A 141411-nucleotide genomic window follows, 5' to 3' on the forward strand; every position below is an offset into this window, starting at 1 on the left:
AGAAATCTTATTGTATATATTCTTCTAAGTTTATTTGTATTAATTTATTAAATCGTAATTTTTGTTGTGATATGAGAAAATGAAGAGAAGATTTGAAATATTGTATGTTAAATCTTAAAAAAATATTATATATGTTAGATATTTAAATATAGGTGTACCGGTCGGCACCGGACGACCGCAACATACTCATGGTAAAATCATCACAAAACCCTGCGTCTTATACGACTCTTCGTCCTTCTATGACCTCTAGCCGGACGAACGAGTGGTTTATGTCGAATAAATCTAATTTAATCCAGAACGTGGTTACACGTGTAGAAAAGAGCAGTTATAACAACCATTGACGAAGTAAAAACACGTTCTCTAGACCACTCCCCTGGTTTTCAGGAAACCACCAGGCACGACCCAAAGACCACTAAGCATGTCTCTAACCATCAACTGATTGGCCCACATGGCCAAGGCCCAGGTCAACCTACTAAAGGGACTTCTGAAAAGGGGGAAAAGGTACGTTTTCCATACTATCAGAGAATTCTCACTTGAGCACCATTGCTGACTTGAGCGTCGGAGTGCAATCGCAGGTACCCCCGCCGGCCGACCGAAGCACGCGAAGAGAAAGAAGACTTAAAGAATAGGACAACCCAGAGGGAAGAAGACACCTTGTATCGACGTGGATCAACATTACTCAGTCCCCAATATCCATACAGGTACAATTGGCGCCCACCGTGGGGCCGAGTAATCATTATTTCCAGACCCAAAGATCCCAACGCTTGAAGATGGGCTCAACGGCAAACAACAACAACAATGATATCTCTGAAGAGCATAGGACCATACTACAAACCCTCCAGATTCAGATGCAGGAGTTACTCCAAAAAGGAGTCATCGATCAACTTCGCCAAGATGAAGAAAGGAAAAGACGAGAAGAAGAGCGTCAACAACACGCAGAGGAGATAGCACAATTGAAAGAACAGAACAAGAGATTGTTGGGTAGACTTGAGCAATCTGAACGCGAAGGGCATTCACGTGCACCTTCTCCATCACCGTTCCAATCAGGAACAAGAACGATAGCCCAGGCTATACCTCACACGTCATTCGTTCAACACACCCGTCAGAGTGCAAAGCCAGTAACCCCAAACGAGGTAGCAAACCCGAAAGGCCATCCGTTCACTGATGACATCATAGCCACTCCTCTCCCTGACAAGTGGAGGGGCCTAACGATAAACCTTTATGACGGTTCCACAGACCCAGACGAACATCTGAATATATTTAGAACTCAAATGACCCTTTACACAACCGACCGAACGGTATGGTGTAAAGTCTTCCCCACCTCTCTCAGGGAAGGCCCCCTTGGATGGTTTTCGGACCTTCCACCCAATTCCATTGCAAGCTTCGACGCTTTGGAATTGAAGTTCACCACGCAATACGCCACAAGTAGACCTCATCGGACATCCTCCATGTCTCTTCTAAATGTCAAACAAGAAAGGGGAGAATCATTGAGAACATTCATGAACAGATTTAGCAAAGTGTGTATGAACATTCGTAATCTTAATCCAGAAATAGCCATGCACCATTTGGTCTCGGCCATACTACCAGGAAGGTTCACTGAAAGCCTTATCAAACGACCTCCGTGCAATATGGATGAATTAAGAACAAGAGCAACGAAGTTCATGCAGATAGAAGAACATATTGACTATCATCGAAAAACTTATGCTGAGAACACGGACAAGAGCAAAGAAATTCGTCCCCCCACAATACCGACCGACCGAGAACGACATCGCCCCAATAGGGGACCCCGTTTCCATAACTACACTCCCTTGATTGTACCAAGGGGTAAGGTTCTCGACGAAGCACTGCAGATTGAATTGATTCTGATGTTGAGGCCATCACAAACCCCTCCCAATGCCGACACCAGTAAACGTTGCCAATACCATCGTAACTATGGCCACACGACCGAAGGATGCCAAGCACTGAAAGATAAAATTGAAGAGCTCGTCCAGGCCGGTCATCTGCGCAAGTTCGTGAAAACCACCATCACGGCACCCAGGTCACCCCAGCGTGATCATGATCCCCGCGAACGTTCGGGACGAAGAGACGACCGAACCCGTGACAACCACTATCGTTCAAGCAGAAGAAAAAGAAGCGAAAGTCCGATCAGACGAACGAGGCCTAAAAGCGAAAGCCCTGAACGTAGAAGTCGAACTAAACAAAAAGTTCGCACAGTCATCAATACAATCGCTGGACCGGTGTCGCTCGGTCAGCCCCCTCAAGAAATTAATTACATTGCAGGTGGCTTCGCGGGTGGAGGATGCTCTAATTCAGCCAGGAAAAAGCATTTGAGAGCAATTCAATCCGTTCATTCGACTCCCACACAACGCCGACCGCATATACCACCAATCACTTTCACTGACGAAGACTTCACAGCAATCGATCCATCTCAAGATGACCCCATGGTAATAACTGTGGAGATAGATAAATTTGCAATTGCAAAAGTTTTGGTAGATCAGGGTAGCTCGGTCGACATCCTATATTGGGAAACGTTTAAGAAGATGAAGATTCCAGAAGCAGAGATACAACCATACAACGAGCAGATAGTTGGTTTCTAAGGGGAAAGAGTGGATACGAAAGGATTTATCGATCTGTACACCACGTTCGGGGATGATTACCTCAGCAAGACCATCAACATACGATATCTACTCGTTAATGCCAATACATCGTACAATATTTTGCTCGGTCGACCATCTATCAACAGATTGAAAGCCATTGTCTCAACTCCTCATTTAGCTATGAAGTTCCCCTCGGTCAATGGAGACATAGCAACCGTACATGTAGACCAGAAGACAGCACGAGAGTGTTATGTAGCTAGCCTGAAGGTGGAGCCGACCCGAAGGCTTTATACCACGTCAGCCGAACGGACCACAGAGCGAAGAGGTCGGTCAACAGAAAGACGCTCCAGAGGAAGAGAATCTAGAAGACACTTGGTCGCTTTAGTCGATCTAGATCCTCAACTGGATGATCCCCGAATGGAAGCAGGAGAAGACCTTCAACCCATATTCCTTCGGGACAAAGACCGGAAAACATACATGGGAACATCCCTCAAACCAGACGACCGAGAGACGATCGGTAAAACATTAACAAAGAACGCTGATCTTTTCGCCTGGACGGCTGCAGACATGCCAGGGGTAAAATCAGATGTGATTACCCATCGATTGTCTGTTTATACAGAGGCCAGGCCGATCGCTCAAAAGAAAAGGAAACTAGGTGAAGAACGGCGTAAAGCCGCACGAGAAGAAACCGACAAGCTAATTCAAGCTGGTTTTATTCAAAAGGCCCACTATACGACATGGCTAGCCAATGTAGTGATGGTAAAAAAGACGAATGGAAAATGGAGAATGTGCGTAGACTACACAGACCTTAACAAAGCGTGCCCAAAGGACTCGTATCCTCTACCTACTATCGACCGGCTGGTCGACGGTGCAGCCGGTCATCAAATCCTAAGTTTCCTTGATGCTTATTCAGGTTACAATCAAATACAAATGTACCACCGTGATCGAGAAAAAACCGCTTTTAGAACAGATTCTGATAATTTCTTCTATGAAGTCATGTCGTTCGGCCTCAAGAATGCAGGAGCCACATACCAGCGACTCATGGATCACGTATTCCACGACATGATCGGTCGGAATGTAGAGGTATACGTTGACGACATCGTCGTCAAATCAGACTCTTGCGAGCAACATGTTTCTGACTTAAAAGAGGTTTTTCAAGCCTTGCGTCAATACCGCATGCGTTTAAACCCGGAGAAGTGCGCGTTCGGCGTAGAAGGGGGGAAGTTCTTAGGCTTCATGCTCACACATCGGGGTATAGAAGCTAATCCAGAAAAATGCAAGGCAATCACCGAAATGCGAAGTCCCAACGGACTCAAAGAGATCCAGAGACTAGTCGGCCGTCTCACTTCGTTGTCTCGATTCGTACCTAAGCTTGCCGAACGAACGAGACCCATCATAAAACTTCTGAAGAAGACAAGTAAATTTGAATGGACAGATGAATGTGAACAAAATTTCCAACAGTTAAAAGCATTTATGGCATCTCCACCGGTCATCCAGAAACCGAACGCACGGGAACCCATTGTGGTCTACCTCGCCGTCTCCAATGAAGCGGTGAGTTCCGCTCTAGTACAAGAAATTGAAGCGGAAGAACGACCGGTATATTTTGTAAGTCGAGTCTTACATGACGCAGAAACCCGGTACCAAATGGTCGAAAAAGTTGCCTTCGCTTTGGTCATTACCGCACGACGGATGCGGATGTATTTCCAAAATCACAAGGTCATTGTTAGGACTAACTATCCCATTATGAAGATTCTCGCCAAACCTGACCTCGCCGGACGAATGATAGGTTGGGCAGTCGAACTGTCAGAATTCCACATCGAATACCAACCCAGGGGAGCCATCAAGTCCCAAGCCCTCGCCGACTTCACAGCAGAACTCACTCCCTATCCGACCGAACGGACTCCCCGATGGACACTATACGTAGATGGGTCATCTAACAGTCGTTCGTCCGGAGCAGGAGTTGTACTTGAAGGACCAGGGGAGATTGTTGTCGAACAAGCCATGAAATTTGAATTTAAAACTTCCAATAATCAAGCCGAATACGAAGCTATAATCGCAGGTTTGCATATGGCGATTGAATTGGAGATAACAAATATAACTTGCAAAAGCGACTCCCGTCTAGTCGTCGGACAACTTACAGGGGAGTATGAGGTAAGAGAAACATTACTCCAACAGTATTTTCATTTCGTAAAAAATCTTCTAAACAGGTTCAAAGAAATCTCCTTCCAACACGTACGGAGGGAAAATAATACTAGGGCGGACGCTCTATCGAGATTGGCTACCCTAAAAAAGAAAGGCGTCCACCGGTCGGCCATACACGTGACCCTGGCTAAACCAAGTGTTGGTACCGAAGAATGCATGGCGACTGACACCCAACCTAACTGGATGACTCCCATAAAACAATATCTTACCGATGGTGTATGCGATCCACATTTGGAGAAAACGATGAAGTTACAAGCCGCCCGATACATACTGATTGGCGAAGATCTTTACAGGAGAGGGTATTCCCGTCCCCTCCTAAAATGCCTTGGTCCAGAACAAGTCACTTTTGTAATGACCGAGTTACACGAAGGGATATGCGGAACCCATTCAGGAGCGCGGACTATGTCCGCCAAAATTCTAAGAGCAGGATACTACTGGCCGACCTTACAGGGAGATTGCACTGAATACGTTAAAAAGTGCGTGAAATGTCAAGAGTTCGGCACCCTATTGCACCAAAAACCAGAGCATTTGCACTACATCCTATCCCCTTGGCCGTTCGTGAAATGGGGAATGGATATTATCGGACCTTTCACACCCGGAAAAGGGCAATGCAAGTTCCTACTGGTGGGTATAGATTACTTTACCAAATGGATTGAAGCTGAACCACTAACAGCCATCACCGCCCGGAACGTACAAAGCTTTGTGTGGAAAAACATTGTCTGCAGGTTCGGCCTACCTCAGATCATTATCACAGACAACGGTCGACAGTTCACCGACCGTGGGCTAGCTGAATTCTATGAGAAACTTCACATCAAACATATAACGAGTTCGGTCGAACACCCTCAAACCAACGGTCAGGCGGAAGCCGCCAACAAAGTTATTCTCAATGAGTTAAAGAAGAGACTTGGCCCGTCCAAGGGAAATTGGACTGAAGAATTGTTAGAGGTTTTGTGGGCTTATCGTTGTACTCCCCAGTCAACAACTCAAGAAACACCTTATAGCCTGACGTACGGCACAGAAGCCATGATTCCGGTCGAAATCGGCGAACCTTCACTACGCCGACAGACGTTAGACCTAGACTTAAACAAGGAAAGTCTACTAGTCGGCCTCGACCTCATCAATGAATTAAGGGACAAATGCAAGATAAGGGAAGAAGCATGCAAGATACGAGCAGCACGAAGGTACAACTCCAAAGTGAAGCCACGAAGTTATCAGAAAGGAGATCTAGTTTGGCGCATGCGCAGCGACGCCCGGAAGGACGGAGGAAAATTTTCAAGCAATTGGGAAGGTCCGTTCCGCATCTCCGACACAGCAACAGGAGGAGCTTATTACTTAGAATATTTGTCAGGAAAATCTGTACCGAGAACGTGGAATGCCACGCATCTCAAATTCTATTACAGTTGATGAATAAACTTAGTGCACTCTTTCCTCGCTCGGTAGTTTTATCCCTAAGGAGGGTTTTCTACCGAGAAGGTTTTAACGAGGCACTTTAAATCACCAATCTTGGTCAGAAATTCAATTAATTCACCGTTCATTCGGTCGGAATACATAACGAAAGTTATCCGAATTATAACTTAAACGTTATTTACCAACCTTGGTCAGAAATTCAATTAATTCACCGTTCATTCGGTCGGAATACATAACGAAAGTTATCCGAATTATAACTTAAACGTTATTCACCAACCTTGGTCAGAAATTCAATTAATTCACCGTTCATTCGGTCGGAATACATAACGAAAGTTATCCGAATTATAACTTAAACGTTATTCACCAACCTTGGTCAGAAATTCAATTAATTCACCGTTCATTCGGTCGGAATACATAACGAAAGTTATCCGAATTATAACTTAAACGTTATTCACCAACCGTGGTCAGAAATCGAAATTAATTCACCGTTCATTCGGTCGGAATACATAACGAAAGTTATCCGAATTATAACTTAAACGTTATTCACCAATCTTGGTCAGAAATTCAATTAATTCACCGTTCATTCGGTCGGAATACATAACGAAAGTTATCCGAATTATAACTTAAACGTTATTCACCAACCGTGGTCAGAAATCGAAATTATTTATGCCTCGTTCGGCATCAGAATTATTCAGAATTATTTATGCCTCGTCCGGCATCAGAATTATCTTATTACTTCAATGTAATCAGAATTATTTATGCCTCGTCCGGCATGAGAATTATCATATTACTTTAAGGTAATCCGAATTATTTATGCCTCGTCCGGCATCCGAATTATCTATTAAATCATTAACCGTTCGTTCGGCCAGAATATATAACGAATTATAACTTCAACGTTATTCACCAACCTTGGTCAGAAATCGAAATTATTTATTAATTAACCGTTCATTCGGTCGAGATTATATAACTACGGCTATCCGAATCATACACTTCTTCAAACCCGGATCTATGCTGACAACAATCTCTGCAACATAAACACGAAAATAAGAAACAGATACGCTATTAGCCGAACGACCGCAAGAAAAGGTGCTCACCTTTTAGTTCCGCCTACTGCTTAGACGACCCATAAAGAGCTATCAGTTCCCGCGTAGGGAGCCTACACGATAGTTGATTCACGACCATCAAAATTTCTTGGTCGATGGGAGACAAAGATTCCCAAAGCCGATGGTCAAGAGAGGTGGGATTCTCCGTCCAATAGAATGGAAATTTTGTGCTTCCAGCGGCATTATAGAATAGATTTTGTGCACCGGACGTCCGCAGCATACTCATGGTAAAATCATCACAAAACCCTGCGTCTTATACGACTCTTCGTCCTTCTATGACCTCTAGCCGGACGAAAGAGTGGTTTATGTCGAATAAATCTAATTTAATCCAGAACGTGGTTACACGTGTAGAAAAGAGCAGTTATAACAACCATTGACGAAGTAAAAACACGTTCTCTAGACCACTCCCCTGGTTTTCAGGAAACCACCAGGCACGACCCAAAGACCACTAAGCATGTCTCTAACCATCAACTGATTGGCCCACATGGCCAAGGCCCAGGTCAACCTACTAAAGGGACTTCTGAAAAGGGGGAAAAGGTACGTTTTCCATACTATCAGAGAATTCTCACTTGAGCACCATTGCTGACTTGAGCGTCGGAGTGCAATCGCAGGTACCCCCGCCGGCCGACCGAAGCACGCGAAGAGAAAGAAGACTTAAAGAATAGGACAACCCAGAGGGAAGAAGACACCTTGTATCGACGTGGATCAACATTACTCAGTCCCCAATATCCATACAGGTACAATAGAAGACAAAGGTTAATATGAAAATAAATAGAAATTAGTCAATAATATCAATTTTTTATATTAAAATACATAATAAATTGACTATTTCATACAATCATTAACTTTTTCAGTTAATTGATGTATTAGCCGACATCTCCATTTCTATCGTAAATACTTACATGCTACTATTGTGATAGCATGTGTTAGTATCTCGGTTCGAGTAGTCAATTATTTTATAACATTATCATATAATTGTTTCACTAGTAATGTACATATAACAGTTCAATTCAATTCTTCCTACCATCTGCATCTTACATAATATTAAATTTTCGAAAAACTATGCCTTTCATTCTGAAAATAAAAATGTAGAATTAAAGAAAAATACATTCTGAAAAAATAGATCTATAAGAGATTATTGTATTTTGGAAAAAAAAATCTAAAAACAAAAATCAAAATTCCATTCCAGAGAAAATAATCCACAATACAAAAAAAAAAATATATTCCAGAAAAAAAATCTATATTCTGTAAAAAAGGTGTATTTTATATATACCTCCTTTTTATCTAAGGATATTCTCGTCTTTTTTCACAGTGAAATTAAGTCCAATAATATGGTGCAGGAAGTAATTGCCTCCATCCTATCCTAAGGTAGCCCGGCCCAACCCAAACAACCAGCAAAATAGCATTATTTTTTGGACTGTTTCTTCCTGCACCTCCATATCTTCTTCTAGCACCTCCATACACAACATGAAAATACATTTTTATCTTTCTTGTGCCACCCCCATAGAATAACTTCCGGATTATATAATCCAGAAACGCATTTGAAAAAAGACTTCTGGATTACATAATTCGGAAGTTAAAAAAGACTTCCGGATTACATAATTCGGAAGTTAAAAAAGACTTCCGAATTATGTAATCCGTAAAGTAATTATGCATCTGAAAAAAGACTTCTGGATTATATAATCCGGAAGCTAATTACAAATTTGAAAAATAACTTCCGAATTATGTAATCCGAAATATTATAGAGGGGTAATTTTGGAAATATGAAAATTTATGGAGGTGAGAGAAGAAGGTATGGAGGTGCAGGAAGAAGCAGCCTATTTTTTTGTCTGCAATAAACAATTACAAACAAAGTCAAATAAAGATGTTGAATACAAACCAAAAACTTTTTCTGCAAGCATCAGAGATGTTGCACGATTCTTGTTACCCAAGTAATTTCATAATCATTTTGAGTCATTTTTCTTCTTAATTCACAATTCACATTTTTCTTCTTAATTCACAATTCACATTTTTCTTCTAAACTCATATTTTATTCTACAAACCAAGTTACATGCTATCCCTTCTGCAAATCATCTTCCTCAATTCCATCATAATCACCTATTCTATATTGTGTTTTACATGTGTTAAGTTATATCTATAATACCTCAATAAATAAATAAATATACACAAATTGCGTGTACAAATTTAATCACACGTATTATTAGCTCTTATAATAATTATTTAAAAAACATAAAATAATTTTTTAACAGATGGATGTTGCATAAACATTTATACTTGATACATCTTTATTATTACTTGAAGAAATTGACAATATATTTTTATTAAATTTTTCACTCTATTAAAAATGAAAACGATTTCAAATATTGATATAGTAGAATTTAGGTAAGACGTATTATCAATGATTTTTTACACTACTTTATAAATATTTGTTGGGATTGTTAATGACTATTCACCCATTACATGTTAGTAACTTTTACTTTGTTAACGTGTTAAAAACTATGTACCACAAACATAACAACTATGTACACAGACATGGATATAAAAATCATATAATATCTAAAATATAAAATACGGGACATGAATCTATATATTATATAATTATGCATTATATAAATTGACCATAAGAATTTATGTGCACGAGTCTATTTTAGATTATTTTTTGGAGCAAATTTTTTTTTCATGACTAGTTTAAAAGGATTTGTTTTTTATTTTTATAATCATAATAAAAATTTATACAAAAAATTTGAGTTTCTAAAAAATTAATGTATTTTTTTATTTATAAAATTGTGTTAGAACCGTACTAGAATTGTCAGAAATTCAACAAATACTTTTTGAATTGAACACTTCAGAGATATGTGTCCTACAAGTATCATACGATACGAGTGTTAATGTCCGATACAAGTATCCGACACCACGTCATTTGAAAAGAGAAGTGTCTGAGCTTGATAGATTAAAAATTACTTCAATTTTTAATTCAAATAACCATTTAAAGAATTGCTAATTTTCAATTAAATTCAACAACATACATAGCTTGGGAGCCATATAAATATGCAATGGGGCTGTGGAAGAGAGTGAAAGAGAGTAAAACTGAAAGATGAGTTTTCTCGCGGGAAGGTTAGCTGGGAAAGAAGCAGCGTATTTTTTCCAGGAATCCAAACAAGCCGTAGGAAAATTAGCCCAAAAAATCCCTATTTCTAAGACCAACAGCAACAACAACAACAACCTAAACTTCCACGAAGAGCATGATCATGCGGATGTGCTTCCAGAGGTTCTAAGACACCATCTTCCTTCTAAAGTGTTCAGAAATGAAGAAGCTACCTCTTCTTCCTTCTCTGCCTCCAAATGGGTTCTTCCTTCCGATCCAAAAATCCATTCTTCCGTATCCCCTGACGCTCTCAATCCTTTACGTGCTTACCTTTCCCTGCCCCAAGTCACTTTCGGCCCCAAAAGGTTCCTTCTTCACTCTCTGTTTCAATTTCCCAATGACTTGTACCTCATCAATCAAATACCATATGCATAATGTTTTCCCATTTGAATTATATCCTTTAGTTTTAATTTGAGCTTGATTTTTTTGTATTATCAGTATAAAAAATTCTATACTTTCTAAGTATTTAAGAATCATCACAAGAATGACTTTTAAGATAATTATTGTAAAAATTAACAAAATTATTGCAGTTTGGGATTGAATAACAATGGAAAATTGTTTTGAACTGATAATATACCCTATTTAAACTTTTCAATTTTAGAATCTGGGTTCTAATAGGCAAAGAAGCTGGTTGTGATTCTTCTTCTTCTCTTTTTTATGTTTAAAATTGGTGGTTTTGTTCAGTTGTTTATACACGATGGTTTGGTTGCACAGGTGGCAACTGCCTGAAGGTGAAAACGCAGTTTCGGCCTCAACAGCTAATGAATTGCGTCAAGATAGGTACGCCACTCATGTTAACCCGGAGAAATTGAAAGCTGCTGGTGAAGGGCTTGCACATGGTACATTTCATTAGCTTCATGATGTGCTGTATATATTCTTGATCTTTCATCGCTTTGTTTTGCCCTGTATTGTAAATTGTAAGTGTTTTAAGCAATTCTCAATATTTGTAGATAGATGGTTCTCTGATGCAACATCAGGGAAATAAATTGTTTTTCTCACCGATGAATATGTACATTTTGGACTTGGTATCTACTTGACAAGCTTAATGTCTCAATGGAATTTATAGTGGAATATGTAGCTGCAAATGCTTGAAGGAAAAATCAGCGTATAGAGAAGGTCACCGTAACTTATGGTCATCCTATGATTACTTTGTAGAATGAGATACTCCGAGTTTAACTTTGATTAAATAGGTGGAAGTTGAAATAAAAATATATTAAGCATCAATTGTTTTCTACTAAGCAACTTAGTCCATCCTGTTTAAGTTGATGCAGTAGTACAAAAGAGGAAGGTGTCGGAGGAGTTTAGGTAATTTTATTGGGTCAAGAGAGTGTATTAATAATTTGAGGGAGGAAAGTTGTGGTACTCAGGGCATATCCCATGATAGTTGCTTATAAGTCATAAGGGTTTCTTAAAAATATAATATTATTTTAATATAGGTCCACCACATGCATGAATTGCTTAAAATTGAAGAGAGCTGTTTATAATTTATAGGCAATTCATATGTTTAGGACTTGATACTAAAATAATGTTTTTATTTATGAGTAACTCCCATATGCTAGTTTTGTCATCAACTAAACGAGCTAGAGTTAAATGTACACAGTGTCCCTGTAATTGTAGAGAAACTATTAGTTGTATGTGATTTTAAATTAGCAATGTTGGGAAATTTAATTGAACCATCCTCAACTATAGAGCTTTAGACTTTTTAAGCTGTGTTTTTTCACTTGTTGGGGGTGTTTTATATTTTGAATATAGATATTGTGAATGAGGGAGAAGGAATTGAGTCATGCAATATATGTTGTTCTACTGGAGAAAGAACTGGTGGATACTGTTTGGGCAAGTTACCTTTCTGGAATAAAAAAAGGTTTAGGGTTGTGTGTGTAGTAATAGAGTTAATGAAAAATCAAAGTAGGCATCACTTTTTCTGCTTGATTTTCCAGTAAGTACAGTTCAGGTGGTTATTTACTTCATTAGACATTGACTCATGACTTCATTCAGATTTTGTGGTGCTTATATCAATAATGCTGTTAAGGAAAAAAGGTTTCGGGAAAATTCTTTGGGGATGATGCTTATGTTTTCTAATGCAATTTTTTAGTTGGAAAAGCTTTTGCTGTTGCCACTGCATTTGTATTTGGTGGTGCTGCATTGGTGTTTGGTATGGTGGCCTCCAAGTTAGAGCTGCATAATGTAAGTGATTTTTGTTGAAAATATATGCCTAGCTATCTGTAATTTGAATTTGAATGAGTTCATTTTTAGGAGTTTTTTTGTTATGTTTCAAATTTTAGGATATTGGTCAGATAAGGATATGATCTATTATTTTGATTAAAAATATATTTTCCATACAAAATACCAACACAATATGTTGATCCTAGAGTTTAATATGTAATTTTTCTCTCTCTCTCTCTTGGTTATGTGTATTTTTTTTAAACTAGTTAAGTAATCCACTAGAATGTCTACCTTGATCCATTTTCATTCATCATTCTTCATAAATTATTCATCTTGTTGAATGACATTAATGACCATAAAATTCATGTAAGCCTTTGTATTGTATCTCAATACCTGTTTTTTTTTTTCTGTTTATTCAGTTGTATTAATAGATCTCTATATTGCCAAATAAATTGTCCATTTTAGTTTGTTGACTTTTTATCGGAAATTTTTGTTGTTACATTACAGATCAATGACATAAAAACTAAGGGAAAAGACTACGTTGAGCCACAACTTGAGAATATCAAAGAGCAATTTGCTCCCTTCAAAATATGGGCAAGTTTAAAATTGTATTTCTTCAATCTTCTGAACATTTCAACTCACAAGCCTAACTCAAAACTTGGATTTGCAGGCTGAGAATCTGTCAAGAAAGTGGCGTATGGAAAGGGAAGATGTTAAACAGAAGACTATCGTAAAGGAGCTATCTAAAATTTGGGGTACAAAAACAACAGATTGAGATTTACAATTTGTATTTGTTTTCCCTTTACTTTAGCTGGTTTGGAAATTTGTGGCATGGCATGGGCATCCAAGGTGGATATATTGGATGGAGTGTTGTTGTATCTGTAAATGTTTAGAATAAAAGTAATAAAAAGTAGTGTGTATCAATAATTAAGATAGTAGTAAATGGAAGAATGTGATTTTGGTTAATTCAAAAAAATTTGCCCCTGCTATTTCAGCAGACCAGACATACTGTTAAGGTTCTGAAAACCCTAATTTGTTGCAATGAAGATGACATTTGGCAATTTGAGATCAATGTATGTCCATGCAAATTACACAGGTTATACTATAACATAAGAATGAGATATGGTAGAAAATGTAGCATTATTTGGCATGCTTAGGTTGCTTGAGTTTTGTGGCATGGTTAAGAGTAACGCATACAACATTGTTTGAGGCTATAATCTATGATGTTTTTGGATAAGCAGTAGCCAAGGGAGAATCACGTTTACAGCAGGGAATCATGCTTGAAAAGTGTCAATACATGTTTGGTAGAACCAATTTGCATTCATAATTATGGTTTTGGCAACATGGTGGAAACAACTCGCTTAAATTGTTCTTTTATTTGTTTCTTACTTTTATATTTAAATATTTACAAATGAAAGAATAGTTTATATTAATTTAGAAGCTGAAAGTATTTATATAAAAGACAATATTAGTTACATTCCATTTATGTATTATCCTCTAAAATGATTAGATAAAAATGGAGAAATTATTGTTTATTGGAGAAGATACAAGGGTGAGATACATCGAGATTAAAGAAAGTCTTGAATTGACTAAACATTGTAATGATAAACTCACATAGGAATTTGATGAAACTTGCATAAACATCTCATTCTAAGCCAAATTCTTCCTCTACCTCTATACATTCCATACATTCCACGTGCACCTCCATATTAGTGATAAAATGTCAGTTTTAACCTTTTTTTTAAATTTTAAATAACCCTAAATGATCCATAAGCTCACATTTTTAACCTCAGTTGCATCCGTTTATTTTTCTTTAGATGTAGCATTCGTTGTATTCAACGTTCTCCAATGTGAAGATACTTTTTTTTTAGATTTCTACTTCACTTTTGCACCTCAGGTTTTTTTTTTCTGAATTTTGTCCCTTCCAAAAAAATTGAAAAAAAAATAAGCAAACGAAAATACCAACGTTCACCACCAGCCACAAAACTTACCACAACCATACCAAAGTTCATCACCAGTCACCACCACTTGAAAATGAAAAAGTCACCACATACTCAAAAAGTATAGTTATGATTAAAAAAAATGAGGGGGAAATATGGAGGTACATGGAGAATTTGGCCTCATTCTATTACAAGAATACAAGGGACAAAACGTATTGGACCAAGACCAACTGATAAGATAGAAATATAGATATAACGTTGTTTACAAGCATAACATATACTGGTGATTTGATTTGGTGCTTTCTTTGCATGCTTCGTTTTGGAACACCCTATCAACAATTTAAATTAAATTATACATCTCAGACATACAACTATGCCAAAGGAAGTGGTAAAAAAAGAGTGAAGATCAAGAATGAATGAAGAGTGAATCTTGAGAAGAACCACAAGGGAAAAACCAATTATGCCACCACATCATCCCTATTTTGTAGGTTTGTCTGAATCAAACTTAAAGGTAGTTACTATAACTTATAATCAAGACCAGCTCCATATTTCCAAGCCTCGAGATGCCGCTTCAACTGGAAACTCATCTTGGATGGCAATGTATGTACCAGTGGCCTTGCAATTCATTCAATATGAGCATAGAATACAAGGTGTGTTAATTGGATCTATATGCTTGTTGAATAAATAAGGAAGCTAAAAAGTGGTTTAAGAGAACCTTGTTAAGACTATTACCTCAGAATAGGATCAGCAAAGGTCGATAAAAAGGTGTAGTATCCAAGCCCCAGAAAATGTCTGGACCAATCTAGAAGTACAGGAACACCAACCTGGGACAAGATTAAATTCTTCACCCCCATGTTAAAGAGGTCTCCTGACTAATTATTTATGCTACATATTTTTATTTAACTCCAACTAGGTTCTATATGTTTGAGATGAGAAACTACAACAGATGAACATATATAAATTATGTTTTCATGTGCCATGTCAAGCAAATCAGCGCAGACATATCAGAAGTGAGGATGTCGCATTATAAGTTTTCACTTCAAAGTATATTCATATTTGTCTAATAGATATATAAGTTGCACTTCAAAAATTAAGACATGATATGAGAGTTTCTTGCATCATGAAATACCTGCTTGAATATGGATGGGAGTATTTGAGGATTTGTTAACATAACCAGGCCTAATGTTTTGGAAAGTGGCCCAAACTGTACAACATCCTGTAAATATTATCTTAGGAAAGTCATCATTCCATGTTTAAAATTTGATATGGTTTCTCATCTCAATTAATTTAGTCTTTTGAGAACATCTTACAAAAGACAGAAAAAAAACATATCCACACAGTTTCAGATTGGGACAAGAAGCACACCTGTAGAAACGGTCGTAGCACTGGATCACCAAGCCTCTGCAAAAACGAAGGATAAAAAAGAAGCAATAGTAAGAAATAACATCAAAATAATCTCAGTCATGAGAGAAATATACTACCTGCATACAACTAAAATTGGTATAAAGAAGTTCATTAATAAAATCTGCAGGAACATTGGACTGTTTCTTTGCTGACATTGCTCTTTGGAACAGCCATGAAGCACTCAAGTTGGGCTGCAGGATACATAATCTTGGTCAGGTATTTAGTTTCATACTACAAATTCTGAAACAGTCAAACCTTTGAGAAAAGTTGGAAAGTACCATGTAAGGGTTCAGCAAAGACAAGTTGTATGAGTCAAGATAATCACCATTGATTGCTTCATGTATTCCTTCATTACAATAAAGTGGAGAAAAAAAGAATCCGATTATCTCAATAGTGAACCTATTTTTTTGTACTTTTTGTTTGAACAAATTTCTAAATCAATTTCAGCTACATAACATTTTACTAAATTAGGTGTTCCAATGTTGCTGAAGACAGAAGCAAGGCAAAGAAAAATCAAGGTGAGGAGTTCCATAAATACTCAGAAAAACAATCAGATTCACAGTTTAAGGTCTCAGTTTAAAAAAAAGTAACTCCTGTCCTACAACATTGCAACAGATCTGTTTCAACTAGTACAAAAATGTACATCAGAAGTTTAAAACTTCACTGAAAGACTTACCAGCTGACAGTCTCCCAAGGTGCCTGGTCAAACTTCCAAATCCACCAAATGAAACAGGTGATTGTATGCCACTGGCATCACCAAACTACGGAGAATAAAGCTTGATTGCTTTAATATTAGTCAATAGATCATCGATGACTTAATTTTATTATTTTAGAGGCTTCAGATGTGTAAAACGTAATTTACCTGTAAAACTCTGTTAAAAGAAGCTGGTAGCGGACTGCTAGGTGCTCCATATCATCATCAAATATTGTACGTGTGATATTAAAAGAAATTATAAGTCGAGATACAAGTAAATAGATCCAAAATGAGTTTAAAACAAACTTAGGGAATTGAATAAGTTAGGTGGAGACAAAGAAAACGTCAGGTTTTTAGATAATTTTCTCATATGCAATACATGTCTTGAAACAGTTAGAACTTGGATGGTTCATTTATGTCCACTTAATGGAGTAGCATTATCTGGCTGTGACAGATTAGTCAAAGAAACAATGAAAAATTCCGAGACATGATGGAACAGGCACAAGGAAATGAAAGTTAAACTTATTTAGTATCATTCACATTAAGATCATTAAGTTGCCAAGTACAACACATGGTTCAAATTCTTACAGGAATCTTGAATTGTAAAAGCCAAAGGAACTAAATGAATACGTGCTATACTAATAGTAATAAAATGTTTAAAATCAGACAACTAGCTGCATCGCTTTCATGTGTCAACATTAAGAGAAGCAAAAGAAAACAAATTGTGTTTGTGTGAGATAAGAGAGTAACTGGAAGCATTTAGTAGAACTTATCAACTGATTTGTAGATACATATTCTAATACAAAGCATTACCTCTCGCGATATGTGGGAAAGATTCCATAAATAATTCGTAGTATCTCTAAATCATCAAGTGAAACATCCTATAATGAAAAAATTGCAAATTGACGTCAGTCAAACTGAGAGCAACAGAACACTAGCATAAAAGAATGAATCAGGAGAAATGTAAAAAACTTTTGGTAGCTTGTATGACTTCAAAAAAACATTATATTTGAATAGTGTAAACCTTTATGGATTAGAATAGCCATTACAGAATTCAGCACAGAACTCTTTAGGACATAGAAAAAAAGGCAAAACTGGAATTGATCTCTAACTACTAGAAAAACAGAAACTCTTATGGACTAGAATAGCCATTACAGAACTCAGCACAGAAACTCTTCAGGACATAGAAAATAAAGGCAAAACTGGAATTGATCTATAACTACTAGAAAAACAGAACGGAGCAGAAAAGAGATAGAAGAAAGCAAAACTGATCTTTTGACATTCTAATTTTGCACTCAGATGTTCACACTTTGAAATTTTACAGCAAGAACTTCCATAGAAAGTCCATGAAGCCCCTAGTTAGGTAAAACAAACAGCAAATTGTGTCTAAACTCAAAGTAGATATCATGAGCTCACGCGTACTGCTTATTTTTTTATTCTAAACTTGCAAAGTTTAATTAATCTTACAAGGAAAACAGAAAAATACAGAGGCATTAAATATATAAATATGACTGCTAAAAAATATAATTGCCAAAAGTAACATAACATAAGGGTACACACAAAATTTTGTGACTTGATAGCTGATACACAGCACGGACTTCCATTTAAGCTTCTAGTATGGTTGTAAAGATCGGGAAATTGAATAAAAAAATACTTCTTCTTCACCTTGTAGTTAATTTTTTCTTAAAAATAGTGTTTTTTATTAGAGAAAAGGGAGAAAACACAAACGAGGGGGAGATACAATGTCCTTCAAAATGGAGAAAATAAAGATCAAGACACATGAGAGAGCATGATGAAAGAAAGAAAACTAGCCTGGTATTCTGGCATCAAATCCCAGTATTCTTCTAATAATTCTTCCAATTTTGGGGATCCAGGTTGAGGTTCCACATAAGTGAACATATAAGTAGTACGGTCCAAAGGACCCGAGCCTGCTGGAAATGCCTGTGAAAATTTCAGTGAAACTTCTTAGAAATAGAGTATGAGAGGATACTATGTTTCTATTGATATAGTAAAAGGTACCTCCCAAAACAATTGTGCTTTTGAGTCTCCGACTTTCTTTACTGATGAACTGCTAAATATGACATCACTATTGGAGTTTGTCTTAAAGCCACGTGCACATGTTCCAACAACAAGGCAAACACCATCAGGCTTTCGCCCACCTCTTATCTGTAAAATCATTGAACATGACAATCGGAAGAAACTTCAGGACAAGGTTTTAATTTTAATACTCAGTACGTACTTATTTCATTAAATATCATGTGTAGAACTTTAATCAACAGAATTTCTTTTATATTTTCAAGGTACTTTTCAGTCTCATTCTTGTTAGTGTTGATTTTTACAATAACATTGGATAAAAGAGACCATCATTGAGAAACTTAGGGGGCTATTTATTTAACAAATATTCATATAAAATGACAGTGAATGTTTCCTGCATATGCATGATAGAACTACAGCAGAAGACCCAGAGAGAACTTATAAATGACAATCAGTGCTTGTATTCCATGAAACATGTGCAAACATCCTTGTGATAAAACTGTGAAAATCATAAAATATCTGTTAGAAAGCACCGATGAGTATAAATATATTCCTGACCTGTTTTACAATAGGGGAGAAGTTCCCCATGGCATCAATTATGAGACGAGATGACAATATTTTGTCCCCAGAAAGTTTCAGAACCTGAAAAGAAAAATAAACTGGGGTTCATGCTTCACAATCTCCGTATAAAATAAAAATTAATATTCATCAGTCACAAATTAATTGGTAATTTAAAACTTCCATTGCAATGCTAGGTTCATGTATTCTCTGTTTTCATGCTTCACTGTCATCCTCAATCTACTGTGCACATATTTTTGTAAGACTTTCTTTGTGTAACCTTTTGATGATTATCCACAGTTAATGGTGTTTATAAATGCAAACATGTATACATAATTTCAACAAAAAATTGAGACATCTGAACAGGCTACACGGCCTAGAATGGTGTTTGGTGTAATTATGATAATTCATCAATAATAGAATTTCATAAAATAATAGTTAAGAATTTATGGTTGTGCTAGAATAACTAGTTCTAGAGGTTACGGTAAACTCACTGCTGCATCCTCATATACATTAATGCAGGAGACGCTGCATTGCTCAAAAATGACTCCACCGAGTGAGATAAACCGTGTCTTTACAATCTCTATAAGCTTTTCTGGTCTGCAGTGGCAAATAGCAAAGATGAATGTTTAAGGAAAAGTCTATCTCTTCAACAGAATACTATATTTTACACTCAAATTACTTCATTGTATACCGTTTGCTCTGTGCCTATAAAATGTTACAATCGAAGTGTTAGTTAAAGAGATTTTGGAAAAAGAAGTAAATTTTCTCTAAAAATTAAATAGTCTAAACATACACTAAATTAAGCATATTGTTCATTGCCAAGCCAGACAAAACAGAAAAGAAAAATATTAACTAGATAAGAACAAATATGAACTTATATATTCATAATTGAAATACAAGAAAACAATTATCATGAGAAGGAGACTAACGAAACACCGAGATTAAGTATGTCGTTCACCCAGATATCCCCTTTCCTTTCAAATCCACATCTGTTCTGCATAGTTTATGAAATTGTCAAGGTGAAGTTGGTAATAAGCAAATTAAAAATAAAATAAAGGTGAGTGTAATTGAGTTTGTAAATTACTTTGAAGTACTAAATTTAATACTTCTTAACAAGTAAGCAATGGTGAATTTAAAGAGGATGAAAATTTTTATGATTCAAGTTAATCACTACAAGAAAATCATGAAATAAAAACCAATTTTAGAGACAAAAAATAATTAGTTGCTATAGTAACTAAATTAGAAACCATTTTAGAGACTAAAAACACTTTTGGTTTCTAAATTAGTTTTTATTATTGTTAACTGATTTCTAAATTGGTATCTAATTAGCTACCAAGGTTTTTGCTACCAAAGCTTGAATGAGTTTCTCCTTTACAAGTTTCTACACAAAAACACTTTGGGTTTTACTCTTGTGATTGACAACTGAATTTATTCTGTTACTAAGTAGATATCATATCACACTTATTGTTGGTACTATTTGATATAGTGTCTATTTGGAGAAACCTTTCTATAACAACTCCTAGAAAAGAAAAATAAGAAGGAAAAATGAAATCACTTTTTCCATAAACAAATTAGTTTATGAATGAGGTAATTTGTAGAAGCTTCTCTAAAATCTGATTTCTAATTCATGTATAAGCTAATTTTAGCTTAATAATTTTTATTTTTCTTTTCTAGAAGTGTGTGTACAAGTTTCCTTCAAACAATCCCAATATCCCTTAGTTGTTAAATAATTTCATCTGGCAGTGCTCTATGTTTTTTTTTTCTCATTTAATTGTAACTAAGAAGACCCTGTTATCAATCTTTTGCTGTGTTTAGGCATGTGATGTGTGTTCTAACTTATTTCAAGATATTAGTTATGGAGAAATACCTAATCAAGATGATTCTTGCTACAAAGAGATTGGCAACTAAACTGAAGAAGTTCAGGAATTACAGGATTGAATTTCACTGCAGTGGCTCTTTCAATGTCATCTTCTTCCAGGACTCCAACTTCTACAAGTTCCAAAAGCTCCTTTGTTGATATATTCCATTCTTGCTCTCTCTAATGATAAAAACAACACAGACAACTCTAATCAATTAACCCTTCAAAGAATTCGCTTACTCTTTTCATTGTAGGATTGAATGTTGATAACTCAATCAATGAAGCTGAAATTACCCCCTTTAGTGCATTCCTTTCCACAATCGCAACTCGAAGACCCCTAGTGCACAAGGCTGTGGCAACAAAGATTCCTAGAGTGCCACCACACACCAACACATCATATGAACCTTCTGCTTTGTCAGCAAGACCAGATGAGCCAAACAAGCCTGGGATGGTAGAAACAACTTGCTGAGGCTCTTGCACAACTGCAATGAATACATGCGGAGATTACAGAACATATAAAGTTCTTTCATTTCCTAAAGGGTATAAGAATCATTGAATGACATGAACCTTCTTGAGAGGAGCATATGCTTGACCATAGCTTGTCTAATCTTTTCAAGGCTTCATATGAGTATGCTCCACCAGCACCACCAACTTCTCCACTCACTGAAACACTCTCCATAATCCTCTAGAAAAATAAAAGATAGTACAATATTGTTTTACATGATCAACTAATTAAAAGTTAACAATTTTATCATATACAACTATCCATAATCAGAAGACAGTGTAAGAACTTAACACTATAAGTGTTATTTAGACTTGTTACAAAGAAAGCAGAACGTGGCATGACATACTGAAGATTCGGTACCTGGGTTCTGGAGGGAACAGCTTGTGGTCTCAAAAGGAGGGGTCTTTTCTTCTGTGGGAATGAAGTTCCCACTGAAAGCTGAGATATTCCATTAATGGGTTGAAGCCGAAGCAATGACATAACAGAAGAAGCTAAAAAAATTGAAGATAAAGAAGAGAGTAACAGAAGTAAAGTAACTGGTTTTTCCCTCTTCTTCTGTGTTTGGTTCATCGATTATGATTATGATTACGATGGATGAAAAAGGCAACGAATTTGCGCACCACAATTGGACACGTTCAACTTCAACCACCAAAACTGTCTCCCTGTGTCCTTTCTTCCTTTTTTTCTCTTTTTTTTTCTTTTTACTTAAAAATAAGTAAACCATGACTTAGTTTAGTTCCAGAATTTGTTAAGTGTTGTCAATTGATTCCTGAATTGAAAAAATTAGTCTGCAATTGAAAAATAAATATTACCAAAATCATAATAAATAGACTTTTTCAGTATTTTAAAAACTTATTTAATTTTTTTTTTAACTTTACAAACCCAAATGTTTTAGGAATTAAAGTCACCATTAGTCTGAAAATTTGGGGGATAGAGAGAGGAGAGAGTATCCAAGCTCTAAAGAGTGCACTAATATAGATAGAAAGAAGCATAAGATTTTTTAATATAATAAAATAATTTTTATGTAGGAGATTTAAAATTGTTGAGAAATTTAGAAACAATATTTTAGGACAAATTTTAAAAATATAAGCAATTCGGTTTATATATTTGAAAAAAAGTTATCATGTGTAAGAAAATATAAGAAAAGAAGTTGCATAAATGCAATTCAGTAAGAATAACACTAAAACTCATCCTTAAATAATTTAATGCTTTGAAATATATAATAATAAATATTTAATTTATATAAATTTAGTTAAAAATATTCTTAATTTTTTAAGTGTTTTTGTGTTTTTTTTATCTATTAGTTTTGTTAATGATTATTTTTTCTTAGAGAATATAACTTACGAAATCTTTTTTTCGATCACATTTTTTTAACTACCAAGTTTGTACACTAAACTTCAATGAAAGCATATACAGTTAATTAGTCTTAATTATAAACATATATTTTGTCGAGAAAAGTAGCTTTAAAAACTAAAAAAGTATTATTTTGAAAATAAAACAAAAAAAAATAAAAAGAACATTATTTAAGAAAGGAAAGAACAAGATACATTAAAAAAATATTTTGTAAAATACTTTTTTATTAATTAAAATTTTTAAAAAATATTATTTTAATATCATTTATTAATTTTAAATATCTGTTTATTTAAATTTATTGTTTAAAAAAATAGATAGAATAAAAGAATGAAAAAATATAAGATTCTCATTTTCCCCTTTAGTTACTTATCTGGCAACAAGAGTGTAACTCCACTCTACTTCAAGGTTTCAACTTTGAGGATAAACCTCACTCTGCTGCTCCCAGTGAGGGTTTATCGTTTAACGGTTTTTCCATACTGCATCTTCAACCCTCCCACTGTTTTGAACTGGTAAAGTCTCAAACTTCAATCATCTTTAGATTCCTTTTGCTCTTCGTAGTTTCTTTTCATGTCAACTTAGCATCGGCGCTTATCAAATATGGAAATCACCTATCATGTGCTCTCGAACAGGGTCTTGTCACCAAACCCTAATTAGGAATCTAGTGTTTTTACATTTTAATTGATTCGTGAATCGTGTGTTTTGGAATCTGAATGGTGTCTCTTTTTCTGAGTGAATGGCAATTTGTTGTACTTAAAAACAATCGGAAGTGAAACATTGATAATTTTCTGAATTTCTGTTCATTTTTCTGGTCCTTCCATTGTTCTGTGTTGCCGGATGCGTTGGTGCTCCGGTTATTTCTTCCCTGGTTATTGTGTATGCTATTGATTTGTCATCTATGATGGAAACGGACACAAAACAACACCTAAATAAAACAAACAAACCCACCTAAAGATGGAAAGAGAACGAGCAGCATCACTACAAACTACACATCCTACTATAGAATCAACAACAGAAGATTATATCATCGTCAGTGTCCCCCTCGCAAATAAAATTTAACAAAGATTGCTCGTGGGAGTTTTGGTTGCTTATGGAGTTATTCAATGCTTAGAACATTAACATTGGAAGTCTTTGAACATATTAAAATCTTCCTTGCAGATTTGTGCTATTTTGGAAGTGAAACAGACTGCGTGTGAACTGTTTAGCAGGCATGGCAAGCTTTTTGACAACATCGGCCATCAGCTATTCTCCTGTCAACAATGGTTCCAGGGGATTTGGCAAGTCAGGGGATTTTTCTAAAGGAAGGTGTTGCATAAAAGCAATGAAGATAGAAAAATCATTGGAGGAATTGTACAATGTGAAAGTGGAAAGAAAAGTTTCTCCTGAGAGACTAACCCAGCTTGGAGTATCAAAATGGTCAGTGTGGAAGACTGGGGAAAGCAGGCTCCCCTGGGATTGGCAGGTAGACCAACTGGTGTACATAGAAGAAGGGGAAGTGAGAGTTGTACCTCAAGGAAGTAAGCGTTTCATGCAATTTTTGGCTGGAGACTTGGTCCGGTACCCAAAGTGGTTTGAAGCTGACCTCTGGTTCGATGGCCCATATCAAGAACGTTATAGTTTCAGAGCATATGGTGATGACTAAAGTAACATGCACTTCCTATCTGGATGTTTCAAGTAATAGATGTGTTTTATAGTTTTAGTCGTCCAGTTCTAAATGTATTTTCAATATATTTGAATGATTGCGATACTTCGCCATAAGATTTGGTCACAATTGCTTATGTTGTATCCTTTTTCATGTTTTGTCTATGCTAGGCAAGACTACCCGATGAGTTAATCCAGACCAACTTCGTATTGCATCATTATACTAAGCTTGCAGATGCAATTTGTTTTTTAAAACCTATCAACATAAATATATATTTTAAGATAATGCAAACGAGTACATGCAAAAAACATCTCTTCATAAATGTAAGGGCACACATTCACTTGGAGCTGTGGATGTGCGTGCTACTTTATATTTGGCAAAACACTCACTGGGTGGGATAATGAAGGGTGTACAGAGATGTATCATTAAATCCCAATCCTTGAAAGGCGACATATATTTCAAAGAACCGAACCCACAATAAATAGGAAAAAGAGTATAATGAAAAGCACCAAATTTCGAACGTGTAATGGCCCCTCTAGAAAAAAATTTACAGGCAGTTCAGCCAGCAAATAAAACACAACTGCCAGAGGGAACAGTACATGTGAACAAAGGTTGGGATCTTTTTCTACAAAAGGCAAGAAATAGAAATTACCAATGTTTAAATTACAGAAAGGTGGCAAAAGGAAATAATTGTTTTTGTATCACTGCATAATCTCAATGGCTAAACTTCTAAACAAACATTGCCTATTATAAACTACATTCCTTATGGTACATAGTACCCATGATTCCAGAACAAATTATGGAGACAAAATGCCCAGAAACAAGGAGCAGCCTGATATCCACACCAACGCCCCATTCACCTTTGTTCCTCATCATGGGGTCAGAACAAACAATTTGGATCTCTGATAGCTCTCAACCTCCGGCAGTAGCCAATTGATTTGCACTTGTTGTGATAGCGACCGAGGACACAAACCTTGAGACAAGGATGGCCTCATTGCTTACAACATTAGCTGCAGCAACATCTTCCAGTTGTTTCCATATGGATTCCCGCTTTTCTAGCTTCTCCCTATTCTTGATTTCTTCTTCTTGAAATCTCATCAAGCACTCGTCAAAAACTGCCTGATCGGCATCAGAGAATATTTTTCTAACATTCAGGGTCAAACTCTGAACAGCTTGGTTCCAATGGCCCCGTATATTTTTCTCCAAAGCAGGGAATATCATAGGCAGTATCATTTTGCTGTTTTGTAAGATCAAATTTCGAATATGGTCATTGTTCCACAGAAACAGAGCTCGTTCAGCTACCTGCCAACAGAATAAAGATAACATCATATACGTACTTTTATAGTGCACTTAAGCTGTGTTTCATTGTTTAGTTTTAATCTTTGAGACTAATTCTTGATAATAAAACTATAGTATGTATTCGTAGCAATGCAGCTCATATAACAAAGAATCCAAAAATCTAAAATCTACAGTTCTCCCAAATGCAAGTTCTAACATAAAAGACAATCATATTAATATATTGTTGCAACATAAGTTCAACTAAAGGAAAATTCAATAATTATTTCATATGAAATTATGAATAAATATCAAATTTCTGAAATTTAACATAAGCCTATAGCAGTCCCAAATACATGTTTTAGAATCTGTTTGAACAAATTTTTCCATAAGAACTTCTAAAAGAGAAACATAAGAAAAAAAATAAAATGAGTTTTACCACAAGTTAAAATTAGTTCATGCATTTGAGAATTTGTAGAAGTTCTCAGTCATCGTCTCTAAATTTTTAACTAATGCATAAGCTAATTTTAACTTATGAAGAAACTCAATCCGTTTTTTCTTCTTATTTTTCTCTTAGAGAAGTCATCATAGAAAGTTGTCCAAACAAGATCGTTATATAAAAGGAAACCATATATAATGTGTTGTTGGCAATATAAGTTCAATTCAAGCAAAATTGAATAATCATTTCATATGAAATTATGAATCATATCAAAATTTCTGAGATTTATACGTAGAGCCATAAGATAACGATATTCTCCAAATGACCATGAAAAGAAGAAGGGATGTCAAGTCAAATACTATCCCCCCAAAAACAAAGAAGAAAAAGAAATGAAGATGAAAATGGAAAAAAAATCCAATGTTAATGTAACATAGTTGGGCTCTGTAGTATCAATACAAGCACTCTTGGTAGAGCTTTTGTTAAATTTATCACAGTTTTAACAATTACAAAATGCATTATATCACGTTATTAACAAGTGTCCTCTACAATAATCTGAAGGACCAAATATGACCCACTACAAACTACCATTTCATAACTTATGAATTTGAACCCCTTTTTCATACAACTTCTGAATATCTCAATCCTGAATGCACAAACAAATTTGCCCATTATTTTGCCAAACTGGATTGCAACAGTAGAAAATTGGATTCTATTATGTTGTTAAGATTTGAATATCATTATATGCTTTTTCTTTTTCATTTTTAATACTTTAGGCTAACTAACTTGCTGATTTAGGATAGACTACCAACCATAAAAAAATCTTATGAATATATTGCACTCTGGCTTTTATGTCCCTAAATGTTAAAAAACCAACCACCACTATTATGACATGTAAATTTAAAGTAGTGAGACTTGATGGTCGAAACCTGAAGTCAATTGAGGTAGTACATCATTACACAGCCACCTACTTACCCAATTTTTCCTGATATATTCTTACCCTAGTATATTCAGATAGTCTTCAAAACCACACCTAGTTTCCTGCTGTAAATTCATACAAGGCCTATCAAAATAAAATTCATACATTTTCCTATTTTAGTCATGCTATCTTGGACCCACACACAGAGTCATGCGCATACACAGAAATGAAATGGCATTGTAAAAATTGAGTAATCTTCAAATATTAGATAGCATTTAAGATAGCTGAGAGAAGCAAAATGGAAATGAATAACATCAGAATACAGATATAAAGAGCTGTGGTGTTGTTAGCAAATGCTAATAAAATGAATGCAGAATTCATAAGAAAATAACGATGGAATTTCATAAGCACCTGAAAGTGTAAGCTATTAAGGCATCTACCAATTCGACGAAATAATGGGATCACACATCTCTGAAACTCTGCTGGTTGAGTTGCCTCTAAAACTTCCTCCAACTCACCAAGGAACATTACCTCCTTTGCACTATTAGTTATCGGCCAATATTTCAAAAGGCCTCTAATCACAGTATCAGCTAGCTTGACATCCTTCTCGACAAACTGAGTAATACAATAAGAAAGCTGTTGATGATAAAGAGAAACGCACTTAGGCTTGTGTAGCGGAATCAGTGCCCGGACAAGGAACAGTTTATGCTCTGCCTTTAAAGGCAAAGCAAAACCATTAATTATGCTGCCCAATATTTCAAGCAACTCTGCAATCCCGCTATGTTTCTCTGTCTCAAATATGAACAAGTAAAAGATATTGTTGATAGCTTTTCTAATGAATGGTCGATGCACCATGAACTTCCCATAAATACGGTGGAGAATAGTCTTCAGGTAATCCCTCTCTCTTTGGTCTTCCGAGTCAAAAAGGTCAAGCAGCTTCAACACAAACGAGTGATCAATGTATCTTTTCGCAAGCTTAGCATCTGTCTCAGGTGAAGCAACAAATCTAAAGAGAAATTCGTACACAATCTGCAGATGAGGCCACGCCGGTTCCAAAACAGGTTCCTCTTCATCAGGCTCACTGATATCTGCCAACTTCCCATCATGATTCGAAGAAGGTAAAGCGCGAAACAAATTGGTTGCTACCATCTTTGTCATCTCCAGCATCGCTGACTCGTTAAACTTCGAATTCACAGATGAAACGTAATCAACAAGCTCAAGCAGAGTTTGCCGTTTGACGTCCTTCTCCTTGAGATGCTTGGCCGGATCATTAAAATCAAACACCACACAGCACATATTCAATTTTCTAATAAAAAGATTCTGCTTCTCCGAGCTAGGGACATCCCTAAAACTAGGCAAAGCCTCATAAACTGTAGAAGCCATTATTGAACCCGATATAGAAGCTGATTTCTTAGCTTGATTGGTATAGTGTTGAGCAATACTCTCATTCCCAGAACGAGACCCAACTGAACCAGAACTCGAAGATTTTGAAGAAACGGAATTCGACTTCAAGAGGGTATTAGAAGATGAGTTCAGTGAGAAACCATCATTAAACCCTCCTTCCCCGTCTGAATTGCCGTGAGATGATTTTGAGGGTTTGCGAGGTATTTTACCTAAAATCTGTTTAATCATATCTAGAGAACCCCCGAAGCCAGAAAAAACCAACCCCAACTTTGTACTAATTAATCAAACTTTCACAATCTCGATCAGAAACATTATCGAACACAATTAATGAAACACGTGGGAGGGTTCGATTTAAGCGGCCCAAATACCCAAATCAGAAACCCGTACCTCAGAAAATAGCAGTGAAAATTGTACTCATAAATTCACGGATTAAGGGTGCAAACGCTAGGGCGAGAAGAAATTGACGGTATGTAGAAGTGGAAAGCACTTACATTGAGAAAAAGCGTGCGAAGAAGGCACGAGAGGGGAAGAAAGCGAGAGAAAATGCAAGAAAATTAGAGAGAGTGAAGTGTAAAGAGGGAAATTGGTCCCAGAACATTAGCCCTAGTGAGAGAAACACGATGATGTGGCCCAAATTTCATACTTCAATTTTACTACTTTTTATAATTTCTTATCATGTGTAGTCTGTAATTATTTATTTTTATATAATCATATTTTCATATAGCTAAAATTAAAATTTATAACAATTATATATTTTAGTTTTTTAACTATTTTTTATCAAATAATTCTTAAATTTTGAAGTTATAATAGTAAAAACATAAAACTTTTTGAAGTAGATTAAAATGATTTCATTTTATTGCGTGTATTGGGGAGCTAAGTAATTTATAAGTTAGTTTAGTATCTTTTTTATATAAAAATATATATATTAAAAGTGTTTTATTAAGGATATTTTGAAAAAATAAATATTAACTTAAAAGTTTTGATTGAAGTAATCAATAAAAAATAATAGAATTTCCACGAGACTTTGCAACAAATTGATTATGGTATGCATTGCAACATTGAAAAACTCTCTTCCACTTATTGGTAAATTCTTCTTAATTTAACTATCTTCTGAATCAATTTTATGGTATAGACAAAGTGATTACTATTTATCATTATTAAGACTCCATTTAAATATGTACTATACAAATAAATTATTTATAAATACTTCTGACTCAGAGAGTATATTTAGTTTTTTTTTTTCAAAACATTGTCTGTATTAATAAAATATGAAATTATAATGATTTTTTTCTATAAATATAATATAATTCTTTTAAAACTCATGTTAGGCACATGCATGTTCCATCATATGAAAATAGCATGAAATAATATATATATATATATATATATATATATATATATGAAGAGACTAACCAAACTGATATAAAGAAAAACAAAAAAAACTAGTTTAAAAAAATTAAAGAAAAATAAAATAAAGATAAGAAGAGAAAGAAAAGAACTTTCACTTTCTCATATATACTCAGTTTTACTCCACTTTACACAAACACAATTTATTTACATAATAATTAAAAAGAAAGGGTTAATTATATGATAAATGAATTTAGAAATCATTTCAATAGTTTAAATAATTAAGATTAAATTTTTGGTTGGGATAATTAGGATTTAATTTTTTTTATTGGGTTTAAAGTTGAGTGAAAATAAAGCATTATAGAAAAATTCAAAATATTTTAAGAATAAGGGTGTAAAAACTTATAAAATTTAAGGATTTTATAAAATTCAGAATTTAAGAAAAAAAATTATTTTAAAGATAGAATTAATTTGTCTTCTTTTTTATTTTTCCCAATTTTTTTCTCTTCTCACTTCAAGGAAAACTATATTCTTTCCTTTTAAAAAAATTGTAGATTCAAGCTACTAAAACACAAGGTTTTAATGTCAATTCTGAAACAAATTCTTTTAAGGAAGTTTTTTTTCTTCTTTCTCTCCATGTAAGTTTCAATTTCTTTCACTTTCCAAATTTCACTCAGCAAATTCTAATTCCATTAAGTAGATTGCTAATTCTTTTTTGAAAAATTGAAATTTTATTATTTTTTTATTCTGATTATTTCTCTTTAATATTTATAGCAATGATTTAATTTAATAATTATAAGTGGATATTTTTAAAGTTTTCTTTAATGTTTGAAAAATTGGCATTTAGTAAAAAATGATTTATTTAATGAAATATGTTAGATTGATATGAATAACAATTAGCCTAAGTGGAGTTTAGTATGTATTGAAGAGTAGAATCATGAACAGAATAAGGTATTAAAGTTTTACCTAACTTCAAAGTCTTTTCTTTCAAATCACCATAATGAGGATTTAAATTATAAGAATTGCATGAAAGTTATTAAATGCATATCTTTGCATACTCACAATAAATTACCTCAATTATACATTTATTAATTGTTAACCTACCAAATGATTATAAAAATACTTGTCTGATCTGTATACCATATTAATGAAACTTCCTATTGTGATATTTCTATATTTCAATTATTAACTATCAATGTTTATTATTTTATATTTTCTTATGTTTTCTAAGTATTTATTTGATTTAATCTATATTTAAAAAAGTAACTTTAATTTTACGTGGAAAGTTTTTATGTCGAACTTCCTTCGTTTTATAATTTAAGATAAGATTTACTAAATTAATTTATAAATGAAACCTAAAACACAAAATACTTTTTAAAAATTAATTACATATTTACTTTTTTTAATGCACTAAGTGATTATAAAAGTACTCACCTAATTTATGAATCAAATTAATAAAATTTATCTTTTATCTTGTTTTGGTTACTGGGAATAATAAATATATTTAGCATACTTTTGCCTTTCGTTACTTGTATTATTAAGAAAAACACTTGCCAAATTAGTAATTTTTTCTCTTACATTTTCATTTTTCAATTATTAAAGTTTTATTCTTTTTACATTTATAAATATAGTTATTTATTCAATTTAATATATATTTACCAAAGTAACCTCTATTTAGTTTTATCCGGAACTTTTTTTTAAAAATAATACAAGATAGAAAACATATTTCATGTATCTTTCCTTCTTCCTTTTTCAATGTATTAAGTGACTATATATCATATTCACTTTCTTAATTATTAATTTTCAATTTTTGTTCTTTTTTATGTTTACTAATTTTATTTATTTAATTTAATTTAATTTATATTTACAAAATTACGCTTAATTTTTGAAAATTAGTTCTTCAGTACATACTTCTTTTCTTTTATAACATAAGATGCTCGTGAATAGTAACATTACTTTAAAAAAGTCATGTTCTCTCCTTTTATACAAATATTTTTCTCCATAAACTGTGTACTAAACTAAATGGTCCTTAACTTAAGGGTGCTAAGAATCAAGTCTTTTATTATGTACTTTAAATTTAAGGGCTAAAATGAAAACCATCATCCTCCAAAATTGGTAACACGCTATCAGGATTTTTAAATGTCCAAATTTATTACTGCATTACAAAGAGATGTCAGTGACATCTTTTTGGGCTATTTATGTATGATTCATAGCCTAGCATGACACTTAACTAGTTCACATGAAAACAGCACCCTAAACAAAAATCCTGAATAATTTAGATAGCAGATACTTAAGATTTAGCATCGATTTTGAAGGGAAAGATGATGCAAGTCAACAGGTTGTCCTTATGATCCTTAAATCTCAGCTTCACATTATAGGTACCCTGCATAAATGCCAATGTTAAATAGATACTAGACAAATAAGTCAAAAGTTCATGGAAAAACAGAGAAGTTGTAAATGAGAAATGTGTCGAAGACCAAAACAAAAACAATCTGAGTGAGGAACCAAAAATAGCATACACGATCTAATAGTTATTTGGATTAACAAGTACCACATTAAGCTACAGGAGTTACACAGCTCAAATGGCCCTTGATTTGGTTAACAAATAATAACAAAAACTATAGAATATGCTTTCTTCTCATGAAATTTGATGAATATCTCATATCCAGATCGACTAGTGATAAAGAAATTTCATAGTATCAGGTCATCTGCTTATCAGAACATCCATTAATATATAATTTTACATATATCTTGTTGGCTTTTGCGTGAATGAGATGTGTTAAAAATCCTAACGGTTGTTATTGGAGAGAATGTGTTGAAGATTTCAAATCTACTGATAAAAACAATAAAAACATTTCATAGTATATAAGGGGTGTAAAACTTCATAGTATATAAGAGGTGTAAAACTTATTAGGCTTAAAAACATGTATTAGTTGGAAGAGATGAAACCAGAAATTTCAATCGAGATAACTTAATATCATTGTGACTTCTACAATTTATGATTAGGACTCATGAGGAAAGTATTAGCTAACCAAATTGAATTAGGAGTTACAAAACAAAACTATTATTAACAGTGCACCGAATAATCATTTCTAGTGTGGTTTTCTGTGCTAAACCAAGCCATGGTTGTTCAAAAAGTATCAATGAACTAAACAGAACCATGAACCAAACTGAGTTTACTTAAAAGAAACCAACCGAGGAGCAATGCACCAAACCAAATGTGCAGTTTAGGTAAACTGTTTCCAATTCAATTTGGTGCGAGTAAACCATTTTTCAGTCCATTGAATTCATTCTGTTTGTACTAAACCAAACCAGGACTACTTATTACTACCATTATTCACATCATAAAAGGAAAAGTATCAGTTCGGATTTGCGGTGCTGAATAATGCCATAATATGTAAATGAACCGATGCCACAACACTATGAATAGTATATAGTATGAGTATATGGGGGAGACTAACCGGTGGGGTAACTGGAGGCAATAATTCGGTGTGAAGTAGCAGAAAGTTGCCTGCAGCCACTGGACAGGGTGTTTCCTCACAGAGATCATGGAGAAATGTAGCAGGTGGCCCTTCCACTCCAACATATGAAATTTCATAAATCAAGTCCCCACTTTGAATTGGTTCAGCTGCATGAATAACATGCACAATCTCCACTCATTAATAAGCAAAGTTAATAAGAAAAACTTCAAAAACATGATGCTTTCTACCAATAGAATAGCCATATTAAGCTTGTACTCAAACCATAGTACTTAATCAACTCGTTTAAACATAATGCATTGAAAGAATAGCATAAAAATACAGAGCCAGAAGATTATAGAAATTGAGGGGAAAATGAGAAGAAGCATCAGCACTCACGCGTGTAAGCTGGGATCTTAAAGGTGAATGGAACTCCTCTCTCCACAGGGTCAGGTAATATTTCCACTCCACTCACCTTCACAGCATAGTCTGAATTGGTATCTGCACAGCACAAAATTCAAATTAAAAGAGAGGGAGCTAACACACCAACGTTTCTGATTGAAAAAGAAACTAGTGTTTGAATTTCAAACTCCTGACAACTTTTTCATTCCACTAACTTATTTGTTAATAAAATAATATAAAAGCAAGATTCAACGGGTCATCTGTTTGATTTCACAGGGTAGTGCTGTTTTCCATCAACAATAACCAGAAATGGTAACTGAAACCATTACAGTCTATAGAGTGGAAGCTTCAGCTGCCTCGTAACTAAGATGATGCATGAAAGGTAAATGCTGAAGAATGAAACAAAAAAAGTGAAGTTAAAGTTAGTTCAGTAAATTACCGCAGTATTTGAAAGATGGGTGTGGAGCATGAAATCGAGCTTCAGCATTGAAAGAAGAAAGCGTGAGAGTGATGAATGCTAGACAAAAAGAGAAGTATAGAGTGGTAGAATAGTAAGCAGCCATGGTTTTGGAAGTAGCACGGAAATGGTATTCACACTGTATTATAATCATATATATATAGATAGATAGATACGATAATATCAATATAATAATAACGCGTTGCACGGAGGTAATTACTAGTAATGAAAAGAAAACTCTCAACGACGTCGTTCAATTAATTAAATATTGTGATGGCAACTGATACATGAATTTTAAATTCAATCATAATTATTTTTAGAAGGTGATATATTAACACGACAAACAGTAGAAAACATTCCTTTCACAGTCTAATAAAATAATATTTTAATAATATTTAATTTTAAATATTATTATATTATTATACTGTGATGTCAAATCATATTTTTACTGCCTGGTATCAAGAAAATCTTTTTCTTTTTTTATCAACTCCAACAAATTAAAGGCAAGATTCCAAATAGATTTTTATTATATAACTAAATTTATAAACTTTTGAAACTGTTTGATTGGCAATAAATTAAATTTAATAGTACTTAATCAACTCATTTAAACATAATGCATTAAATTAATAAAATTTAAAATAAACGAACGATTATTAAATGTGTATTTTTTAAAAATGTTTTTTAGAATAACTTCATTCATTTTGGTAATAAAAAGATTTGTAGAGAATGTAAAAAAATGTATTATCAATAGTGGAATTCAACTAAATTAAGAATTTGCATAAATAAACTTCATAAAATTGTTGATCAATCTTTCTATTTTTTTAATATATTTTTTTAAGTTTTATTTGGTTGAAACTTTGAAATAGTTTTTATTACCACGATGCCCCCAATGGTTTGCAACTAGGAGCTTTTACGAATCTGGCTCCTGAGATCGCTCTCGAGAAGAAGAAGAAGAAGAAGAAGAAGAAGGAAGAAGAAGAAGAAAGAGTATGCAGATTCCAATTCCCAAACAATGAACCCCAATCCAACACCCTCGCCATACATCAGGTTTTCACCTTTCATCTACATTCATATCACATTTTCGCTTTCACTATGTATCAGTACTGCATCGCTTAATTCCTCAGCATTGATTACGTGCTCATTGTAAATCTCGTTTGGATCTCCGTAATTTTGACGCTGCATTCGATTCGATTCTTAATTGTACGCTATTGTTTTCTATAACCGGTTTTGATTTTGCGGATGTTGAACTATTGGCGAAACGTGACTTGGAGCGCAAGATTCCGACGTGGATGAATCATGAATGAATGCTTTACCTTCTCTGTCTCTTTTTTTTTTTTTTATCAGGAATGGTGGTGTTTAATGCGTAGTGGAAAATGCAACGTGCTTCGCTGACTGCTGAGGAACGTTTGTTTGAAAAAGCGGTGAAGGAAGAATGCGCATGGGAGAATCTTCCCAGGCGACTTCATCTAGTTGTGTCTTCAAAGGAAGAATGGCACAAAAGGTTCTGTGAAATTTATGTATTTACTTTAACAGTTTTTTTTATATTGTCATGATTCATTGTTTAATCTTATAGTTAGTACTCAGTAGTTAGTAGTTACCGTAGTTAGTTTAATAGCTTATGGCTTTTATAAGTTTTTTTTTTGTTTATTTCAGTAAGTTTCAGGTCGAAATTATGATATAATTTCGCATGTCCAAGTTAAGAATTTCTTGAATAAACACTTAATTAAATTATTTGGCTAAATTTACCATTTAACTCTACTACTGAACATTGCATTCCTATGTTTCATTGAAAAATTGAAAACTACTGAGTCTAAGGATGGAGAGCCCCCGTAATTTTGAGATAGCATTGCAGTTGGAAACTTGGCATCTATGCTAATTTTGCTCTGCTCATGTCCTTTGTGGGGCAGTGTTTTTATAGGGTTCAAAGAGATTGGTGAGTTTTTCTGCACTTTAGTAACTCCTCTAGTGTGATACGACCTTTTCAAAGAAGTTGTATTTTGTTTTCTGTAAACAAAATCAAACCAAGTTCGTAAGTTTTAAGAAAATCAAGAATTTTTTCATCCACTAGGTTTGTGTGCGTGTGAAGAGGTGGGATTGCACACAAGTTCGTAAGTTTATCAGTGAAACTATAGTACTTGGACAGGACAATTGTGAAGAATTTCATGTGTATGGTCTTTGCTTGAAAAAATACCTTTTTTATTTTTGGTGGTAAGAAACATATGTTTAACTTTTGAAGTGGAGTAAATTTTCTCAGGACTTAGGAACGCTTTTGATTTCAAAGGCTGTAGTGACTTTAACTAAGAAACCAGTATTTATCCCTCGCAATGAGAGTGTTATGATATTGACTCTGATTTGAGATCAGAGCAACCTCACGTACCAAAACGGAGAAATAAAAACAACAGACTTAATTATCACAATAATATGGATACTTATTTATAATAGCATGATCCACACTTTGTTATCCTTGAGTATTAAATTACCAGATTCTTAACAATTTCCTATTAAAACCTACCTAACTCATATTTCCTAACTAAGAAAAGATAAATGATGCTACTGGTATTCCTTTTGGGCCTAATTGTAAGAATAAGTTGGCTATCAGACAGAAAATTATCATTTTTAGAAGTTTTTTATTTTCTATTTTTAAATATGGTTCTCATAAGTCAAAATGTGATACTTTCCATTCATTTCAGGGCTCATGTCTTTGTTTCTTGAATAACTTTTTCCAGTAAATACATGATTATAATTCTGCGTTCTCTGTTGTTGACCATGTAAATTTTATGCAGGATAATCGAATACTGCATAAAGAAGAGACTTAAATGGAAAAATTGTTTTGCTCGTAAAGTTTGTAAAGAAAATGAATATTATGAAGATATGATGCGCTACTTGCAGAGGAATCTAGCTGTATGTGTTGTACGGAATGTCTGTTACTCTGCTTGATTTCTCCAATTGAAATTTGAAATTGTATATCAAATGCATTTTTACAAAACTTTATATGCATATTTTCTTATCCACACGAATCGTATTAAAGAAATTTTGTGGAGAAAATTAAAGTTTGTTATGTTTCAAAATCGAATTATGACGTTGTAACTAAAAATAAAACATAATGTCCTCAGTTTTAGGATAAGGTTTTAGTAAATAATTTAATCATACTATTACCTTACGATTTTGAAAGTCCTCATCCTGGATATTTAAGACCTTATAACTAAGATTTCCTAGATATTGGGGGGACTCTTATGTTTTATTTCTTGTCTTAGGACATCTGCATTTAATGTACATATTCTCACTTGCAGCTATATCCGTATCATCTGGCGGGCTATGTATGCCGTGTAATGAGAGTATCACCTTTCAAATATTACATTGATATGCTTTTTGAAGTAATGAAAAATGGTAATTTTATTATTTTCTTGCAATTAGGACTAAATTAATTTCATGAATATTGTGCCTAACTAACTCTAACTAACACAAAATTAGGCAATTTTCTTTTCTTGATTATTATATTCCAGAGAAAAAAAAATGCTATGTGACCAATAATGAGTAGATAATTTTGTGGCATTTGCATCTGCACTAAGTCTTTAAGTTCATTTACACTATCAAGTATCTCATGTACTGTACAGTTATTTTTAAAATCAAGTACATCGTAAGAAAATGCAGATGGAAAGAAGAAAAACAGAAGAGAAACAGTGTCTAAAATTAAGGGAGGTATGCATATTTAGCTTTGGTTGTATATACAAAAAATAGACACTAGAAGTGGAAAATATTTAGTATTATAATGAAGATATGCATAAAGGAGCTTGGATTTAAAAGTTAAAAATAAGTGAAGTTAATGAAAAAGGTTTTAAAATTGAACCAAGAAGTGATCAAGGCACCAAATTCAAGGTTTAACACTTGTTAAACTGAGTCCAGATTATCTGTTGGAATGTTGGTTCTGTGCTATCAAAATACACTGATTTTCATATTTTTTTTTCAAATATCAAAATTTGTGTATTTTGAAGTAGCAAGACAACACCAAAACCCAACACAGAATCCAAGTTCTAGTAAACCATAGCCAAATTGATATTATTAATGTAGTAATTATAATAAAAGCAATACATAGATAATATTAAAGAAACATGATATCATAACTTTACAACATTAAAAACTCGAAATAAAGCACTAGTTTATATGTTTTTAACCCTAAAAATACATACAAGGGTTCAAGTAAACATATTATACTATTCGGGTCTTAGTTTGAAACAAAGCATAACAATGTCTATTAGAACTAACAATAGTCTTAGTTTTTTTTTTTCATTTTTTAAAGAAAAATTTGAAGTTGTATTAAGATTTTTACAAATCTATTGTTAGCCGAATTTTTAGTGGTTTGTTTGCCTGCCATTAATCCAATTCAATCTTCAAAAGAGGAGAGTAGAGAAAGCGATTAAACTTCTTTGACATATTTTTCTGTTGTCATAGTCTGAACTCAGAAGGTAGATAAGCATGTAGAGTAGTGGAGGTTTGTTTGGTGGAAGCTGGCCTTTAGAAGTTTACTGCTTGTCTTAATTATTTGCAGAGCAATCTTATGACCGCATCCCAAATTTTAGTGCTGCAGATGCTTTAAGGCTTACAGGAATTGGGAGAAACGAATTTATTGATATAATGAACAGGTGCAGGTCTAAGGTAATGCATAGATTTGCATGTACGTTACGTTAAATATATCTTCAATACTTTGGATTTACATGTAAGTTATTGTATGCATATTTGTGTATGTCTAATTACCTACAGCAATCCTGCTGCATTTATTATCTTCTATTCTCTCTCTATTTATAAAGGGCTATGTATAAAGGAAAATTATAACTTAACAATCAGGACACCACTTGAAATTTTTCAATAAAAGAAATATATGACAATAGGTCGTGCATAAAGAAAGAGAGTACCAGACTTTTTTTTCAATTAAAAAATTACAATTGTCAAATGGATTTTGATGTCAATATATCATAGCCCATTTATACAAAGGGACATACAAATGAAAATATTTTATTGCAGAAAGAAGTGAATCCTAGATATAAGATAAAATTATAAAGAATTAAAATTAAATCACAAGACAATACATGACTTTTTTATGTGGCAGTGTCATCATTTAGGTTTTAGATGCTGGCAAGTCACAGGCACAGACAGTAATGCATTATTAATCTTTGTAACATTACTTGGAAAGGATAATCTATGATTCTTTTCTAAACCTTTTGTGGAATATAAAACCAGGATAATTAGAGAAGCAGTAGAAAGAGAAGTAGAATTTGGAGAAAGAAGGAGAAAGGTGGTTTGTTTATTGTCTGCACTTATACTCCTTTGACCAGGCTTGCAGCAAGCTCGATGAACCATCGTATCAATTTGTATTATCATTGTGTTTGTTATCTACATATTTAAATTTGTGAGTTCACCGGTTTTACTGCTATTGTTTGGATAATGATTTGAATTTGTGTTGGTTATGCCTTTATGATCAAAGGTAGGCTTGCAAATTTTTATGATTCATGTCTTACCAAGCAATTGCTCTTTTGGAATATCCAGAAAATAAGGTGGAAACTTAACAAGTCGATAGCAAAAGAACTTTTGCCTACTCAACCTGTGGATTTTCCAATTGAACCGTGGTGGAGAGTTTGCCTTGTGAACCTTACCTTGGAGGAATTTAAGGTGGGGTATGTCCTTCATCCTTATAAAACAGTGAATCCATGTTTTGGTGGGGTTACTATGAAACTTTACCCAGTAATAAAGAACTGTAATATTGTTTGTAGCCTAGTGTTTCTCATGACTTTTTTTGCCTTAATTCCTTTTGTCGATTTATACTTTACTTTTCTTCTACTTTATAGAAACTCTCAAAGGATGACATGGCTGCAATAGACAGAGTCTGTATGGACGATGCAGATTTTGGCACATTTGATCCTCACATTATAAGGGATCTATGCAAACGGGGACTAATATATTTTGAGGTTCCTGTTTATCCACACGACCGGTTTAAAGGTTTGTTCTATGGGTTTATGTTTTCTTATATTTTCTAATTGTTTTACCTATTTGTCGATGTCCTTTCCGAGGACTGAGTTTATTTTTTGAGCTTCATAATTTGGACTAGTAAGGTAAAACAAACCAAATGTATTGGAGGACTAGTTTGATTTTTTAATTCAACATGATGAACTTCGTTTTTTCTTAGTTAAATTTACAGGGATAGCATAGGAGTCGGTAAGGGTTAATGATAAGCACTTTCTCTTTTTTTGGCAGTTTCCTAAAAGGCAAGAACTGGGATAAGATTTTTTACAAAATCTCCTTTCCTGTTCTTAACTCTCACTGTTTCTTGATTTGTTTTTTCCTTTCTCTTTTTGACTTTCACATACATCCTAAGTGATGAAATGAAATATATCCAATGAAATTGAAACTCAACAGTTTACACGTTTTATTTCAGAGTAAATTTCATATAAATATCAATTTGAACAAAAGTTCCAAATAAAATAGCCCAATATGGTACAGTTTGATCCTTAGCATATTTCAACTTGAAAAAAGAAAGACTCGTAGCAGAAAGTGGCTAGCATTAGCTCGTAAAAGAATTATGTAAAAGATGGATCATATTTAGTGTATGTACCGAATAAACCCCTTAGAAATTGAATTAAGCCACAGAAACCTTTAAACCGAGTGAGCTGAGTATGTGACGACACTTGATGTGAGACGTATGTGTCGCAACACAGAATTTCTAACTAACTTTAGAACTACTGACTACTTCTGCAACTATTAACATTTAATTAAATAATATTTTTCTTCGATTGTTGACATTTTTATGTGATATTACATGGTATGTCTGAAGTAACATAATGTTCGCATCTTTATAAAACATAATACTCAAAAATGGTTGGAGAGATCCTGCCTTTAAACATTACAAGGAGAGGACCCACCAATCCTGATTACAATTGCATGCATTTGATCTGTTGTCGCTGCATTATTCAAGAGTAAGAACAAATAATGCCTTTTATTTACCTGAACGAGAAGGAAAAACCCGTAGTATTTTTCAGTAAGGAGTTTCTCAAACTACAAAAACTAAGGGTGATCAAATTTTAAAAGGAACTTTCATACTTGAATTTAATACCAAAACAAATCTTTTGAAGGATCAAGATTTTGTGCTGTAACAATATGTAATACGTTATTTTCAAAAGGCTGTATCTTATAAATCTGATTTCAGTAATATTTATGTTTCTGGTGGTTCAGTTTCAAGGCTTGAAGGTTTTGTTTCCAACAGGGAGCAATCATATGAAGATCCTATTGAAGAGTAAAGTAGTTGTTTCAGTCTGGGTTTCCATCAATTTTGTTGAAAGAGCTTTTTTATTTCCATATAGTTGGACTCTAATGCTAGAGGTTTTTTTCTTTCAGGTTGTTGTATGCAGTTTTTGTAGTTTCAAATGAAAATGTGACGGTTAGTGAGTTGGCAACAACCCTACAGGCTGACTTGTCACAGCTGCAGGCTGCTGGTGCTTTTGTGTGTAGATTGGGATGGGCAGCAAAAGTACTTGATCCAGAATCTATTATTGGAGATTCAGCCATTCCTGCATCTCCTATGAGTACAATTTGTGACGATGATGCTTCTGTTGCTAGTCAAAATAATGATAATACGCTTTTCGAGAATGACTCCATTCAACAAGCGGATACCTCAGCTTCAGGGAACCTTGCATCTCGTTCTTCCTACACTCGTGTTGCTTTCATAGTTGATGCTAATATTACATCCTACCTTATGATGGGATCTGTTTCACCAGGTATATATATACCCGTCACTCCTTGATTCGTGAAGCTTAAAGTTTAACTATTTGATATAATTTTCTGAACTATTTTTTTGGTTAAATTATTCATTTTATCCTTTTTGCTGTGCTCATTTTAAGTCTTAATTTCTATACCAGAAAATTATAGGTTTTAAACCTCACATAATTTCTGTACCACCATACGAAAGTTTATGTATCGTTTTTATACTATAAATTTTTTTTCTTAGTATTAGTGCTCGCCATAGTCACCAAAACTTTACTCTTACGGGGCATGTAAGAACTAAAACTTTTAGGTTTCTCGTAGGAACTAGAATTTAAAAGGTTTGTCTAACTTATCTCAAGTAAAAATGGGGTTGAACAATTCCATTCAAAATTATTGGTATAAGTCACTAATATACTTGAACATGATTGGTTGCAAGTATTAATTGTATTTATTTTTTGGATGGGGTTGCTTATCCCATTTTTACTTGAGGTAAGTTATTCAAAGGCAAACTTAAAATAGGATAGTCACAGGGACTAATTGAAGAGGTTAACCTGTTTTGTCAAAATATAAGTTATATTATTCTTGAAGGCAATTTGGATGAAATGAATTCTGCTACTCATTATGGCTTCTGAGTTGGCTTATCTTCTTCTTGCTTGTCGCCAAATTTGCAGGCCTGAAATCTCATGCTGTTACACTTTATGAAGCGGGAAAATTGGGTCATGCGAGCATTGCTGATCTTTGCAAGGATCTTAGTACCCTGGAAGGTGCAACATATGAGGGAGAATTACAGGAGTTTGCAAATCATTTATTTAGTCTGCGTTGTGTCTTAGAATGTCTTCAATCAGGTGGAATAGCTAGTAATAAAGAAGAGGAAGATTCTGATAACCTGAACATGATTACGTCAAGCAATGATGGGCCAAGTTCTGTGATACCTGAAATTTCTTTGGATGAAAAATCAGGAGAGTCTGGTGTTTTAGAAACTGTAGTGAGTAATGAGGATTTAATAAATTCTGTTTCAGAGAATTTCGTGGAGGCTTCTGTGTACAGTGAACGTGATCCTAGTACTAGTAGTGGGATTGATGATGAAACACAGTCCAGTACTTTGGAGGAAGGCAGCGATCATCACATTGAGGAAGCTGACAAGTCACACACAAATTTCCGTGAGAATGAGAAACTAGCTGTGTTAGAAGTTTCAGATGTCAAGATAGAAATGCTGAAAAGGAAAAAGATATATCGTGTGGACCTTCTCCGTTCTGAAAGTTTGGCTTCTCTTGCACCAACTACTCTTGATCGCTTGTTTCTTCGTGACTATGGTATACTTGTGTCCATAGTGCCTCTTCCCCATTCATCAATTATTCCTAAACCTACAGGACCAGTTCATTTTGGTCCTCCTACGTATTCTTCCATGAGTCCATGGATGAAATTGGTGTTATATTCAACTGCAGGTAATGGGCCTCTATCAGTTGTTCTGATGAAAGGCCAATGTATGCGCTTGCTTCCTGCTCCATTGACTGGTTGTGAGAAAGCCCTTATATGGTCTTGGGACGGTTCCACAATAGGAGGTTTAGGAAGGAAGCTCGAAGGAAACTTAGTGAAGGGAAGTATACTTTTGCATTGTTTAAATTCACTTCTAAAACATTCAGCTGTGCTCGTGCTGCCTCTCAGTAGATTTGATCTTAATCAATCTGGAAAACTTATTACTTTGGATGTCCCTTTGCCTTTAAAAAACGCTGATGGATCAATTGCCTCTGTAGAAAAAGAGTTAGGACTAGATGATGAAGAGGAAAATTTTAAGCTGAATTCTCTGTTAAATAATTTGGCAAACAAAATGGAACTGTGGACCGTTGGTTATGTTCGGCTATTGAAACTATTTAACGGAACAAAATCAGGCCAGTTCTCTTCCATAGAGAAATATGAATGGGTGCCATTGAGTGTGGAATTCGGGATACCACTATTTAGTCCAACGTTGTGCAATAGTATATGTACAAGGATAGTTTCATCTAAGATGCTTCAATCTGACTCATTTGGTCAACACCATGATGCAATGCAAAATTTAAGGAAAAAGTTACATGACATTTGTGCTCAGTACAAATCAACTGGTCCAACTGCAAAGGTTCTTTACCAGAAAGAGCAATATACTGAACAACCTATGAACCAAGCTAGGGCAACACGAAATCCACTTGTTGATATTTCTCCCGATTCAGGGGTGGTATTAAGCGTGCGTCAGAGGTTAAAACTTGCTAATCAACAAAGCTGCCAAAATGAAGTGTTGTGCTGTGATGGCAGTGCTCTTAGGTTTGTTGCTGAATTCCTATTAATCCAATGCTTAAAGTTGATTAATTTATTTTCTTTAATTAGCAATAATAAATTAATTAAATGAGTCCCTTAAGGTGCCCCAACCCATAAATATGATTTACCATATCTACAACACATCTTATAGAATATACCTTAAAAAAACTACTTTTACCTAGACATGTATATATATAAAGAATTATGGAGATACATTATATCTTTTTCTTTCCTTCGGATTATGCATTTTTTTTATTTTAAAATAACATTGTTATTGAGAGTCTTCATGTCTGTGCATGCAGCCTCCATCTCATTGTGATTTTTCAAGAGACATATTGAGATTCAATTGTCTATATTTTCGTAGTTCACCAGCCACATCCTTTTGACATTGTTGATACCTATCTCCTACACATCATAAACTAACAAAACAACAATATATACTACCCTGGTGTTTCATACTCCGCTTTCCACTTACAAAGATGATATTTATGAGATTTATATCAGACTTACGACAGAACAATACCCTATTAAACCCTTTATGAACATGTATGGTTTAATTTTATACACATAATAAACAGGATTTAGGACACATACACCAATTTATATATGAGAAATTAGTTTTGTTTTTTTTTAGGTTTGTATTGCATGCTCATCCTTTTAATTATGTGAGACCAAAAAATTCTTCCCATCATGGACTGCATTCCTAAACAGCTTAAAGTTGCTTAATGTTTTCGTTTGATTAAACTGTACTAGCATTGTCTTGACAAACACAAGACAGAAAAGAATGTTTTTCGTAACTTGATTTTCTAATCATCCAAAGTCTCAGAGAGTGTGCTCTTGCATGGTGCATGCAGATCATACGCATTAACTTTTCCTCGTGAAGCTGCCACGAAACCTATTAAAGAAACCCCTGAAGCCAATACGAAAAAACCTGAACCAGAAGCAAATGATAGTAAAGAAGCAATCCTTCCGGGCGTTAATCTTATTTTTGATGGTTCTAGGTTGCTTCCATTTGATATAGGAGCTTGTCTTCAAGCTCGCCAACCTATATCCTTAATAATAGATGCAGCTGCTGCCTCAGCATATGTACCATTCAAATAGATCTGCACTCATAAATCATTATTGATTACTCCACTTCAAATCTTTGACACGTGAACGGCAATGCTTGCTAGCAACTCATGTTTGATGACACCGTGTACTTCTTCAAGATTGATGGTAGTTAATGAGCGCAAACTTGGCCTCAGGTTTAAGGTAAATGTTCATTGCTTTTCTTGTTCAGTGGTATGTCCATGGATTTGCACGCATTACGATATAAATTATGCATGTTGTTTGTATCTGTTCCAGATTTTGCTAGACCAAGAAATTCAATATCAGTTAGAGCTGTGAAAAGAGGAAATATATGTTAAACAATGTATATATATATGTTAGGATATTTTTTTCTCCTGTCAAATTTGAGAAAAACTTATCCATTGGAAATTCGTTTCTTTATTTCATCTTACATGATGTGTACTTGTCAGTTTTCTTTTACCTCAGTTGTTTCTTTGTTTATTGTTCATGTGTAATTTCTACAGCTTTGTGTAGACTAATTAAACAAATTAAGGGATGCCAAATATTTATTAGTTTTATTTTCCTCCAAATCTAAATGAAGTTAACATACCTGACTATTCGAACCACTGAAGTAATGATCGCCAATCGCTTTAAGTATGGAATACATATTTTAAAAGAAATAAAGATGTGTATATTTTAGACAAAAAATACTATTTTATTTAGGTGAAATTATTCTCAAAATATATAAATAAAGAAATTAATGTGATTAATAAAACATCTATTAAGGTTAGTTTCTCGTAGTTGTAGTCAAATCAGTTTATTTATAGATATTTATTTTGTGATTTTTAATTAATATTAATGTAAAAATTTAGAATTTAAAAAAGTAAATTTTTTCTTTATATGAGTAATAAAATAAGAAAAAATTTATTATTTTGATTTAATGGCCAAGCATATAATAAAACGACACACTTATAAGATGGTACATATTTTATTTGTTTATTTTATGTATATGTCTTCTTAAATTTTCTGGAAATTTCAATTAATTTTTTAAAACTAATTAATATAATTAATGAGTGCATTTAACTAAGAAAATAATCAATAATTAATATAAAAAATACTATTACGATTGAGGTGTATTAGATATGACTAAAATAAGATTATGATCATGAGTGTATGCATATTTTTTTTTTGGGTATAAAAAATAATTTTAAAAAACTAATTAGAAATTTTATATATATTTTTTTATAAATAAAAGCTTTCATGTTAGGCATCACTATGTCACTTAAGATCTCAGTTAGGCTGACACCTCAAGTAACAACCATCATTTTCCATCACATGAAAAAAGTATTATTAAACAAAAGAAAAAAGAAAGAAAATACAAAAATATGGGGACTAGACCAAAACTCATATGTTAACAAAAACGATACATATGTAGATTATACCTATTCATAAAGAATTCTAAGAACAGACAAGGTGGAAGCCTATTATACCAAAGAAAAGATTCTCTATGAAAAAATCCTAAATTAGTCAATTTATCAGCACACGCATTTCCTTCACGAAAAATATGAGTAACCGTAAATCTAATTTTCCCACAGTAATTAAGACAAGCATTCCATCGATTACGAAGCATCCGAGGAACATTTGTCCTAGCAGTAAACACAGCACAAACCAAAGCAGAATCACATTCCAGCCAGACATTAGTAAGCCCCATCTTTTGAGCTTCCTCCATAGCATGTATAACCCCATAAAACTCAACAATCAGAGCAGACTGAACTTTAAGAAACGCAGAAAAAGCTCCAATAAATTTCCTCATACTTCCACGAAAAATACCTCCGCAAGTAGCAAGACCAGGATATCCCTAGCAGCCCCATCAATGTTAATTTTAACCCAACCTGATGAAGGAAACTCTCATCTAACAGGAAGAGGACGTAGAACTTTACCGGTACGAGTGTTAATACCAAAAAACTTGAGCACATTGAAATCGAACATATCATTCTTCATTTAAGCTTTAGACAAATTACCTACTAGACAAGTTAAGTTTTTAATAACCAAAATAGCCTTAGAAACCTCAATCTTATCCTGAAAACGAGCATAATTCCTCATAAGCCATATCATCCAAATAGAAAAAGTTATCCCGACTAGCTTAATCAATTTAACCTACAGACTACCATCACTATTAATAAAAGAAAGAAGATCATCCTTATTAGAGAAATGATAAGTAGGAAAAATGTGTTGAACTCAACTCCAAATACGCAAAGCATTAGCACATTCAAAAAATAAATGTTGAATAGATTCCTCGTGCTTTTCACAAAGCATACACATAGAACAAATATGCAAACCTTTATTTTGAATATGTTTATCGGTAGGAAACCGCCCATGAAAAACTTTCCAAAGGACAAGAGTTTTGGAAGGCGAAATATATGAAGACCAAATAAATTTACCCCAACCACAGGAAACCCCTGGATCCAAGAAAAAAGTCATAGCTGATTTAACAGTGAGACGACCAGACTCATCTAGAATCCAATTAGGAATATCCTGTACCGTCCTAACCATGATATGACTAAAAAGATGAGGCATCTGCTGTAAAGACAATGGAATATTCCAATCACCACCTGTCCAAAACTGAGAGACTGTATCCGGAATACTAACACCATCAGATAATCCTGCAATATTTGCTAAAGAAGTAGTAGCATACCATTTATCATTTCAAAAATTAATAAGAGAATCTGTACCAACAGTCCAAGAAGTATAATCAAGTATAGTAGAATAAAACTGCTTAATTCCATACCAAAGAGATGACGATCTATAAACCATTCGAAACTCGTATTTTGATTTAAGGACCTTAGCTTTCAAGAGCAAAGACCAAGGCTTGTTGCTATAAGCAAAGTTCCAAGCAAGCTTAAGAAAATATAAGCTATACCTTTTTTCAACTGCTTAAGAAGAGAAACAGGTCATTTATACAAATTAAAACTATAAGCTAGAAGACCCGTAATCACTGTATTGACCAACTGAACCCGACCCATCATGCTAAGAGATTTACCTTTCCAAGAAGCTAACTTCAATTTGACTTTATCAGCCAAAAGTTGAAGAAAACGACCCCTTGAAGCACCAATTTTAAATTGAAAAGAATGATTAATTTAAAACGTGACACTAATTTTGTCCAAAGTATTAAATTTCATTAAATAAGTTTGATATTAATTTTTATATTTATTATTGTACTATCATATATTTATTTATTATACATATCAAAATAAAATATTTAATATCTTTTTGAGGTATTTCGTATCGATAAAAATATTGAGATAATTAATAAAATTTATTACAAAATTTAGTATTATAAATTTTTATCAACATTTATTTTAGAGATAAAAATACCAAAAAATTTAAAATTATAATCAGTAAAAAAAACAAAAAATAATATTAAAAATCCAAGAATATATATATATATACCGATTATAAATATAATATATTACTGAAATACATGTTTGAAAAAGAGATCAGAGTATTCAAAATGAAGAATAAAAACAGTGAAAAGGGTGAGAATTTAATCCTCATATTTATACATTTTAAGAATTCTTATTAGATGCCCAAAGAATAAGCATTTTAATTTATAATAAATAACTGAAAATTGTGTTGTTATGGAACATCTCTATATTTATATTTTTGAGTTATATATAAATTAAGATTAAATATTTGTTAATGAATTGAAAACATACGTTTGAAGAGAATTTATTATTGATGAATATACATAAAATATATAATGTACAATTAATTAGTTGAAATAAGATTAAAGAATATGATGTAGTTTTATATAATGTAAATAGTTGAAGAATAATATTCATTAAAAAGTAAAGGACACCACTGAACTTACTTTCTATTATTTTTATTTTTTTACTGATTTTTTTTATATTATATTATTTTCTTGATGTGACTTCAAATTATATATTGATTTTAATATTTTAAAATATATTAAAAATATATTTTCAAAAAATTATTGATTACTTAAGTATTACACAAAATTTGCTATCTTCCTATTATTGCACAATTTATAGGGACGAATTCATGGTTTCTAAAATATATCTATTACCGCTTCTTAATATTTCATAACATTTGCTACTTTTCTATAATATAACTAAATATTCATGATTTCTCAAATCTATCTATTACTTGTCTTATATAATTAAAATTATAGTTTAAATATATATCTCATATTTACATTTGGAAAAAAAATAATTATAGTTTAAATAGTGCTACCTTTTTTCTTTTAAAACATATAATCTCACGTTTACCTTAAAAGTTCAAGATTTGTCTCAGATAAATCATAGTTGGAAAATATTCACATATAATTAAAGTATCTAACAACATTTTGATGAATCGAGATTTGAAATGGAGAATTAATTGTAAATTAAGATTGACTCAACTAAAAAAATACAAATAAATGTTTTCGAAACATGTTCTAAAATGATAATAAATACATATAATTATTGTTTCTAATAGGAAGATAAATCTAGAGAACTATTGAAGTCTTCTTCTCCTTCTTTCGGTCGGTCAGGTTGTTGGGTGATGAACTGAGATTCTTCTCGTCCTTCTGCTTTTCTTCTTGTCCTTATGCTTCTCCTTGGCACTCTGACGCTCAAGTCAGTAAAGCGGATGATGGTATTCTAGTAGGTGAACAGTAATAAATTACGTACCTTTCTTCTTGGAATGTGTGTTATTTATATTATTCTAATGGACTTAAGTTGGGCCGGTTTATCGGAGTGGATCTGCTTAGGTTGTATTACCTAATTCTTAATGACGGATTAACTTCACTGACCTTGGTTTGAGCCTTATCGGTAATATGGGTCGGCCGGCCAGGGTGATTCCCCTCGCATCGGCCAAGATTTCATGGTCTCGACCAAGTCTCTAGGGTCTCGGCCAGGTTTCCCTAGTCTCGATCACGTAGACCAGGTCTCGGACAGCCAGGTGTGTGTCTGATCAGGAGATTAATGATAAACAATTATAGTGTTTTAAAAGTTTCAGCTGTTATTTTAAAATACCCTAAATTTCAGATATATATTTTTATCATATGTTTTTAAAATATATTTTGATGTTGAGATAAAGTGGTTAGAATTCTTTCCAATAATGTTTTTCCAAAATATACTCTTAACAATAGATTTTTTAGTAACAATTTATTTCCGAAAATATCTGCATGATGACTTGGGTTGAGTTCCCAACAGTTCACGCAAGAGATAAAGCGAAAAGGGTGAAAACGGTGTCGTATGAATGATTGGGAATTTGCGAGTAAGGTAGTGTGCGTATATATTCAATGTGGGACATTGTGATGTGAGAAAGAAGAAGGAAGAAGGAAGTGAAAGCAGAGAGAAAAAAATGGAAGGAGAGAAAGAGAATCCCGATGGTAACGCCGCTGCTATGGTACACTCTTTCTGTGAAATCACTTCCTCTTCCAAAGAAGAAGCACTTTTCTTTCTCGAAAGCCATAATTTTGACCTAGATGCCGCTGTTTCCACATTCCTCGATAATGCCAATAACCCTATAAGCATCCCTCAAAACGACGACGTTGTTCCAAACCCCAACGCAGGCGCCTCTTCCCCTCCCTCCGATTCTCACTCTCCGGATTTCTACCCTTCGCGGTCCCCATCGCATTCGCCGACTCCCTCACCGTCGCGCGCGCCCTACGAGCTCCGATCGCGCAGGTCTCTGGGCAAGAAACCCTCTTCCAGTCGCCAAGGCAAAATTCGAACCCTAGGTGATCTGAAATACTCCACTCGTGACTCTGATTCCGATTCCGATCCCGATTTCCAACCTGACGAGTACTACACTGGCGGGCAAAATAGGTATATAAAGTAATTGTTTATTTTATTGATTGAAAATTTGAAATTATGAACTTTTGAGAGAGTGGGATCTAATGCAGCATTTACATTGGAATTTTGATTTTGATTTTTTTTTTTTTTGTATTTGACGTTATTTTCAGTGGGATGCTTGTTCGAGATCCTTCTAAAGGGAACAATAGTGTGGATGATATTTTCCAACAAGCTCGGGATGTTGCTGTTGATGCGCCTCCTGAGAACCCTCGAAACTCTTCGCAGGCGAGAAGTTTCAGTGGCTCGGCGAGGTTGCTTTCTGGTGAAACTGTGCCGTCTGTTTCTCAGCGTTTAGAGGAAGTTACTCACACTGTCACGTTTTGGAGGAATGGGTTCTCTGTCAATGATGGTCCTTTGAGGAGGCTGGATGATCCACAAAATGCGCCATTTCTCGAGGTAAATGATCCACTAAAATCTCTTTTTCGTAGGCTTTTATTCATGTCTTTTATATTAATATGAACATCTTCAAAGGGTGCATGTGCGTTTCGGTATATGGTTTAACTAAGTGCTTATGGAACAAGTGTTCATTGAGTAATTATTGGTTGTAGTCTATTTTTATAGTCTGTTCTGAAGAGCTTATTGAAATATGTTTAAAAAGCACGTTGTCCACATCGTGTCCTGTTATTTTTGTAAGCTTTTTCCTATTACTTGTACTGCATTTGGATAAGCCTCTTCATTAGCATTTACAAGAAAATTTTAAAAAAAACGGTGAAATGAATTTAAGGTTTTTTCTTTAAGTTGGAAATATCCTATACAGTTAGATTTCATAGAAGTTCTCTTGTTTAACTTTCGGGTAACCTAGGTGCATAAACAATGCTATTAAATAGCCGCTGTGGTATCACTGTTGCATTGCATTGCAGTGTTTCTGGGATCTGTGATAGCAATTTCGTTTGCTATTGCGGCTGCTACGATTGTCGTGGTTATGGCATGTGTTCTGCTTTCTGCACCCACTTCTCATCTCCATCGTATATATATTCAATTGAATATTTGAGTTAATTTTATGCCAATTTTTTTACATTTTATTGTGATTTACTTACAGTTTAATTTTTATTTATGTATAATTGATATATCATATAGTTCAACAACTATGCAACTTCTGCTATTTGCATGCAACATTATCCAATATATGATATAGTGATTATTGGCTTTCCACCATTTTTGCCTGCAACACTTGCTTGCTCTACATTATAGCGAATTGTTTGTTTTCCATCATTTTTCATAGTCTGCAATTGATAACAATGCACAAGTTTATTTTTGTTTATAAAAGAAGAATTGAATTAATTTCACCTTATTTTCTTTTCCTGTAATTGTAAAGAAGTTTATCCAAATAGAATCTCACTCAATAGCTTAGGTCATAAAATGAGCTTCAATTCGTGGTAATAGAACTCTTTTGTTGTGTAGTCTAAATTTATTGAAAGTTCCTGCTTTCACCACTTGCAACTTGTGAAAGGTTATCCTTGTCTTCTGATTGAGAATTATTCATGCTTATAATTTTTTAACTCAATACAGAGCATAAAGAAGTCTGTATGTCCCAAAGAGCTTGAACCAGCTGATCGAAGGACTACTGTCCATGTCAGCCTCACAAGGCGGGATGAAGACTATCCTGTACGCCCTTTTCTATTTTTTCTTCAGCCTTGGATTTGTTAGCTGTCCTATACATGGTTTTTACCTTTCTTTTTTTCCTTTTGTCAATGTTTATATGCAGGAACCAGTGAAGCCACGCCATCTTCCTTTCCAAGGTGTTGGAAGAACCTTAGGTGGCCCAAGCTCCGGCAGTGAGGAACCTATTCAAACAACTGGTGCTTCGCCAACTCCATTGCCAACATTGGGGTTAGTTGTAGATGAGTCACAGCCAATAACATCAATCCAGCTGAGGTTAGCCGATGGCACACGCATGGTTTCTCGCTTCAATCACCACCATACAATCAGAGATGTTCGTGCATTCATTGATGCATCAAGACCTGGGGGAGTGAGAAGTTACCAACTTCAGGCAATGGGTTTTCCTCCCAAACAACTCACTGATTTGGACCAGTCTATAGAACAAGCTGGTATAGCCAACTCAGTTGTAATCCAAAAGTTGTAGGTTGTTTACCAGATTTATTTCCAGTGGACTTGAAAATTATCATTCTTATGTCTAAACATTGATTGATCTACGTATATTCTATTAGTGAATTTGATGAAATGTTCATTGTTAGTATACTCCACTCCTTATTTGCTTTATAAGATAATTATTATACGATCACAATAACCTCGTAACTTATAATTTCTGATTACAAGGACCCTCTACTTTTCTAGTGTTGAGTTTTATTCACAAATTGTAGTTTGTGAACTAGGGTAATTACTATATACGGGATCGTCACATGGACACCAGTTACGATCATGTCATGTCTGTTCTTATGAAATTTTGAACTGGCCTAAATTATAAATGTATTTGTCTTTTTTTTATGTTGATTTCTTCTAAACAATTATTGTTTTTGCAATTACGCACTGATTACGACCGCGTACTTTGTGCCGATCAATTCAAATTCAGTTTTAACTTTTTTTTACTCTCTAATTATTATATTTGGTATTCATATTATAGGATTCCCAATTATACTTTGTTTTTTATTTTTTATGTGTGTTGGGTCTATCTTTGATATTATTTTATATAGGATTCCTGAAGGGGACAAAGGTTGGTTAACTGGTGTGAGATGTTTGACCTGTGAAGGAAAAGTGGCAGTAAGTAAAGTAACTAAGAGAGAAGGTCCACTAGGAAACGGAAAGTGTGAGGGGAACCCAATATTGAAAAAAGGCTCTGATAGTGATATGCAAACAGTTCAATTATAGGCCCAGAAACAGGTGTGCCCTAGCTAGTTGCGTTGGATAACGTTAAGTTCAACTTATCAGTAGGCCATGTTCCCGAATAAAACAGAAAAATTAAATCATTTCCTTAATATGGTGCCAACATTTTTTTAGCTACCTACTACTTTAGTCACTATCTTCTTACTTCCTAATTTCATGCCATCAATATGAATGTAATCACATGAAGCATACACAATATTTATATGGAATTAAGATCCAAATTTTGATACTTGGTTCATTGGGCAACAGTATTATCATAGTTAGAAGTGTAAATAGTTGATACAAACTGCAGCCAAGGAGGATACCTGCATAGGAAAAAGTTGTTAGATGAATAGCCCCATCATTGTTTGATAATAAATTTGAAGAAGAAAACGGAAAAGGACAATAGAAAGAGGGTTTGATGTTGTAGAGGTGAAGTAGAAACAATGAGATAGTTGGTGAAATTTTTCCAGAAGGCCACATTTGCTTTCTGCTATTAACTTTTACTTACTTTCTGCTGTATTCATAGCCTCATCCAATAATCACTTGCAAATTTATTGAAGCTGTTTTCATACCAATCATAATAACTCCTTCCTCCACTATTATATCTATATTGCACTCTATTTTACTTTATTTTCTCAAACACCCTTTTTTCTTGGCATACTTCAACTATTACTAAACACCAAAAATTAGTATTCATCATGCATACATGTAATGTTTTAAATAATTATACTTATAACAAAATAAATTAAACTATTACACTTAATAATTTATTTCAAAGTTTTAGATTGTATATGTGGGTGGTTCAAATTGCATATTTTCTTACAGTTTTTAATATTATAAATACGTATTGTAAACAAATATAATTGATACAACTTAATTACACATAAAAATTGATAATATGATAAACAATTATGACAATGGACCATTTTTTAAATCTTAATTAAGATAATTTTTTTTTATTACATCCACTATCAGAAATCATTAAACAACAACTAATTTTTAAAAATAAAAAATAATTAATTAGATTAAGTTAGATATTATTTTATAAATTAAAAAACTATTAATATCTAAAAAAATTCTATTATTAATAAAAATTTACAAAATTATTTCTAAACTGGTATTAATTTTACCTATTAACAATTTTAGATTTTAAAATAATCAATAGTTTAGAATTTAAAATATGTAGTAATTAAAATTTTGATAATTAATTCTTGTAAACTTTTATTAATAATATAAACTACTTAAATTTCAATAATTTTTGTAGGTTAGGTTATAAATTAGAATCTAATTTAGTTAATATAATAATTAATTAATTTTTTAAAAATTAATTATTATTTATTAATTTTTTTGTAGTGATCTTTGTAATTATTATTATTTAGATTATGATTTTTGTTACTTAATGTATCATTTTCAACAGATAAAAAAACATTTTTGTCTTTAATGAAAAAAATGAAATTTAGTTCACGTATATCACTGTTCACCATTAATGTGATAATCCTATATATTGGTGTATAATATTTCTTAAAATAAATATTAAAATGAAATTATTTTAATATATATATACATATATATATATATGTATAATTAGCATAATGTTAAAAACAATATAACAAATTGGATTTGTGAAAGAATATAAGAACTATGATGATGTATACTATATATATAGGCACTAATTTGACATAATTTATTTTTAAATATTTAAAAATTAATATCCAATAATTAGTAATTATTTTATTTAAAAAAAATCATTTTTTAAACAGTTCACTAAATAGAAATTATAATCAATTCAGAATCATAAAAAGAGAGTTTAAAAATAAAAGGAAAAAATTAAAAGTTAAAATTAAAAAATTTAAATATAAATTAGTCTCTAATAAATGAATGAAAAGTAGTGTATGATAAATGTAAGAAAACTAACCTTAAAACTTTGTAGTAAGAAGCAGAACATTGATGATTGTAAATAGCAGTGAGGGGGTTCAAATAGCAAAGTCCAAAGTTGAACCTCAAGAGAACCCAGAAAACGCATAAACAGCTTTTATATTTTTGTCTCTGAAAAGTGATTCGCAAATTCAGATCAAACAAAAGCCCCACAAACAGATGTTGGTAAAAGTGATAACAAATAACGACATGATTAAAGCTATATCAATATGTTTAGATAACATTTTATAACTTTTTTTTTTTACTTTTAATTTAATGACTTTCCAAATCATGAATCATTCTAAGTGTGAGAATAACAATGCAAGATTATTCTTCTTTACAACATTCTTAGAGATTAAATATATACTATTTAAAAGGTGTGCTTCTTCAAATGATACTAAGTTTTTTTTGTGAAGTTAAAGTCATAAATAGATAGTTGTGTCAAAAAAAATTACAGAGAGATATTTGTATTATGAAAAAGTACCGATTCAAAGAAGATTGATTTTTATAAAGAATATTCATAGTTTGTAAAAAAATGCTTCAAAGAATAGAATTTAACTGTTAAAGCTGATAAATATTCAGAAGAATAATGGTATGTGAAAAAAAATGCTTAAATGATAATGTTGGTTGTTATTTATGTAATGAAATAGAAGAGTTGTGAAAGATAATATTCCCATGTCACCATCTTCGAAATCTTATTCTTTGGTATTAAGTTTTAAGACTGCTAATAAACTAACTACTAATTTTATTATTTCGCTAACATTTTCTTATTATCAGAAACTATCAACCGTCCAATACAACACTGTTTTTTCTTCACAGAATAAGTAAATATTTATTTTTTATTTGAGTTTTCTTTTTACATTTTAAGAACAAACAATCCAACTTAATTAGTTACCAACCCAAATTAATATTTTGTTCAAATTTTATTTTGAGCTTTTTCATAACATTTTTTTAATATTAAGAAAATAAAATCTTATCTTATTATAACTCCACCCCCCCTAAAATACCATCTTTTATATATATATATATATATATATATATATATATATATAAATGGTATTTTTAAAAGTTCAAAGAATATTTTCCTTAATGAACTATTCTTTTTTCATGTGTATATAGGTTTTAATAATAGGTATTGTTTTTACAAGGCCTTAAAAACAATTAGCACTCTTCTTCACTTCTAAGTATTTTTGGACTTTCACTCCAATATTGGGGCTTTCGGTTACAAGATCCACTAGTTTGGGCTTGGGCTAATTCTCGATTACAGGATATGGGCTCTCACTTGTCTTGTTTCATCCGGTTCAACTCTCGGTTTCTGGGCTCTGGATCAACTCTCGGGTGGGTGGGTGTACCTACAAGGGACTCTAATGATAAAGTCAGAATTTACTTGTTAAATTATTAGATAAAAATTAATGTACCTACCTCTTAAGCAGATCATCTATATATAATGCTCACTTGTTGGCCTTTTGACTTAATTGGACGTTTACTCTTTGCACCTTACAATTATTAGATATTCAATAGATGTTTTAGGCTTATCTATTGGGCTTTGATACATTATCTCCTCATTTATTATTTATTTATTTTAATTTATCTTTTCATTATGCTGACGACCTCTCGATCTTTCGACCTAGTGGCCTACCCAATACACTAGCCCCTAGGCATAAGGAATTTCGAAAAGACGAAATACGGATAAAAAATATTCAGAGTTTTTAATTGAACATGACATTTAATATTCTTGTCTTAGAGATTTTGTGTATTAAATGCACTTTGTAAGAAAAGATTGTATCATTTTGCGTGCATGATAATTACTTTGATGTTGACGTGAAGCGCTTTTAATCCTTAGCCATTGGATGCATTAAAATTTAACAGTTCAAATTTTGTGTTGTTTCGTTTGGAAGGGGTTTTTGACCATTATAAATATCAATTTCATGGTCACCCTACCCCACTGTTCTTACTACTTTTGTATCTTTGTATCCGATAAATATTTGTAATCATTCTTATAAGGTATTGTGTCTTCTTCAAGCTGTGTTCCAATTCTGATGAGGATTTGGGGTTTTCGAGCATGAGTAATGGAGCTGTCGGGAGAGTGATTGAGGATATAACAAGGAATATTCATTCTGCGGCTTCATCTACCACAGTATCACTTGTAAAGAATAAAGTTTGTGTTGGTGTAAATTCGAGCGAGGAAGTTCCAGATCTTGAGGCTGAAGAATGAGTCGAGAGGGCAGAAGAAAATTGGAGTCTTCGGCTTGGTTATGAATATGAACGGGTTGATTATAGAGTTTGTGAGTATTTTCTCGATATTGTTATACTTCAGCCCTTCGTAGTTTTTTTTTGTCTAATGTCTCTATTTATTCTCCTGAAGCCATTGAGAAAATTATTTCTTCTAAGCGTTGTCGGACTATTGACAATGTTTGTCATGACCATGAAGGTAAAGGTGAAGCCTATGATTTTTTATTTTATTTTTATGAATGTCTTTTTACGAACATTCACGTCAGATGATCTCCACTCGATGAATTTCAAATGGGTATTTTTGTTTTTCGCTTTCTTAATGTCGCCCATACTCAACTACATCCTAATAGTTGGACTTCCATGCAAACCTTTCGCGTTGTATGTAAATTTCTTTCCTTATCTCCTAATTTGTTTTTTCTTCATTTTTACATACAACACAAAAGACTTCCATAGAAGTCCAACTATTAGGATGTAGTTGAGTAAGAAGAAGGCGAAAAACACACATTTAAAATTCATGGAATGAAAATTTAACGTGCATGTTCGTAAAGACATCCATACAAATTAATTCACAAACTTCCATTCACGGTCATGACAAACATTGTCAATAGCCCGACAACGATTGAAAGTTATAAATATATATATATATATATATATATAACTTTTATATATAATTAATTATATAAAACTTTTATAACATAGTTTCATAATATATAATTAATTATTAAAATAACATATATATCAATTTTTTATAACGTCTCATAATATATAGTTAGTTATTAAGATCATATTTATATCACCCCTTTATAACATATGAATTAACGTTTCATAATATATAATTGGTTACTAACATCATATATATCAACTTTTTATAACGTTTCATAATAAGTTATTATAACTTATTGTTAACATCATATATATCAACCTTTCATAGCCTACGAATTAACGTTTTATAATATATAATTAGATGTAAATATTTTAGGAATCAATTTTATAATATTAAATGAAGTTAAATTATACCTATTAGAATTTAATAATATCCTTGGAAGAATACATTCTTAGTAACAGTAAGTTTAAAAGCACTTATGAAACGTATATGGATATCCAATCCAGTATCTGTTGGAAGGGAATTATGAATCAGATTTGTTGAGAGAAGTTGACATTATTATTATATTTCTACATAATTTCACCTTTCATTCTGCCTTATTCTGTGGACCACATGCCATTGCATGGTTGGCTCAGAATAATCAAAGTAAATTCACTATAAACATTATCTAATAATCTTAATTTACGAAAAATACAAAAAAAGTCTTATAAAAATCATATAGGAAAACTCATTTAAATATACATATAATATAATAAACTATATTAAAATTCCTTGAAAAAATTAAATAAAAATTAAAAAAGTGAGTTTATAGTTAAAAATGAGTGGTGAATAGAAAAAACTGATAACTTGACTAATTAGATTTTATGTTAAATATTGTTATTAGTCAAAACCTTGACAAATGTAAGTTAATAAAGAATAGTTATTTATATAATTTTTTGATGTAAACTATAGTTTTATGTTAATCAGTGTAATGCTTAAAATATTGTAAATATAAAATATTAACAGTAGAGAAACTAATAGTTCTATTTTGGTTTAGAAAAATGAGTATAAATGCATATACTGTACAAAATGTAAACTTTTTTTATGTAGTTAAAATTACTGATAAAATAAATCACGTTTCAATGCAATTACTAATAATAAAAACTTTAACATTTATACTGTAAAATTAAGTTTTCATGCTGATTATAATACTAAAAGATATAAAATGTCTATATTTGTTGTAACCATAATTAACATAGAAAATTGATTTTTTTTAAAATTAATTATTGACTTTAATTATTATTTTCCTAACAAAATAACTAATAAAATATACAATTTCGTGTATAGAAACTTGCAATTTATCATAAATATTTAAAAAAATGTTATATAAACCTACCAGCAACACATGGATAACTGTTAGATATATTTTTTGAAAAATCACATATCACATGACATATACTGAGAAGATATAACTTTTTTATTTAGAGGTCTATATGTGTAATTTTGATAATCTTTTGATATCTACGTGTGGCAATTATAAAGGGGATCTGATCCAATAATTTTTTAAAAGATGTTTTTTGACTAAAAAATTTATTAAGTAAAAATAATTTTAAAAATAAAATAATTAATTATAAATTAACTAAATTAAAATTATTTTATAAATTTAAAAAATTATTAATATCTAAAATAAGTTTTTAAATTAATATTTAATTATTACTTATTAAAATTTTATTACTTATTATTTTATATTTTAAATTAATTTTATTAATCTTCCAAACATGTAGAATCTAAATATTAGTAACTAAAATTAAAATAAGTAATTTCAATAATAAAAATATTTTATAATTTTTATTAATAATAAAAATTATTTTAAATATAAATAATTTTTTAATTTTTAAGTTAATATCTAATTTAGTCAATATAAAATTAATTATTTTTTTATCTTTAATTTAATTATTATTTAATATTCTTTTTTAATATAAACAAGATAAACATCAACTTTAGATATGTGATTTTGGTCATCTCCATCTAAAAATGCATAATTTTTAAGTAGAAAAAGATTTAAAGATAAATGTTTTTGTAGCTTTAGGTTTGAAGGATAAAAGAGAAAATATCTATACTTTTGATCTTGATATAATGTGTTTTTATAATTTTTTATCATGTTATACATGATTACGTAAAATGAGTTTTTTTAAGATATATTTTATATGATGTGTTGTAAATACGATAATTATATGGGTTGGAAAATCGAAGTGATCATCTAATGAATTTATTATTGTTGATTAAAAAACAGGTGTGAAATTGTGAATTTTTTTTTCTCGACTCAAGATTTCAGATAATATTTAATTAGTGATTATCAAATTCTGCAGATGTGGTGGTGATTGGTGGAGTTGCAATGGTGATTGCGCCATCGGATTATGCGGGTCGGTCCATCATCTACGATAAAAAAATACGAGATTGATCCGTTAGTCCGAAAAAAAGAAATTAATTGACTTTTGACAACAATGACAATGACGCATTCTCCTTTGCAGCGTCGCCGTTAGCTTCTTGCGACTCCGCGTGGCTTGCGTTACTGTTTTCACTCCTTCTTTGCGTTAAAAAACAAAAAAACGAGTCATGAAAATCAGTCCGTATTTTGTATGTGGGGCGGGCCTATATGCAAGTCGCCCGCTTTGTCACCCCTAATTTTTAGTTTTTGTATTTTTTTCATTAAAAATATATATTTATTTATAATAAACAAATTATATAATAATTATTATTATAAATATAATAATTCTATTTACATTTTTTTCATCAAATAACTTGTATTTTTTCAAAAATTAATTGTTAAACTATATCGAATTATACTACTAATAATTTTAATTCATCCAAACTTATATAAAAATATCTAATATTTGATTATTTTATTGTTTTAAAGACAAAGATAAATTTTTAATATTATATTTTACACAATAAAAACATTTTCACAATTTTCACATCACACACTTTAATAAATTTTTCTTCCAATCCAAACACATTAACTTTCTTCATACTTTCATCTGAAATCCTCACACATCCACTTCTGATACTTCCAATCCTCAATTCAAACACAATCTTAAAAATAAAAAGAGAATAAAAAACTAAAAATATTAAACACAAAAATAAATATCCTAACAATATTTTATATGTCGATTTTATATTTGAACTAATGTGAAATATATTTTATAATTAAATCTTATTTTTTTTAACAAAACAAAATTAATAGTGTTACAATTTAACTAATATATTAATTAACATGGATAGGATTATATAAATAATGGAAAATAATAAATATTTAGATTTATTAGTAAAATAATAAAATAAATATTGTAAAATTATAAGGGTTAAACAAAATATCTCTTTTGGAATTATCAATATCTTATTGAATAAAACAGTGGAAACAATTATTGAAATAAAAAATTACATTGGAAGGAAAATAAACAAAAAAAAACATAATAATTCTTGCACATGTAAAACATGGCTGAAAATAAATTTTATACGTAAGTCAATGATAAAATAAAAGTAAAAATAATATACTAAAAGGTGAAAGTTAACGTTTTTCAAAATGTTTGCGAAACTAGCATGTGAAAAACGTTGTGGGGGGAGAAAAATTTCCATACATGTTTCTAAATGGAAAAAGTAAAATAAATAAGTTATATATATATATTTAAATATTTATTTTTAACCTGCACATCAAGTAATTTTAATTTTTGACCTTTCTTTTATTTTATTTTATTTTTCTTGTACCTTTTGAGAAATTAATCTCAATTACACTCTAAAACTATTATGAAAAGTTTGTTTTGTACACATTATAACGTAAAATAAATAAATTTTTAATGTAATAGAAACAGTAGTAATTAGCTGAAATATGATTTAAAAAATGAACTATGAAATACGAACTTTTGATCCAATCACGAGTTTATAGATAAAGTTAGCCAATTGAAAACTATTAACTTGTGTATTACATTGACAGAAATGGATCTTCATATATTATTATTATTATTACTATTAGTATTTAAATATTTTAATATTAAAAGAAAACATATTATATTTCACTTTTTCATGCCCTATATTCATGTCTGGAATGTTTAAGAGATACATTTATGATCTGTGTTGGATAAGGATGAACAAAATATGAGATTCTAAATGAATGAAAATGGAGCAAAATATAATTATTTTAAAAAATTAAACAGAGTAAAAATATGAGAATGATTTTCCATATTGCTTTTGTAGAGGATTTTTTTTTTGTTATTTGTATTTTTTATTTCTCCTGTTATCTTTCTTCTAACAAACACACTTATTTTTCATTTTTTATTTTTCACGGATTTATTCTCTTCTGGACCTATCTTCAACTGCACCAAACAAGCTTTAAATCTAAACAATAATTTATGATTTCATAACTCTTTTAATTTAATTTGTAGGTATAATGTATCAAAAACATTTTTTTAAATTAATCTTATAATATAAAATTCAAATTAATTAATTAATTAATTAATTCACTCAAATTCACTAAAAGTGTCTCACAATGGTAACTTTTAATATTTATAAATGTATATACTCAAATTCATCACCAGAATCTCTCATGATATATACACATGCAGTTTCTATCTTAACATAACAGTGTCTTATGAAGAAAAAAAGTGTATTACATCTGTGTTGTGACAGAAAAAAATTGTATACTGTTAACTGATAAAAATGATGTTTAGTATACATTCCAGCAATTAAGAGTTAATGAAGTTATTAAGAGAAATGATAGTTTAGAATTAAACGAGATAATATGATGATAAAATGTGTGAAATGGAGATTAGTAGATGATAAGTATATGCAGATGATTGAAAAGAAAAGAGCATGCACAAGCATAACACAAAAAATGTCAAATTGTGAATGATTGGTGTAGGGTAAGGCAAGAAACGCAACAGTGAAAAAACTGAAAGGAAGGGACGGAGGGAGTGTCCCACAAAGAGGGCAACATCTTATATAACATGGCCTTCTTTTGCTATGTCTACCTCTTCCAACCCACTTTTCTCCCTCTATATTTGATTAGATTGACATGACCCCTCTGACATAGGTGTGTCTCTGCATGGATTCCAATTTACAAAACGGTGTCGTCTTCCTCTCATTTTTCCCACCATCCTATTCCTATTCCTAGTGCCTAGCTAACATATACCAATTCCATCATAGTAAAGCAAAAGTGGTGTTTGTGTGTTGTATCATTGTATGCTGTGTGTGAGTGTGTGAGTCTGAGTCTGATAGAGAGAGAGATATTACATATAGATCAAAAAGATCCAATATCTCCCCAAAGGAATATCACATGGGTGATAGATGTCCATGGAATGGACGGTTGATGTTTGATTCCTTTCAATCACACCCACCACTACCCCTACAATTTCTAAAGCCAAACCAAAGACTATTATTATATTACTTTCATCACCAAACAACAGCTTTTTGCACTTTGTGTTATATTCTCAGCCATTAAGTTTTGCTAGGGTTCCAATCAAACAATCTCGCCAAAAATGTATACATATCAATCTACACAGTACTTATTAAAAGGTTCTTAGATGGTCACAGATTAATCCTTTTTTATATCAAAAGTTATTTCTTACTTCTTATACATATCTATGTGTAAATCCTGCCGATCTTTTCAAGAATATTTTGATACTTAAGCATGTTAAAAATGGAGCAGATATAAGTTAATTAAGAAGCATAGCTATAAGTACGTGCTTAGTACTACTAATATGATTAGCATAGATGATGATGTATTATTCTGTGATTTAATTTTTGTGAATGAGTGAAGCACTTTTTCTCTCTCCTCTATTCCATGATGTGAGTGAGAGATAGCCAACAATATAGTACGCATAAACAGTGGTGGTGCATAGACCTAAGAGGGTGAGTTTCACACAGATACATCTTTCATTGGGAAGGAAAACTCTGAGTTAAGTTGCAGAGACACACGTTAACCCTGTGTGTAGCCTCTGTGTCTCCACCTGCATTTAACACACAGCACTGGTAGTGTTTGAGTTTATGTGTGAGATGGAGAGAGAGAAAGAGAATGAGACTAAGAAGCAACACTGTTGATGCACAGAAGGAGGAAGGTAGACTACACATTCCCAAGGGAGGACTCTGAATCTGAATCTGATTCCACTACCTTTTACAGGCTATAGAGCCAAGAGCCCAAAAATCCCTATTGTTCTGACTGACTATCCATTTGGGTTCTTTGGAGTTTTCTACAAAAAAAGACTCAGATTTTTTAGCTTCATTTCCGGGAGTACTCTCTGGACAATTATATGCAGTGCTCTTTTTGAGAAAACAGTAAGGTGGGGACTAGGAACAACTGATCCAAGCCAAAGAGGTAGAGCTAGATACAGCTAGTGGTATTACTGTTAATATTACATAGTATTGTAAATAAATAAATAAATGCATTCTATATCTACCATGTGATTGGTTTTACAAAGAGAGACGAAAAGAGGTCATTCCTTTCAAGGGTTTAACACAACTTACTTTGTAACAATGATAGGGTTTGGAGGGAACAGCTGCAGTGAGCTTTCTGAGATGGACATGATGAACATGGAAACTAATAGGAAGTTTCTTTCTCTGCCTCTTAGTAACAATTCTGGTGCTCAAATGCGCAGTGATAGAAGAGTACCTGTCGCTACCAACAGCATCGCCCAGGATCATCACTACACCCACCACAACCCCACCGACACTTGCAGTGTGAGGGATAAAATCATGGCACATCCTCTTTTTCCTCGTCTCTTGTCGTCTTACCTCAATTGCCTAAAGGTGATGAATTCTAAATTCTTCTTACTTGCTACATATTCACATAAGTACTCGCTTCTTTCCCTTTCTTCTCAATACAAGTTATCCATATATGTATACGATCATGCACTCTTTAACTTGGAAACTAAAACTGCACTAGCATCTATTTCTGTTTCATGGATTATGAGATCCAGACCTTCTGTTGTGGTTTTTCATTTCGAGATTCTTTTTTTATTTTCATGTTTTGCTTGTTTTGATGGCATGAGTTGAGTGCTTACAGGTTGGAGCGCCTCCTGATGTGGTGGCTAGCTTAGAGGAGTCGTGTGCCAAATGTGAATCCATCAATGCATCGTCAGGAAGGACAGGAAGTGGTTCCATAGGTGAAGATCCAGCCCTGGACCAGTTCATGGAGGCCTACTGTGAGATGCTCATTAAGTATGAGCAAGAGCTTACGAAACCCTTTAAAGAAGCCATGCTTTTTTTCTCAAGAATTGAGTGTCAGCTCAAAGCCCTAGCAGTTTCATCAGATTTTGGTGATTACCCTTAATTCATTATTTGTTCCTACAAATCTATCAGTACTGTAGAGCAATTATGGACGATTTCTTGTTTGGGAAAGTGGGTGCTGGTGAGCTACCCAGTGTGTCAGTGTGAGAGAAGATAATTCACTTCTTTTCCATCTTTTCTTAGTACGCGTGTACTTATAAGGGTGTGAAGGGTATTTCTTGTCTTGATGTTGGAAGCCAAACTAGTCTTTATGCTTCACCTTCCTATCAAATTATCAAATTGCCATACTCTTTGAAGAAGTATAATGGTTAGCTTCTATGGGACCACATCACCTCATCCTTGTACCCAGAATACCATGCGTGTGTGGCCTATGTGGAAAAAAAGTAACATGAATGATTTATAGCAGCACAGCCACGGATCTTTGTTTTACTATGAAATTACTAGAAATCAACTCTGTGGACAGGTTTTAGTCAGAGTCTAAATTAGTAGTGATGAATCGTGGTTTAACTTGCTATCCTTAGACTAGTGGTAGTTTTATGTGTCTCAGAATCTTTAACCCTCCGTGGAAAAATGCTGCTAGCATCGAAGGGAACGAGTTACTAGTCATAATTCTGATCTCCGCCAGCCATGTCTTTCAAAGCTTAATGTTGGTATTAAGTATCAATAGTTGGTTGGGTAATGATAACCAGAAGTTGATGGTGCAATTATAATGCCAATAAAAAAAAAGGAAAACCACACCTGCGTCTACTAGAAACTGTTTTTTCAGTAAGACTGATGTGATACCAAAAATTATACTTTTATCATATATTATCTTGTGAATTAGATGAAAAAGAGTTAGTCAAATGACCTTTCTCATCACAAATAGTGATTAGTTAAAAAAGAACTTGGTTTAAAACCTTTTACAGTATTTTTAAGATTGTTATATGGGTCCAAGGTCTTTGAATTAGGTCAAAAAGTTTGAAAAAAAGATTATGAGTCCAAATTACTGCTTGAGGGGAAATCAAGAAAATTGAGATTTTGTTTTCTTATTCTAATGATGAAAAGTTTATTCAAAACCCCAATGCTGCTTAAGTAAGTGACCCATTGATTGATAATCTTGATGGGTTTCCGGATTTATTTAAAGAGATTTTTCTTTTTGGTTCGTGTGACCTTAGTGTTATTCATCATTTCACTCATACTCAGTGAGTTGTCACCTCTTCTTTCTTCTGTTTAATTGCTCTCCACATTTAGATGCATGGCTCTCTCTTTCAAGACCCCTTTAAGAACTTAGTAGAAAAAGGAAACTCCTTGTCTTATCTGTTGCCATATGTTTTCTTGTCAATTAATTTGTTCCTTCTGTAGCTCAATTCTAAAAAACCAGTGTAAATATTATGTGTGCATGATTATTTTGTTATTTCCCTACTTGGTATGCTCTCTAGTGATGAATGATAGGGTTACATTTATAGTTATTGGTGAACCATATCTGATATATTATAACTTGTTTGAGTAAAGGTTGTATGCACTTTGAATGGCCTTCTATGCAGTTGTTTTCTAAGCAGGCTTCTCCATTTAGTATATAACTAGTTTGCAGTAAAGAAAATATTGTTAATCAAATTTAGTTCTGAGCATGTATTTAATCAATTCTTAGGTAATGCTTGCATTTTATATTTCAGAAAAAGAAAATATATACTTAATAGAATGGTTTGTTTAGCTTACATATGTTAGAGTTATTATACTATAATATTATTCTACTATTGCTCTTAATACTTATTAAAAAGCATACTTATTAAATGAATAATTAATATATTTAATATCTAGGATATATAAAATGAAAACGTTATATAGCAAGGGAATTGGTAATGAGATTTAGAATGATTTGATATATTATTCTTAAATTAATATTCAGTGTTACATGTCAGTAATCATGACTTCCATGCAATTTCTGATGTCAGTATTTGGTTATAGTTCTTGCATGAACTATTTTTACTGATAGTTCTTAATTTTTCTTCCGTTTTGTTGTGGCAATTTGAAATTAAGGTCAAAGTGAATCATCATCACAGAATGAGGTTGATGTGCATGAAAACAACCTAGACACTCAAGCTGAAGATCGGGAACTGAAAGTCCAGCTTCTGCGCAAGTATAGTGGATATCTAGGGAGCCTCAAGAAGGAATTTTTGAAGAAGAAAAAGAATGGAAAGTTGCCAAAGGAAGCTCGGCAACAACTGCTTGATTGGTGGAACCGGCATTACAAGTGGCCCTACCCTTCGGTAACTAGGCTCTACATCCTTTATAAACAATAATATATACCAGCAAAACTGTTTCAAACAAACTCTTAATTAATCATTGAAACTCACAAATTATTAGTCATTTATGGTTTTGTATTTTTCAACCAATGTTAATCTACAGTACAAAGTGCAGGTCTGTTAGAAAGAATGTGAGTGATGCTACTTCTTTCTACAGTATGCCTTTATAGTGTTGTACAACATAGTGAATAACTATTCATATCATTTCATTGCTTTGTTTCCTTTATATTTTCACCAAAATGCGGACACATTTGATAGTGCTGTAGCTTTTGGTGTTAAGTAGAAAACAATTCTGGCAATATAAATTCTACTGTTGAAACCTTAAATTGTTGTGTTGGTTAATCATAAGGTTTATTTACCATTATATGGTGAATATGATGGGATAAATTTGCAGGAATCACAAAAGCAGGCGCTGGCAGAATCCACAGGCCTAGATCTGAAACAGATCAACAACTGGTTCATCAATCAGAGAAAACGTCATTGGAAGCCATCTGAGGATATGCAGTTTGCCGTGATGGATGCAACTAACTACTACATGGAAAATGTTATGTGCAAGCCATTTCCAATGGATGGCATGCCCATGCTTCTTTAACACAATCCTCTACTATAATATCCAATAGCTGAGCCAAAAAACCCTATCTATTTTTAAGTTGTTTAGGTCTCCAAGTTGGTATGATATATGTCATGGAAGCGTGTTTTACCTTAATTAAATTGTAGAAAGCAGAATGAAAAATCTACGTTATTACTGAACTGCAAGCTTGTAAGTGTGCATGAATCTAACTATATCCTCTATTATCTACACTGTTTGTGGAGATCACTAGAGATTTCTGTATGTGTTTATTTCCTAATTTAATGAAAAGTATATTTTATTTTCATACGTGTGCATATATAAATGTACATGAAAGAAACCAAAAGGGTATTTATCATGAAATAGCAGTGTGTTTTTTTTAACAGCATATTGTCTTGTGTGTGTGTCATATTGTCTTGTGTGTGTCTATTCATCTATCAATATTCATGTTTATCACATCACTTGGGGTAAGCAACACTAATGAAAGCTTTACCTGTTCTTTTTGTTTAAGTTTTGCAGTAAAATTTCTGGATAGACATGCCTGCTCATGATGTCTACTATGAGATAAATTCGATAATATGTTTGTGTTGGATATGTTGTGGGTGTACCAAGTTGGTATGTGGGTCCTCATCTCTTGTTGTTGCCTAATGCAACAAAGGTTTCTCATCCTTGTTGATTTGATGATTGAGTGTGGTTGTTGCTTGCAATAAGGAAAAAAAATTTGCACACTCAACATATGTCTACACCTAAAGAGAAATAGGAATAGATATATCAGTCAAGCAAAATGTGACCCTTTCACATGTTTGTGTTCCTGCTATTGGTATTATGTAGGAGTTTCACATGTGTTAAATGATTGATTCACATTTTGGAGAAAGTAGCAGAATAGCTTATTGGGATTCACATTTTGGAGAAAGTAGCAGAATAGCTTATTGGGATTCACATTTTGGATTGCAGCAGTTTAGTTGTGTGTGTGTTAATGTACTCATTATATTACTGCCTTAAGTAAAACTTGAGAACTCTGCAAAATAATATGAACGAAAAGTTTGGTATGTGCTTTCATTCATGAGCACATGCATTTGGTTTCCTCAGGTGAGTTTTTACGAAGTTGCTTTATGTAGTTCTTCAGGTAAAACGTGTTTATTTTTTTAGTTTTTAAATAATGCACAATTTCTTCATTTAACATTGAGTTATTGTTAAATTGTATTTGAAAATTAATAATTAAATAATCTTTAATCAATTAACTAATGAGTTTATTTTTTTAGAATCAAGAGTTTTAAATGTGTAATTTTTACCCTTTAATTTTATATTTTTACACTAACAAATTATGCAAAAAGTATTTAGAATATATATATAATAATAATTTAATACTCAGACACATTTTATGTTATTTCTTTATTTAAATTTATAAAAATGCGTGTTTCAAAAAATATACCTTTAAAATATAGTAGAATATTTATATAATTAATATAATTTATTTAAAAGATATTAGTATTGACGTATTTTAAACTAAATTTTCTAATTATTTTTTATTAGAAAGATCCATTGACATTTATTGTTAGTATTAAAGCTTTGTTAATTAATTATCAAATGTATTTATCTTAGTCTTTAAACCTATAACATTTTCCCTTCAATGTCACCCATCAAAAATATGTGCTGCTGAATTGAAAATAAAGAATATTATATTAACATTATTAATACATTTTGCATTTTTTAGATGATATTCATGTTTTTCTAATTTTCTATTGTCTCAAGTTTATTGCTTTGCATTCTCGAGATGTATTTTTTGTAGCAACAAATAAAAGACATTTTATTTAATCTGTAAAAATATGACAGATAACAAGTAGTAGATTGATAGTGCCTCTGGTTCAGCTTAACTTCCTTACCTGACATAACTGCATTACTTGTTTGGAATTTAATATTACAATAATCGTAACTATTTCTTGCCATTTTCTCGTTAATTAAATATTGTTCAAATGGTTTATCACATAAAAAAAAAATCTATATCAGGGGTAGGGACAAGAATTTATCATTTTTATTAATAACTAAAACATAGTAAAAAAAAACCCAGTATTATTGAGTTTTTACTATCGCTTGTTTTCCAATCTTCTAACACTGTTTTTAGATTTTTCTTTTTCTTTTTATTCAATTTTATTCAATTATCTCAATTGAATATACAAATTTATTAGTAGCTTAAAAATCTTTAAAATTAATATAAACATTAAATTAAAATTTATTAAAAAAAAAATAACATAAGCGCTCTACATGCCTTGTCGACTTCTATTGATCTCTTTACCTTTGGAAGCAGCCACGGTGTGTAGGTTTTGATTCTTCTTTCCTCACCTCTGCTCCGCCACAACCGTCAGAACCTTCTTTCCTCCACGACAAAACTCATCCTCCGATTCCAAGATCAAGTTCACTCTGCAATACGCGTTCGGCGACTCCGATTTCTCCGACGCCGGCAACTTCTCTGCTTGCCTCAAGACTTGGAGCCGGGGTGGCCAGGTTACTTTTCTCCTCTCTTTTTTTTTTCTCGCATTTTCATTCTTTATCTGAAGCTATTCACCACTTAGCATCTAGTTGTCTGATTAGTCCGTTCCCTCTGTTGTTTCCAATTTGTTACAATCATCTTCTGCTCTGTATCTATGATTGAGTCTCCCTGTATTGCATACATTGAATGCTAGTTAATAACTCGTGTTTTGCGGGATGGGGGCAATTCTCTGAATTTAACCTATTTGCTTATTTGCCTACAACCTATTCGATGAAATGTCTGAGCTAATATCACTGTTTAAATATATTATTATCATCTTCATATAAGATATATATATCTTATCTTTCGTTCACTACTTTATTTGCATATATTTTGTCACTCTTCAGTGGTCTCTTCGATGTAATCATACAAGGTGAGATTTTCTGTTCTGCTCAAATAACGTAATTTCGAATGTTCAGTTGAATGAAGTGTGAGAACTTTGATTTTTTTTTACTGGTTTTTATTTAAGTCGGTTTTTATTTATATTTGTATTATAATTGTTAAATTTGGGTATGTAGTTAGAGAACGAATGAAAGTCATATTAACTTGATTTGTTTCTTAATGGTGTTCTGACTTTAAGCTGAAGGCATGAATGCATTCAAGGCATACAAGGCTTGCGTGCCAATTGCTTGGAGCCCAAATCTCTACATAACTTTGGTGAGGGGTATGCCAGGGACCAGGAGGCTCCATAGGCGCACTTTGGAAGCACTTCGCCTGCGCAAATGCAATAGAACTGTCATGCGATGGAACACACCTACGGTTAGGGGAATGCTCCAACAGGTTTTAGCACAAGATCTACACATCTCTATTTTCTGCTTGAAATGACTTGTGTCTGTGGATACTAACTTTGCTAAACATTGTAATTAATATAGGTCAAGAGGTTAATTGTTATTGAGACAGAGGAAATGTTCAAGGCCCGCAAGCAGAAGGAGGAAACGCACCGAGCTCTACGTCCTCCGCTGGTCATAAGTCATAAACCTCCTTCCCTTACTGATGCTTTATGAAGTCTACTGTGTTCTTGTGTTCTTGCTATTAAAACTATTGAATACCATTGTTTAAAGCTTTCGTATCCAATGGACAAAATTTGTTTTGAAGGTATGGTCATGGTTTGAATCTGTAATTTTGTCGTATTTTCTATCGATAACATTAGTCAAATTCAGGCTTCTGCTCATGAGACCTGCCTAGAGTGGTTCATTTATTTATATTTTCAGTCAGGGAATCAATTACATTTTATCTCTTAATTGCCTTTTTCTTTAGGATACAACTCACAATGCAGTTTGTCTTTTTTATATGCACCTATATTGACATCCCACTTTTGTTTTACACCCACTTAACAATCGTCTATACTATTATTTTAATAATTTTTCAGATCATTTAATTGTAATTATCCCTTATTTTATATATGTGCATATATATTTTGTTAAAAGCATTATATCAGGTGTTGTATACAACTCCGGGTCAACAGCAAATATCTGTCAATACTTAATAGTACATCGCAATTGTCCACGTTAAATGAGGTTGACACATCCCTCAAAATAAACAAATTCTTGGCATAATGTTTAGGTCTTCCACACTATATATTCGGTCAAACAAATTGAGATTTTAAGACTTTATCCTATGCTTCTTCCTTTCCATCAACTCCAACTATCACATCATTTGTACTCGCAAGCTCTTTTTCTGCACCGTTAGTAGGCTGTATGCCGTGTTGAGCTTTGTACTGATGCTTCGTTGCTAGAACAAGAAAAAATATATAATTCAGCACGCCTAGCACTGCAAGCAACCAATAGAAGTAATCTAGTCTTCCCTTGTTCAGATTGCTCCTTAACCATCTCTTGTTACTTGCCTTGTCCACAATTGACACCAGTAAGCTACTGACAAAATAGCCCATTGAAAGGGTAGATAGGAAAAGTCCAGTGCTCATTGATTTCATTCTCTCTGGAGCCTCCCTAATGAAAAATTCTAGTTGTCCAACATAGGCAAATGCTTCCCCCGCACCCACCAGAAAAAACTGAGGGACCAGCCAAAATGCGCTTATTGCAGTACTGTTTTTTACTGCATTCTCCCTCCTTTCTTTCTCAACAATTGCAGCAACCACCATGGCAACTATGGAGAAAGCTAGTCCAATTCCAACCCTCTGAAGACTTGTGAGCCCCTGGGCATTGTTTGTGAGTTTCCGAGATAAGGGGACAGTGAGTTTCTCATTTAGGGAGGTAAAGAGGAGAATGGTAATGATGAGAAAAGCTGATAGAGATCCTGCTGGAACTTCTAGAGATCCAACTTTTCGGTTCATGAATGTAGCTTGCTCAATGGTGAAGGTATTCATTTGAGAATAGATTGTCCAGAAGAGGATACATGTAGACCAAATGGGAAGTAGCTTGATTACCATTTTAACCTCCTCAACTTGAGTCACTGTGGAAACTATCCATGGATTTTCTTTGTTTTCATCCTTTGAGCTGTTCTCATCTAGAATTGCAGCTTTGTCGAGGAACCTATCGGACCAAGTGCCAAACAGTGAAAGTACCCGTTAGTTTATGTCAAATCCTTCATATATGATTTCAAGTATTGCTGACTAGGTTTGAATGGAGATGAACATCAATGAATTTCTCAGAATATTTATTTCACTTTACTACATCCCTAGGATTTGAACGACACCTTTATCATAAATTGTTCCTCGTGTTTTTGTCGAAGAATAAATTATGCGTACATATGCTGATTCGAGATGATAGCAAATTAAAATCGTATAATCCAAAGTTTGAGTCAAGGTTACACTTCGATAATTCAGTCTAATGTATGACATTTGGGTTCTTTTTTATCTTGTAAAATCTTTTTTGCCTTATTTGCCATCAGTCGTTACAAGTCGGTGCAATTCGTTTACAGGAATTTCGTAAATAGTTCAGAAAATGAATATAGAACATAGTAAAAAAGTAAAGTTCCAACCAAATTCTAGAAATTATGGATTGGTCATGTAAAGCTTTTCACAAATTAAAGCTAGTTTATTCATCAGCTAAAAAACAGGTTCGGAACAAGTTAATTAAAATAATTCCTACAAGGTCGCTTATAAATTAGTTCATCGAAATTGCTTTAACCTTTTACTTATCTTCTTTTTCTGTTAAAATTTATGAAAGGATGTCGAGTGGAGTAAAGGATGTAGCTCTTTAATGTATAGAATACGCATTCAATATCAATCTATTAGGATGGGCGTATGTGATAAAAATACGAGTTTTGTGTCTAGAAATGATGAGGTATAAAATTATTATTTTTCATAGTATTGTATTAAATATTTCGAAGATTTCACGCTTAAAATATAAAATAAAAGATACATTTAAAATATTGAAATAAATATTATATATAAGTTAAAAAATTTAATTGTGTATATATTATAACAACCATTGCACCATCAATATTATTTTGAAAGCTTGTGGCTTACACCACTCTAGTAATTTATTTAAATTTATGTTCAAACTGTATTATTATTTAGTGTATGAAAAAATAATTGTATAAAGTGATTGTTTGAAAGGATGATAGAGAGCAGTGTGTCGATGGAAAAAGAGATCTAAGTCTGCTTTGTTATTATTGGAGTGAGTGAGAGAGATGTATCAGCATATCATTTTCTAGTTCTCGTAGGTGACAAAGATGGGTGAAGAACAAAATACGTGTTTATTAGCATAACTAGTGGAAGTTTTCAAAAATCATTCTACCACATGAGTTTTGGTTATAAAAAGAAGAGCAAAACACTATTCCAACAAACGCTGCGTCTTTTTTCTTTTTCCAAATTCCTTTTTGACAAACTGTTCAATCAAACGTAATATTTGTCCTTTTCTAGAGACAACAAAAACACTCATGTTGTCCCAGATATTAATAGTAATAGTAATCCCGTGAAAGTAAGCAATCATTATCAGAACCACACAAAATAAGAACTTTTTTTGAAATTGCTGTGCAATAATTGAAGAGAAAGACCACCGTGTACAAATTATGAGGAAACTACGGTTACGGTTAGTTATTGAAATTTGAAGCCAATTTCTTTAAGAAAAATCTAATTTTTTTACACTTAATTAACCCCATGGTAACCACATGATGAAAATTCTTGAAGAAGAGGATAGAAAATTTACCTGAACCTCTGAGTATGTGGCACCTTGGCTTGAAGATAACCATTGAGAAAGGAGGGTTGTGAAGGGATAGGAAGAGTCTTGTTCTTCCAAGCCAAAAACAATACTCTCCATATAACTGTTAAGGGGCTTCCTTGTGGCCTCTTGAATCGATAAAATGGTGTGCCAGCAAGCAAAACAGCAACAGCAACCAACATTGTTCCTGCTGAAATCCCATAACCCCACCCTCTTCCTATGTCGTCTTGCACATACACCAGGACAACTACAGAAAACAAGGACCCAATACTGATGAAGAAGTAGAATCTGTTGAAGAAAAATATCATCATTCTTTCCTCCTTCGGGTCTGTTGTATCGAACTGATCAGATCCAAAACCTGAGACATTGGATTTTATTCCTCCACCACCCACTGCTATAGTGTAAAGTGCTGCATATAGCAGAGCCAATTGTTTGCCAGAGGCCTGAATGCATTCGTGGTGTTGTTTTCTGATACTACTGCATGTAGGGGGGCTCATGCCTGGAATGGTAGTAGCCACAGTTAACAAACTCGCGCCCTGGTCCAAGACAAGTGACAAGAAAACTAATTGGTGACTTCTAGTAGTAAGATGATCAGTGTAAAAGGTTATTCATCCGATCACAAACTTTGATGTGTAACAACTTTATTAACTTTTGCCATCACTACTTTATAAGCCATGTTACCAATGGTTTCTGAATTTTGATTGTTTAACGGATTTAACTGAAAGTGTATCGAAATTAAACTAAAAAAGGTGATATTATTTACACTTGAAAACCACTTCCTCTTAAGGGAAGGGAGAAAATTGGTTGCCTTAGTGATCTTAAAAGCCAAAGAAATGAGAGAATTAATTATTGAGTATATCAAAATATGCAAATCTTTTGACATACCACAGCAGCTATGGTTGCAGATATGGCAACAGTCAGGTATCTGCCAAGTTTGGCATCTGCAAGGAAGCCACCAAGAAGGCCAAGCAGGTTGAGAGTTCCCATAACATTGGTAACTATGGTGGCAGAATCAGCTGAAGGGAGATTCAAATCTCCAACCAAGTAGGTCACTAAATTCATGGCTATGCCCATCACACATATTCTTTCTGCCAGTTCAGTACCTGCACACAAAAAAAAGTTTTGTTGGAGCCAAATTAGGTTCAACCTTGAGAACATGACTCCAATTTCTATGGATTGAGATGAATATGAACCTAAGATGAGCCCTGCTGCTAGCCATCCTCCAGTTTTTGTCTTGTCTACAGGGTGGCCTCGAAAATCAACAGCAGCAATGCCTTCTGCCCCTTTTTCATCCTCTCCATGACTTGCAACAAGAACCTATAAACAGCAAGGTAAAAAAATGCAAAACAATCATTAAGGCATCAACAAAGTATAAAACAAGCTTTGAACAATAAACAAAGTTCTCAGAAAAGAAGCTAAAACCATGTTTTTTGTTGGAGGGTAACCGCAGAGAGTTGAATGCTGTGTGTGAGTGTTTCAGCTCCAAGACTTGCTAAATAGTAGTGGTGAGGAAATGTAGAGTTAGCTATGTGATGGCAAGGACGAATTTGATAAGAACTAGTTTAGAATAGGTCCACTTGATGAGATGAGTGGCCTCAAATGCTGAGTTTGTGTCCGCGTGCTTTGGAGTTTTACAGGCTATCCTTCGTTGTGTGGCTTAAGACCGTACTCGCCTAATGAAAACAACACTTGGAAAGTGATAGAACAGTATAGCCACTCCCAATGTTCCATCACAAAGTCACTTTTATAATGAACAACTGAAAAAGAAAAACATGTACTAACCATGTTCTTCAGATCCTCATGCTTGATCAAGTATTTTACCATGTCATACAAACAATCAATTGGGTGAAGGTTTTACTGTTGCATCAGCAAACTTTAACAAAGTGGTTTTAGTTGAAAAGCTTTGGTGTATGTATCTGTTCTAGAAGCCAGAGACTGAATGCATTGGTATACTTCATCACCTACTGTGTTACACATTTTCTAAAAGTAACACGCTGAATATAGTAATGGAGAAAATGCTCCTTATGAATCTGCATTTACGACACTACACCCTCTTCAGTGTGTATAAATCAAACGCAAGGTTCGTACAAAGTGAAATGGGACCAACTACAGTTACATAATCAAAACTTCTACATATGAGATTATGTGCACATGAGTCACTGAACTGTTGTCTGTTGGTAATTTTCATAAACAGTCGAAAATGCATGATTCTAGAAACTCTGCAAATTAGAGTCAAATTCTTCTTTAAAGTTCAAGTCTAATAAAATACAGTGCAAGATTAAAAGAAAAAAATTAGCATTTGTTCTACAGAGAGAAAGGAAACTGACGAGAGAAACAAATGGCAAAGAAATGAAAATAGATAAATCGAAGTGCTTGTGCTTGGTTTGAAAGAAACAAAAAAATCTTATAAGATAAACCTATTAATAAGAGAATTGTAATTTCTTATCACAAAATAGGTATAATTTTGAATACCAAATTTTTAATCATTTTAAATAATAACTTAGTACTTCAAAGTTTTGTTTTTCTCTAATAAAATAATGACAGTTTTAATTGAATATTATAAAAGTTTTTAAAAATATTTAGAAATCTTAAATTGAATAGCATATGATGAATCCAACAAAATTCAGCATCAAAGAACACTTCCATCATCGCTTGTTGAACTTAAAAATTTGATTGAAGACACATTGAGATTCGCAATGTAATAAATCACTAATTTTAATTTTTTTCACTTAATTTAAAAAACTTCTTTTTCATTTTAATTTTTTTCACTATCTCACTTTTCATCTCTAATCCTTAAAACACACATAAGTGTGAATTGCATCAGATTATATCGTGAAACTATAGCAAATAAGAAGAGAAAATATACTACTTCTAAGTTTCACATGAAAGTACATACTTAAATTAGGTTAAACATATTTTTTTTATTTTTTTACTATAATTCAAAATTATTGTAGGTTTCACATGAAAGTATATAGTTAGACTTAAAGTTAAATATAGTTATTATCTTTTAGTTCCAACTTTAGACTTCATTATATTTGTAATAAGAAAATTCTTATAATACGTTACTATAAATTCGTTTGTTTTTTTTTTTAATATTAATAATTATCAATTTTGTCTTATTACACATGCCTATAAATTTAAAGTTTAGATTAGAAAAAAAAAATCACCTAAAATCAGAAATAAAACATATTTAATCTTTAAATTTGATAACTACATTTACCCAAGTTACTTGCAAGAATCCCTCACCTTAAATTTGCATGAATTAATATAAAAAAAGTCTAATTATTATTTAAATAAAATATGAATATATATAGCACTAATCGCACTTGAGATGTGACATGTTAATGCGACAATATATGATAAAGTTGTGTGTTTAGTATTTGGTTTGATTTTCTGAAGATGATTGCATGGTGCGTGCAAGAAGCTGCTACTGCCATACGTGTCTGTGAAAGTGTGTGGATGAAGTGAACCTAAGCTGTTGTATGCAACAACAGACACCAACAACTAAAGATGAGCCTTTGAATGTTTCTTAATTATGATTATTTGTCACTTTCAATATTCATCGTCATCCAAAGGGCCACAAAAGAAAGTAGTGATAAGTTAATTTCATGACACAACACAACTTCAACTTCCCTCTACTATCTGACAAAGATGATAAGAACTTGTCTTTTCATTCATCAACTCTATTCTCACAGATATGAATCAATGTACCCACATGCCACTAATTCCATTTAAAAAACCATAAACCATACTTTCAGCCTAATTATTAACAAACTTTAATATTATAATAACATATATTAAGATTTTAAATTAAAAATTAAATAAATATAGTTTAAATACAATTGTTTTGATGTTTTAGGTAAATTTTTTTATTTTTTAATGATGTCAAATACCATCACTGTTAACAAAATTTAACTTCTCTCCTTTACAAGTTTTGGTCGACTTCATAACAGGTAAAAAGTTTTATGGTTGAAAAAATTATTTTATACTTTACTTAAATTGAATTTGACGATAATTGTGTACTTTTCTTATATGACCAAGTTTGTGTTAACATATATGATTTAAATAATTAGTAAAATAAAGATTTCATATTTTCATAGACGAAATATTTAAGCCTTAACTTTGTTGCTTTTTCTTTCTTTCGTCCATATACATAATATTTATTGTGAAGGTTTTATGTTGTTTTGGAATTCTGTGTAATTGAATGGACAGGTTTTTTTGTTCAGTTTCATATTTTTCTTGTACACCTTGTTTAAATATGAAATTTTTTACTTTGTTCTTAAAAAATAATTTTGGGATTGAGTCATTTCAAAATAATTTTTTTTATATAAAAAAGCTTATAGATTTATCATTTTCACAAGGATTATGGTTACGAAGTTTTATTTAAACTTTTAGATTGTATGATTTAATTTTTTCTTATAAATTCTTTTCTAAATTATACAATTGGAAAATCATCTTTCTTTTATGAATTATGTAATTTGATTTTGAGTTTCTTATGTAATTTTTTTTAAATTGTACTATCCAAACATTTTCTTTCTTGATTTCATTTATGAAACAACAAAGAAACAAGAGTGTCTTGACTATAAGAGTGCGACCATAAATGAGATACAACACTAATAAGAGGATAATTTGATCTTTTAATAACTCCAGGTGTACATGAAAATTATAGGAGTGCAGAAAGATATTGAAAAAATCTAACTTAAAAAAGCCAAAAATTAGAACAACCACTTTATATTTCTACTAGGTTATTAATCCGTGCATTGCACAGGAAAGATTTTATCTATAAAATGGGAAAGATTATATTTATGAAATATTATTAATATATTAATAAATAATTAAATAATTGTAATTTATATAGGTATATATATTTTTTTTGCAATAAAGATGCATATATATGTCTTATAGTGTTTTATATAAATAATTTTATACAACCTTAAATTGAAATATTTTAATAATAATAAATTTTACTAACATATATATTTTCACCTAATACAATCAACTCATACAATTTGTAAGTAAAGAAATTTATACAATATAACAAAGATACTAAATTTATAAAAAATAACATAATACCAAATCACAAAAAAAAAACAAACATAAATTAAAAAACAGAAATATAATAGTTATAAATATTAATAATGTTTGAACAACCTATATGATTGTCCACATTAAGTCCAACCTGTATAGTTAGCATATACATTTAGTATGAAGTAGGAATATGTTTTTCTAAATTTTGGAAAATGACAGTGATAGTAAATAAATTGTTATTTTTCATTATGAATGAGAAGTACAAAAAAAAAACCATAGAAAGAAGATTGGGTAAACAATGGATTTAAAATGTAAGAGTTTGAAAAAGACTTCAAGAGTTAGGTAAACGTTTTAATGTGAATTAAGAAACTTTTATGAGGCAACACATCAATCTAATCCAGAGAGTGCATGCCTAAAAAATGCACCCTCATGAATAAATAAATATTTTTGTGGTTAAATTCCCCTTCACACATATCCCTATCTAAAAAAATTAACAGAATTCCAAATAAAGATGGTGCATATTTGAATGCACATCATAAATTTATTTTAATATATCATATTTTAAATTCTAAATTAGCAAAAATTACATTTTATAATTAGAATTTTAATTTAATTTATTTTTAATTAGTTAGGATATACATTTAGTATGAAGTAGGAATACATTTGTCTTAATTTTTGAAAATTACAATGATACTAAATAAATTGATATTTTGCATTATGAATGAGAAGTACAGAAAATCATAAAAATAATATTAGTGCATATTTGAATATATGTGTGCACATTATAAATTCATTTTAATATATGATATTTTTAATTTCAAATTAACAAAAATTATATTTTATAATTATAATTATAATTTAATTTAATTTTAATTAGTTAGCATATACATTTAGTATGAAGTAGGAATACCTTTTTCTAAATTTTGAGAAATGACAGTTGTAGTAAATAAATTGCTATTTTCCATTATAAATAAGAAGTACAGAAAACCATAAAAAGAATATTGGTGCATATTTGAACATACATGTGCACATTATAAATTCATTTTAATATATCATTTTTTTAATTTCAATTTAACAAAAATTACATTTTATAATTTTAATTTTAATTTAATTAATTTTTAATTAAATTACATTTTATATTCTCCTGAATGCTTTGATTTATCATACCAGAGAACAACTCCACAATGAACACATTGACCAACATAAAAAAAATCTGAAAATTTAAAAAAGAATCATAAAATTATCTTTCTATAATACACATGCTAAAACGTTATACTGAATCATTAGTTATATTAAGATGTACTTTGACCAAGTAATAATAATTTTCTAACCTTGCAATTCATATTTTGAATATAGTTCGCTTCTAAAATTGTTGTGTATATCATGAGATAAATAAGAAGAATCATATTTATACATGTGAAAGGCCTTAAGACTTACATGTACTTAAAGGACATGAGGGTTGCCTATTCTCCAAGTCTGATATTGCATTATGTGAAAAATTACACTCTTCTCCATGGTTTGTATATGTTAAGTTTTTCTTTTGGGTTGTATATTGTGGGGTAACAACCATGACAGTTTTCTCTATTGCATTCTCAAATGAACTTTTGTACTCTCTATGTCAGAAACTGCATCCTATGTGTAGTTTAATCCATATGAAAATGTTGTTAACTTATTCCTTTGGCTTGTGGATTCTTGGTTGAAAACCATCTTCATTTTCTTTGTTGGATTGTGGCCTGATTTGTCACGAACATCTGCAATGTAGTTATGATTATTTTAATACATTAGCAGTAAATAATAATCAACAATGAGAATCTCATTTACTTGTTGTTAGAACAGAATTTGTTTCTCCATAAGAAATTGTGGTTGTTTGAGGACTTTTTTTGCTGCAATTTTTACTGGAGTACCTTAAGAAATCAAGTCATCAATAACAAACTTCAATTCTATATTTAAAAAAAAAATGACATATAAGTTTGGTAGCTTATATATGGCATATTTCAATAAAGTTTAGCAATAGCTGGACAATCTATTCATTATAATGTCACCAAAGAAAGAATGTTTGAGCTCAAATCCAATACTACACTTGAAATTTCATTTATTACAACCTATTAATAAATCCATTACTTGGGTTAAAGTCATGCACTGCATAACACACTTGAAAGATACAAACAACACATTTGTTTATTCACATTAATAATCAAATCTCAAATGATTTATACATGTTTGAAATATTGTATGAACAATCTTCAATCTTATAACAATGTCGTGAAACATTCTGGTTCTCCTCTGTAACTTTGTTTTCACAGAACTTTCAGCATACTCTAACAATCTTCATCAATTGAGGATCAAAACATACAAACCTACAAAATAGCAATACACAACTATACAATGAAATACATAACATGTCATATATAATAGTAATCATAATATCCTCAAAACATAAAATAGTTATGACATTGTTTTGCATAATATATCAAATCCACTACAATATTACATAAAAAGTAAGCAAATTACTCTCATATCCTCAAAAGATCAAATGTCACATAAATTTTAAATAACATTTCACTTCTCAATTTGAACAGTTCTTTTGAATGTCTTGAGTGGCAGATTGTCATCTCCAACTTGCAACAATGGTGGAGATTGTCTCTTGAGTGGAGTCACTATAACACTGCCATTGCTCAAATCCACAGTTTGAGATTGCGACTCATTGCATTCACTCCCAAACTTTGTCAACAAATCCTGTTTCAATACACACTTTCAAAACAAATGTTTTCAAGTAATGCTATTGCCTATTAGAATTTATTTATACCTCTGTGATGTTCTCACAGGAAGCATCAGTTAATGCTAGCTTTCCTTTTCCTTTTTTTTCCATCTTGATCATATATCTCCTTATCAAACAAATGAGGATTTAAACAAATCAGTACTTAATAAACATTTTATATTACAGACATTGTACAGTAAAACATAACTTACCAATGAACTATTATTGTCACTGATGAACGTTGAATGATGTCTTCATCCACACAATTTTTTTTAACTCTAAAGGTTTGCTCAAACCTGAAGCCTTTATCCATTTTTGAATCAACCTTAAACAAAAGCTTTTTCTCCAATATTTGTGCAAATTCATTTGGAAGATTTCCGTTCTAAAATAAAAATGAAATTCAAATTAATCAATGCACGAGTTATATATATATATATATATATATATATATATATATATAACATATAAAGGTGTGCAACAATAACCTTATCATGGCTTTCAAACATTTCAGCACATGATTTACTTAGCAGTGAACTTGCTTCTATGTCAAAAAGCATGAAGGTTGTAGAATCAGTGTCATCTATAACACGAAGTTGCACTTTATACCTGCCATACAAATACAATATGTTCAACACAACACATTAGTATTGTACTATAATCAATATTCCAGTAGATATCAATAACACATACTTCAAAACGTGTACTTAAGGGTGACCTTCATTACGTGTTTATTGCATTTTTCACAAATAAAACATTTTGGAGTCGGGGTAAACTGCCTTGTTACAGATGCATGCAGTATACCACCAATCATCATCATCCACAACATGTTTTATAGTTGCAAGAACTATGAATGTGTTGACCTGTTTCAATAAAATGTAAAAATAAGTGAAAACAAAAGACAAATAAGAATTTAAAATATATAATGACGTTTACTTCTCTACAATCTTTCAACCCTGCTATGGTGTTCCTAGTGGTGGTCTAAAGAAACTCATCTTCAGGAGTTTGCTTTGAAGATTCACACAGTTGGCTGAACCCCTGGGATGGAGACTCCATTGTTTCTAACATCCTTTACCATTAAAAACAAATTATAATACATTAAAAAAAGCTTTTGACCAATATCAAATAATGATATTTCTAAAGTACCTCTTTTTCAACAGTAATGCTTCTTCAGTCAGTACATTATATTCCACTCTTGTGCAATCAATACAGTTCTGAACATAGATGTTGTTTATATAATAAAAAATTAACATGTAAGAAAATTAAGAAATCAAGACTAATAACAAATAATAGAGATAAGATATTTTGATTCATCCAAAATGATACATTTGAAGAACTTGACTTTGGCAAATTCTATAGATATGACTGCATTGTCTACTTCCCCCGTTGACAGAAATGCATTTAACTGATCTACATAAGTCTCAAAAAGGGTGCATTGAATCTTAAAACTATTCTCACAAAACAACTCTATTACACAATCAGTTTAAAAAAAATGGTGGATAGAAGTTAGAAGATTACCCATCACAATCTATGGAGATGACATTCATTTTGGTAACTTTTCCTTCCTTTGTCAACTCCCGCTCTATGTCAACTCCAGTCAGAATTCCAATTATATCTGCGTTAAACACTACTGAAGTTAATAACAGAAAACTTATATTGAAAAGATACCAAAAACCAGCAGAAAAACCAACATGTTTGTATTCCCTCAAATGTTATAAGTATACACTACATTCCGAATGAAGACTAAGAAGACTAAGAACCGTGACAGTTGATTTTCTTAACTTTAATTTATTTATTTAATAAGAATACGTAAAATGATGACATAATAGTTAGTCCATTACATAGTTAGTTCATTTTTTATTTTCGTATTATTAAACTAAAATTTAAATGCTCACTCTTGTATGGTATACGCTTAACAAATATAGGTTATTTTATTCATTACATAAATATTTAACAATACTAAATATTTATTTAAAAAATTAAAATATTTTGATCGGATTCTCACTTCTAGATAATTACCATTTTAAAAAAAATGTACAAATGGCCTCAGGAGCAAGGCTTTCCTGAATAAATAGGCGAAGTAGTTGAAAACGGCGTCGTAATAATGTAAAGACACATGAAAGTTTGTAGTTTTAGGTTTCATTTTCAGTGAAGAAGAAGAAGAAGGTGGTGGTGGAAGAAGCATCACTTTTGCACATTCTCAAGAAGAAGAAGAATGTGGACGCGGATAATCGCACGAGCAACACGTGCCGTCCCTGGTGCTCGCAACTGCTCAGCAATTCACCAACGCATCTCTAACCCTATCTTTTTCAAAATCCCAAAATCAACTTTCCCCCAAATTCTCAACAACCCTCGATTTTTCGCCACCGATTCCACACTCACCCTCGATGACGAGCTCTCGCCGGAATTTTCAGAAAACGGCAGTGACAGACAGCGCGTAGAAGAAGGAGACACGTACGAGGTTGACGTAGACAAGTTGGAGAGTGTGCTGCGTCTTCTTGAAATCAGTGCTGATGGGTCCTTTCAGTCGTGTTTGGATGACATGGATTTAACCCTGCATCAGCAATTGGTGACAAAAGTAATCGAAAGTCCGCTTGTTTTGGGTGAGAATCTGATAAGGTTTTTCAGATGGGCATGGAGTGAGAGATCATTGGAGGTGACCACCCCAATGGTGGAGTCTCTTGTTTTGGCTATATGTGGAAATGATGTGAGGAAGAAAGAGGCGTACTCGCTGTGGGATTTGGTTAAGGAGATTGGAGAGAAGGAGAGTGGAATCCTCAATGTTAGTATTCTCAACGACTTGATACTTTGCTTCTCGAGGTTGGTGAAAGGGAAGGCTGCATTGGAGGTGTTTGACAAATTTGAGGCCTTTCACTGTGTGCCGGATGCAGACACTTATTACTTCACAATCGACGCGGTTTGTCGGCGGCGTGCTTATGATTGGGCTTGTGGTGTTTGTGAGAAGATGGTTGATGCACAGGCATTGCCTGATAGCGAGAAAGTTGGTGCCATTTTGTCTTGGTTGTGTAAGGGCAAGAAGGCTAAGGAGGCCCATGGAGTGTATGTGGTGGCAATGGAGAAAGGGAAACGGCCACCGATGACTGCGGTTAGCTTTTTGGTTGCCAAGCTCTGTGGGGAAGATGAAACTGTGAAATTGGCTTTGGAGATGTTGGAGGATATCCCTGAGGAGAAGAGGAAGCGTGCGATAAAGCCGTTTATGACGGTTGTTCGGGCATTGTGTAGGATTAAGGAAGTTGATAAAGCCAAGGAGTTATTGGTGAAGATGATTAAGGATGGGCCGCCACCTGGGAATGATGTTTTCAATTTTATTGTCACAGGGTATTCTAGGGCTGGGGAAATTGGGAAAGCTGTGGAGACGATGAAGCTGATGGATAGTAGGGGTTTGAGACCGGATGTGTACACTTATACTGCTCTTGCTAGTGCTTATTCAAATGGTGGGGAGATGGAAGAGGCTAGGAAGATCTTGGCAGAAGCGAAAAAGAAGCATGTTAAGTTGGGCCCCGTGATGTTTCACACCCTGATTCGTGGATATTGCAAGTTGGAACAGTTTGATGAGGCTCTGAAGTTGTTCTCAGAGATGAAAAATTATGGCGTTCAACCCAGTGTGGATGAGTATGAGAAGTTGATACAGTCTCTGTGCTTGAAGGCTTTGGATTGGGAAATGGCGGAAAAGCTACTTGAGGAAATGAAAGAGAATGGTTTGCATCTCAAGGGCATCACGAGGGGTTTGATTAGAGCTGTCAAGGAGATGGAGAAGGAGGTTGTCGAGGTTGAGAGCATTACTGCAGTAGCGGAGACATAGTTCACTGTTTCAGGTTATATGAGTGGCCTGGTAGTTGTAACTTTTTTCTTCATTAGCATACTATTTTGATAGGAAGTTGCAGTCTCAATGCAAAAATAATTGAGAGGAGAAAATTTGAGAAGTGATTGTTGATGTGTTTGATGTTTTTAACCTGCACTTTTTATTTATCGTTTTATAATATTGAATTGAGTTGGCCATGTTTCTTATCCTTCTTTCTTTTGCACAATGTTGTGATCAACATTCTTTTTTATTGCTCTTGATGATATAGGATTACGTTGGATAAGAATCAATTTGCATCCTTCCCTCTTCCGACTCACTGACACATGAAAATTGTTGCATACTAGTTGAATACATAGACTCATGAGGCTTTGTGGCTTACCATATTTTATGTATTTGGTGGATCAGGATTCCCTTTGATTGCTAACCAGAAAAATGACTATAGTAGTACTTATGTTACTTGTTTCATTGACAGGAAACAACTTTTAGTTGATAAATACCATATGTTGTAGCAACCCGTGTTGTGTAGTGTTACTTCCCTACTGCGTTCATTTGATCCTTTCCTAAGTTGTTGCTTAATTGCCTTGGTTTTAGCCCACGAGGAGGTAAACTAAATTCTGTTGAAGAAAAAGAAGGGATAATACAACTTTGGGTAGGCTAAGAAGTATTCAAAAGTAGAAGCAATTATATTTTTTAATTGAAATAACTAAGTAGCATCAAAGTCACTGAGTTTGTTTGCATATTGGAGATAGAAATTCTTCTCAATTTTGATGTTTTGGGCAGGTTTGATCAGATAAAGTCGAAACTGTGGTTTGTTAAATTGGGTATGGGGCTATGCGCTTAGCATTCTGCATCCTGAATTTTCATATTCCAAGTCAACAAGCATTGACACGAAGTATCCAACCAACCACATTTTCTCCATCACCAACTGCCTTCCTCAGTTGAGTTAGCCTTTATTCAGGTATATGTTAAACTGTTTTTCCAATTGCAGCTCTAATCCAGCTGTTCTTGTCTTGATAAAACAGAAAGAATATTTATTGGAAAAAAATTTACTACCTCTTCGTTTATCTAACAAATGTTAGACATTTAAAACCTACAAATAACTGGATATTCAATTAATATGCAAGTTGAATCAATTTGAGATTAATCATATATTATATAAAAAGTCTTCTAGGTATATAATGTTTTTTATTACCTGTTCAAAGTAGATGCTAACCATTCAGTTAATTTGACTCTGACAGTCTCCTCCGAAATTGGTCTTCATGTTGTATGATTGCATTCTTTTTCCATCTAACTATAGACGTTGTTCCATCTTAGCTAGGACTATATCTGCTGCATTCGCAACGTGTTCATCTTGGTTTGGGAGGACCAAGACTTAGGTATTAGATCAATGATATGGAATACCCTAATTTTAGCTCTCAATTTGTGCAGGCAACTTCTAAAGTCGAGGACTTTTACAAATTGTTACCTGAAACTCTGTTTTCTATGTTCTCAAAGCACAGCTCATGTGCGACTAAAATGTTTCTAGAAATGAAATCTGACCGTTTAGGACACACTTTGGGTTTAATTATGAATACCATGTAGTTTATGCCCCCCAACAATCAATTTCTGTTGGTAGAGCATGTCTGAAATGTCCTTCTTAAGGAAGAGAAATCAATCAATGAGAATTTCGTTCAGCAGGAGACAACAGCACAACATAGAGAAAGCAAGAAACAGATCTTTCTGGAGGCTCAATTGACATTCAAAACCAAATCGCTGGAAGTCCGTAGAAGTCAAACACTTAAAAATTGAAGTGACGAATCACCTGTTGGGTTGGAATATAACATCAAAAAACACGTTTTGTTTGTTTAATTTTATTTTTCTAGTACAAAAATTGAATAGGTAACTAAACTCAGGTCAAGGAAGCCCGATCGAATAGAAATTAAAAGAAAAATTAGTTCCCAGATCATACGCAAACAAATTACGTTGTCATATAAATATGAAGAAACCGTGCATCATGCACTCAGATGCATATAAAATATATTACACGAAAAGAAATAGAGAACAGACAAGTTGAATTATTTTCAGTAGTCGTATTCGATATCAATATCATCAATAACAATGAGACAACGCCATTTATTTAGTCACCAAGTATGTTAAAGAATGAGATGTTGAAATGTGTAAGTGTGGACTTCAATTTGGCAAAAGTGGCCGAAGGAATCAAATTGAAAAAACTCTTATTCCATTGAAGCAATTGGCAATACCGTAACCCCAAGTTCCTCATCTATCTGCTATCAGAGATTTGGCTGACAGATCTAGACCGTTCAAGCTCATCAGACGGATCCCAATCCAACGTAGAGGATTGAATTTTGGACAAAATCATGAAAACCTCAGAAATCTGTGGCCTTGAATTGAGGTCACGAGCAACACAGCGTTTGGCAAGTTCAGCCATGGAATAAGCCAGTTCCAAAGGATATTCATCTCTGAGATTTGGATCCATGAAACCTCGAAGTTTCTCTTTAACGTTCTCTCCTTCAAGCACCTGATTCACAGTCACCGACAGCATCTGGTCCCCAGATCCATTCTTATCCCCACCAACAGCCTCTCTCCCCGAAAGAAGCTCCAAAAGCACAACCCCAAACGCAAAAACATCCATCTTTGGAGTAATCAAACCATTCTCAATATACTCAGGTGACATGTACCCTTGAGTCCCCACCACATGCCTTGTCAATTGAAATCCCCCATCATCCCCTTCACCCTCCACCGTTCTCGCCAACCCAAAATTCGAAACCTTTGCCCTGAAATTCCCATCTAAAAGCACGTTCCCACTCTTCAAATTCTTATGCACATGAGGTGGACTAGTATAGTTATGAAGGTAATTAAGCGCGTCAGCAACATCGTGAGCAATATGAACCCTCTGCACCCAACTCAGACACACCGAAGTCTCGTACTTCTTACTACCACTATGAAGACAATCCTCGAGAGAATCATTCTCAGCAAACTCGTACACGAGATAGGTGTCACCTTTGTGAACACAAAAACCCGACAATCTTATAACATTGAAGTGGTTAATTTTCTTGAGAATGTTGATCTCACCCGACACATCACCTTTGAGAATCTTAACCGCAGCATAATCACCCTTGAAAGAAGCCCTATAAACTGAACCCTTGATTTTGTTCTCTTCACTGAAGAACCCCGTAGCCTTCTGCAACTCCTCAAACTTGTACACACTCAACGACTCAATCGCGTAACGAATCCCTTCCGAAGAAAGAGACCACGACTGCGTCGACGGAATAGTCATTTCTTCGCTCTCTTTGTGGGTGGGGCCCGAGAAAGCCTTCGCCGCTGGAGTCGGAGATGGCGGTTGTACCCGTCTCTGCCGATAGAAACAGAAGAAAAATAGAGTAGCGCAGAGAAGCAGCACCACAACAACCCCAACCACTATTCCGACAATGACCCATTTCTTGGAAGAGTCCGAATCTCCGTCCGCCGCCGGAGGCGGCGGCGACGGGGAGTCTTCCGGGGGAGCCGCTGCTCCCATGAAATTCGTCGGAGGCTCTGTTTTTAAAGGAACTGAAATCGGTGTGAAGTAGAAAATAAAGGAATTATTTGAAAGCTCGTTTGCTTCAATGATGCTCTGTTCGTCAACACCAAAGATTTCAGCAATGGAAGAAACCGTTTCTCCTTGAGAGACCAAGTAAGTGAGCAAGTACTTGAACCCTGCTTCGCTCTGCTTCTGGGTGGGGCAGGCGCACCTGAGAGGCACGTGGAGGTTGAGATTGGCGACGAGGTTTACTGCGCTGTAGTTGTTTTGGTCCATGAGAGCCTGACACGTGGTGAGGGACTGGTAGGTGTTGTTGGCGATGGAAAAGTATGTTTCGCCCAGTGTTTTGATGGTGTAAGAGGCGTTGTGCTGATAGTAGAGGCCGGAGCAGGAGCAGTTGATAGGGACGGTGATGAGGGTGTCGATGGGGATGGATTGGACATCGGTGATGTTGTTTGCGGCAGCGATGGCGGTGGTGTTGGAGTTGAGGAGGTAAGAGATGGAGATAGGGGTGGTGTAATCTGGGAGGGAAGATTTGAAGGTGAGGTAGGACGTGCATGATGGAACACTGTTGCAGAGGTTGCCATATGTGGCCTTGGTTTCCTGCTCGGAGCAATTTAGTTGTTTGTTGTTGACGTACTCTTGTTGGGATTCAGATTTTGGGATGGATGAACAGAGGAGGAGGAACAGTGTTACGGCGGCTGCGGACCACACCACTGTGGCCATTTTTGCGTGGTGAAGAAAAAATGAGTGGTTTCTTGGTTTGGAGGGTGTGTTGAGCTTAAATTCAAAGAACGCGTGAGTCTCTGTTATCTTTGCGTTCTAAGCCAAAACCGTATGGGATGGGGTGGCGACCCAGTCAAAGTCGTTTTCTTTTCAAAATTTTCCACCTTTGAAGTGCTGTGCTTATTTTTACTTAGATTCACATTAAAGTTCACTTTGAATAATTGTTCTATTGGGTAAAACATTATTTTAATAATGAGCTGGATTTGTTTGTAATTCTTCTGAAGGGTGTGAAGTGTGAACTTGTCTGGTTCTTTCGGTTTTGATAAGACATAGAATTGTAGAAGAAGGAAGACAATTGTAGTTTGACTTGAGACCAAGTGCAAGATTCCATAGCTTATGTGGTTGGATAATGTACCCTCCACACACGCTACTAATTTTTTAGCTTGGAAATGGTACAACATGAAGAAAATTGAAATGAAAAAGAAAAGTGTAAAATAAAATTATATAACAGGTAGAAAAAAGAGAAGAAAAAAATGTGACAGGTGGAATTCAACAACAGAACAGAGGCTAAACGCTAAGAAAAGCTTATATATGTATATTTAAAATTATATTTTTTATATTTTAAATAGTGGTGTTCCAATTATTAATTGAGCACATGAGTACAATCTCAAATGCAACTGATAATGAAGCTTGAGGAAAAAGAGAGGAAGTTGCATTAAATAGACTTTGTTGGCTTTAGGTTAGGTTGACTTCCTGTTGTTATGGATGATTAAGGAGATTGAGATTAATTTCATTTGTTAAATAAGTCAAAAATGGTGTTTTTTTTATAACTTAATTTTTTCAATACTAATAGAAAACAAATTATATATAAATTATCTTAGATTTTTATTAAATTTTTAAATTTTGAATTATTTTTAAGAATAAGAAACTTGAGTTTTTTTTCATTTTGTCTTTTTTGGCGGATTTCTCTTAAGATAGGTTATAGTTTTCAATTTGTCATGGCCTGTTTTTTATAAACCAAAGGTAAAATGGATAAAAAGTTCACTCATTTTATCACTTTTTTATGTTAGAATTTTTTTAACACAACATAAAAAAAAAATAAAAAAATGATATAGTTACTTAAAAAATATGCATTTTTTTACTTGAGATTAACTAATTTAGATGTAATTTGCATTTTTAAGATTAGTTTAAGAAACTCCTTTTTGGAGTGCACGATACAATTGCCGTAAACAATTTAGGAAATTTGGTTTTAGAAACTTTTATTTTACACAAATTAGTTCGCGGAATAAGCTCTCTTTTTTCCAAGTTAAAATTTCAAAAAACAATCTAGAAAAGAACAAAGCAACAGATACATGCATCATGTCTGTAAATATGAAAATTGTGTTTCAAACATAATTTTAGTTTTTCATATGTTAAAATAAAAAAATGTAAAAGTCATATTTAAAATAAGGCTTTCTTATATTATTAAACATAATTAAACTATAAAGTCATGTTTTGAAATCGTGTTTTGAAGCCCATTCTGTTTTTTTTTCTTTCAAAAACTAGTCTACTTTTTGTGAAATTTAAAAAAAAAAATTGTCATGGCTATGGTAAAAGAGGTCCTCTTTTTCTTAGCATATAATTGTGTAATAAACTGATCCAAGTATACCCTCAATTAATTCATTTGCAATTTTGTTTTTCTTTTCTATCTCTTTATGTGTGTCAAAGTGCACAGCAATTTTGAAAACCCATACTTTTAGAAAATAACAGAACACAAATTTATGAAATACTAACAGATAAATCAAATAAGGCATCAATAAACTCACAAAACGAACCTAAAAACCAATTGGTTTTAAAAACTGTTTCTGAAATAACTTCTCCCCATTCAACAATCAAATTCTCATCCAAAACAAAAACAGTAGGGATATTTTTCTCATAACTGCTGTTTTCATCTAGTTCAACTGACCTCTCCCTCAATTCCAGTTTTTTGTCTTGCACCACCCTTCACAAGCTATCAGAACAACCTTGCTTAGATACATTTTAAAAGCTAAACAATTTCTGAAAATATAAATCAAACACACCCTAATTGTCCACATTGATAAAGGATTATTGATTAGTGGAAACAGTAGAAGAATTCTATACATCTTATTCACCTATAACCACGGATGTTAAATCTACAAAATGGAGAAGAGATAACACATGCTCATTTTGCTGACAGTGTATGAATCTACTTGCATCAATCGTGCTTTCTTTTGCAGCCTTCTAGTCTGAAAAGTCTGAAGCAAGTGTAAACTAGCGCTAGGAAGGCAACATGAAACACTGCAGCAAAAAAAAATGAAAATATCCCTTGAAACCGGCTGATAGTAAGCAAATTAGTGAAAACAAAGAAAACAGTTAAATTTAATCACCATACTATAATACTAGCATGTCACATTAAAGGAGTCAAAGGATCACTTGCTATGCTAGTGGTGGAACTTAGAAGTGACTTACCAATTAAGGTGCAACAGAACAGGATCGCCAGGCGATATCTTACAAACCATGGCAGACTAACTTCAAGGGTGCAATGCTTCTGATTATCATGTCCTGCTTTTGCTCTGTCAAAACTCTCTGAATTTGATAATTGCAATTCCGTCAATGAAACATCAACACCTGTAACCGTGATGCTCTCTTTATCCCTGACTTTTAGTTTCAGAGTCACTGGGTGAGAGTCCCAATCTATTTCAATAGTTCCAAAGTTTGGCCGACCTAATGAAAACCCACATTTGAAACATCAAAAACATGAAAAGCAATATAAATATCCTTACCCAAAAATAAGAAGGAAATGTTTACCATATATACAAGATTTGTATCTGCAGTGCTGGCCCTTTACTCTCATTGTAGATGGGGTCAACAATGCTACAAATCTCACAAAAGAACGCAGGAACGGTGGGACAACTTCCTCAACTGATTGAGTAACCCCACTTGAGGTTACATCATATAGTGGATAGCCCACAGCACAATCATATCTCGTGATTTCCCCAAAGTGAACATCTCCACTAATAAAAAATACTCCAGCTCTCTGCATAGAAAAGACTAATGAGAAGTGAAATGAGTACTCACTACACCAACGTAAATGATACCAATGTAATTCCCTTCAACAACAAAGATGTAAAACATAGAAAAGAGAAGTATAATAGGAATGTACTGAAATTTATTACCTTACTATCAGCTATTAATTTAAAAATCCGGTCTCTTTCCTTTGGAAAACGACCCCATGACTCCATTGCAAACAACGGATGAATGGTTGCTGAAAGATTTGATATAACCTGGCATAAAGATTAACTATATAATGTAACACGAAACAAACCACTGCAATCAATACCAAAACAGGAATGTACAAATGATTTCTTATTAGTAACATAATTATATTGAGATCAGCAAGATTTTCATTAGAAAAGCACCCAAAGCTAGTAGAATATAGAAAACAACTTTCGAAGTCAATAAAATAATCGCTTCCTGTCAAATTTAGATATACACTGTCAAAAACAGGCATAATAGTTGATAATATATATCATGTTCATTTTTATGAAAATTTTTTATCAATGTCTGGCATTATCAGTAGTAATTGTTGTACCTGAATAGAAGATCCAATTATGGTAAGAGCCGTTGCTGGACCCTTGAGCTCTTTCTCCAACCACAACCACTGTGAATTCCCCAAAATGGTACCATCACTTCCTACAGGGTCTCTGTGATATCTAGTATCTAAGAGTACAATCTGAACAGTTTTCCCCAATCCACAGTAAAAGCAGTATTAGCACAAGATGCGCGCTTAAAAGTTAAAACACAATTTAAAAGCAACTCTCAAGTCTTGCTATTGACAAAAACAAAATGAGTTTTTTAACACCGTGTAGGACATTTAAAATGATTAAGTAATGGCTACCATCCTACCGGGGGGCAATACTATAGAAAGAATTTCATGAATTTGAGAAAGAATATTATATTACATTTGGTCAATACCTTGATATCTCTACCTACAGGACCATACGTATATGAGGCATATACACCAGCCTGTTTCCGCCTGAAATGAGAAGATAGGGTAAGCATCTAAATCAACATCTGCTTCCTATCAAAATTTGTGAATGGGAGAATACGTGATCAGCTAGACATGCAAACCCATCTTCACTCTCCGTGAAGAAAAAAGAGGTTTCATAGGCAATACAATCATAAGTGTCATAGTATTGGAAAACTACCCTCGCAATCAAGAGAATGATTCAATATGTTAGACGGAATAAATCAAATAACACAAAATGTAGTATTAAGATCAGTCCAACATGATAATGCAGCAAAGGAGATTATCCACCCACCGTGGGCTATCTTGAGGTTCATCCAAGAAATCAAGAAGCAACTTCTGGTTAGTGATTTTTCCTTGAAATTCTTTTCCTGCGTCATTTAATCCATAATCGTGATCATCCCATGTACCGATTACCTATTAACAAACCAAATGTGAAAGTCAGGCCAAGGTACGGATAAACATAGTCACCATTTTAGTAAATCAACCCTCAGACGTTTCAACAATGTGCTTTCAATAAGAATCTCAACCCTCAGATGACAATAACAAGTAGAAAATCTTAGAATGAAACACCTTAGCATTCTGATGAAGTCGAACATATCCAGGACTAGACTTAGCCTTTTCATATCTAGCCTTCATTTCCTGCTCAGAGGAAGGAACAAATCGTGGAACATTCTTCCACGGCCCAACAGTCCTTTCCCGTCCAAATATTTTGAAAGGGCGTTTGAAGTCCCCGTAAATGTTATCACCCAGCCATATAAAAATTTGGGGACGGAAATCCACCACTGCATCCCAAATGGGCTGGCAAACACACGGCATACACATATGTTAATGATCTGACATGAAGAAGTTAACAACATCCTCAAACCGTAGCAATTAAAAACCTAAATAATAACAAATATTAGGATTTTAGCCCAAAGCTGTCAAACAAGAAAGTAATGGACGATTGTAAACCCAAACTACAACCAAAAACAAGCACCAAAGTTAGCTCTGCGATTTCTTGAATTTAGTTGCAGATGAAATACAATTTGGATGGCTTGATTAAGAAATACTAAAAAAGACCATACAGTATCATTATGCCTAGTACAACATAAAATAAACAGTTGTCTAGTTTTGGTTCAGCATGAAAGATTTTTAGTGGTATGTGAAATACACCATGAATTGAAATTGTCTACTGCATAATGAATTTTGAATTCTTCTAAAATCGGGATAAAACGGAGTTTCACATGCATCTCACTCTTCCCTGAAAAATTATACATTCATTATCATCCCCACCAAGAATTCTTACAAACAGGGAAAAGGTTCCAGAATCCACGGAAAATTATAAACAGAAACAGGGTGTGTTACTTGTTACATAAAATTAATCAAATTTATTTTCTTCACAGAAATTTACATAATTGTTGTTGTTGTTATTGCTGTTTCTTTTTTAAGTGAGTACAAAAGAACTGCAGTTAGCTTAAAGCTGACGTAATATTGGGACTGCAACAGCATGTTAGTACAAGAATTGAGACATCGTGGTTGAAACAAAGAAACAGAATAATTAGTATATCAGTTCCATTACACGACACTGCAGCACGGGTAAAAATAATACAAAGACAAGACAAAACAAGAATAGAAAGTGGAAAAAATAAAAAACAAAATAGGAAATTTTTTGAAACCTGTGGAGCGTTCTGGTTGGAGCATGATCCGAAGGCAATTCGAGAGACTTCTTGTTCCTGCTTCTCGTGACTGTCGGAACTGGTAACGGTTACTGTAACGCTGACCATTCCGATCAAAACGACGGCGTTCCACCACCGCCACCGACGTTGATCGATACCCATTTGCCCAAAAACCACAACTTCGAATCAATTCTTTCTCAAAGATCATAAAAAGGGAACTTTCTCACGATTTGAGACCAATGGCAGACACAAAATGAAACTTTCGGTTGTCATATAACCAAATTATTTTCTCTTTTTTATATACACTTTCCGATAATAAATAAATAAAGACAGGATTGAATGAAACAATTTTCAAATTTGGAAATAAATATACGTAATTTTTATGAGACAAAAACCTCTTTCTTTTTTCTGCAAGAGACTGTCGCAAAGTCACGCTTTTACGTGATCTTTTCAAGCCAATTTTTTTTTCCGGAAGAGATAGTCACAAAGTCACCTTTTTCTGTAAAATTAATACTATTAGATTGGAAATAGTTAAGTATGTTCTCAAATATCTTTTAAAATTTATCATTAATCTTTATTAAAAAAAAATCTGACTTTTCTAAAGTAAAATATTCTCACTTTAGTGCTTTTTTTTAATCGGTTAAACTCAAACTTTGAAACTTCATTTAAAAATTTAAATTTAGCTTTACTCAAACTAATAATATAATCTAAAAATAATTAAGCATTAATATTTTTAATAAATGTCCATAATTTTCAACTTTTGATTTAATTTTATTACCACATCTTACTTGTGTAATATTTGTTTCTTTAATCATATATTGTTAGCATGATAAATTTATTAAATTTAGAATGATTATTCTAAAAGCATGTTTTGAACTGTTTTTTATTAATTGAGAGGATCAAACTTAAACAATTTTTAAGTATGGTTTGCATGCACTTAAACATAATATTTAACTCTAATCAAAAGATTATTTATATTAATATAAGATTTTAGATTCTATCTCTTTAATTAAAATCTAAGATTTAGGGGAAAAAATTTATAGTTTTCGAAAAAATAATAATATGTAAGTGGTATTTATAATAGTGAGTTCTATGATAAAGTTTAGAAATTCCTCTTAAATTACGTGTTGGTGTCCGATACCGATACTCGTATGACACTTATAGAATACGTATCCTTGAAGTGTCCAATTCAAAAAGTATTTGTTGGATTTCTGACAATTCTAGTACAGTTCTAACATAATTTTGAAAAGGAAAAATACATTAATTTTTTAAAAACTCAAATTTATTGTATAAATTTTTATTATGATTATAAAAATAAAAAAACAAATCATTGTGAACATCTTTTTGCTTCAAAAAAATAATCTGAAACATACTTATGCACATAAATTCTTATTATCAATTTATATAATTTATAATTTTATAATATATAGATTTGTGTCCCCATATCGTACATCTTAAAAATTCATAAAGCAAATTGTAATTAGGCAATTCAATTTCATTGACATTTGACAAAGCTTTTAGTAACATCACCATGTCTCTCTCTGTCCACACCACAGTGAAGCAATTTATTTGCCCCACTGATTGATGATGATGGAGTTTGCGTTGACTGTAGTTGACCACTGACCAAACATGGAACCCATTTATCCTATGTCCTCCAAAAGCATTCCTCAAAGCCAAGAAATCTGGTCTTTTTGCAATGAAACAAATCCAATGTTATCACTTTCAATAGTTACAAACCTTAGCTTCCACACACAATTCATATCTCTATCCTCTCTCTAATATGGCAATACCATTCATAATTGAGGCATCTTTTGTTCATATGCTTTTCTATTCACTGATTTTTTTCACGATTTATTTTGTAAAAGGCACCTGAATTTATATTTAAGACAGTAATAGTTAAATCTTTATGCATCAATAATAACTTTGAATACGATGTATGTTTAGATAATCATTTTGATCATTCGTTCGTGCATGTTCTATTCAAGATGAAACATCTTTTGCTGTACTTCGATATTCGTAAGAGTGACAAAATTTGGCAAGAATTAATACAAAATTTCTTCTTATATTATCCAAATAAAATTTGAAATTTCATTGAAAAACAAACTTCATATGATTAGGATATGATATATTTTTTAGAATGAGATACATTAAACAAATATGGAATTAGAGAAGGTTCAAATAATATTATGTATATTAGAAAGAAAAAAAAGTAAATATTGAAATAGATAAATTTAATAAATTTTTCAAATATACCTAAAAAGACTCAATTATATCGAGAAAAAATATAATTGATAAAATCCAACTATACCTCAAGAAAAACGAACTCGAGAGAAATTTAAATAAGAAAATGGATGAAGTAATTATTGAAAGGGTAAAAGTCTGAGGGACAATTACAAACACAATAACTCTTCAAGAATTCATGACACATATATTAACTTCTAAGCAAGAAATGGATGTTAATGAATAAAAAAAATACATTGTTTTATAATGTATCTTCTCAACTTTCTATCCTTTTTTCTTTTTACTTAAATTATTTTTTTTCATATACTTTTATTTGATATTTTATATTAATCTTTATTTATTTTTATCATTTATATAATGTGAAACGTTTTATTAGTAAAAATATTTTATTTAGTACGTAAATATATTAAAGTGATTTTTATATTTATACATTTATTAGAAAGTCAAATGGTGTTTATTAATATTAGTATTTACTATTTTCTTGAATTTAAATATTTATATCATTCTAGAAATATTATCATTTAAATAATTTTTCATGGTTAATCATAAGTTGAAAATTAAGTTATTATTATTTTTTGTTAAAAAATTCATGTTTTTTACCTCAGTCAACCAAGTATCATCACTACTAGAAAATTATTAAATAAAAATTAATTTAGAGACAAAAAAATAATTAGTTGATACATTGACTAAATTAGATACTATGTTAGATACTAAAAAAATATTGGTATCTAAATTAGTTTTTATTATTGATAAATAGTTTCTAAATTTGTATCTAAGTAGCTACCAATGTTTTAGATATCAATTTTTAGATTTTAAGTTGGTAGATAAAACTTTGGTAGCTAATTAGATATCAATTTAAAAAGTATTTATCAATAATAGAAAATAATTTAGATACCAATAATTTGTTTAGTCTCTCAAATAATATCTAATTTAGTCAATGTAACAATTAATTTTTTTATTATTAAAATTTATTTTTATTTAATGATTTAATTGTAGTGCATATTTAACCATTTAAAGATGTATTATCACCTGCTATTCAAACTATATGTATGTTCTTCCCATCCCAACTTCAAATGCTTCATCTATTCAGCATATTAATAGGTTAAGCTTGTGTAAATACACCATCTACAGTGGATTAAGGTACGTTTTTTTATCAATTTTACTATACATTCTTAACATATAGTACTTACTTGATTGTCGAAGTACGTCTTGCATGTCAACTCTCGATCGAGCGTTGAGGAATTAAGGAGAAGGAGTCTTGAAGTTTGAAGGAGTGAAGTACTAAGGAACAAGGGAGCAAGCGAGCGACCGACACCGAAAAAATTGTTACAGTCGTTCTTAGGTACTATCTAGGTCCACTTTGTCTATTCAAATACAAGTTCTGAAATGACTTTATTTGTAATGACATTGTTGTGGCTTATGCAAGTTAACCCGCTTCACCCATTCCTTAGCTTGTGCAACTACGGGTTATGCAAGATAGTATAAACGGGCCAATAGGTTAAAATACTCAACCCACCCCTTATTTTTGTTGGCGGGTTGACAAATTGACCTGCATTGCCTTTCCTATTCTTAAATTATTGTAGGAGTTATAACGTGCAATTTAAGAGTATTAAGAGGGGAAAATTACTTAAGATGTTTTTATATTAGTTCATCTCCTAATGTCAACTATATCCACATTTCAAAATCAACTGATCGGGTGTTACTAAGCAGATTAATTATGCAAGATACAAACGAGCATTCTTTCTTACTCGTAGCCACATCTTCCTAACCCTTCAAGTATTCTTTAACAACTAACCACTTGATAAGTTTCATATTTTAATAATATTTCATATTAAAAGACATACACTCATGGATATTTATTGATATCCTTAATTTATTAATTTAAACATTTTTACATATTTTATGATTATAATATGAATAAAAACGATTTATTCCTAAATTTGTGTTAATTTCATAATTTTAAGGAAAAATGGAGATGAAAAGGCTAAAGGAAAATAAACCAAATGAAAAAGGAAAGTTGGAACATTAAGAACTCATTCAAAATTCGTTCAAAACTCGCCAAAGCTAGATCACTCCAAAGGTTAAATAAAGTGAAACTACATGTTACATTACATACACAATCTAATATAGGCCTTAGAGATTCAAACTCCTCCTATAAGATTTTAAGGTCAATATAAAACTCAATTACATTCCTTTCTCCAGGTTTAATGAAGTGGATTTCTTGGAGTAAATCAAATATTCTTAAATGATCACCTTTGGAGAACCTTTTTCTCTTAAATCCTCCTAAAGATTCTTAACAATGTTAATATAGATAGAGTAGATAGAGAGTACAAATGATCCAGAAAAGAACCATGACATTGCACGACTTCACTTTAATATAAAAATTACTAAAGTCATGTTATTCATACACGATTTCAGTTCAAATAAGAAAAAACATTAATTAACATTAATCAAAGTCGTGTGCGTCAAACACGACTTCTCTTCTCTCATTGAAGTCATGCTAAACTAGTACAATTTTACTTTCACAAACCCAAACTTATGTCATACATGCACGATTTTCTTCTAATAAAATTGTATCATGCTGACACGACTTATAATTTGTCAATTTCAATAATTCTTTTGTAAAATTACACCAATTCAGTTAAAGAACATAAAAGACAATTGATTTTATCAGTTTTTTTTTAGTAAATCAAAATAAAAGTGTGTCGTCAAAGCCCACTAGCATTAATGCGCAAGAATGAACAAGAAGCAGATGTCACTGGAGAAATGGTATTAATATATATGAGATAAAAAAAATATAGACTTTTTTATATCTATAATGTAAGTACATTTGGGGCCATAAAATCTCAGTCAAACTCTATAAATCACTCAGCAATGAAGAAAAAAAAGTAATTGAAAAAGAGCTGGTTTTGACTTATTTATGATAACATATAGTGTATTAATAATTTAGTGTATATTATTTGAAGGAAGCAACCAAAAGTGAATTACAGTCATGAACTGTTTTGTGGTTTTGTATATGCAAGAACTTTGCAAAAACACCAACTAAGGGAGCAGTATTGTATGTGCATGCTTCAGTCTGCATAAAATTGTTCCTGCGATCCTCAAAATTGTCTTGCCCATCAGGCCCTCCAACCAAAGCCCCAACAATAACATTAGGATTAGGTTCTTGGCTACCATACCAATTATCATACCCTTGGGTACACCCTATGAACCCTTTATTCTTTTTGTATGACACAATCGATGCCCCTCTGTGGTGCACCCTTTTGGGGTACTTAGGGCCATACCCTACTAAATAGCTCATGTTCACTGGATTAGACCCCAAAATGTAATCAACCTGTGATTTAGCAAAACTATGAATTTCTTCATGATCCACTCTGCCCCCATCGCAATTCACCTTTTCATTTGTGCTCTCAAGGAAATCAGAGTATGTTGAAAGCAGAAATGCTGCTGTTGAAACATATTGCATGTTGTTCCACTCTCGGACATAGAGTAATCCACCTGGGGTTCGTTCCACGTTATCCTTGCTGTCGTTATTTTTGTTGAGACATGAGCATATGTAGTACTCTGCTTTTGATCTGTACTGTTCAAGTATATCCCTGTTCTTCTTCTCTTTTTCTTCTCTTAAGAACTGCAAAACATGAAACTCTAGTTAGAGTAAAAATTCTTGGTACATTACTACTATTTAACCCACTTCATGCTTGTTGACATTTGATTCTAAGTTAATCATTCCTTCACATAGATTTCATGTTCATCCATAATCATTTTTTTTCGATGTTCAAATCATACTCTGTGCAGTGTAACTTTTATTCTCACCAAAAAAGTGTACACATGGGTGGGGTCAAGTCTAATTATAAAGTTCAACAATTTAATTGAATTCGGTCTTCATTAGATTAAATTTGGTGTCTTTTTAAATGATCCAATGCAGATTATAGTATTCAGTTTGAATATGATTATGTGTCCTCAAAAGACAAAATCCCTTAAAGTGATTTTTGGTTTTTAAAAGAACTCGCATGGGATACAGAGAAAGACGTATTTTGAAGTAATGGGTTGAGACAAATAAAAATATTTGAGAGCAGTTAATTACTTTATTTATTTTCATTTTATTTTCTTTAATAATATTTCAAAATTAAAACAATTTTATTTGGACCATAATTTTTTACTTATTTAAGAATCAAAAATTAATTTCATCTCTTATTATAAAAAAATCAATGTCAATCTTTTAAAAAAAAAACTAAAAACTTAATATAAAAACTAAAAAAACAATTAAGAGTCCAGTTAACTTATTTTTGATGTGTTTTATTTTGTACCAAAGGGGTCCAAAGGAGGTCCTACCTCATTATTGACTTAGAAGTATTTATTAAAAGGGTAAAAAAGAGGAGGGGGTAGTGAAGTGAAGTGAAGTGAAGTGAAGTGAAGTGTTGAAGGGTGTGTGTACTTACGGTTTCTAACATTGGGCTCAACCATAAGGCACACCACTTTAATTGCACTCTGTTAAAGCTAAAGCAGTAGCTGCACATGGGTTTGTGCTTGGATACACTAGTTAGTTTTTGTGCCTTTAAAAGCCCTGCATAATATACTAATTAATATACCTTAATTGGTGCATACTCCATGATTTTGATTTTTTAAGGTGAGAAAAGAAAAATGTAGATAAAGTTATGGGAGAGTCACATGGGAGAAAATGAAAATGAAAATGAAGTAAAAGGGTTTTGTTTAGTGAACCTTTGAGAGCATGAGTTGAAGACCAGCATATTTAACATCCCAGCTGAATTCTGAAATGGACCAACCAGTGCCACCAAAGGTATGAGCGTTGGAAAGAACGTACTCAAGATACGTTTTGTTGTCGGTGGCCTTGTACAGCCACGTGGCAGCCCACAACAACTCATCCATGTATCCACTCACCGACGCATAGTAGCTCTTTACCACTCCGACACTACCATCATAATTTCCCCTATATTTGTCCCCAAACTCGAACAACTACAAAACACACACACAATAAATACACCATCCATTCAAACATCCAATTCTCATTTTTAAATAATAACTTCAAAACTGTTCTATTACCAACACAACACTCCTTAATCAACCTTAATTTCTCCTACCCAATTATTAGTTTTCGAACTCAGATTGTCACACAAAAGTTCCTCCTACAATTATTATTAATTATGGCACCTAGTCAAAACCTATCAGTAAAGCACAATCAATCAACTTTAATTAATTAGCACACACAGAATTGGCTAATCACTCACTAACTCACCTGCAGGGCATGGTGCAGAAGCAAGTGAGAGTAATGTGCGTTTGTCTTTCTGAACACAATGGATGCAGCTGCCATAGCTGCTGCAGTCTCTCCGGCCAGATCTGAACCGGGATTCTTCTCATCGATCTTAAATGCTCGCCGTGAAGTTGTCATGTCCTCTGGCCGTTGCCAACAATAATGGTCAGTGTCACCATCACCCACCTGAAAAAGATCATTAATGTCAGATTCCATTCAATCTCCCATACCAATGCCACTGGGAATAATGAATTGGATTCAGTTGGAAGAGATGATACGGCAGCCAGAAAAATCTTAAACTTTTGGTATACTTGTTTTTTCGTTTTCAAGAGACTTTCTTTGATGACAGTGCATCAAAATCCTTATAGATTTTGTCTTGGATTAGTTAGTACCTCAGCCCATAGAACATTTGGGCTAGTGTGAGCTTTGATGAAATAATCAGTGCCCCATTTGATCGCCTCCAATGTGTGTTGTAATTCACCTGCCTCTTCAATCTGTTGCCTGTACTCTATGGCACTCCATGAGAGCATTGTGATGGTGAATGCCATTGGTAAACCAAATTTCACATGATCCCCTGCGTCATAATACCCTCCCACCAAGTCCACCTACACACACACAAAAAAGAAAGTGATGAGTTTGAGAGGGAATTTGGCATAGGAGGAAAGTAAAAGACAAAGTTTGATGAGTTGTGGCATGTGGGTATAATTGAGAATTTGGACCTACCCCTTCTTCCAAACCATCAGTGAGGCCAGAATGATCTCTCCAAGTGACACGCTGATTGTAAGGTATCCTCCCAGAGCGTTGTGCTTCGAAGTAGAGAAGACTCTTTGAAAGGGCATCAGCATAATCAAAAGCAGTGGTGGTGGTGGTGAAGAAGGTGGAGAATAAGAGGGTGATAAGACAAGAATGGTGTACTAGGAAGGGGATGTAGGAAGTTCCAAAATGGTGTTTCTTATGTGGTTGTGTGTCCATCTCCATTGCCTTGCCCCCCTTCCCTCCTAGAGATTTTAGGAGTGGAGGGAATTGGTAAAAAAAAAAGGTGAAGACTCACAACACTTGAACCCAAAAGGGAGTTTGAATTGTGTTTTAAAAGGCTGAGATATGCCTACGATCTAGCTAAAATAGGGTGGGATCATTTTGGTAGGGAGCCCCACAAAATGAGAACGTGAAACTATCCCCACAATTTTTACTTGTTTCTTGTACACAAGGGTGAATTCTGCAGCACTTGGATGTGCCTCTGTTGTCTGCCAAATAAGGAAAACAAAACCATACTCTGTTGACTCTTGTTAAAATTCCACTGTCATTTCATGCCAACTCCTCCTATTTCCCTCCATTTACTACCAGAACACTTTTTTTCCTTTACTTATTTCAGGATGCTTCCATCTCTAGCTGCTATTTTTTTTTCTCACTTTCAAATCAGATATATTTTTAGTATTAACTATTATTATTATTATTATTATTATTATTATTATTATATGATGATGAAGGCTGAAAAGTTTGTTAGATTTTCTTAAGTTAATAAGTTTACCTATTTAATACTTTCCATTGGATATTTTCTCAATTTATTTAAAGAAGAGTTACAGACATTTTTCAATGTAATAGTATTTTACTTCTAATTTAACATTTTTCAGTCAATATTTTCAGGACACTCATTATTCCGTCTTTGATGATGAGTTTCAAAGTTTTTTGAAATACAGGTAAAATAACGAAATACATTATTAAATGTTTTTTATTACTTTACACCATCAAATGTCGTTTGCCTTTTTTTAAAAAAATATACTAATTATTGTGTATCTTCAGTTTTTCTTATAAGATTAATTATGCTACATTCATGAGCACACGATAAGAAGTTCAAGTAGCATAACGTTTTATTTGAAGAGAAAAGTGTTGGGTTAAACAAGTTATTATCATGTAAATAATTATATGAAACTAACATAATTTATTAACATATCATAAATTATTTTCAGATATTTATGTTAAATTAAACTCTTACTAATATATTTAATATTGTTACTCATACATAGACACCTAATAAAAAACTCATTTTCTATTTGCGTTATTCTTAATCAATGTTGTAATAAATGACTAATTCAAATCTCTATGCTAGCTGATATCATTTCAAGCAAAAATTACTTTTAGAAAAATTTACAAAATTAGAAAAAATACAATTATTTTAAAATAAAAGTAAAAATGTTATTATAATTTTATTTAGAATAAGAGTGAGTATTGAATCTAGGTACGACTTGTGAAATCCGCAAACTCTATGGTTTACAAAACAAAACTATATTTAAAATATGCAAATAAATATATTTAACTATTGAGATTTAGAGTCGGCATAAGATTATTTTTAAAGGTGGAATTTAGATTATTCTGAGATCTTTTCTTTGGTTCAATTAAAGGTTTGGTCTTAGATCATTTCTAAATTCCTTTCTGTTTGTTTTTCTTTTTTTTAATTGATGTCTTAATCTTTTAGTTTGTCTTTCTTCACTTTAACTTGTTGATTGTCCTTGTCTTTGACAATGTTCGTTTTTTAGTAGTTGGTTGGAATGTGTTGTGTTATTAGGGTGTCTCTGTTTCTTTGTATATGGGTTGAATCATTCCTGAAATGATCCATATGTATATATTGTTTATTGCTGATAAAAAAGCTATTGAGTCCAACTCGTTTAGTATGCAAATTCTACTGATTTCATTGGTAGGCTTAAGACAAACTCGTTACCGGTTTAATATAGTTTTTTTTTCATTTTTTATTTGAATTCGCATCATTTAAAAAAAACATCTATTTAATTAATAAATTTACTTTTTAGTTATGTTGTGATGAGTTGTGGGAAAAAAATGAAAACATGAACATTAAAAAAAATGACAAGTTATATCAAACAAGAATTCAAATGTTAATGGAGATGTCTAAATCTATGTATTAGTTCATTGTAATTTTATATAATTGAATTTGTTAAGAATTAAGACTATAAAAAGTCCTCGAGTTGGGTAGCTGATATGAATTTATCATTTAAAGATTAAATTTCTACTATAAAAATATCTTTTGAAAAAACTTAAAGAGTATGTGGATTACTGTTTATCCACAAACTTTACAAGATAAAAACAATTGTAAAAAATTATTTATTTTCTCAAATGGAATAAATTTGACCCATTTAAAAGACAAATTTCTTACGTCCAACCTTAAATCAGTCAAAATAATTCGTAACTCAATCCTAACAGTGAGAATATTAAAAGTATGATCAAAAGTTAATTAGAAATTCTGATCAAGTCTAATATTTATTTTTATTAAACTTATTGAAGATACGGAGATCTCACATATATCAGAGATAAAAATATTTTATAATATATATATATATATATATATAAAAGTGAGTGTAAATTTCACTTTATAAATAAATTTTATGAAGTTGAGTTAAGTTTAAAATTCACTTCCTAATATGATATCAGAGTTATTTAGAGATTCAACACCAACTAGCCGTTATCAGTATCAGACCACTCATAAATATATAGTCTCACACAAGTTGACAACCTCGGTGTGAGAATGTGTGTTGGAGATTCCACGTCGACTAAAAATAAAATATTTTTATAATGTTAAGTTAAACCTAAAATCAACTAAACATGTGATTCACATAAAAATAAATGAGGAATTTGGTATATATTTTATTATTTTACATATATATTCTAGTGTTCATGGATGAAGGTATATATGAATAACAAAATTTTAAAATAACAAGATATAAAAGGTATTAATTTCATTTAATGAACTACCATCAATAACTTTATATAAAATGTTAGTTTTATTGATACCATTAAATTATAATTATTTATGTAATAATAACTAGATTAAAAAATATTTGTTTATTGTATGAAGATAGATATTGAAGTGTAAAGTTTGATGGATAAAAGTGAGCAATATGATGGTTTATGAGAAAAGAGAGAGTGCGGTTTGGTTAAAAAGTGAGTGTGATAGAAGGAGGAGGTATGAAGAAAAAAAAGAAATTGTAGAATGAGCATAAAAAGAGTTTTGGTTGAAGAATGGTGTAGGTAAGTTATTGTAAATCAGGTATTATATAACTATCTAAATGGTATTATATAGCTGGTTTGGGTGAGAGTAGATGTTGAGAATTAGAAAAATCGTAAAGAAATTGGAGTCTTGGAGGATGCGAAGAAGGGTTGCTAAGTAGGCTTCATAAATGTTGCAATGTGCATATACACACCCTGGTCTATTTCTTATCTTTCTAAATACTTAACACGTCAATCTACACTAGTTTTAACCTCACCAAAAATCCTTCTTTAATGGCTAAAGTTGGTCAATTTCTTATATCAAAAGCGATTTCCCTGCTATTAAAAGATTGCGTTTCGCAAACCCTTGCTACAACCAAGAATCAAAACTAAGCTTATGTGTGCGATACAAGCTTCCTCGACATACAATATCTTTACTCAATCATTGTTAATTTCCCTTTCTTTCAATCCTTTGTTTGTTTTTTTTTTTTATATATATAAAATTTGATCCCAAAAGCTTGTTAATCATATCACACTCATTCTATTACCCATCTATGTGTTTTTAGAATTTATTCGATATCGAATATTCTTTATGGAGTTGCTCTTATCTTCTCTTCAATTTTAGTCTTCCTTATAGGTCCGAGATGGTAGGTACTTCCAAAGATATTCCAACGCTGCTTAAATCAGATGAGGTATATTTAACTACTTCAGTACAGAGTTTAAACAATCATTATCTTTCATCATGTGATCCCTCCCTTATTTATACTTTTCTAATTGGCCTTATATTGTCAGTAAACCCAATAATAATTTAATTATGCTTTGTAGCTTTTAATTAAAATTAATATTTCTAACCTATGATTTGACGTGATTGTTGCTTTTGTCAAAAGGTCGTTAAATCATCACGGGTGATCGATTACAATTTCTGGTAGAACACCATATTTATTTATGTCTTAGACAAAAAATACTCTTATTTCTTCTAAAAGACAATACAAAAAAAAATAGAAAATGATAAAATCTTAAATAATTTTATCTTATCTTTATTTTATGTTCAAAATATTTAAGAAAAATATAATTTTAATATTTTATTTATATTCACTTAACAACTATTTTATAATAAATATTATATTATAAAGTTGTAATTTGATGTTATTGAAGAATGATAGTGTGAAACTACACCTAATATTTAAATCTCACTTTGAACTAATTCCGTAAGACACGTGTTTCAGGTTGAGTGTTTTAGAAATAATCACAAAACTCTAAAATAACAATATCAAATAAAAATATTAAATGAAAAAATAATATTGAATAATTGACACGGTAAAAAAAATTACATTTACATTTACATTTACGTTACGTGATTACTGAACTCCTAAAATTTACAACTCTTAAATAAAAATTATAATATATATATATATATAAAAGTATTCAATTAAAAAATGATATTTTTTAAAAATATAAATAGTCTGTGTGTATATTAACAAATTACATTTACATTTACATTTACGTTACGTGATTACTAAACTCCTAAAATTTACAACTCTTAAATAAAAATTATAATATATATATATATAAATATTCAATTAAAAAAATGATATTTTTTTGAAAATATAAATAGTCTGTGGGTATGTTAACGTATAATGAACCGTTGTTAAAAGATTGCACTGCTAAAAGTGTCGAAGCCGTAATATCAAAATAAAAGTAGATTGATATAGCCGTGTGTTAATGTTTTCTTTTTATCATGGTCTTTAAGTACACATCTTTTAAACGGCTTCTAGTAAAAGGTTATGAGATTAAGAAGTTTCTTGGGTTAAGAATTTTTCATAAAACATTATTCATTATTAAATAAAGATTTTCAAATATTATAAATAAGTATGGAAGTATCCCATTAAAACTCAAGATTCAGGTTAAATAGTTAATAATTTTCTTCACCAAAATGATGAATTTCTAGTTGAAGTCATAGAATGATCGTCTTCAATGTTATTAGATAGTAAGATCATAATTTTAAATTTATTATTCAAATTAAAGAACACGGAAGAAGAGGTTAAACATAACATCAAATTACTATATCAAAAGATATATAATCTTCACAAACATATATACTTATAATAATAATAATCCAAACGTATATTTCTAAAATAAATTGGATTTGTAAAACATTTTTTTATACATAACAAAAATTAAAAACTCGCATAATACACTACTATGCGAGTCTTGCTATTAAGCCTAAATAATAGGTCCAAACACAAAGAATCTTAAAAAAAATAAGTGTTTAACTACGTATATAAGCATCGATTCAAACGGAATATAGTCTACAAAAATACGATGATAATTTTGTAAATAAAATTAATATATACGCAACGGTTATAATTACAATTGTCACATATTGGAAACAAAGGATATAGAATACGTTTTTTTGACTATTATTATCTATTGTGAACACTATAGACTACGGCTTTTGTGGTATTTGTCGTCTATATTACAGTATTTTATACAGATTATGATTATTAGGTCATAATCGTAGTCTATATGATTTTTTATTTTTCCCTGCAAGTATTTTCTCCTTCAGACTTTCTTTTTCGTTGCTCTCATTGCTTATAATGTGTTTTTCTTATTGTGTTTATGTTGTTTTTTTATACTTTATGTACTTTCTTCGTTTATTTTTCTCCGTTGTAAATGTAAAACAAGTTGGGTTATAGAGTTTGAAATTATTGTTTGTCTTCACCTTGTCATCACAATTGTGCACCACCTCTGAAGCTCCTAAGCTCCTCTACAACCCTGCTCCATTACCAGTTCAGTAGTTTTAAGTTTTTTATTGTAATTTTCATCATTATTATTTATAATGAGTTATTAATTAAATTAGTAAGAGTATACAAGTTCCCAGATAGTTTTTGCGCCGCTGTCACACACACTAATAGGTGAAGAAAGGATAAAAATCACTACAATTTATGGATTTACATATTGTAAGCCTATGCTTCTCTTCTGCGTTTTAGGCGAAAATTACCATCGCCTAAGAGGTATAATTAGAAAATGGTTCAAGCCATCGTCAAATGACTTTAAAAACGGTTGACTAAAGACATTTTTATTTTGCAATAGTGACAAAACAAACAATTAACTAAAGTGTAAATTAATTACCTTATCCAAACAATAAATATATAATACATATTTGAATTTATATCCATTTATTTTAATTTTATTCCTTATAATTAATCACTAAGATATATATAAAACATATCACACCATTAATATTATTTTAAATAATGTATTTAAAACAAATAAAATATTTTTTTATATGGAGGGGAATCGTTTGAAGGAAGAATTTCAATTGAGCAATATTCAATATCAACTCTCCACTATTGAAAATAAAAATTATTATTATTTAAATTACATGTTTCATTACTTAAATAACTCTAGAAAAACTTGGACGTTATTATAAGAGATCGTTGATATGATTTCTCTCTATCAAACTATCATTTACCACTTGAATAACAAATTGTTGAACTAAGATACTAATTATCAAAATTAAATTGTTATTTTCATTTAAATAAAAAGAAGCACTTTTCAATATGAACCGAGTAGAAACGATAAAAAATTAAAAATATAATTCAAAGGAAATAAACCTTATTTATTTGTCAAATGTGTTCACATGTATAAAAATTAATTTCGTCGAATAATCTTTGTGGATATAATATTTCTCATCTCTTCAACAAAATCCATAATACTTATTCCCATATTCAATTAATATTAACATTATAGATAAATATCTAATTGAAAGTTTAATCCAACTAAATATTTATTAAAATAAATAATTATTTTCAAGTTAACAATAAATCAGGTGGGTAACTCCACTTATGTTGAAGTATTGTTTTCTCAAACAAAACACTAAAAAAAATAAAGAAAATCATAACTTATTTTAAAAAAAAACTCAGAAAATTGAAGTAATAAAAAAAGGAAAAATCTACTCAAATATAAAAAATCTAATAACTCAATTTGACATGTACTCTATTATCTTTTAAATGAAATGCTTTAAAAGACAAAAAGCAACAAACTTCCGTTTAAAATACTTGGGGAGAACTTACAAATTTCTTTAATTTAGAAATTAAGGTATTTAAATAAATATATTTTATATAAATAAACTTAAAATAATTAAAATGTTCAATTTTTTACCTATAATATATATATATATATATACGTATAAAAAAAATCCTTACACCAATACATAAACTTATAGGTGAAGAAATGAAATTATAATAATTAATTATTAAAAACTTCTGATAGTTTCATTTTTCTTTATCAAAATTTTATCATTTGTTACTATTATTATTATTTCACTTCACTTTTGTATTCTTTTAAATTTTTAATGTATGAATTCATAAAGTTTTTCTAAAATATTTAAAAAATTTAAAATATAAATCATCAAAATCCATATTTCTAATCATATTTTTAAAAAAATCATAAATATAACCTTTTTACGTAATCTTTTAAAATTTTACAAGAAGTTTTAATACTGAAATAGTCTTATTAAATTTCAATCCAATGCAACTCAAATGATTTCAAAGTTAATGATGACTTTGTTACACATAAAAAATGTGAATTTAATTTAAAATGATACTAAGTTAATAATTAGCAATTTAATTTTTCATAATGTTTCTTTGAACTAAATGCATTCCCGCGTAGTCCGAAACGAAAGATAAAAAGAATGAATATAAAATGTTTGAGAACAAACAAGAAGCTCATGATGATTCTTTATCATACCAATCAACGAAAGATTAGTGGTAACAGCACAACAAACATAATAATTACTCTCGAATCAATAAAAAGCAACATTAATGATAGCATTTCAAAATGGTTAATTGTTCATGTTGCTCAAAAACTATTTTTTATAAGTGAGAAAACTAGTAAATTTTAAATGATTTTGATTTTTATATTTAGATATAGTTATATAATTATTTTTCTTATTTTATTCCAAATTTTTTGGCTAGTGCACCAATTTCAACATTTTATAAGTAAATTCTCAACTTAGATAACTTTTATTTTAGTTTTTAAATTGACTCAAACGAAATTTTTTTTAGCAGTGTCTCTTTTTTAAGTTATTCACTTGGTTGTCTTGTCCATTTATTTGAGTGGAACATTAAATGTAGCATGCTCCCATGTCTATATAATTTATGTATGCAAAAATTATTCTAAAGAGTTTAAAATTAGATTTGGCAAGTGTTACTTCCTTGAATTTTACGAAAACTCGTTATCATATTAATATGTGTGAATTTAGCTTTTTTAGTCGTATTAATTTCTAGTTCAATTAATAGGATTAAATATAATCTCATATGTGTATCTTAAATTATTTCAAATATTAAATTCCTTTTCATTTTTTATAAAATACCATAGACGTTATTTTAAGACCCATTTGGTAAAAAGAATGAGATAAGTATTTTATCTTACTCTGATTATATTTTATATGTAAGAATATATATGATTTTGTTTTGGTTATTGAGATGCACCGACAAAATTGTTTATTCCACGCTGCAACATCCAAATGCTGTCATTGTTCCTTCCACTGTCTCATTTTCCATCACACCATTACCCAATCACATATTTGGATCTACCCTAAATTTCTCTTTTATTTTTCCTATTTCACAACAACAACCCTAACAAAACGTGAATTTAATTCAGCTTCTAAGAAAAACGTGTCTTCTTCCCCAGACACCACTCTGTTTCATTGTTGACAAAAATAAACCACGAGTTTTATTCGTGACTTCTCTTTTGATTAGATTAGAGAGTGAAAAATGAAGAAATGAATTTGAGATAATTTAGAGGAAAAATGAAAAAAAATTATGACGTTTTAGATTAAGGTAAATAAAGTAAAAAGTATAGAAAAAGTTTACACATTTATCTTTTACATATGACATTGGTGTCATGGTACATAGAATAATAGGTGAAAGATAATAAGGTAAAAATCAACATTTTCTCACTAAGTATTTATAAATTAGGGGAGAGTCTTTCTTCACTTTCTTTGTTTTTTTTCTCTCTAATAACCACAAACACTTAGATGCAAACATGAAGTTTTCTTGCTTTTTAAATCGGGTGAACAGTAATCACTCATATCTAAACAATGCTTTAGTGTAAAATGTAAGCTATCAATGATAATAAGAAAAAGTTTTAAGATAATTTTTTATGTATCAATTTACTACAAGAAATTCATTAAATAACAACTAAAATTAGAGATAAAAAATAATTAATGATTATTAACTAAATTAAATATTATTTTAGAGATTAAAAATTATTTATATCTAAAATAATTTATATTATTAATAAAAATCTATAAAATATTTTTTAAATTGATATTTAAATTAATTTAATAATAATAAATTATTTTAACATTGGTTACAATTTGATGATTTTCTTATAATATTTATACTTATACTTGTTTTATTCTATACACATCTTAAATATCAAATATCAATTAAAACAAATTAGACTTAAAAGTTATCACTTAATATATTTATACATGTTACCATTATGTCATGAAATATTTCCAACATATTAATGTGATAATTATATAATAAAAATTTTAAGATTTTCTTAATTTTTTGTTAAGATGTGATGATTACGAATATAACTTTCAATTCTCAAGTATCTGAATTTTAACTGCACAATTATATTAGAATTTAAATCATTATTAAGTTTTGATTTAATTAAATTTAAAGTATTGGATTAAAATGAAATATATTATACCAATTAGGTAACTGATACCGAATGTATGGTCATCAATGTAAATTCATCAGATATTGAAGCACGTCCGTGCAATTAATTTAAGAGAAGAAATAGAAAAAGATTGAAGTTGAAATAATGGAATGAGGGAAGATAAAAAGTACGTAAGCATAAATGAATAGTTAACTAAGGTTCAGCATGACAAGTACATAAATGGCGTGTTTATCTCCTTTCTTTAGGTATTGGAAAATTGAAAATGAAGTTGTAGTGGTTTTTGGTTATTAAGCAGAGAATGAAAAGTGATAGAAGGTATATGCTACCTATGTATCGTTTTTGTTAACATATGGGTTTTGGTCTAGTCTCTCCGTATTTTTGTATTTTTTTCTTTTTCTTTTTTCTTTTGTTTAATAATATTTTTTTTCATATGATGGTAAATGATTGTTGTTATTCAAGGTGTCAGCCTAGCTGAGATCTTAAGTGGCATAGTGATACCTAACCTGAAAGCTTTTATTTTAAAAAAAATGATAGAAATGAGATTAGGCGATGTGCATGTGTTTAGAAGGTGACGGTGAGGAAGTTGGTTTGGTTGTGAATTGGTCCACACGTAAGACAGTGGCTTTAAATGGGTTGGTTGCGGAACAGACCCAACTACGTTAAGACTAGTCGGTGCATGCCACAATTTTTTAGCTCTAAACTCAAACTGTGTATGTCTGTAGGCCAATGCAAACCTATCATCACATGTACAGAGTGGTCCAGTAAACCACATTTTTGTTTTCTCAATGCAAAATTTTTATTTTTGCTTTCTAAATATATTATCACGGTCATTTAAAACTTATTTTAAAGTTTTTATTAGACTTGTCACATGTTATTAAGTTGTTCTCATCCATCATAAATATGTAGTTTATATATGAATTGATAAGTGAGTGTAATCTTACTATTATTAGTGCAAAAAATACATATAACAAAAAAATACATATAACACTTATTTTGGAAGATATATAACATCAGTTTCATTAAATACGTGTAGATTTCAATAATGTAAAATGTTAATCACAAATAATATTGGTTATAAAAAAAAGTATAATATGTATTAAAATTTGAATAGAATACTAAAAAAATATGTGTTTGAGAAGACACATATAACATTGGTTAAGAACCATAACGGTATTATATGTAACCTCGGTAGGTGACTCTGAAACACATATAACATACCACTTGTAACTCTCTCACAGTGATATATGTGTTCCATAATAAAATAGTGATGTTAAATATTACACTAGTTCATTTATCCAACCAGTATAATATATTTTAAATATTTATAAAAATATCATTATATTTTTATTTATATCAATTGTAGAAGACATTATTTGGACTAGTGTAAGAATGAAATTTATAAAATAATTAATTTTTCTATAGTTCAGGTGGTGTGCAATTCAACTGCATAAGCTGCCTCTCGAGCTTTAGCTCTTTTTTAGAGTTGAGTAGGTAGCAATCTTTGTAATACATTAGTCTAAACCTTTATATACTAAGAAATAAATCTTTGTTATTCATAATACTTTTATCTTAAACAAAAGTATTAACTTTGTAAAAGTGTGAAGTGTTAAATCCCTAAAAGAATTAGGATTCTTATTATTAATAAAATTAAAAAATACAAAAACATTATAGGAATATAGTCTATGACAAAGTATTTAATAAATAAATTTCATTCTTTAATTTTTTTATCAATAGATAACAATATTTAATATATTTTTAATGATAAATTTTTTGAAAAATGACAATCAAGAATATCTTATAAAAAAAAAAAGCAATTTGCTTTAAAAATATCATTTATGATAAATTGTAAATATGTAAAACTATTTTTAATATATCTTTTACACTCTTACGCGTTCACATTCAAAGTGAGGCTCGCTCTTATCCAAATAATATGTAACGGACGACTGTTGAAGGCATAAAGAAACCCTGCTCTCACCATTCAAACAGAGGCGCTTTCTTTTTATACCTTCGTATTATCTTCTTCCACCTCCATTGGGTGATAAAATTACCAGTTTATTCTTAATAAAAAGTAAACTCTGCAACATCCTTCTTCATCTGCACCCTCTATATAGTCACAATATTATTTTCTCTTGCTTTTTTTTTCTTTTCTTTTGGAGAGCACTTCCACATCCCATTTCTTCTACATTATCTCCCAAAGATACAATTCCGAAATACAAATACGCTATGCAATGTGTGGCAAATTCTCCATCCAGTACATACTTTCTCACTTCACATCCATTTTGAAGGTCTTTTAATCTTTTTAAAAAATTTAAACAATGTAGCATCTCTCATTTTTAAATAATCTAAGCTACACCTCAATACCTCCTTTCCAACAGTAGTGTTGGAAACAACAGTTTCCATCATTTGACATATTTTAAATTATTGCATAAGATAAATTCACACATGTTTCTTGTAGTTAATTTTTTTTTTTCAAACAATATCACATAGATTCTATCGAGAAAAATAATCATTGTTGCACTTGCAATGATTTCATAAAGTGAACTGTTATTGCAATCTAAAACAAATTGTGAACCATTGTTAATGTTGTATTCTATTTTTGTACCTTGCTTATTTTTTCCCCAGTGATACAATAAAGGAACGAAAACACATTACCACTAATAAACATCACAAAATCTACCTCAATTACCAACATTCACTACTAGTCATTACAACCTACCAACAACCACCAATTGAAAACGAAGAAAAACACTCTCCACTATACTTAGAAGAATATTGTTGAAATTAAAAAAACATGAAGGTGCATATAAAGTTATGGAGATGTAAGAAGAATTTATCCAATATAATATGCTAATCCTAAATAAGAAATTTGTATTTTGAATTAGACAATCCAAAATATATAAATTTTGTATTATAGATTGTATAATAAAGAATATACAACACAAATGTTAACTCTTATGTTAACTTTCAAATTTTACAATCCATAAAATTTCTGAATTTTACACTATCGAATTAAAAAAAGTATCCATGAAAAAAAGCACTTTTAGGATTTACAAAATTATGAAGGTGCAAAAAGAAATGATGAGGCGCGGAAGAATTTTCCTTCAACTGGTTACAGAAGAGAGCTCATACTCTTCTGCAAAAAAAAAGCACTTATAGGATTTACAAAATTATGAAGGTGCAAAAAGAAATAATGAGGTGCGGGACAAATTTTCCTTCAACTGATTACAGAAGAGAGCCCATACTCTTTTTTGGCCCATGACTCCATTAGTATTTTGGACCAAAAAATTCATTAGTAAAATCATTGTTTTAATATGGACTCATAAATAAGTTTTTTTTAATTGAAAAATATTTATTATATAGGCAATTCTTTTTAATTTTAATATTGTATGTATAAGGTCCATATTAAAATAAAATTTTATTAATAAAAAGCTTTAATAAAAGTAAATGTTTTCATGGACATTTTTGTAAAAAAAATATTGTATTGTGAAATTTAATATATAATAATAAGTTAATAGAAATACATTAGTAATCGTGTTACATGAGCGTTCACCAATAAGAAAGAAAACAGGTTGAATAAAACTTGAAAATGTACCGTTAAAGGGTAATTCAGTAAAAAAAACAAAGCCAAAGCTTTCTCTCACTTTTATTTTATAGAAAAGTGATTAAATTATTCCAACTAATTTTCAACCTGACTTTATATATATATTATCAATATTTCATATTTAAAATACATTCACACAGTTACCATACAGATATTGAAAATTACATTTCAATAGTTTAATGGAGTAAGAATAGTTCATTAGATTTGTTCAATAAAGTCTAATAGAAAAATTCACTTCATAATATTAATTATTTAAAACATGAATGAAATCAAAATATTTACTTTTATTAAAAGCTTCATTATTCAAAATCATGAAACATATTTTAAAAAATAAAATATCATAAATATTTACTATTTATTATTCAAATACAATCATTAATATCTCAATTCCTATTTATTCATTACATCCACATTTTATCACTAAAGTATACATAGGACACTTAATTCATACATCATCACTTAAATATAAGTTTTTTTTAATAGCATTACTCGATTAATATTGATTTTCCCTTATTCAAATTATGAAGCAACACTTATACGGTAAGATATATCATTTAAATGTTATTAGAATATTTAAATGTACATTTAAAGGAGAGAAACTTGATTTTGTCTCTTTTTCACTCAGTGTTTGAGTACCCAAATTCTAAGAAAAAAGAAAAATATTTGTTTTTCATTTAAGCCATATTCATCCCTCAAACTATTAATCATGGATTAAAAAAAATTATATTGTTTGAGTAACTAAATTAACATTTATACATGATACTCTGTCATTAATGCTATCTTACAACATTCAATGACATTATGTTTGAATGAATATCACAATGTAGATATCTTGAAAGTATCATTTTTACCGGGACATTACTAAAATTAAAATTTAGTTTTATTATTAATTGAATTAAGACAGATTTTCTCTTATTTTTCAAAACATTTTTTTTCTCAATATTAATGTCTCAATTCAATTACAATAAAACGTTCAATTTGTTCATCAATAATATACCAAGTTTACGTACTAACTAGTTATTTATTATTTATATAAAATAATTGCAACATTCAAGACCGTATAAACCTTGTTTAGAAAACAATTACAGATAGGTATCTAATCCAACAAAACGATATATTGTTAAAACATAACTAGTTTTACATTAATTCACTAATAGGTATCTAACATGCTTTCAATTTATGTAACTTCCCTAGTCTCTTAATACTCAGTTTTTCAAAGTTTCAGATAAAATCCTTAAAAAACCTAGTTCAATAACCTAATATATTACTATACATGTACACTATCCATATTAATCTATTTTAATCAAATTTTAAATAATATAACACTAAAAAAAATTCAAATATAATTAATTATTATGTTGACTAAATTAGATATTATTTTAAAAATTAAAAAATTACTGTATTTAAAATAGTTTTTATTATTAATAAAAATTTATAAAATAATTTATATATTAGTATCTAAATTAGCTATTAAGATTTTAACAACTAATATTTTAGAATTTAAATTAGTAGTTTAGAATATAAAAAAGTAAATAGCTAAATCTTGATAATTAATAACTAAATATCACTTTAAAAGCTATTTTATAAATTTTTATTAATAATAGAAACTATTTTAAATATCAATAATTTTTTTAATTTATAAAATAGTATCTAATTTTATTAGATAATATCTAATTATTTTTTTATTAATTTTTAAAATTAATTCATGTAAATCTATATGTTAATTGAAAATATAATAAACTAATCTTAATTTATTTTTATAACTTTTAAAATTATGGAATAGAATATAAAAAAATGAATATTAAAGAGATAATTTTTTTAAAAAATAAAAACAAATTAATTTTACATTATACATAGCTTCTTAATCTTATAAAAAGTAAAATGAAAAGTCACTAAAAATATATTTAATTTGTTTGGAAGTTTTGAATTTGATTGTATGCATGTGAATGTGAAGAGGTGAAGGCAAAGGTATATGAGAAACACAAAATGTCGAATTTAGAATTTATTTAGGGCAACAAAATGGTGCTTCTGAATGGCTTCCGTACCATTCCAATAGTGGCTAAAACAGTCTTTTTGAGAACCAAAGGACATTTCAGTGAGGCCACTTCTGGAGTTTGTGGGGACCCTTGCATGCTTCACTGTTTTTCAGGAATACTTTCGTAAACCATGTTGCTTTTTTTCCTAACCAAAAAATAATAACTAGCTTATTCAGGGTGTTACACACTTGCACTTTCCCTTCCCATCATTTCACTAATTAATATTAATGCTTTTCTTCACTTTATTATTCTTGGATTGCACTTTACTTTCTTCTCAATTCTTCTTCTTCTTCTTCTTCTTCTTCTTCCTCATCAACCTTTTCCTTTTCTTCTTTCCCCATACCTATTTCTTTCTCTTTTGTATTCATCTCAAGCTACAACAATGGCAGACATTACCCATCTCCCTATGGAACAGCTTCAGGACCTTGAATGCTGTCTAGACTCTAATCCTCCCTGGGGTATGTACTATCTTCTATATTTTGCTCCCTCTCATTTCTTTCTCTTGTTTTAATATACGAATATAAAAAAACTAGTTTTTGTGTTTCTCTGTACCTTTTCAAGTTGCTTATCTCACTTGTCACACATATTTTTTCTATTCTTTTTCGTCATCTTCTATTGCCATCCGGCAAAAAAGGGTGTATTTTTGTGAGCAAAAGTGGGTGCTTGTTACATATTTGGTTTTGAACTTTGATGATCATTTGTGGACTGAAAACAAAGGAAGAAGAAGGTTGTCTGTTTTGAAGAACAAATGACAATGTTTTGTGTTTTCTAAAACCGTAGTTACAAACCCAAATGGATGGGATAGATGAAATGATTGAAAGTTTTTTTTTTTTTGGTCTTGAAGCCATTGCATGGGCTAGGTTTTCTTCCATTTGGGTTTGTTAGTTTTGAATGCGTTGCTTCAAAGAGTGTGAGACTAGGCTATTACTTCGGTTCTGGTATTATATGGATTGAAAAGTTGAGATTTTTATGTTATTTAGATAGAGTTGAGAGTTTGAAGTTTTCTGTTTTTTGGCCTTTTTCTTCTGGGGTTAGTTAGATTTTAATTTGAGTGCATTATTATAGCATTCTCGTTTTTAAATAGAAATCTTGATATCGTTGTTTTTCGTCTTCATTTTAAGTTGTCTTTTAGCTATTTGAAATAGTGATCACTGTTTCTAAGAAGGCTTTTAATCATGACCATTATAATGTAATTACCACTTTGCCCCACCTCTTCTGGCGTGGTTCAAGGAAAAAAATGGTTACTAATAACGATCGAATAAGTGGCCCTACATATTAATTCATAACTAATATGCATATTAGAAAAGTGTTGGAGTAGATAAGTCTTCGTCAAATAAGTGTTTTTTTTGTTACTTTTTTATTCGTAGATAACAGCGTAACTCTATTTATATATATATATTCATCTTCCTAAAAACATGGTGGTTAGTTATTTTTTCAATTTTTATATGATAATGAATCACAGAAAGAACATTAAGGCATCCTTTTCACAATGCAATTTATACAAAAAAAAATCCAAAATAAGATGAATAATATTTCTTAGAAGTTAAAATGACTTGTTAAGCCGGATGATAATGAGCCAAAAAAATGTTATGAGTGATATTTATAATAAACGCAAGTTAACTTTATTCACAAGAAAGTGATTTGAAATGTTAGAGAAGTGTTTAGCCAATAGTAGGCGTTGCTCTCCTGTGTTGGAGATTTGTCTAGTATATGAGAAAAAGAAAGAATTTTTTATGTGACACCATGGAGGGGTGTCCCACATGTATTAAAGGTATGTTTGAAACGTCAACACATAGACACACCGGCTCACTTTATTGACTTGTGTTCAAGTAGTGTATAAAAAAACAAGATAGGGGTATTTGTAGATATCATAGAAAGAAACCCTGCACCAAATTTTCATATATCTGTGTGTGAGAAGTGTAGTTAAGTTAAAGAGTTGAGGATGAAATGCACAGTATACATATAGGTCTATTCTAGTGAGAGAATGCATATGGATAGGCTTCATAGATCCAATAATAGTCACTAAGGTAGATATCATCTTAGAATCTAGATTTTGGGTGAAACTCAATTATATAAAATTGACTTCTAAGATAAGGCCTGCATGTTTTGGTCATGTGTCTAGATGATGTAGAATCTCCACCAGAATCCATGCGCAAGATATACACAATTTTGGCATGAAGTTTGTCTTCTTGTTTTGTAATCAATGGTTTGAAATTTTGAATTGCAATTTAGATTGTGACCTGGGGTATCAATGTTCCCATTTTCCTTTACATTTTCTTTCTTGTTGGCTCACTGTGAATTTCTTGTCTTGCAGCTGAAGCTATCCTACTTGCATTTCAAAATTATATATTGATGTTGGGAACAAGTGTGATGATTCCTTCATGGATTGTTCATGCCATGGGAGGAAGTGATGTATGTTGAATTTCTGCTCATATGTAAAACAATTATTGCATTTCACACATTTATTGCTGATATTTACATGTTCGTGATTTGGATATTGATACCACCAGGGTGACAAGGCACGGGTGATACAGACACTGCTCTTTGTAGCTGGCGTTAACACACTTCTCCAAACGCTTTTTGGAACCAGATTGCCTACAGTAGTTGGAGGAGGTTCATCTGCATACATATACCCAATTGCTTATATTATCACCGACTCATCATTACAACAAATTAGTGACCCTAATGAAGTAAGTTTCGTCATTCCCTTTCTTCACCACTGTTAGGTTCAGAGGACATTACATTTTTTTATTTGTAACATCTAATCATTAGCAATTAGCAATGATAATCCTTTGTCCATAATTGATTTTGGGACCTGCAAACCTTTATAAGCACTGAATCCTCTACGGGAGCTTCCAGACTCAACATTCCTAAGCACATAACCAAGGATTTATTATTCTCAACAAAATTCAATTATTGTTCTTAAGTGAAACATACCAGGTTTAGTTGTAGATAGGCTAATTATTGATCACTGGGAAAATCATCTATTTAGGTTTTACCAACTTTGCTATATCCACTTAGTATGAGGTTGTCAGTGAAGTTTAAAGTGAGGGCTCACTTTTTGACATTCTCTTTCTAACACTATAGTATTGTTTGAAATTTTTTGGGACTCACCTAGTGGACCCTACACATTCAATGACTCTCACATGAGTTTGAGTCTGAGTAAATTTCAAACAATAATAAATAGCGTGTTACTACTTACTAGCATTTCGTCTAACATATAATATTTTTGTACTCAATTATGATTAAACATCCTCTGAATGTGTGGACTTAATTTTGGATAGATGACAGCGGTATCCTAATATAATTTGGGGATTGATAGGAGACCGATATACTGTGAAGGATGAACACCAGGAGAAATAGGCAGTGAACAGAGAATCGAGAATCATATACAATTTCTAATTGAATATATTTGATTGGTGAGGAGGAGTGGTTAGAATGGGGGTGAGGGAGTTAAGCTTGGAATAAGGGAGAACTTTAGGCTATCTCAAATACCATGGACTAATACGTGGTATTTCATCTTCTACTTCTATATCACCTAGATCAGAGTGGAACCCTACCATCTACCTGTTCAATGTTGATCACAATATTTCTTTTGTACTGGTTTGGTTCCTAGGAGTTGGTATCAAAGCATTCCACCACATCTCAACTGCAAACAAGAGGCACAAGGTCGTGATATCAGCATTGCAGTGTGGTTCTGGGACTAGTCGATGGACTAATATACAGTCAGCTCAAATAGGTGCTGGGCTGTGGAGTGTGGCGGGATGTTAGGTTCAGTTGGGAGATATGACTCCAGTCTCACATTGGAACTATGAAATTTTATTGTGTGGTTTATAAAGCCTTGGGCATCTAATTACAATTACTAGCTTTTGTTGTGTGGCTCTCCTAATGTGTTCTTATTAAGGAGCAACATAAATTATGTAAACTTTCATATAAATCCAGTTAAATTTCTCTTTTGTTTGGAATAAGAGATTTTGCGATGTGATTGCTTTGCAGAGATTTATACAAACAATGCGAGCAATACAAGGAGCTTTAATTGTAGCATCAAGTATTCAGATAATCCTGGGTTACAGCCAAATCTGGGGACTCTTTTCAAGGTTACTAGTAACATGTGACATGTTTGAGTTGAAAATGTCTAAATAAATTTCAAGCATTTATTTTTTTGGATCTTCTCTCCAGATTTTTCAGTCCCCTTGGTATGGCACCTGTAGTTGGATTGGTTGGATTAGGATTATTTCAACGTGGATTCCCTGTGGTAGGTGTGGCTCAAATCGCCATCTTAATTGTGATGATCTCTGTACTAATTTTTTTGACAAATGGTCTTCTATTGACACAGTTTATGTGAATGCAATGCAATATCAACATCTAGAACAAAGTTTATTTTGAATAATGATAAACTGTAATATTTAAGGAACTTCTCTAGAATCCAATCTTTGAGGCTGTTACCTATTTAAGTGATTCCAATTCAATATTGATTTTTTATCCTTCTTTTCAGCATATATGCATTGAGGGCTTTCTCTACTTTTTATCTTCAAATTATTTGGTAGTAGCATAATTATTAATTTATATACAGAGATATTGAGAACATTTTCGGTAGCAAAATTCTTTGATTCACCATGTTTACTATATTTCTGAATTATTTGATAATGGCATAATGCGTTATTTTATTTGCATGCAAACATTGATGGCATTTTCTTCATCAAAATCTTGTAATTGGCCATGATCTCTCTATAAGCTTGATGATTGCCATATTTTTCATACCATGTTTATAAATTTACTCAATGTTTTCTATTATCATCTTTTTCAGTTGGGGGATTGTGTAGAAATTGGTATACCAATGCTGTTGTTGGTAATTGGTTTGTCTCAAGTAAGTGCTTTAACTAGAAATTTGTGGTGTGCATCAAATTATAAATCTTTTCCTAAGACAATCAAACTTGCTATAAAGTGCAGTATCTAAAGCACGTGAGACCATTTAGAGATATCCCTATCTTTGAACGTTTTCCAGTGCTGATTTGTGTGCCAATTGTTTGGATCTATGCTGTTATCTTGACCGCCAGTGGAGCTTACCGACACAAGCCAGACACAACACAAAATAGTTGTCGAACAGATCGAGCTAATCTGATATCTACTGCCCCATGGTGTGTGAAAAAACATGTTCTAATTTCTTTTGATATGTTTCAAGTTGCTGACTTCGTAGGTTTCTTCATGTTGTACTAGGTTCATGTTCCCATATCCTTTCCAATGGGGTCCACCTACATTTTCTGCTGGCCATTCATTTGCCATGATGTCAGCGGTTATTGTCTCAATGGTAGAGGTATTTATTCTCATTCCTTATTATTTTATTTTAATTTTTGGATTGACTTGGTCTGTATAGCTTTATTGTATTTATGTATGTGTTCTATCCCAGTGCATGTCATCTGTTGATACAGATTGACATTTTGAAATTTCGCCTAGGGGTCTTAGGTCCCCCAAAAGCCTCACAACGAGTTAAGAAACAAAACACTGATACAATCACCATATAGTCTCATCATCTCATGATATTTTTTGAATTTTCAACAATGCATTGACATCTTGACATTCACTTCTTGTTGCAGTCAACTGGTGCATATATGGCAGCATCTCGACTAGCAATTGCTACTCCTCCTCCTGCTTATGTATTGAGTCGAGGCATTGGTTGGCAGGTTATTAAAACTTCAATCTTGTGAGCAGTTATTAAAAGTTTCAATATTATAGGAAAGTTTATATGACTGATTGCTGGAGGTGATCTCTATCTTAACCAGGGGATTGGCGTCTTACTTGATGGTCTCTATGGATCAGTCACTGGTTCCACTGTTTCTGTGTAAGTCTTTATCTTCATTGAGTTTTAACTTCAATTGTGTACAATCATGTATCTTTCTATTGTAGCTTGATGAGCATCATGGCTGATTTTTCTAGGGAAAATGTGGGACTCCTTGGACTAACCCGAGTTGGAAGTCGCAGAGTTGTTCAGATTTCTTCTGGCTTCATGATATTCTTCTCTATTTTAGGTTGGTAGACACAAATCAAAGATTGGCCTGGGTTACACTAGAAGTAAACCGACAATGCTAGAATAGATAGTTTCACTTATGGTGTTTTTTTTTTTCTTTTTCTTCAATGATGTGTAGGAAAATTTGGAGCTGTGTTTGCCTCTATACCCTTCCCAATTTTTGCTGCACTGTACTGCATTCTCTTTGGCCTAGTGGGTATGTCGTATACTCTAAAATGAGATTTCATTGCAATGCATTACTCTTGCTCCTCAATTCTCAACTACTTTCCCTTGTTTACAGCTTCAATTGGAATATCATTTCTTCAGTTCACAAACCTGAACTCCATGAGAAATCTTATTATCATTGGTCTCACTCTGTTCCTTGGGATATCTGTTCCTCAATTTTTCAATCAATACTGGACTCCTTCACGACATGGCCTTGTTCATACTAATGCTGGATGGGTAAGTTTACTTTTCTTCAGCCAACTAATATTATGCTTTATGAAATAATATGTTACTGTCATGCTCTCTCTTTTCAGTCTTCCTCTAAGAAATTTGAACTTTTGAATTTTGTTTTGGTTTGTAACCTTGTTCTTTACACTTGTCATAATCAAATAGCCGCTTAGTAGTTTGCTTGCTCTTAATACAAAATTTTCATCTTTGCAGTTCAATGCATTCTTAAATACCTTATTCTCATCACCACCAACAGTGGGTTTGATAGTGGCAGTGTTGCTTGATAACACTCTTGAGGTAGAAAGGTCAAAGAAAGATCGAGGAATGCCATGGTGGGTGAAGTTTAGAACGTTTAAAGGAGACAATAGAAACGAAGAATTCTATACGTTGCCATTCAATCTCAATAGGTTCTTCCCACCTACATGATCTTAATGAAGATTATCAGGGTACATCAGATTTTCTTGGAGTTGCATGTTCCAGCATTCATGAGGTAGGACTAACAAAAGCTACTTTTTCATTGACTACCAGCCAATTTTTTTGTGGACCCCATGTGAAATCGTGGTCCTACAACAGTTAAGGATTCTAAAGCATTTGGTCCATGTTCAGGAGATGCAATAATTGCTCCTTACTGATGAGTAATGAGTTGTTTCTCGATGTACATGCCCACCAAATGAATTTAGTGAATTTACTGTATAGTTTTCTCTTTTTGTGCTGCTGTCAAAGCAGCTTTTCTTTACGTAGGATTCATGATATTTCATTTTGCAAACGATAATAGAAAGCAGGTTTTTTATGACTGAAAGGGGCACCAAGCCAAAATCAAGCAAAACTCTAACCTGTCAACCAAACATTTCATGCATGGATATAGTAATTAACGCATTAATGATGTGACCCTTTATTTGCAAGGGCATCTGTATCAAAATTACTCTCTATGAAGATGTGGTGGACTTATATGGAATGATTCCTCTGACTAAAGGCCTGAATGGCACGTTATGTAACCATTTCTCTGTCTGAAGCCCTTCAACCAACAAAAGAATTTAAGCATATTTTATTGTTTCAAATAGAGAAGTAAACCAAACCAAAAGGAGAGATAGAGACATTAGAAAAGCAAATAGGGAGCCCCTAGGACAAGAAGGGAATCTGATAAGGTGCGTTACTGCGTTATTAAGGATTTGTATGGTTTAATAGAGTGAAATGAAAGGTGTGGAAATAGAAAGAAACCAATAGGCTTCAACTTTCTTCCATTTTTAATAACCAAGCAGTTAAAATTAATGCCATTCTATGTCTTTTAACCAGAGGCTATCAAGCACATCTTAAATGTTTGTTGCAGTTGTCAAGAATTAGAATCAAATACAAAACTCAATTTCATTTTACAAGAAAAATGCTAGATAACACCAAAGTTAATTACACAAAATACAAAGAATCTGATTGATTCATAATAATATAAGATTGTGTCTGTATATTTAAATGAATTAGATCAAACACTAATATAAAACTGTGTTATTCCACCATCAACTCCATTTAATTACATTGTATATGCTCTATTTCACTGCTTTAAGATTTTCTTACACAAATTGAATCGCAACAAATATGCTACTTTTTGAAACACTTTGTAAAAATAGTCTTATTCTTTCAATAAATGGATTGTTTTTATTAAGAAAGAGGATAATTAATTTAAGATCATATTAGACATAAAAAAGTTGGATTATTGTGAATGGAGGAAGTACAAAGTTGAATAAAAGTGATTTAAACTTTTATTTTTCTATAAACACATTTTTAACTTTTTTTTCTAAAGAAAATATCTTTAGAAACTTTTTTTAACATTTTTTTAGTTTATTAGTTTTAATATCTTTAGTTCTAATTTGAGTTTCAACATCTTTAAAAGAAATTAGCAATAATATGAAATATCTTATACCACTATATAATCTTTTAATCTAAATATACATTTAATTTATAATTTGAAATATCTCTTTTTTACAAATTTTAACTATAATATACTTTGTACGTTTATAAAATAAATATTTATTATGGGTATTGACCAAACTTCTATTTATAGTCAGCTAAAGATAAAAAAAGATAGAAAAACATATGCAAAATTTTATCTGCAAGATACTGATATATGGTAAATGAGAGTGAAATACGGAATGTCTACTAATAAAATTTCATAACTGGAACAATTTATGGCACACCACCAATTTATTTCCAAATATTTCTAGAAAAGCTGCAACACATTACAAGCAGCATAAACAGAGGAAAGAAGAAGTGAAGTTATTATAGAAAAGAAAAGCATGTTCAATGATTTTGAAGTTGTCCAAGTACAATGGTGTTGAGTGTCTCCCTCATTAAAGGTGACTTAGGCATCACAAACTTGTTGTACACATCTTCCATGGTTGGACGAGAAAATGGTCTTTCATTCAAACAAGCAAATGCCACTTTTGCAATCAAGACCACCTCCAGCACAACTGGCATCACTGGAAGAGGAAGTCGTTGGTCTATCACATCCTTCAATGGCAAATTAGATGTCTCTGGTGTTGAAGAGGGTGAATGCATCCAAGAAATGAGATCTCGTGGATGATTTCCCATTATTATCTCCATACAAAGCACCCCAAAACTGAACACATCGCATTTCTCATTCACTTCCATGGTATAAGCAAGCTCTGCAGTACATCAAATTATGAAAATTATGTAACACAAAAGGTGGCAATGCTTGTTATTGAAACAATTGTAGAGTTTCTTAAGATGTACAAAAATTAAAGGGCCTAACCTGGTGCAGCATATCCATAAGTGCCAGCAAACGAAGTTAAATTTCGTGAATTAGGATCTAGAATCTTTGCTGTTCCAAAGTCAGATATTCGAGCTTCATATTCCAAACTTATAAGAACATTCTTGCTTGATATGTCACGATGAACAATAGGAGGAGAGCAACCATGATGCATGTAATACAAAGCATTTGCCAAACCTTTAATAACGTTAACCCTCTTATTCCAATCAAACATTTCTGCATGTGTGTCGTTGTTTAGTACTTTATCCAAGCTGCCACATTCTAGGAACTCATAAACCAATAAACAATGGCGTGGATGTTCACAAAACCCATGCAACTTCACAATGTTACGATGTTTGATTTTTGTCAAGGCTCGAACTTCAGTTGTAAAAGCCTTAAAATCAAGCTTTTCCCTGTCAACTTCAACTTGAAGTTTTTTCACAGCAACAATGTGGCCAGAGGGTAAGATGGCTTTGTAAACACATCCAAACCCTCCTCTTCCGATGAGATATTTGTCATCGAAATCATTTGTTGCTTCGATGATATTTTCATACATTATTTTGCCATCATAATGCAATACAGAAAAAGGATCTCGAGCTTGTTCTTCTTTCTCTAGCTTTTTTATTTTTCTTGCTTTTACAAAATGAATATATAGTGAAACTCCAACCACAAATAGTGCACCCAAAGGAAGGAAAATTTCCAACATCATGGCCTTTTTATCACGAGGATTGTGATTCAACAACCGCGGGCAAGGCATCAGCCCGGAAGCATAGCCACACAAGTTTTTGTTGGATTTCAATGCTTCAAATGGAGCGTTAAGGAAGGCTCGACTATTAGGAATTGGACCCTCTAATTGGTTGTTAGATATGTCAACATTTGTCAAACTCATCATATCCTTGAAACTGGAAGAAATGTTTCCAGTGAGATTGTTGTGGGAGAGGTTCAAGTTTTCCAACATCTTCAATTTTCCAAGTGCTGCTGGAATTTTTCCATTTAAAAAATTACAACTAAGATCAAGATTTTGAAGATATTGCAATTGGCTAAATTCAGATGGAATGCTTTCCATTAATTTGTTATGGCTTAAGTTCAAGTGATATAACTTGTGCAACCTTCCAAACCGTTTTGGGATTGGACCACTTAAACCATTTGCTGCAAGATCAAGGTACTGAAGTTGCTCTAAGGAACCAATTTCAGTGGGAATGTTGCCCGAAAGTTGGTTCTTACTTATGAAGAGTTCAGACAAGTAGGTCAAGTTCCCAAGTTCTTTTGGAATCTTTCCTGTTAGACGATTTGAAGACAGTTCAAGCTTTTGTAATTTAGGTGCCTGGCCTAGCTCTGGGGGTATACCACCGAATAAATTATTGTATGAGATCATTAGGCCTATGAGATTATGACATTTGACCCAATTTGATGAAAGTTGACCGTTTAAGGCATTTCTACTCAGATCAATGTACTCCAGATTTGGATATACACCAAAATCATTTGAAATATTTCCGATCAACATATTTTCTGCAAGGTTGAGCCTTTTAAGACTGGAGCAGTTCTTCAAACTTGTTGGAATTGGACCAGTCAAATGATTCTCATTGGCTGCAAAAAATAAAAGTGACCCTCCAAGGCAAATATATTGTGGCAAAGGGCCAGTAAAATGATTAGAGCTTAGTTGCAAGTTTACTAAATTGGTAAGGTTACTTGTTGCTGTTGAAAAACTTCCAGTAAGTTTGTTCACATGAAGTAATAGGAAGGTAAGCTTGGTCAAATATCTGAAGGTAGAGGGAATAGGTCCAGAAAGATTGTTTACTGCAAGGTTAAACTTTTCTAGATTGACCAAGTTTCCTATGGAAGCAGGAATTGATCCAGAAAGCTTGTTGTCAGACATGGACAATTTAATGAGTTTTGTCAAGTTTCCAAGAGAGGAAGGAATTGATCCATGTAGTTTATTACGAGTGAGCTGAAGTGTCCTCAAATTAGCCAGGTCTCCTATGGAAGACGGGATTGGCCCTGAAAGTTGATTTGTTGACAAAATGATTGTTGTGAGAAGATGAAGTCCTCGCAACTCCTCAGGAATAGGACCAGAGAGAAGGTTATTATGGAGGATAAGTTGTTCTAAATTTGTTAAGTTTCCAACAGAAGGGATTGTACCAGAGAGATGGTTGGATGATAAATCAAGTGTAACAAGATTTTTCAACACTCCAATTGTTGAGGGGATGGAGCCAGAAAGTTGATTTTCTCTCAAGAACAGATACTCCAAGTTATGCAGTGCCCCTATTTCTTGGGGGATGGAATCACTAAAATGATTACGATCCATTTTCAACTCAGAAATTTTGGACATGTTACCAATTTCGCGGGGAATAGGTCCATTGAGGTTGTTGTAACTTAAACACAACCTCATAAGCTTTGGAAATGATGAGAAACTGAGATTGAGAAGTGTACCTTTTAGTCCAAATTTTGCAAGATTTATAGTGCTGACAGAGTTGGATTCATCACAAACTATTCCCTTCCATTTGCAAGGGCTAGTAAAAGTAGACCAAGAAGACAAGGAAACCTGGCTTTGGTTATCAAGGCTGGCTTTCCACCTCAATAGAGCACTTGCTTCAATGTCTTCATCTTCAGCAGCTTCATAGCCAACCATAACAGTACCGTTGGCTAAAGAAACACCAGAAACTTCCAAGGAAGAGAATCTTAAAAGTGAAAAGAAAAACGTGATGAGAATAAACTGAAATGTTACAAGCTTTGTGCACCTCATGTTGCACTTTGAGGCAAGAGATGAATCCTCACAGAATATGTTTTGCTTTCTGCACAATTGTAGTCAATTGTTGTATTCCTCACTTCAAATAGGGTCCATTACTTCAATACTCTTATTGTCGAGATGAAGTCGGTCGGAATTTGAATGGACTTCGAGTGGTCATTTTTCAAGCTTTAATGAGTTGGCTCCAAAAGAATGAGGCATTTCACCTGTTGTAGACAGTATTCCGACGCTCAAGTCAGTAAAGTCATCAAATTCTATGTATATAGTAAGTATTGTGTCAAATATAAAGATGAATCGACTCCCTATAAGTGGTCATCTTGACACTGTCATATAATATAAAATATAAATATACTTTATGTAGGTCGGAGTATTATGTCATATGATCAAAACATTTATATAACATAATAATGAATATTGCGAAGTATATGAGATCATTTATGTAATATAACGAGAGACATTGTATAAGTATACCACCAAATTACTTGTCTATTGAATTCATGTTAATTGTGTGTGAGATTTTATGATATTAATTCTAGAAATCATGATGTTGGGCCATCGGGTGAGATTCCAGCGTACCCGTGACAGTACAAATACTATTTGCATTAAAAAGAGCAAGCAGCGAGAAATGAAAAGTTCAACGCTCCTTCATCTTATCTAAGTTTGTCCACTTTCTTTTTAACATGATTTCCATTCCTGCACATTTAAAATATTTTTTTCGTGTAAGAAAACCAAATTTACAAGCTTATCATATTATCAGCATGTTTGCATTTTAGATCCAGAAGTTCTGACAAATTCACATCCAAAAATATGAAATAAAGCAAATATATCTTAGTTTGAATATTGATTCTGTTCCGTTCCTGCTCAGGGTGAAAAGTTTTCGTGCTCTTGTCTTTTGTTATGGGTTTCAGTTCTTGATAGGAATGTTGAAGAATTGTATGTAAAAGTTAGTTCTCAATCTTAGTTAGTTGATTATAATAAATGATGAATACATTTGTACTGTAAGGTAAGATAATGTTGATCAACCTAAACCTCTTTATAAGGATGAATTAATTAAACTTAGAAAATTTTACCTATTATCTCTGTTAATCTTGTTATTATAATGTTAAATAAGATTTAATCAACGTAGTTATTGGTGACCAAATATTACAGATTTTAATCCAACGCAGAAACAGTGCATCATGGATCATGTTGGCAACATATCATCCCTATTAAGAGACTTGAATGTTTGATAGTACGTAAACATACACCTATATTCATTCTACATAAATAATTCTGGTTTTTTTCTTAGAATAGTGTAATTTACTTTCAAATTTCTTAAAATGGGTAAATTTTTTTTCCTGAAATGAGTAGATCACCAACACGGAATACGATTTCTTAGAAGAGAAAGGACTATCTTGACACACATTAAGTGAAAAATTTGTGTTTGGATTCAATAGGAGATTTAAGAGGGTGGATTTAAAGTGATTTGAGATTTGAGTATATTAGTTTAGATTTGTAAAATTTTTTTTATTGAAATTTATAAGTGATGTAATAATGGAGTGAAAGTTTGTGAGTAACTTGATAGATATAATAAATTTAAAATAATTATAAATAATTTAATATAAAAGCATAATTTTTTTTTCTCTAAATTCAATTTGTCATGTCACCTTCCATTATTTATAGTTTTAACTTGGTTATGTTGTTTTGTGTGTATGACCAGAACGCGGTTTTATTTACTTTCGTTATTTGTCATGTTTCATTTATTTACTATTGATGTAAATAGAAATTGGTAGAGTATGTAATTCAAAACTTTGTACGGTCTAATTTATTTATTAATGTATTTATAAACAACAATTATTTATGTATTATTCTCTAGTTATCATTAATTATTATTTATTTTTATTAGTTGTTCATTATTTATTAGTTATTTGTTATTTATTATGTAATATTTATTTATTTATTTAACTTATTTATAATTATATAGTCATTTGGGTATTGTAATTTTTTTATAGTAATTTAAACAATTCAATTCCAAAAACAATATACATCTAAACACAATTTAAACATAAATAAAACATACATTTAAAAAAAAATCACACATAAAACAATGCAACTGCAAGGTTAAACTGTGCTTGAAAAAAAATGAATAAAAAATAAAATCAAAAAATAAAAAATTGAAAAAATCATGTACATAACCGATTATTAGTTGTCTTAAAAAAAACACATAATCAATTATCCAAAGATTTAAGATGCATTATCGACTTTTTTTGCAATTAAAAATCCAACATAATCTATTATGCTCCAAGATAATCGATTAAGTTCATAATTACACAGTCTCCATAATCGATTATGCTAAGCAAAAAAATCAAATCATCAATTATGTCACAACCATAATCGATTATCCATTGTATTTTAACTACATAATCGATTATGTAGTGCACTATTTTTCAATGATAATCGGTTATGCATAAAACTAAAATCAAAGAAACCTAAACCTGAGGTCAGAGATGAACAACCAAACTCACTCTCCTATCTTTATGCTTATTGACAACCCTCTCCAAGCACCCTAAACCAATTTAAAACTGTGTAGAAAGATTTGAAAATGTTGTGTGCTTGCTTAGGTTCGCACAATCCTCTTATATACTGGTGCATCACAATCATAATACAACTATTCTCTCACAAACTCAATAATGCATTCAATTGGCATTGAACTTGGTTAAAGAAATTCCTAAACCAAAGTAAGAAATCTCATGTGCAGATTGGCCACTGTTGGACACTGCTGCTTCCGTACAAAGCTGCAATGAGAGTGTGTGCAGTGTGTAGGTAACTCCAGTGACTCACTGAATCAGTCTACAATTAAACACAGCAAGTCAGCCAACAAGACAGATGTACATGCAAATGAATTGGAGTGCTAAGAAAATAAAAGTTTATCCTTCACACAGCACATGCAAAAGGCTGCACTGTGCACAGACAAAAGCTCACTAAGCAATCATCATATATATTATTCACATGCTACAATTACATGTATACCATTAGCAAAGAACTATAAGGTAGCAATAGAAGAGAAGTACTAAAAATTTATGAGTTACCAACAACAAATTGAAAAGAAAAGTGTTGTGGTTTCTTAGCTGCCTAACTTAAAAGCATCTGCCAAGAGACCCAAACAACACCAGTTTGCCCAAGGATTGTAGCTAGTGCATTAGTTCTTTCTAGTTGAATTCAGCTTTTTAGTTAGGATGCAAAGGGTTATGGAATAAATAAATTATATTTTTAATTAATAAATAAATAAATAATTTTAATTTTTAATTATTTTAATTTTAATTTTAATATAAAATATTATAATATTATTGTAAAGGGTTATGGAATAGTGTTATTTACTCTTTGGTGTTAAAAGAGTAATGATGTTTTCTCTGTTGTTAAAAGAGTAATGATGGTTTCTCTGTTGGTTCATTAATTTTTGAGCTACCAATATTTTCAATGTGTTAGAATAGGCAGACAGAAACAAGAAAATCTTTGTACTTTAGAAAACCATCTACCCTGTGACCAAATTCATGAGTTTTTTTTTTTCTTTAAATTTTATATAATTTTTTAAAAGTTTATAAATCATAACTTTATATCAAATAATAAAATGAGCTATTTTATAACTTGAGTGGAATTAAAGATTTGAAAATCAAATTATATTTTACCTAAAGGTTCTTCAAACAACTGATAAAACTAAAAAAAATTATAAAATATAAATTAATTTTAAAAATAAAAAATAATTAATTGTTATAATGCCTAAATTAGAGATTATTTTAGTTTTTAAATTTTATAAAAAAAATTTAGTTATTAATTAAATACTAATTTAAAAATTATTTAATAATAATAGAAATTAATTTATTTATTTTTTTAAATTTTTAAAATTGTCTCTAATTTAGTTATTATTATAATTAATTATTTTGATATTTTTTATTTTATGTAGGACATTTTATAAGATAACAAATAATTCATTTCATTAAGTTTAGAAATGATGAATTATCATTACCCAATTGACTATTACAAAAGGATAAAGAAAAATACTGTATTATTGGTTATATACTTTTTCTTTTGTTATTATTCGTTAAATAATGTTAACAGACAAACAACTCATCTGGACCAACATTTTCAATTATGAGTGTACTTTTGCCAATTAAAATAAACATCTTTCAACAAATTTTACCTCACATTTACCTTATTCAAACAAGCATTCGGGTAGTTTGATAATATATTAATTTTTTTTGTTGTTTTTTTAATTATTACTTTATAAATGAATTTTTAATTTTTTAAAGATTAAAATTAAGAAAGAAAGTTGGCCAAGTGTATGAATCCTAATAATGCTTCTTTAGATATGAAATAAACCTAGTATTCATTTAAAGTCATCAAAATTATATTTTCAACAATAAATAATATGATGAAAAAAAACTTAGAAAAAAGGTATGAAACCGAAATGAAACACATTGCTAAAAAGTGAGAATAGAAAAATAAAACATCTTTAACTTTTTATAAACTTCAAAAATAATTTTTTAAAACTATTCTATCAAATCATTTTTTTATATTTTATACTTTAAAAACAGATTTTCTTTTGCTTTTAATAAAAATAGGTTTAAATATATTTTTAATATCTATATTTTACTCCATCCTAAATTTAGTCTTTTTTATTTTTAAACACATACATATGGTCTTCCGATTTTAAAAAATATATACTTTTTATCCAATCTTAGTTTATACCAATAAAAAATATATACTTCAGTCAGAGTTTATGTTGTTTAATCTGCATGTTTCGGTAAATGAGATTTGGAAAGTGATTTAGATCATAGTAATCAACGAGGTTTTAAAGCATAGAAACAAAGTAATGTTTAAAGGGGTGTAGTGGATGTATTAGAAATTTTTTGCATTGGTTCAATTAAATGTTTGGATTTGGGTTACATCTAAGTTATATTCTGCATTTTTTTTTCTTTTCTAATTGGTATCTTGACCCTTTAGTTTGGATGAGGTTGATCTTATGATGTAGTTAAATGTTATGTTTATGAATAAAGGTTGAACCACTCTTCAAGTAATTCATATTTAATTATTTTTTTATTGTCGATAAAAAAAAACTTTTGATCCAATTTTTAATCTTTTATAAATTATTTATTTTATATTTAATTGCTTAAACCATACTTTTATGATATCTTAAATGAAATATACATTAAAATGTAATTTTTTTTATCAGAAATAATAGAATAAGCAAATATCCTATTTTAATGTCAAGAAAATAGAAGGAAAAAAAATTGTACATAAACTTAAATAATATATCATTATTTATATTTTAATTTGTTTCATTTACTAATAGCATGATAATGTTGTTGGGTGGTAGGGTGGAGGACTCTGCTTGCAGCCCAAACGTGGTACCAACAGTAGAATGAGTAAGCAAATTATAGACATAAAAAAAATCACTTTTTAGTGAGTTGAGATGGTACCACTTTAAATGTGTTACAAAATCTGGTTTGAGTGAACATTATTATAGACAACTTCCATTTTTAAAATCTGTCATAATCAATAACCAAACCTCACTCTAATTGACAATGAATTATATTTTATTTTCTAATTAAATCTAAAAAAGCGGGAATAGGCACTGACGTGCCTGTGTATCCGCATTTTTTTTTTCTTTAGTATTTTTTTTATTTTTCAAAAACAATTTATCTTAATAACATTAAAATTAGAAGTTAAAGAGTAGTGGAGAGAGAAAGTGGGAGAGAGAAAGTGAAAAGTAGGATATGTGGGTTATGTGTAGTGGAGAATCATAAAATCTGTTTCTTAAATTAATTTTAATAAAAAAAAATATCAGTGTAAATCAGAAAAGTAACGTACCAAATCTCCACTCTCCTACTAAAGTGGTCCACAAAATATTATACAAATATCTTTAATTTTTTTTATTTAATAGAGAAGAAAATCTTTAAAACAGAAAAATAACTAATCAATCTCTCCATCCTCTCCATTCTCTCCACTCTCCAGTTAAATAATAACAAATAAAATAAATTTTAAAATTAAAAAATTATTTTATTAATTTTTGAAATTATAAAATGTCCAAATAACCAAAATAAATTAATACAATAAATTATTAAGTAAGGATAAAATGGAAAAAAAAATTAAGAGCAGTTAAGAGGGGAATAAGAAATGACACAATGACCATAATACAATAATAAAATTAAATATTAATATAAGAATAAAATAGGAAAAAAAATTAAGAGCAGTTAAGAGGGGAATCCCCTTTATATATAGGTATAGAGGTATAAATAACATAATTTGTTAAAAAGTATTTTAACTATTGATATTATAATTTTAACTATTAAAATATACAGACAAAAGTAAGTTTTTCATTCTATTTTCTTTATATTTTTTCATTTCTTATTTAGTTTCCTTTAATCAAAGACCTTTAATTATTTTATTTTTTTTTCTTTTGTTCCGCTAAATACATTGTATAGAAGGTGATTCTAATCAATGCAACCATTTATTTGAATATATTTTAAACAAATTTATCTATAAATATTTATTAAAAAAAAGAACTTCTTTACAGTAAAAAAATAACTAATACTTAAGTTTAAAATATTTTTTTAAAAACTATACGACAAATATTATTTTTTTTAGTGTTTTTTTTTCTTATAAATGCTTATTCAGCGAGAAATAAGGTTGGATGAAAAATAAAATAAATATAGCATGTTTATTAGAAAAGAAGCATAATGGAATTACTTTTTAAATAATTAAATTTATTAGTATTTTTGTTTTTATTAATTTTAAAACAAATATATTTAAATTTTTTACTGACATAATCAATTTTATTATCTTTCTAAAATATTTTTATAGCTACAAAATATTTTTCCATAATCAATAACAGGACTATATTTTAATATTGACTTTTATTCTCATTTTAATAATTTTTTTTTTTTATAAAAGTTCTCATGTTAGGCATCACAATGCAACTTGACATCTCAGCAAGGCTGACACCTCAAGTAACAACAATCATCTGCCATCACATGAAAAAAGTATTATTAAAAAAAAAGAAAAAAAAAGAAAATACAAAAATATGGGGGGACTAGACCAAAACCCACATGTCAACAAAAACGATACATAGGTAGACTATACCTATTCATAAAGAATTCTAAGAACATACTAGATGGAAGTCTATTATACCAATGAAATGATTCTCTATGAATGAACCCTAAATTAGCCAACTTATCAGCACATGCATTCCCCTCCCGAAAAATATGAGTAACCCTAAACTTGATTATCCCACAGTAATTAAGACAAGAATTCCATCGATTACGAAGCATCCACGGAACATTAGTCCTAGCAGTAAACGCAGCACAAACCAAGACCGAATCACATTCAAGCCAAACATTAGTAAGTCCAATCTTTTGAGCTTCCTCCATAGCATGTATAACTCCATAAAACTCAGCAGCCAAAGCAGTCTGAACTTCAAGAAACCCTGAAAAAGCACCAATAAATTCTCCCATACTCCCACGAAAAATACCTCCACAAGAAGCAAGACCAGGATACCCCCTAGCAGCCCCATCCGTGTTAATTTTATATGTTCTATGTGTACGCTTTGTGAAAAGCATGAAGAATCTATTCAACATCTATTTTTTGAATGTTCTACTGCATTACATATTTGGAGTTGGGTTCGAAAGATTTTTCTTACTTCTCATTTCTCTAATAAGGATGATCTTCTTTCTTTTATTAAGAGTGATGGTAGTCCTTTGGTTAAATTGATTAAGCTTGCTGTGACAACCTTTTCTATATGGATGATATGGCGTATGAGGAATTATGCTAGATTTCAGGAAAAGATTGAAGTTTCTAAGACTATTTCGGTAATTAAAGATTTAACTTATCTAGTGAAAAATTCGTCTAAAGCTTCATTTTAATAATTATAGTAATGACAGGTAATTAAAAATTATAGTATTGATAGTTAAAAAATAGTAATAATAAATAAAATAATATTTACTTTTTTTAATCAAATAGTTTTTTTTTATCAATTTATCCTTTTTTTCTTTATGTTATCTTCCTTTTTTTTTATTATCTCAGTTTCTTTCCTCTGAGTTAAACTCTACCATACAAATCATAATCTCGGAAGGAATATATTAAAATAAAATTATTAAATAAAAATTAATTTTAAATATTAAAATAATTAATTATTATTTAATATTTTATAAATTAAAAAAATTATTGGTATCTAAAGTAATTTCTATTCTCAATAAAATTTTATAAAACAATTTTTAAATTAGTATATAATTTTTAGCTATTACCACTTTATAATTAAATTAGTCTTTTTAAAGTTCAATTTAAAATCTAAATAATTTAAACATTAATTTAAAAATTATTTTATAAATTTTTATCAATAATAAAAATCACTTTAGATATAATTTTTAAATTAATATTTAATTTAATTAATATAGTGATTAATTATTATTTATTTTTAAATTTGATTTTGCTACTTAATAATTTTTATTGTAGTGATGAA

General features: G+C 31.7%; 19 protein-coding genes across 27 annotated transcripts in view; 9 read left to right on the forward strand and 10 right to left on the reverse strand.

Moving 5' to 3' along the window:
• The first annotated feature begins 770 nt into the window (after positions 1 to 770).
• LOC137825377 (uncharacterized) lies at positions 771 to 2597 on the forward strand. The gene has a single exon (XM_068631049.1). It carries the CDS (start codon positions 771 to 773, stop codon positions 2595 to 2597), a length of 1827 nt encoding a protein of 608 aa, XP_068487150.1.
• A 7752-nt stretch (positions 2598 to 10349) lies between these two features.
• On the forward strand, positions 10350 to 13689 carry LOC137826483 (uncharacterized). The gene is made up of 5 exons (XM_068632460.1): positions 10350 to 10759; positions 11169 to 11293; positions 12547 to 12638; positions 13125 to 13211; positions 13288 to 13689. Exons 1-5 carry the CDS (start codon positions 10404 to 10406, stop codon positions 13390 to 13392), a joined length of 765 nt encoding a protein of 254 aa, XP_068488561.1. The 5' UTR covers positions 10350 to 10403; the 3' UTR covers positions 13393 to 13689.
• A 1030-nt stretch (positions 13690 to 14719) lies between these two features.
• LOC137825486 (uncharacterized) lies at positions 14720 to 22264 on the reverse strand. Of its 3 annotated transcripts, none has more exons than XM_068631152.1 (18): positions 21974 to 22264; positions 21676 to 21793; positions 21403 to 21590; positions 21181 to 21288; positions 20180 to 20244; positions 19742 to 19847; positions 19248 to 19331; positions 18675 to 18821; positions 18468 to 18596; positions 17469 to 17536; positions 16824 to 16857; positions 16638 to 16722; positions 16240 to 16307; positions 16039 to 16152; positions 15923 to 15958; positions 15687 to 15773; positions 15290 to 15381; positions 14720 to 15172 (listed from the first exon to the last, which is right to left on the reverse strand). In XM_068631152.1, the coding sequence occupies exons 1-18, from the start codon at positions 22181 to 22183 to the stop codon at positions 15076 to 15078; spliced, it is 1836 nt and encodes a 611-aa protein (XP_068487253.1). In that variant the 5' UTR covers positions 22184 to 22264; the 3' UTR covers positions 14720 to 15075. The 3 variants fall into 3 exon arrangements, with proteins under 3 accessions (XP_068487253.1, XP_068487252.1, XP_068487254.1); XM_068631151.1 differs by having other exon boundaries at positions 15290 to 15399; positions 21974 to 22258; XM_068631153.1 differs by having other exon boundaries at positions 15290 to 15399; positions 21403 to 21551; positions 21974 to 22232.
• Positions 22265 to 23334: 1070 nt separating this feature from the next.
• On the forward strand, positions 23335 to 24825 carry LOC137823545 (uncharacterized). Of its 2 annotated transcripts, none has more exons than XM_068628735.1 (2): positions 23335 to 23475; positions 24122 to 24825. In XM_068628735.1, the coding sequence occupies exon 2, from the start codon at positions 24174 to 24176 to the stop codon at positions 24603 to 24605; it is 432 nt and encodes a 143-aa protein (XP_068484836.1). In that variant the 5' UTR covers positions 23335 to 23475; positions 24122 to 24173; the 3' UTR covers positions 24606 to 24825. The 2 variants fall into 2 exon arrangements, with proteins under 2 accessions (XP_068484836.1, XP_068484837.1); XM_068628736.1 differs by having other exon boundaries at positions 23336 to 23475; positions 24172 to 24825.
• A 382-nt stretch (positions 24826 to 25207) lies between these two features.
• LOC137823544 (serine/threonine protein phosphatase 2A 59 kDa regulatory subunit B' gamma isoform-like) lies at positions 25208 to 29279 on the reverse strand. The gene is made up of 2 exons (XM_068628734.1): positions 27647 to 29279; positions 25208 to 25907 (listed from the first exon to the last, which is right to left on the reverse strand). The coding sequence occupies exons 1-2, from the start codon at positions 28865 to 28867 to the stop codon at positions 25518 to 25520; spliced, it is 1611 nt and encodes a 536-aa protein (XP_068484835.1). The 5' UTR covers positions 28868 to 29279; the 3' UTR covers positions 25208 to 25517.
• Positions 29280 to 32118: 2839 nt separating this feature from the next.
• Positions 32119 to 34443, reverse strand: LOC137826236 (MD-2-related lipid-recognition protein ROSY1-like). Its single transcript, XM_068632130.1, has 4 exons — positions 34286 to 34443; positions 33844 to 33945; positions 33448 to 33614; positions 32119 to 32369 (listed from the first exon to the last, which is right to left on the reverse strand). Exons 1-4 carry the CDS (start codon positions 34407 to 34409, stop codon positions 32277 to 32279), a joined length of 486 nt encoding a protein of 161 aa, XP_068488231.1. The 5' UTR covers positions 34410 to 34443; the 3' UTR covers positions 32119 to 32276.
• Positions 34444 to 35246: 803 nt separating this feature from the next.
• LOC137825715 (uncharacterized) lies at positions 35247 to 45725 on the forward strand. The gene is made up of 11 exons (XM_068631454.1): positions 35247 to 35350; positions 35648 to 35804; positions 37087 to 37204; positions 37594 to 37690; positions 38850 to 38956; positions 39845 to 39967; positions 40144 to 40294; positions 41525 to 41585; positions 41687 to 42066; positions 42724 to 44347; positions 45196 to 45725. Exons 2-11 carry the CDS (start codon positions 35677 to 35679, stop codon positions 45440 to 45442), a joined length of 3036 nt encoding a protein of 1011 aa, XP_068487555.1. The 5' UTR covers positions 35247 to 35350; positions 35648 to 35676; the 3' UTR covers positions 45443 to 45725.
• A 4833-nt stretch (positions 45726 to 50558) lies between these two features.
• Positions 50559 to 53431, forward strand: LOC137824414 (plant UBX domain-containing protein 4-like). Its single transcript, XM_068630054.1, has 4 exons — positions 50559 to 51222; positions 51360 to 51645; positions 52759 to 52854; positions 52955 to 53431. Exons 1-4 carry the CDS (start codon positions 50756 to 50758, stop codon positions 53330 to 53332), a joined length of 1227 nt encoding a protein of 408 aa, XP_068486155.1. The 5' UTR covers positions 50559 to 50755; the 3' UTR covers positions 53333 to 53431.
• A 10581-nt stretch (positions 53432 to 64012) lies between these two features.
• Positions 64013 to 69236, forward strand: LOC137826678 (homeobox protein SBH1-like). Of its 2 annotated transcripts, XM_068632749.1 has the most exons (5): positions 64013 to 65168; positions 65334 to 65599; positions 65856 to 66108; positions 68096 to 68325; positions 68756 to 69236. In XM_068632749.1, the coding sequence occupies exons 2-5, from the start codon at positions 65369 to 65371 to the stop codon at positions 68951 to 68953; spliced, it is 912 nt and encodes a 303-aa protein (XP_068488850.1). In that variant the 5' UTR covers positions 64013 to 65168; positions 65334 to 65368; the 3' UTR covers positions 68954 to 69236. The 2 variants fall into 2 exon arrangements, with proteins under 2 accessions (XP_068488850.1, XP_068488849.1); XM_068632748.1 differs by lacking the exon at positions 64013 to 65168 and having other exon boundaries at positions 65327 to 65599.
• A 2011-nt stretch (positions 69237 to 71247) lies between these two features.
• On the forward strand, positions 71248 to 72697 carry LOC137823331 (uncharacterized). 3 transcript variants are annotated; one of them, XM_068628414.1, is made up of 3 exons: positions 71248 to 71431; positions 72037 to 72236; positions 72329 to 72697. In XM_068628414.1, exons 2-3 carry the CDS (start codon positions 72045 to 72047, stop codon positions 72458 to 72460), a joined length of 324 nt encoding a protein of 107 aa, XP_068484515.1. In that variant the 5' UTR covers positions 71248 to 71431; positions 72037 to 72044; the 3' UTR covers positions 72461 to 72697. The 3 variants fall into 3 exon arrangements, with proteins under 3 accessions (XP_068484515.1, XP_068484516.1, XP_068484517.1); XM_068628415.1 differs by having other exon boundaries at positions 71259 to 71431; positions 72043 to 72236; XM_068628416.1 differs by lacking the exon at positions 71248 to 71431 and adding an exon at positions 71807 to 71829 and having other exon boundaries at positions 72043 to 72236.
• Positions 72698 to 72914: 217 nt separating this feature from the next.
• On the reverse strand, positions 72915 to 77533 carry LOC137823330 (protein NRT1/ PTR FAMILY 6.4). Its single transcript, XM_068628413.1, has 5 exons — positions 77000 to 77533; positions 76771 to 76894; positions 76463 to 76680; positions 75566 to 76113; positions 72915 to 73945 (listed from the first exon to the last, which is right to left on the reverse strand). The coding sequence occupies exons 1-5, from the start codon at positions 77000 to 77002 to the stop codon at positions 73072 to 73074; spliced, it is 1767 nt and encodes a 588-aa protein (XP_068484514.1). The 5' UTR covers positions 77003 to 77533; the 3' UTR covers positions 72915 to 73071.
• Positions 77534 to 83164: 5631 nt separating this feature from the next.
• On the reverse strand, positions 83165 to 84438 carry LOC137825378 (uncharacterized). The gene is made up of 6 exons (XM_068631050.1): positions 84385 to 84438; positions 84165 to 84223; positions 83849 to 83969; positions 83576 to 83745; positions 83412 to 83490; positions 83165 to 83341 (listed from the first exon to the last, which is right to left on the reverse strand). Exons 1-6 carry the CDS (start codon positions 84436 to 84438, stop codon positions 83165 to 83167), a joined length of 660 nt encoding a protein of 219 aa, XP_068487151.1.
• Positions 84439 to 85449: 1011 nt separating this feature from the next.
• LOC137823685 (small ribosomal subunit protein mS80 (rPPR6)) lies at positions 85450 to 88811 on the forward strand. The gene is made up of 3 exons (XM_068628911.1): positions 85450 to 87196; positions 87964 to 88141; positions 88612 to 88811. Exon 1 carries the CDS (start codon positions 85576 to 85578, stop codon positions 87181 to 87183), a length of 1608 nt encoding a protein of 535 aa, XP_068485012.1. The 5' UTR covers positions 85450 to 85575; the 3' UTR covers positions 87184 to 87196; positions 87964 to 88141; positions 88612 to 88811.
• A 317-nt stretch (positions 88812 to 89128) lies between these two features.
• LOC137823684 (protein LYK5) lies at positions 89129 to 91951 on the reverse strand. The gene has a single exon (XM_068628910.1). It carries the CDS (start codon positions 91427 to 91429, stop codon positions 89444 to 89446), a length of 1986 nt encoding a protein of 661 aa, XP_068485011.1. The 5' UTR covers positions 91430 to 91951; the 3' UTR covers positions 89129 to 89443.
• A 1289-nt stretch (positions 91952 to 93240) lies between these two features.
• LOC137823688 (uncharacterized) lies at positions 93241 to 97634 on the reverse strand. Its single transcript, XM_068628915.1, has 9 exons — positions 97115 to 97634; positions 96030 to 96257; positions 95752 to 95873; positions 95405 to 95465; positions 95022 to 95162; positions 94606 to 94713; positions 94238 to 94466; positions 93899 to 94153; positions 93241 to 93727 (listed from the first exon to the last, which is right to left on the reverse strand). Exons 1-9 carry the CDS (start codon positions 97274 to 97276, stop codon positions 93645 to 93647), a joined length of 1389 nt encoding a protein of 462 aa, XP_068485016.1. The 5' UTR covers positions 97277 to 97634; the 3' UTR covers positions 93241 to 93644.
• Positions 97635 to 102140: 4506 nt separating this feature from the next.
• LOC137823686 (endoglucanase 11-like) lies at positions 102141 to 105731 on the reverse strand. The gene is made up of 5 exons (XM_068628912.1): positions 105348 to 105731; positions 105017 to 105229; positions 104610 to 104810; positions 104075 to 104329; positions 102141 to 102983 (listed from the first exon to the last, which is right to left on the reverse strand). Exons 1-5 carry the CDS (start codon positions 105600 to 105602, stop codon positions 102312 to 102314), a joined length of 1596 nt encoding a protein of 531 aa, XP_068485013.1. The 5' UTR covers positions 105603 to 105731; the 3' UTR covers positions 102141 to 102311.
• Positions 105732 to 106407: 676 nt separating this feature from the next.
• LOC137825379 (subtilisin-like protease Glyma18g48580) overlaps positions 106408 to 141411 on the reverse strand; it is a 60806-nt gene continuing 25802 nt past the window's right edge. Inside the window, exon 12 of the mRNA XM_068631051.1 lies at positions 106408 to 106482. Coding sequence (XP_068487152.1) covers positions 106408 to 106482 — 75 coding nt within the window. The remainder of the gene's footprint in view (positions 106483 to 141411) is intronic.
• Positions 121092 to 128212, forward strand: LOC137823687 (nucleobase-ascorbate transporter 1-like). Of its 2 annotated transcripts, XM_068628913.1 has the most exons (14): positions 121092 to 121414; positions 123271 to 123368; positions 123467 to 123646; positions 124953 to 125053; positions 125136 to 125211; positions 125764 to 125823; positions 125907 to 126094; positions 126174 to 126270; positions 126551 to 126637; positions 126737 to 126795; positions 126891 to 126982; positions 127100 to 127177; positions 127262 to 127422; positions 127627 to 128212. In XM_068628913.1, exons 1-14 carry the CDS (start codon positions 121339 to 121341, stop codon positions 127837 to 127839), a joined length of 1566 nt encoding a protein of 521 aa, XP_068485014.1. In that variant the 5' UTR covers positions 121092 to 121338; the 3' UTR covers positions 127840 to 128212. The 2 variants fall into 2 exon arrangements, with proteins under 2 accessions (XP_068485014.1, XP_068485015.1); XM_068628914.1 differs by lacking the exons at positions 124953 to 125053; positions 125136 to 125211 and having other exon boundaries at positions 121153 to 121414.
• Positions 129560 to 133060, reverse strand: LOC137823681 (MDIS1-interacting receptor like kinase 2-like). 2 transcript variants are annotated; one of them, XM_068628906.1, is made up of 3 exons: positions 132947 to 133049; positions 130175 to 132849; positions 129560 to 130067 (listed from the first exon to the last, which is right to left on the reverse strand). In XM_068628906.1, the coding sequence occupies exons 2-3, from the start codon at positions 132798 to 132800 to the stop codon at positions 129703 to 129705; spliced, it is 2991 nt and encodes a 996-aa protein (XP_068485007.1). In that variant the 5' UTR covers positions 132801 to 132849; positions 132947 to 133049; the 3' UTR covers positions 129560 to 129702. The 2 variants fall into 2 exon arrangements, with proteins under 2 accessions (XP_068485007.1, XP_068485006.1); XM_068628905.1 differs by having other exon boundaries at positions 130175 to 133060.

The sequence above is a fragment of the Phaseolus vulgaris genome, chromosome 8 (assembly GCF_000499845.2).
Source record: "Phaseolus vulgaris cultivar G19833 chromosome 8, P. vulgaris v2.0, whole genome shotgun sequence".
Lineage (NCBI taxonomy): Eukaryota > Viridiplantae > Streptophyta > Magnoliopsida > Fabales > Fabaceae > Phaseolus > Phaseolus vulgaris.

Coding starts and splice junctions, on each gene's coding strand:
- LOC137823681 (XM_068628905.1), bottom strand. CDS start 132,914: ATGAGGTGCACAAAGCTTGTAACATTTCAGTTTATTCTCATCACGTTT. Junction 130,068..130,174: donor TTATGGATATGCTGCACCAG/GTTAGGCCCTTT, acceptor GATGTACTGCAG/AGCTTGCTTATACCATGGAA.
- LOC137826678 (XM_068632748.1), top strand. CDS start 65,327: ATGATAGGGTTTGGAGGGAACAGCTGCAGTGAGCTTTCTGAGATGGAC. Junction 65,600..65,855: donor CTTACCTCAATTGCCTAAAG/GTGATGAATTCT, acceptor GAGTGCTTACAG/GTTGGAGCGCCTCCTGATGT. Junction 68,326..68,755: donor ACAAGTGGCCCTACCCTTCG/GTAACTAGGCTC, acceptor ATAAATTTGCAG/GAATCACAAAAGCAGGCGCT.
- LOC137826483 (XM_068632460.1), top strand. CDS start 10,404: ATGAGTTTTCTCGCGGGAAGGTTAGCTGGGAAAGAAGCAGCGTATTTT. Junction 12,639..13,124: donor CCAAGTTAGAGCTGCATAAT/GTAAGTGATTTT, acceptor GTTACATTACAG/ATCAATGACATAAAAACTAA. Junction 13,212..13,287: donor TTGCTCCCTTCAAAATATGG/GCAAGTTTAAAA, acceptor TTGGATTTGCAG/GCTGAGAATCTGTCAAGAAA.
- LOC137823544 (XM_068628734.1), bottom strand. CDS start 28,867: ATGATTAAACAGATTTTAGGTAAAATACCTCGCAAACCCTCAAAATCA. Junction 25,908..27,646: donor TTAATAGCTTACACTTTCAG/GTGCTTATGAAA, acceptor TTCTGTTGGCAG/GTAGCTGAACGAGCTCTGTT.
- LOC137823331 (XM_068628414.1), top strand. CDS start 72,045: ATGAATGCATTCAAGGCATACAAGGCTTGCGTGCCAATTGCTTGGAGC. Junction 72,237..72,328: donor TTAGGGGAATGCTCCAACAG/GTTTTAGCACAA, acceptor TAATTAATATAG/GTCAAGAGGTTAATTGTTAT.
- LOC137823688 (XM_068628915.1), bottom strand. CDS start 97,276: ATGGGTATCGATCAACGTCGGTGGCGGTGGTGGAACGCCGTCGTTTTG. Junction 95,874..96,029: donor GACTTCATCAGAATGCTAAG/GTGTTTCATTCT, acceptor GTTTGTTAATAG/GTAATCGGTACATGGGATGA. Junction 94,154..94,237: donor ATACAAATCTTGTATATATG/GTAAACATTTCC, acceptor GGTTTTCATTAG/GTCGGCCAAACTTTGGAACT.
- LOC137825715 (XM_068631454.1), top strand. CDS start 35,677: ATGCAACGTGCTTCGCTGACTGCTGAGGAACGTTTGTTTGAAAAAGCG. Junction 37,691..38,849: donor TTTTGAAGTAATGAAAAATG/GTAATTTTATTA, acceptor AATTATTTGCAG/AGCAATCTTATGACCGCATC. Junction 38,957..39,844: donor TGAACAGGTGCAGGTCTAAG/GTAATGCATAGA, acceptor TGGAATATCCAG/AAAATAAGGTGGAAACTTAA.
- LOC137825377 (XM_068631049.1), top strand. CDS start 771: ATGGGCTCAACGGCAAACAACAACAACAATGATATCTCTGAAGAGCAT.
- LOC137823687 (XM_068628913.1), top strand. CDS start 121,339: ATGGCAGACATTACCCATCTCCCTATGGAACAGCTTCAGGACCTTGAA. Junction 126,271..126,550: donor TTATTGTCTCAATGGTAGAG/GTATTTATTCTC, acceptor TTCTTGTTGCAG/TCAACTGGTGCATATATGGC. Junction 126,983..127,099: donor GATATTCTTCTCTATTTTAG/GTTGGTAGACAC, acceptor AATGATGTGTAG/GAAAATTTGGAGCTGTGTTT.
- LOC137825378 (XM_068631050.1), bottom strand. CDS start 84,438: ATGGTAAAGGATGTTAGAAACAATGGAGTCTCCATCCCAGGGGTTCAG. Junction 83,746..83,848: donor TGTTTGAAAGCCATGATAAG/GTTATTGTTGCA, acceptor TTTTTATTTTAG/AACGGAAATCTTCCAAATGA. Junction 83,491..83,575: donor GTGACAATAATAGTTCATTG/GTAAGTTATGTT, acceptor TTGTTTGATAAG/GAGATATATGATCAAGATGG.
- LOC137823684 (XM_068628910.1), bottom strand. CDS start 91,429: ATGGCCACAGTGGTGTGGTCCGCAGCCGCCGTAACACTGTTCCTCCTC.
- LOC137823686 (XM_068628912.1), bottom strand. CDS start 105,602: ATGGAGATGGACACACAACCACATAAGAAACACCATTTTGGAACTTCC. Junction 105,230..105,347: donor CTGATGGTTTGGAAGAAGGG/GTAGGTCCAAAT, acceptor GTGTGTGTGTAG/GTGGACTTGGTGGGAGGGTA. Junction 104,330..104,609: donor TTCTGCACCATGCCCTGCAG/GTGAGTTAGTGA, acceptor TGTGTTTTGTAG/TTGTTCGAGTTTGGGGACAA.
- LOC137823330 (XM_068628413.1), bottom strand. Junction 76,681..76,770: donor AGCAGCAGGGCTCATCTTAG/GTTCATATTCAT, acceptor TTTTGTGTGCAG/GTACTGAACTGGCAGAAAGA. Junction 76,114..76,462: donor CTGCAACCATAGCTGCTGTG/GTATGTCAAAAG, acceptor GTCTTGGACCAG/GGCGCGAGTTTGTTAACTGT.
- LOC137824414 (XM_068630054.1), top strand. CDS start 50,756: ATGGAAGGAGAGAAAGAGAATCCCGATGGTAACGCCGCTGCTATGGTA. Junction 51,223..51,359: donor TACACTGGCGGGCAAAATAG/GTATATAAAGTA, acceptor CGTTATTTTCAG/TGGGATGCTTGTTCGAGATC. Junction 52,855..52,954: donor GGCGGGATGAAGACTATCCT/GTACGCCCTTTT, acceptor GTTTATATGCAG/GAACCAGTGAAGCCACGCCA.
- LOC137823685 (XM_068628911.1), top strand. CDS start 85,576: ATGTGGACGCGGATAATCGCACGAGCAACACGTGCCGTCCCTGGTGCT.
- LOC137823545 (XM_068628735.1), top strand. CDS start 24,174: ATGGCAAGCTTTTTGACAACATCGGCCATCAGCTATTCTCCTGTCAAC.
- LOC137826236 (XM_068632130.1), bottom strand. CDS start 34,409: ATGGCTGCTTACTATTCTACCACTCTATACTTCTCTTTTTGTCTAGCA. Junction 33,946..34,285: donor CCCATCTTTCAAATACTGCG/GTAATTTACTGA, acceptor TGTGCTGTGCAG/ATACCAATTCAGACTATGCT. Junction 33,615..33,843: donor TAAGATCCCAGCTTACACGC/GTGAGTGCTGAT, acceptor TTATTCATGCAG/CTGAACCAATTCAAAGTGGG.
- LOC137825486 (XM_068631151.1), bottom strand. CDS start 22,183: ATGAACCAAACACAGAAGAAGAGGGAAAAACCAGTTACTTTACTTCTG. Junction 19,332..19,741: donor ATGTATATGAGGATGCAGCA/GTGAGTTTACCG, acceptor TTTTCTTTTCAG/GTTCTGAAACTTTCTGGGGA. Junction 15,959..16,038: donor CCAATTTTAGTTGTATGCAG/GTAGTATATTTC, acceptor TCGTTTTTGCAG/AGGCTTGGTGATCCAGTGCT.